The sequence below is a fragment of the Cygnus atratus genome, chromosome Z, assembly GCF_013377495.2.
Source record: "Cygnus atratus isolate AKBS03 ecotype Queensland, Australia chromosome Z, CAtr_DNAZoo_HiC_assembly, whole genome shotgun sequence".
Lineage (NCBI taxonomy): Eukaryota > Metazoa > Chordata > Aves > Anseriformes > Anatidae > Cygnus > Cygnus atratus.
This window is the reverse complement of record NC_066396.1, coordinates 69008437-69111032: the sequence shown is the minus strand read 5'-3', so window position 1 is coordinate 69111032 and position 102596 is coordinate 69008437. Positions and strand designations below refer to the sequence as shown.

Below are 102596 nucleotides of genomic sequence, written 5' to 3'. Positions count from 1 at the left end.
AGTGTGGGTGCACCAGGAGCTGGGAGGGGACACAGCCAGGACAGCTGGCCCGAATGGACCACAGGGATGTCCCATGCCATGTGGCGTCATGCTCAGCAATAAAGCTGGGCTAAAGAAGGAGGATTTGGGGACGCTGGGGCTGATGGCGTTTGTCTGCCCCAGGAACTGCCAGGCACGATGGGCCCTGCTCTCCTGGGAGTGGCTGACACCTGCCTGCCAGAGGAAGCAGTGAATAAATCCCTTGGTTTGCTTTGCTTGCACGCACAGCTTCTGCTTGACCTGTCGAGCTGTCTTTATCTGAACCCACGAGTTCTCGCACTTTCACCTCTTCCAGTTCCTCAGAGCTAGTTTAGGTGGTTTTGCAGCCCCGTCCCCTTTGCAGCTTGTGCCTGCACAGCAGGGACTGCACAGCAGTGCCCTTGGTGAGCTCTGCTCTCCATCTTCTTTCCTGGGACTTCTCAGCAGGTCATCCAACAGCGGGGGCTTGGCTGAGCAACCACCACTGACATCCTGCGTCCACGGAGGTGGCTGGTGGCAAAGAGCACCCTCGGACAGCACTTGTTGTGCTCTTTAAAGAGCATCCAGCAGCCCCAAAGAAAATGCTGTTGTTAGTGGTTTCTGTCAGGATCCAACAGCAAAAGTCGGAGCAACGTGTCTTGTAACCCTGCCGTGCCACATCCCTACGCACCAGAAATCAGGCAAAAAGCAGATTAGTGTAACCACAGCTGCATCCCAGCCAGCAGAGGACAAGGGGCCTGGCGTAGGTTTGGGTGGACTCTCATTAGTTATACACAATTAGCATCGCATTTAACAAGAACCTCCCTGGATCCAACCTGTCCTGCTGCAATTATTTTCAGCCCTGCGAAGTTGAACAACACTGGCTGTGCCACAGGTGCGGTGGCAGGTGGCATGGAGGGGTAGGACGGGCTTCAGGGGCTGATTTTAAACACTGTGGCATTGTCAAAACTGTTAAAGTTCTCAGAGTCTGTGGTGTTGTCATTCCCTTTCAACGTGCAAAAGAAAAAAGTTATCAGAAAACGAACCAAAAAAATATCTGTTGGTTTTAATCTGCTTTTGGAACTTTTTCTCCCCACACACACAAAAAAAAAAAATTAAAAATGCCAAAAACAATACTTTTGTACTGAAAGAATCTGTATAAAAGGGAAAAAATATTTTCAGCAGCAGGCTCTAAAGTCGGGCTGGGTATTGTTTTTTCCCAAGGGACCTTGAATTCTAATGCTACTTATCTTGGACATTACCTCTACCTCAAAGCTTCCTACCACCTTGGCACCGGAACACACCAACAAGGAGGTTTGTGTTATTAAATTAAGCCTAACGCCCAAGCAGAAACTGACTCACCAGGGAACTTTTTGGGAACTTTTTGGGAACTCAAGGTGAGACTTTGCAGCTGGCAGGAAGCCGTTGGTTAATAACAAGGAGAAATGGGAATTTTGTCTCACTGGCTGCGGCGGGACAGGGGACCCCTCACTCCAAAAGTGCTTGCCAGCTGGTGGTACTTCGTCCCCCACTGATTGACCGGGTGTGCAGCTTTCCTCTCTGCAGAGCTCCTGAGGCTGGGCGGGCAGTGCGCAGAGGTAGTTTCATCACTGAGCCTCTAAGCGTGGCCCGCAGCCTCTCACTGAACTCCAGGAAAGGGCTGGAATTACCTCTGAGGGGATTAAATTACGTCAGCTCCACCACTGTGGCCCTGCTGTGGGGAAGAGGTTTGTCTTCTTCCACCTGACACTTCCCTAGGCCACGGCGAGCTGATGTTAGGGAGGTCTGAGCACTGGGAAATAGATGAAGGGGAAGGGGAAGGGGAAGGGGAAGGGGAAGGGGAAGGGGAAGGGGAAGGGGGCAGAGAGCCAGCCCGAGGTCCTAATTAATCCGTGATGGTGGCAGGAGGTTGCCCAGCCTGCGGGGGCTCAGCGCTGAGGACAGCTCCTGCAGACAGGGCGTTGTTGCTCCCTCACGGGCAATGCCTTCTCCCTCTGCTCCGTCCTTCTCCCAGAAGAGAAGCCCGAGCTTGGGATAAACATTAACCCGACACAGAACAACCTCCTGGGCTTGCCTCTCTCCAGGGCAGCAGGCTGGGACACAGGAGTGGATCGAGTGTCTTTGCTCTGCGCTAACACTTTTGCAATCACAGGCTTTAGCTGCAGCACATGAAGGTAAAGGTGGTTCAGACCAAAAGTCCTTCCAGCCCAATGCCACCAGGGCCAGCGAGGGGGGACAAGGGAAGCGTCCCAGCATCTACTCAGGGACTTTGGGAGCCAGCAATGGATTTCTGTGTAGCTGGCCACCTTCCCAACTGTCTGTCCCCTCAAAAACATATAAATGTGGTGGCCCCGAAGTCCTGCAACGGATCTACAGATTAATTGCACATTCTGGGACAATAAATGAATAAAAATCTAAATTGTTATTTTCAAGGCTGGAGCTGGTATCTCCTGTTTTAGATTAATGCTGAAACAAGGCTTCATTTAAAAAGTAGTGATGTGTGTACAGCAAAGCCAGGGCTAACTGTGGTGTGGAAAGAAACCCGTTCTGTTCACAGGTGCCAGCACGGGCAGATGGAGCTACCGGGCTGTGCAAACAGGTCAAACTCTTGTTTCCAGCCACAACAGTTGGCTGTCGCAGCACAAATTATCCTTGGGCACTTGGTGCAGAGGTAACCTCTGCTCAGAACACCACAGGATTTACTGGTGCTTACCTCTGGGCCCAGCTGGCATCTTGTGACCGGAGTGCATAGGTTCAGGAGCCCCAAAGTTTGTGGAGCAAAAGGGAAGTGGCGTAGGGCCTGTGACGATAAGCTAGCTCTGGGGTGCCGGTCTGCAGAGGTCATGCAGATATTCCTGTTTCCACCAGAGTTTAGGCAGGAAGCACCACAAACACTTGAGTGGCAATATGACCAGAGGAAATGGCCCTCAGCATATGCACACATGGAGCAAGACTGAGACAAAACTGAAGAGAAACTGCTAACAACCCTGTGGTGTCCTTCCCTTCTGAGTTCAACTAAAAATTACTTTCAGTTTTTCCCATCAGGGACAAGCTACACTTGAACACATTGGTGCTTACATCTTCTTTAGAAAAGTTTAATTTATTTTTTATAGGTCGTTATGTAACACAAATAGACCAGTGCACATTCATACACCGCATAGATATGTCAGACTAGGGTTTGGTCTAATAATGCGTGTTTTAAATGAATCACAGAATGACAGAATCACAGAATCGAAGGGGTTGGAAGGGACCTCGAAAGATCATCGGGTCCAACCCCCCTGCCAAAGCTGGTTCCTTAGAGCAGGAAAATGCCTTTTTTAAAGAACGTAGGGACAGGATGGAAGAAAAAAAAAAATCAGCTGCTGCAAAAGGCTCCTGAAAAAATACAGTTGTAAGTGTAGTCCTAATTTCCATGTCTTGATTTAAGAGAGAATGCCTCTCAAAACTCTGTAACAGTAACAAAAACCTGTATGTGCGCACGGGCATGCACGCAGCAGTATTCATTAATTGGATTAGCAGTACGACCTATGAAGAAAAACCTTCTGCCCTTTGAGCTTCTCTAGCTACATGGTATCGTTTTGAAAACCGTGTTTCTGCTTGAGACACTGTGGAAAGACTCAAGTTACATTTTCTTCTCACCCCAGGCTTTCAGTGTGCGCAGCTGTCAATGACATGCAGCGGATTCACCTCGCTCCTGCCCATCTAACCTGCTGCAGGGTTCCCAACCTTCCCAGAACCTCATCTCCACCTGGATTACATTCACGCTGTGTGATTGGCCTCTAGAGGTCTCTGCCAACTCAGGCTTTATCATTCTTTGAGCCTGGCTGACTGGCCCAGCAGTGTCTGGGGTGGAGCTGAGGCATACAACGTGTCTCAGGTGAGCAGAGGCCAGCACGGTGCCCACCAGGGTCTGTGATCCTGGCTGCGGCCCAGCTGGCTGAGAGCAGCACGGGCTGTGAGCGCCTCCTTTCCCTTCCTCCCCGAGCACAGGTGACTTACACCACAGGAGGGTTAAATGAGGTGTAGTTCGCTCAATGGGCTCACCAGAAATGTAGAGCAGAGGTCTCCCTTGCAGCTGTGTGCTGCGAGTGCCTGCACTACGGGCGCACCTGGAATAACGCACCGCTCAGCAGCAAAGCAGGGCGGCGGAATCAGCAGAGGGAAAAGCAGCCGTGTTTCTCTCAAGTGCTCGGCTCACCCTGCGTCTCTGGAGGACTGAGCTGCAGGCTGGGCATCCAGCCTGGGGACAGGGCAGTCCTAGGAGGCGGGGAGGAAGGCCACCAGACCCCCTTCCCCAGGGGCAGGCAGGGCATCTCTGTGCACTCGACACGCGGAGGCCAGCTGCTAGTTCAGGAAATATTAATGCTTTTTCTTTTGTGACCTAGTCCAAAATGGTTCCGCCCCCAGAGCGCTACACCCCGTGGGCTCAAAGCACCATCAGCACCGGAAACTCGGGCACAGCAAGGAGAAAAGACAGATCCCCTTCAAAACCTCACGGCGTTCAAGTCAGAAGGAACATAATCACGTGGATTATGAACATGGGTCAGAGACAGGGACATCAGTGCAAAAACTTGGTACAGAAGGAGCGTACCTGTGAGGCAGACGGGGAGGACCACACACTCCTCCTGGTCAACTGGAGGCAGCCAGAAGACTCAGGTGTCCCTGCAGTCCTAGTGCTACAGCCTGCCACCAGCCAGGCTGCAGCTGGCTTCACACAATGCTGGGAGCTCCTGCCTGGAGCACACTCACCCCGGGAAGGCACAGTGCTGCCGGGGTCCAGCCAAACCACGGACGGCTCTGCTCAAATCTCAAGAGAGAGGAGAGGCGCCTCCCAGAATTTCCCAGTCGGGCAGAAGACGCACCTTGTGCTCCCAATGGGCTCCCACAGGAACTGAAATAAACTGGGGAGGCGACTCCACCCTCCCGCATCTCATTTCACTTGTCCCAGTCTGAGCCCCATGGGAAGATGTCCTCCAGCTCCCAGGCCTCCCTCAGCCCCAACAGCCACCCGGAGAGCGCGGCGTGACTTAGTAGCTGCAATGTTAAACGCGTGCTCTCCTGGCAAGACAGCCTCTGATGGGTTCAAAGAGCAGGTTCCCCTCCTAATCAACTAAGCAGCTTTAGGTACCAGTGAGGGACTGTTCTCAGCTTATGTTTTTTGTTTTTTTTTGGGGGGTGATTTTACATGCACAGAAAGATCTCTTTCAAGCCTCCATCAGAAAAGGTAGAAAAGCCCTGCCTGGCTGGGTCACTTGCACCATGTCAACTTCTGTCAGGGTGCCACTGCTGTTACTTCCTACAGATCTCCAGCTGCGTTCCTGCATTGCACGGGACAGGGTGGGCAGGAGTGGGAGAAGTACAGGAGAGGATGAAATTCCTCTAATACTTCTAACATCACAAAGCCTGGGTTAATCCCCAAATGGTCCTATATCCACAGCCTTGCTTCCTGGGGCAGATGAACTCCCGCTGCGATCACCTGTACTGTCTCCATCTCTTACCGACAGTTGCTTTTGGAGACTTTCTGCGAGGTGAGGAGAGCAGTGACGATGAACTCTGTTTCTGCTAAATCTCTTCTTCCTCTTCGCTGACAACTTCCTGCAGGTCCTGAGGCCCCTGCTCTGCTCTCTCTTTTACATAGGCTGCCTTGATCTGTTCCAGCTCGCACAGCTCTGTCTCCAGCTCTTCCCTGTGCATTGCCCGCCGGTTCCTCAGCAGCTTCATGGGGAAGGGGTTTAAGTCATTGAAGGCAATGTTCATCAGCTTCCTGCAGTGGAAAAGAGGCCTGGTGACCCTGTTTGCTGCCTAAGATGGTAACAGATACCCAAGAGTTTTAAGAGAGGGAGGTTTCCCAGACCATCTACCTCTGCTGCAGATTGCACCGGGCTGCCCCAGGAGGCTGCAGAGAGCACAGCCTCGTATTTCAGCTCTGAGCTCAACAGTCGCCAAGCAGCAGAACCATAACTGAATCACAGGCAACTGCTTCTAACACAACACCAGCCCAGGCATATCTTTTCAGGTACCAGTATGCAGCAGTCAGTGAGGAGCTGGGCTATCAGAAGCCAACTCTGATGGCCCTTGGAGTAGGAACAGTCTCCTCTGTTCAGCCCTTCTGATTACATAAATGTTCCTCTCGTGCGCATGTTGTCACCACAGGTTGCGAGCAGCTCTGTGCTCCCGAATTCCCCACCTGCTACAGCTGAGAGAAACCCAGCCGGGGACAGTGCCAGTTCCAGACGCTGAAAATAGAGGGCTGGCCCAGACTTTGTGGCCTGGTCTGCTGCAGCATGCCTTCGCCCTAGCCAAACAGGCTTTAAGTAACAGCATGCAGAAAAAAAGTCAGAAAAGAGGCACATTGTTCAACGTCCTGTTGACCTGCCAATGCATGCATCTCTGTTAACAGGCTGGTCACAACTCTTTTCAGGCTGACCTAAGAGGCAAACAACTACAGGCCCAGAGCGGGAGGCTGACTATAACCCACAGTCCTACCTGCCATCCACGATCATCCTTGTGAAAAAACGTAGGTACTGGTAAATCTCCACATTGTCATGAATTCTCAGGATTTCCTCCTCGTTGTATTTAAAAATTGCGAGAGCATAGCGGAAAATCACCTGGAAGGTTGAAAGGCATTTCAGGTGACAAAGTCTTAGGCAGCTGAGGGATCAGGCCCTCTTGGCTTAAAACGTGGGGTGAGGGAGACACCACTGCAGTTCATGCTGGTTTCCTGTACTCTACAGGCTGCTTTAGGGTGGGCCTAAAAAAGCCCAGAGCTAATCCCAAGGGAACGACCCTCTGTATGCTAATTTACAGCTCCAGAGCACACCAGACCCTCCAAAAGGACCCTAAAGGGATGTCCAACTGGAGAACAAGGGTTCTCCAGTTCTCCCTACACACTGGTGCAACGCAAGACTCACATTTTTTCGCAAGTGCTAAATCTCTGCCCATCTGCTGCTCCTTTATCTGTCCCCTCTCAGCTAGGTCTGGGTTGCAGAGCAGAAGACATGGTGGCCTGTCAGAAAACTCGGCAGTTTTGTAGCAGGACTACACGCTAAAAAATGTCAGCGGCACTGCACACAGTATCAGGGACTAGGTCTGCCTGCAAGCAGCAACTACACAGATGACATTGGATGACAAGGAGGCACCAAGGCACCCCACCAAACTGTCAGGATAGGACAAGAGGCTCAACCCCCCCCATCTCTTTGACACCTGTGGACATCCTTCACTCTGCTGTCATGTCACTGAAGTGACAGAAGGAAGGAAGTGCAGAAGGAAGCAGGCCTAGGTTCAGGGTTTCACCTTAGTTCCTTCATACAAGAAGGCATCCCACACTCGCAGGAGGATGTCGCTGACCAGGCTGTCCACAAAGGCCACCAGAAACCAGTTGAAGGTGATGAGTGAGACATCGATCTGATGCTGCTCAAAATGAGCCGTGAGGCGAGGCAGCTTCTCTGCCAGGAAGTCTTTGAAGACTCTCTGATCTACCTGAAGTTGACAAAAAAGAAAACAACAAATTATCTGTTAAAAGCAGTCCTGGTGCTGAAGGAGAGGAACAATGCAGCAGGATGATGGCCCACGCATGCCGCAGTAATCACTGGTGCTGTCTTCTAGCCTAGGTACACCCAAGGAAGAGCACAGCATCCTTTGTCCCTCAGTCCTTCAAAATTATTGAGCGGTGTACTTGTATGCTGTACCCAGTGGAGCCGAAACAGGGCTGAGATATAAGCACGGATGTGTTCTCACGCAGAGGACCATATTCCTTCCCAGTCGCAAAGATAATAAGGAAAACGAAGCCACACCTTTCCACCTTGGTCTCACTGACACCTTCTGTAATGTCATGAGTGTTCAGTTGAATGAGGGGGCCTAAAAGCATGCCCAGGTCTGAACGACAGCATATGGCCCACGTGCAGACTAAATACCTAAGATCCCTCTCTGCCTTCACAAGCAGGAGCCAATCTTCTCACTTAGCTTCTCTTTCTGGGCCCTCTACTGTCTGTGCTTTGCTTCTGGTTGTATGAGCCGAGACACAGAAACACAGTCAGCGAGATCCTTGACTCAAGTTTATAAAGGCTTCATCTCAAGGACATTATGGTTTCGTGAGGGGAAGTGCTACGGAGCAAGACCAGGGTTAGGTCTTTCCCTACACCACGTCATACTACTGCCCCAGCTCTGTCAGCCCAGTTAGCTTTGAGCCTGTAGTACAAACCAGACGAGGTGATATGCTTTGGTCTTTAAAACCCACAGGAACTAAATTTTGATTTTCTCAACCAGCTTTCACTTTATCAAGCCAATCCACAAAGCATCACCCTAGACCTTCCTCTTCACTTCCTTCTTGGACAGACTTTCAGAGGCCAAACGTGAGCCCAGGATGTCTTATGAAAAAAAAAGGCTTACTCAGCTGATGGTCTTTTATCAGCAAACGTAGGGGAGCCTCTGTGTCCTCCAGCCTGCTGTTTTTTCCCTGGCAATCACTATTTGCTGAGTACTGAGCACCGTCTATTAAATCTCACTGCTAACCCTACCTGCTCCAGATCACTACAGCACAGACATTTTGCTGTCTGCACAATGATTTGGCTGCTTCCCAAGTCTCTGTGGGCTGGCCTCTTCACCAGCACACCGATATCCCAGTAAACTCCTGTCAATTCAGTGGCACAGTCACTCCCCCTCCACTACTGATGCTTGCAGCCTCATCTACTGCGAGCCCACAGCAGAAACCCTTTTCTCTATGAAAAGACCACACACAACAACGAGACCAAGGTCACGGCCAGGCGCACCAGACTGGGCGCTGCTGGGTGTGGGTGGTAGGGTCACACAATTACAGTTCCACTGAGCTAAAAGGAATTTATCCTGGCTCTGTGCCCATCTGGGAGGACACCGTACATCCAATACAACACAACACACCGTGAAAACCTTGAAATCCAGGAACTTTGAACCAGGAGGATGAGTTACTTATAAAACTTTTTATATCAAACGGCCACAGGGCTTTTGATATGCAGGGGAAAAAAAAAAAACAACCTGATACGCAGCCCCAAAGCCAGAATTAACACTGCATTTGATCACGAACTGAAGCAGAGTGAATATAAAAATAACAGTACATAAAAATACCAGAAGCACAGGGCACTCCAGAAGATAGGGTGAGGTTTCTAAAGAAAAATGCGATGGGCTCCAGAATGGCATTTTCTTTCTGTTTGGTCCTACATGTGTCAGAGTTTGCCACTTCACTTTTTCACTTTTACTGGGCCCTCCTTACAATAAATAACAGTACACTTCATGGACACCTTTCTTCTGACTAACCTGACCTCCAGGTTATTATTCAGGAGTGGTACTCAGTTTCTTAACAACTCTGTATCTCTGTAATGGAAGGGACTGAAAGGTGATGTCAGCTGTCCTGTAAGAAATCACACACATTGCAAGCTCACAGAATCACGGACTTGTAAAAGGGTTTGGGTTGGAAGGGACCTTAAAGACCATCCAGTTCCAACTGTGAGAAACAAAGTTGTGTTTTTGCAATAGAAGGTGTTTTTGCAGTGGAAAATTCCCCTAACCTTGCACATTCAGAAGTGATTGTGCAGCATAGCAGTGGGGAGTATGTTAAGCAGGTACGGGGAAGGTCTCACTGTCCCAAAACAAGGAGGATAGCTAAGAAAAACAGGATGAGCAGTACAAAATCAGTAAAAACAAAAATCATGGGCTCTCTACTCAGGAGAGAAGAAGGGGAAAAAAAAAAAAAAGGAAAAGGAGAAATTAATGGTTGGTCAAATCAAATTGTACATATATGGTATAAAAGCATGTCGAGTAGGTTGTGAACCTGTAGTACTCAGCCAATGAGGAAACAGGAGAGAAATCAGGTGTTAGGTAATAGGGAGTATAGGGTTATGATAAACTTTCACGGTGTGCTCCTGCTTGCAGGACGCCCGCCATTGCAATTGCAAATAAAATAACTTCACAGAAGATCCTGTCTGAGGAAAATTATTGAGATTTTTCTCACACAGCCCCCTGCCATGGGCAGGGACACCTCCCACTAGTCCAGGTTGTCCAAAGCCCCATCCAGCCAGGGATGGGGCATCCACAGCTTCTCTGGGCAGCCTGTGCCAGTGCCTCACCACCCTCACAGTGAAGAATTTCTTCTGAATATCTAATCTACATCTCCCCTCTTTTGGTTTAAAGCCATTACTTCTTGTCCTGTCACTGCGCTCCCTGACACAGAGTCCCTCCCCAGCTTTCCTGTAGGCCCCCTTTAGGTACTGGAAGGCTGCTGTGAGGTCTCCCCAGAGCCTGCTCTTCTCCAGGCTGAACAACCCCAGCTCCCTCAGCCTGTCTTCACAGGAGAGGTGCTCCATGCACTCCAGCTGCTCATTGACATAGAGGGTGATGTCCCCTTCTGGTCTCCCCTGCCTGCCTTCCCTAAAGAGCCTGAGTCCTTCCATTCCAACACCCTAGCCGTGGGAGCCATCCCACCACATCTCCATAATGCCAGTGAGGTCACAGCCCTGCAGGTGTGCACACATCTCTAGCTCCTCTTGTTTATTCCCCACGCTACATGTGTTAGCATAGAGACATTTAAGCTGGCCCCCAATGAAGCTGCCTTCCTGGCTGGAGTGGCTGGGATTCCTTTGTGCTGTTCTTCATGCGCTCTCCTGCTGACCCATGACCCTTCTCCAGGCTCTGGGTATCAAACTGGGAGGAGCAGGATGGATTGAGGTTCCCCTCCTCTTCAGACTGCTCCTGGCTGCATCACTGGTGCCCATGTGAAACAAGTCGACTGACGGCTTTTAAACCTCTACTGTAAATCACCGCATCAGCGTACAAGCAGAAGTGAGAGCTCCCAGCTCACCTGTGACGTTATCAGTGTGTCGCTGTAGTAGTCTGCTGGCATTAGGTTCTCCACAATGTGGACGAGGCACCAGAAAGCACTTTCCTCATCTTCCAGGACCAGGAGGGCAACAGCTGCCAACCTGTGATGGACAAGACACAGTGAGGCAATGCAGCACTGCAGGACGAGACATAGGTCAGCACAGGTAAAGGTGAATCCAAGAATCCTTTTGGCTTGTCTCTAGCTCCTTGAGAATCCAAAACATCAGATGTAGGAGGAGAGTTAGCCAGACAGTGATCTGTTCTGCGGGTTTCTGAAGAAGCCATGGGGTTGTGATTTTCCTTCCTGTGTGCCTCTGTCAGCAAACATGCAGCATCAAATACAGAGCTGCTGTGATGAAATGAGACTCCCCAGCTAACAGGATGTTCTGCAGACCCTCACAGTTGGCAAAGTGTGCTGATTATGGCTATTTCAGTGTGGGAAACAGCTCACACAGAGATATTCCATATTATGTGACGTGGCTCACCTCCCCCTCCTATCCATCCTCCCTAACCCCCTTCAGTTCTGACTTACCGAATTTTAGCCAGATGGGAAACGTTCAAGGCCAGGCTGGACGAGGTTTTGAATAAACTGCTCTTCTGGAAGATGTCCCTGCCCATGGAAGGGGGGATGGACTAGATGATCTTAACGGTCCCTTCCAACCTAAATCATTTTATAATTCTATAACATCTAATATCAAGGGATCTCTAGAGTGGAAATTGTCTTTCTGAAGACCATCCAAAGAGCAATAGGAATAGCTTACACAGACTTTCCTTACGTATGAAGATCCAACCAGAAATTCCCTTCTTGCAGCTATTGTCTGACGTCCTTCTTCCTCAGCTACACACTTCTAAGAAATCTGTTTTTATCTCTTCTGTAGCCATAATTTGGTAAGTAAAAGTGGAAGATCCCCTGAGCCTTCTCTTCACCAGACAGAACAAGCCCAATTTTCTCAGCTCCTCCTCGGGTGTCATGTGCCCCAACCCTCTCATTCCTAACACTTCCCATTTCCTTCAACTCTTCTCAGAAAAAGGGAACACGAGGGTGTTCCGCTGAGCACATTACAAGTCGGAAATTCAGTCCTACCCTCCTGCTGTTATTTTGGGACTGCCTCACTCCATCTCCCATAGCTGTTCCTTCCTATTCTGGAGCTATGTGGAAGCCAAACAAGTGCATCCTGCTGCTTGCTACATCCCAGCAACAACACTGGCTGGAAAAAAGACCCCACATGCAGAACTCTGCAGGAAAATACCTAGAGCCAGTACAGATCTAGAGACATGAGGCTGGGATTGCATAAATCACAGCTCAAGTGTCTACATCTTCCCAGTGCTCTCCCGTGAAGAAGCAGCATACCTTGTTCCTCACCTGTTCAATCCCTGGCAGTATCCAATGGCAGGATTGTGCCAGGAGAATGCCAGCAGCACCCTCCGGAGCTTGGGGATGAGCTGGGAGGTGGGAGAGGAGAAATATTTGTTGTTGGTCAGTGTCCGGGGCAGGTCAAGCTCAATCTGCCGGCAGGCAGGGTGCTCAGTGCTCTTGCTCTGCCTCAACAGCCGCTGGTAGTGGTCTGGCAGACGGCTGCAGTGCCGGCTGACGATCCACCTCCAGACCCGCTGCCGATGCTCCACAGGAATGCCGCTTCGAATGAGGCTTTTCAGCTCTGCAGAGGGACTCAGCTCTCCTACGCTGTTCCACCTGTCGCGGAGGGGCTTCTCCACCACCTCCTGGCTCCGCAGGTTGTTGGACTTTATCTCCAGGGCTTGGATTTTGGCCAGAAGTTTCCAGTCCTCGACTTCGTAGTCAGGCACAGTCATAAACCCATACTCATCGTACTCACTGGAAGGGCACAAGGCAGAGGTTAGTTCAAAGGCCAGTTCCTGTGTCAAGGCCACCCAATGCCAGGTTCCTGTCGCCCATACCAGAGCACAGGCACTCCTCCTTTGCTTTTCTGGCAGCTAGGTGGAAGAGCCTGCTGTCTCAGGGCCATGAAGGCAGAGGGGAGCCTGCAGCAACAGCACAGACACATGAACTCAGGTGTAGCTTTGCTCTGAGCTACAGCCTGACCCCATCAGACCTCTCTCACCCTGTCTGATCTCCTGCCCACAAGGTAGTATCTCGCTTAACCTGTGTACCTTCTCCCTGCCATGTCCTAGTACAGAGGGAGTTCTTCAGGGAGGGACTGCAAAGGCTTCAGGGCATCAGAACAAAGAACAGAGATCCACAGCCCTTTCAGATGTCTCCCTGTGCACAATGCAAATCTCCTACTAATCAGAAAACCCCAAGAGTGCTGACAGTAGGGCGTGTTGAGGGTTTCTGCATCATCCCTGGTAAGTGATGACAGTACATGAGAGAACAGCACAAAGCTGTGCCAGGAGAGGTTCAGACTGGGCATGAGGAAACATTCCTGTACTGTGAGGGCAGTTAAACAGTGGAACAGGCTTCCTAGTGAGGTGGCTGGTGCCCCATGACTGTCAGCGTTCAAGAGTTATTTGGATAATGCCCTCAAAAACATGCCTTAACTTTTGCTTGGCCCTGAAGAGGTCAGACAGTTGGACTTGATGATCTTTGAAGGTCCCTTCCGACTGAATTATTCTGTTCTGTTCTAGACAGTCCGCATGCTGGGATACTTGCAAGGTATCATTATATTCTTGGTATTGGAGTCTCAACTCCAAAGCTGCCTGGAGAAGCTGGAAGTTTGTTCAACCAAATGTAATAGAATCTGCTACAAAACTGGGGCACTTCAAAAAAGTGCATTTTCCTACAAAAGAAATTGCCTTCCTACAACAATACGCTGCTATCAGATATCCATTGTTTCCACATCACCAAACCAAATGAGCTTCCTCTACCTCTCCTCCCAGGTCACAGCTCCAAGTCCATGCTGCAGAGCTGCCCCCAGATCCTTCTTGCCTGCACACTCCCCTCCAATGCTGGACTCCTGTGAGGGTGTGAACGTCCCCGTGCTCTTGCCTATTACCTCACAGGGTTCAGGTTCAGACCTTCTTCTGCTCCTTCTTTCACATCCCACTGGAGTGCTTCCTGGATGAGGTTCCTCACCAGCTCAGCATCGGAGCTGGGCAGGCCAGGCACGGTCTCCTGCAGCTTCCGCAAGACCGTCAGGTATTTGCTCTCCATCTGGCAGTTTCGGGCTTGCAGGCAGGCACACTGATGAGAAAACAAGAGGGAATGAGCTGGCTCACTGATGTTCTTCCTGTATTGCCTCCAGTCTCTACTGGTCTTGTCCACATATCAAGCAAAGACTCCTGATCAGCAAGGCCCCAGAGAACACATCCAGAAGTTTTCTACAGCCACGGAAATTGCAGCCACAAATGGACCACTGTGGTCAATGAACAAGCACAAACCACATTAGTGAGCACACAACAGAAGTTGCTTTTTGAGGCTTTTTGATTGGGAAACCTAATACAGCGACACCTACTTACCTCATGAATTGCATCAGTGGGTGGCCATATCCCAGGCAGCTCAGCTCAGAGACACCACTGCAGCTGAGTTCTCCGCAGGCTTTTCCCCTGCTTCTTAGACAAGTTCTCTACCCCACACTGAGGTGCACCCTGACAAAAGACGCCACTCAAGGGACTGAGCTGGGACCACGCGATTTTCAGAACACACAGCAGAACCACAGACAAGGTGAACACATGCCCCACAGCAACCCCAGTCCCATCGCACTGCTACAAGTTTCTCAAGCACAGGAAGCTCAACTGAGTTCAAACAGAGCAAGACAGTCCCTGCTGCCATCATACTCCAGGGCACAGAGAGAGAGAGAGAGAGAGAGAGAGAGGTAGAAATGAGGATTGTTATCAATTGTTATTGTTATTGTGATTGTTAACTCACAAATGAGGAACTAAGGCCACAAAGGTGACAAGACTCACCCAATTAGTGTTTCACAGGAACCACAGTGAATATTCCTGCTCAGTGGGAAGCAGCAGTTGAAAACAAAACAAAAAAGAAATCATAGAAAGAATTAGGCTGCATATACAGGGGAAAGAAGTGAGCGTAAGATACTGTCATGCTACCACTTTAACCAGCCTTTTGCCTCACATTGAACGTATCAGTCTGATTACTTCTCTTCTGAAGATTACAGCAGTTGCAGGATCAGAGAAGGGCAGTAAGCTGAGGTAGACAGGATTTCAAAAGACTGGGAAGCAAATAGATATACGCATGACAATAACACCCCAAAGGCAGCTGCTTGCCCTGTACTAGAATCCAAGACTGTGGAGACATCCCTTGAAACTCAGGAAGGAAAACCCAGAGAACAAATGCCAGACTCGGGAACTGGTTCAGAACTAGCAGGTAGGTTAGACAAGTCTGAGAGTAGCCAGGTTATGCAATAAAAGTCAAGCTTAAGAAAACAGATGAACTCTGAACTGGCCGCAGAATCTGAGAGTACTGACACCTGACAGTGCCAGGCCTCCTAGAGAAATCAAAACTAGATGGAGCCAGTGTGCAGTCAGCCCGCCAGCTCTCAGGAAACTTTCCTCATTCCCTGAGCATACTGTAATTTCTTTATTCGTTTCCAAAAGTATAGCTGAAATGCAGAAATCTGGGTTACGTTTCAGAATCCCTAAGACTGAGTTTTGCAAGTATTTTACTTTGACTGAAAAAAAGAAAATTATAATACCTAATTTGGGAACAACACAAAGCAGAGAAAACATTATGCTACAAAAAAAAATGTTAGGAAGAAAGCTGCTTCTTGGTGTGTTTTGTATCAATATCCATTCCAGTGCCTGCTTTGGAAAGAAATAAGAAAAAGCTCTCGCCAAGAAAAAAGTTTTTTTGCCTCACCTTCATCAGAAGGGCTTTTTCATTCTCAGCAGCACTTGTCCAGAGCCGAGTAACCTGGTGGATCTCCGAGTTGAGAAACTGGTTCTGGGTTTTGTATGCATCAATATCATCCTGCCACAAAGCAAAACAGTCACACAGGGACAGTTTTTGAGCATCCCAAGAGGGGACTGAGGTGTGGAGTGTGTTAGGGACAAGAAAATATCTCCAAAATACCGATACCACAAATACTACCTATGAAGGAAATCAAGGTACAACATTAAATAGAAATGTCATACATAGAGAAGACACCTGGAAAATGCTAAGCACACTGTATGAATGTGCTTAGAAAACACAGAGACAGCTGGGTGATATAAGCTAGAGAAACACCTAAATGAGATGAAAAATATAATGTACTCTTTTTTCTGAAAAAAAAAAAAAAAAAAGATACAGATCCTAGCCCCATGGCTGGCAGCGAAACACTCTCTCACAACAAAGTAAGTGGCTCTTCTAGAAATTCTCCACCACATGCTAACAGTTCATTATAACAGTGCAAATGGTGACAATACAACAGGCTGGATTTGAAAGAACCAGGATGTGTCGGGAAACTGTTGGCAAGAGGGAAACACACATTAACAGAGCCAGTGAACACAGCTAGTGAGACGGCAGCAAGTGAAACAGAAGAGTGAACAACGAGGTGAGCACTCAACGGCAACATGAAGTCAAAGAAAACAGGCGGTGGGCTGAAGCTGAAACTGATCAGGATGCTTTTAAGAACCCTATTAGCACCAGATGAGCCCACCCTGTCTCTGATGTGAAGACAGACAAAACATCTAGAGAAACACGTTCTCTGGCTTCCACGAGGAACACCCTCCCACTGAACCAGAGGGTACCAAAATGGGAGCTCCCAAATGACTTGTGTCATCTCCACACACCTTCAGATGCTCAATCTCCTCCTGCTGTTTATACAACGTCTCTGCAGTGATTGTGTTGGCTTCTTGCAGGGGATCAGAGAGCTCTCGGGCCATCTGCTCTGTCAAGGCCATGATGACTTCTTGTTTGGCGTGGTTCTTCTCCATCAGATGCTGCACATGCTCTTTGAGCTCCTGAATGTGGCTGTCTCTCAGAGCAAGCACCTGCTCAAGTTCCTTCTTTTCCTTCTCAAGAGCTTCCAGTCGACTGGTGAGATCAGCAATTTGCCTCACTTTGTGGCGCACCAGCTCCAGTCTGTCCTTATCTTCTGCTGCAGTGAGATACATGCTAGATACTCGCTTCTCCTGCTGGGCTGCCTCCAGGGCTTTGTGGAGAAGTTTAACCAGCTCCTGGAAAAGGAATGCAAAGCCATTGCATCGCAGTGCTGCCCAGGGTACTGGCAGCATGGAGACTACAGACCCCAGCAGAAACGAGTGAACAGCAAAAGATTCTCAGGATCTCAAAACTGACTCCTTTCAGAAGCAAAAGTGAATGCAGCAACCTTGACATCACAGCACCCCCCTAGCAGAGGAGCTCTGCTCTCAGAGCTAGGCCTGAAAGGTCTTTGCAGCAGACCGCAGGCAACTTGACTTTATGTGCATTGCTAGTAAGAAACCTGCTGCTCACGCTGCCTGCATTCCGGCTTTCTACAAGTCACCCTTCTTGGGAGGCCCAGAAGAAACCAGAGTAGCTGGAGGTCTGGTCAGCAGTGTGATAAAATGGAAGCAAGGGAAATAATGCAGTATACATCTCTCCCTGCTACCAGGTGGAAATTTATGTATACATTTCAGCTGGCCCTCTACCAGAGTCCTCCCTCACTTCATTCTACACAAAGACACAAAAGCTTGCCCCAGCACCATGCTGCTGATTCAGGCTCCGCTGTCTCAGATATTTAAGGAGGCAAATCAAGGATGTAACTTGATTGCCCCCTATGGGACCTGGCTCACCTGCCTCTTCTGCTGGAAGAGCTATCAGCATCATTAGTGGGGAGCCTAGTATTGCTCCATGCACGTGGAGAAGAGCATCGCTCAGGAGAGACAGCCCTTGCAGTGCCTCATCTACTGGGCTTCTCCAATCAAGTCATCTCTTAATAGTGGATCACTGTTCAAAAAAGTGTGACCTGTAAAAAGCACAACTCAGCCCTGCAGTTCCTGCCAGCATCATGGTGCCTTATCCAGGACTGTACTTCATGTACCTGTTGAGCAACAGACACACCAGCATGACTGGTATCTGCAGAACACACTTGGACTTGTTCTACCTCCCTTTTCCAGCCTATCTGCTAGATGTGATTCCTAGCGATGGCTGCAGGACATCCCTTTTCCGCTTGTGCTGGGCACAGTCAGGCTACATACCAAGGGGTAACACCAGGAACTTGAGCTGAGTGCCTGCTGAGCACTCCTCAGCCTAACACCAAGGCCAAGGGAGTCCCTGTGGCCAGTTTCATGGTCCTGCCCTAAAAAGCAGCAGACCCTTCATCACACTCACCTTCTGTGACTTGACTTCCTCCGTGAGCGTCAGGATCTGTTGCTGTAGGACACTCACTTTATCCATTGAGCTTCTCTCCCTGGACAGCTCTTCAGCCAAGCCTAGGAAGCCACTGTTCATCCACTTTGCTTTCCTGACCCAGTTCACCCTAGACTCCAGCCTCCCATCCTCCGGGATCTCCTCCTTAACTGAAGGGAAAAAGAATTAATATACACAGAACAGGGTTGCTGCTATGAACTCCCATGCCTTTCTATCGGGGGACTCACAACAGCTCCACCCAGAAGACTGACACACAGGACAAGAAAAATCGACCTGCTGGGATCCACAGGGTTGAAGCACAGACAGTCGGGATCAACCATAGGTACATCCAAAATAAACAAAGCCACGGTGCCTTATGGTACCTGCTAGCTCTCCTTGCACCCCACCCACCCTGCACGCAGCAAATGCAAGTCAGCATCTGCGGAGAGCACAGTCTAAACTCCACAGCTCCACCACGTGTTTGGGAAGAAAAAGGCTGAAAGGAATGTGATTGTGCAGCAGTTTAACTTCCAACTCAAAGAAATACTAGTATGGACTGGCATCGTGGATGATATTTTTGCCTCTACAGAAGACTCCAAAAGTAGGAGATAGGCAGATTCAGCCTGAAGCAAAGCAAAAAGTGTCATTCTTGTGCTAGCAACACTGGAAGGAACCTGAGACAACGTGACCAAGTTTCCATGTCCCAGGACTATTTGCCATTCTGTCCTCCCCTTTCCTGCTAAGTCTGACTCCCTGGTAAATGGTGTCGTACTTGGACCAGCTCACACAGTTCAGTAACAGGCACCTGCACACCCTGCCTCCACTTCTGCCTCTTGCTCCTCATCCAGGCTCTCAGGGTGCTCCTGGAATTCACTGAAATTAAAGATATTCCCATTGTTCCCCCGGAGTTGCTTGGAGACGCAGATATTGTAGACAGTGTTTCTGAAACAAGAAGGGATCAAAACAGCCTCGTGAACAGAAGTCATGAACACTGCAGCCAGTTCACATGCAAACTACCCAGTGCCTCACCCCTCCTCATATCTCACACTTACTCACATCCCACTCCTCCTCCAAGAACCTGTCTCCACCATGTGCTAAAAAAAAATTAACTGTCCATGGCACCAGTGGATCTAAGGGGAGCAAAGGTGAAACTGGCAGATATTAGGAAGTTGCCCCAATATCGGTACCAGCACAGCAGTGTGAATCAGGTGGGGATCTTCCCCCGTGTCCTTGAGCCCTGTACGTAAAGGCATCAGGCTGGAGAGAAGGATCAAAGCCAACAGTAGAGCAACCATACTCATTCCCTCCCTTCCTTCTCTCACTCTTCCCTCCCACCCTTTCCTTAGCTCACTGCAGAAACCCCCAGGTGCCAACAGAAGCTCAATTCACTACAGCACAGCCAAAACTGCCATAATGATCACAGCTGAAGATAACGCCGGTCCTGTGCTTTGCTCATTTAATGCCCTTGCCACAACAGTCTTGATAGCCTTTGATACAGTAAAGTTTCAGGAAGAAAATTGCAATCAGACCCAGAACCAGTCCATCAAAGACTGTTACAGCTGCTGCTTTCAGATTTTGCCAGGAGAGCTAGGAGATGACTCCTACAGGACCAGGCAGAACCAGCAACGTGCTAGTGTTTTCTGTAAAACCTACACAAGAAAGTGAGGCACTTGCCTATCTCTATCTCACACTACCCTGTGTTTTTCCCATGAAACAGGAGCAATTCAGGGATCCGACGAGCTTGGCTGAAATCAGACACACTACACTCATGAAGACGCAGGTCCAACAGCAACAGAGCCTTCAGAAACATTCACAGATCTAGGGGAGCAATATAATTTGAAGCTGAAAAGAAGCAATTGTTATTCAAGCTAGCAAAGGTAAGGCTGGAGAGGGGTTATGATTACAGTACTTTTAATTAGAGTGGGGAGGAAAGAATGCATAGCCTGCAAAAAGCACAGCTGAGACTGATACTCTTTGGTCTCATAGAAGATCTTTCCTCCTAACAGCATCAGATTGTAGCCATAGTAGTGGTGGTACAAAACTACAGCCAACCTCTCCACCAAAAACATTTGGCAAGGGCCAGGCTACCTACTGCACCTGTAACCGCTTGCGTGCTTTCGGTTATCTGTAAATAAGAGACTGGGACACTACACTTACGGAGACACTGGTGGGGGTTGGTTTTGAGCAACAGTAGCTGCCCAAGGCTTGTAATTTGTAGCCCCGGTGGAGCCACACCTTGCAGTGGCAACCACAGTGTCAGTGAAGGTCGTGTGACTACTTACATTCTTGAAACCCAGCCAGGGGCAGCAAGCTGCGCAGCGTGAGGGCCATTTTACAGGCTCCAATGCCTTGTCCTTGGAGTTCCTGCTTTGCAGAGTATTCACGGTCCTTTGCATCCACTGGAATGGTTTTCTGTCGCTAGCCTACAGGGTACAGCTCAACCTGCCCACATGTCCTTCCAGGAGTGATGCTCGGATGCACCATGGCAAGCATGCTAGCAACCAGCTGCAGAAGAAAGCTAAACCAAGCCATAGGAAAAACCTAGTGACCAACCAAGACAGCTAGATGATGTGGAATGCACTGGAACAGAGGGATGTGAAAGAGCTTCCAGCAGGAAGTTTGTTTCTGCATGGAATATCCTCCATAAAGCTGCTTCATGGTTTGCCTACCTAGGCAAGCGTCCCGTTTCACACAATACCCAACAGGTGAGGAAGGAAAAAAGTAGCATGCACTGCAGCTCTCCTCGTGCACTTACTGTATCTCTGTCCAAGGGTGCTTGAGGGAGATGTTCTGCAAAGCAGTAGACGTCTGGGGTGCAGGCAAAGAGGCTGCTTTTAACCCCACCACTTCTGTTGGTGTTTTGACTGGAGGCATAAAGTCCTCACTGTCGACAACATCTGCGTAAAAACAAACCAGAACACAAGATGCAAGTGAGCAAGACGGACCTGCATTGGACTTTGGCTCCTTCACGTAACTTAAAAGCCACATTTTCTTACAGCTAGACCTGCTGTGCACAACATGCCAGGCAGAACAAAGGCAACAGAGCAGGTTTCCTGTATTTAAGGTCAAATTACAGAAGGTTCCAGGTAGAAGTACATTATCCGCTCAGGGACTACCAAGTGACTTCAACCATCGGACCGTGAGAGTGACTAACTCTAAGCAATCAACCTTTAACCTCCTAAAGGGATGAGGAACAGCGTTGTTGCTGTTCTTTTCTCCCAACACAGTGTTTGATAGTTTTAATGTGTAGGTAACATCGATCCAAGCATTGATAGTTAGCAACTGCGTTCAAAAACCTGGCCAGTGCCTCTGTCCACTTACAGATGAGGAGAACCATTCATCACTGGAGAGCTGAAAGCAAGCGAAGGGCTGACACACGCAACACCTACTTGTTCTGTCAACCAGAGGTTCATTCACAAGCTGGGAGCTGCCCACAGGAAATCTGCTCTGAGCATTGCAAAATTCCCAACGTCTCACTTGTAGCTGCTGCAGCCAGTACATCATTGCCTGCTTGCTGATTGCCTAAGATAACACAGAACAGGAAGGAAGAGGGCAATCTCATCAGCATAAGATCATCAGCACCCTGTAGGGATGACCACCACTGCTCTGACCATGCCTGCAGAAATAAAGGCCGGCTGTGTCATGCCTATGCTACAGCTTCTGATTTGGAAGGACTGAAGAAATCCGCAGCATGGCCTTAGCAACAGAACCTCAGAGGACAGCTGACCTTATTTAAACCCTTTTTCATTTACTGTGTTCCAAGGCTAAGCAGAAATGTGACAATTATTTTAACTGGAAATCACCCATGGAGTTCTCTCAATAGAGATTTCCACAGAGATAAGAATGTAACAAAGTTCTTTGCTGGAGGAGCCACTTTATACAGGGGAGCCCATTTCTGTTCGGTAAGTTACAAAGTGGACTGCAGGGCTCTTCAATAACTTTAATTCAGCACCCGATTTGACTTTTATTCCTATTCTGTTAAAGACAAGTCATCTCACAGGTAGTGGAATCCCAGCCTCACAAAAACAGCGCAAACAATTTAAGTCCAAAAGGCAACAGCGCAGGCTGAGGACTAAAGTGAAACTCACGCTGAGGTATGTTAGCAGAGATGTGTCTGTCCTGATGGGGAACGTTCTGTACCAGCCCCCTGAAGAAGATGCTGACCCTTACCTTCAAAGTAAAAACTCTGTTTGGTGTTCTGACCTCAAAAACCCCTTCACCATTTTCCACCTTGCAGTCAAAGCTGGCGCTGGAGAGATCGATGGACCCCAAAGGGTTCACATCCTGTGCAGTTCTGTAGTACAGTAAGTGACATTTATTTTCATCATAAACGAACCAGCGAGACTTCCAAGTCTTGATTGGACCCTTGATGCCCAGCTTATTTAAATAGCCACAGAGTTTTTTTCTGGGTGTTTCTCTGCTGGGTTTCAACTGCGCATTTTCTAGTTCTCCAGGAGAGGAAAGTATGACCTTCTCCTTTGCTGAGGCTCCACCGCTCCTGTTGTTGTCTGGGTTTGACTCTGCTAGCTTGCCTGGGACTCCAGCAAGGGGCCAAGTTCCACTTTCTGGTCCTTTTTTCATCTCTTTCAGGAAATATACACAGTATCAAATTGAAACAGTAAATCCTCTAGGTAAATAAGCCACAGCAGATCCCAACTATCTCAACCTGCAGATGATGAAAAAAACGAGGAATAAGTTCAGGTCTAGCATATGACAAAAAACATTCCCTAGCTTTTCAACCACCCAGCCAAGGTCCCAAGCTTCTACTTTTAGCCATCACTCTCTCCCTTCCTGTGCTCAGATGACATCTACGTATCTGTTTTCTCTCCTTTCAATTCCAAAACCAGCCCAGACTAGTAGCCAAGAAGCAGTGCCACAATCTCTCAGGTGATAAGTAAGCCTGTGGGCATTTCAAATCAGTATCAGTAACCAGGGGATCTGAAGACCCAGACAACAATGTTAAGTATCAGATGCAGAAAACATAGTTGCAAGTTCTGAAGGAACCTGTATTCAGGTCAAGAGATTTCAGATAAGCTTTCCACTGTGTGTCCAACTGATACTTTAAATCACAGTGTCTGGAGAAAAATCCCACCTTATGCAGCATCCTTTTACACTATTTGTGCCAGCTGAGGACTGCTGTTAAATAGCCCACATATCATGTGCCAGGTCTCCATCCAGCAGGCCTCACCTGATGGATTATGCACAAGAGAAAGAAATTCTGTGATCCTTGCAGAATGGACTATGTGGCTCAGTGGCCAAAGTACCCTGCTGGGTTCCTGGGAGGAACGCAACATGCAAGAGAACAACAGAAAAATAAGGCTGGAAGGAATTTGTAGAGGTTCTTAGTCTAGCCACCCTCTCAAAGAAGGTGCTGACTTCAAAGGAGTATCTCACTAAAATTCATTCACGTAAATTTTGATCTCATGCAAGGATGGCAACTCTGCTGCATTTCTGGACACTTGCTGGAGAGCTTAACCATAAGGCCAGTGTGATTTTTTGCCCACAGCTGCACACAACAATGGCCCTTGTATAAAGAAAAATAATAATACCCCTGAGAATACCTATGAATAATTTGCAATTTTTGTTTGTTTGTTTGTTTTCCTTAACTAAAAGCATGGTTTATACCTCGACTAATGAAAGGACTACTAGAGGCTTCAGTTTAGTTACTATGGTATCTGGAGCAAATATGTAAACAAATAAATTGATGCAATGTTAAGTTAGTGGAAATCCAATTGCAGCCACAAAACCACTGACCACAGCAACCAGCACCGCGACGACAACAGGTCAATGTTGATTAATACCGTGAAGCACAAAGAGGCATTGCCCAAGCTCATGCTTTTAGGAACAACTTACCATCATGACTGAAAGAATGCTTACATGTGTTAGCACTGGTTATGCCCCATCACGTTTACTGCTGCCTCCTGCTGTTCCCTCATTTTTAAAAACGAGGAAACTTTTTAGAAAACTGTAGGTAATGCTCACTTTTTTTTTTTTGAACTTTTTTTTGGAACTTCTTTCAGTCCACTCCCCTGGCAACTACAGATCCTGCTGCTGGAAATATTCACAAGTGCCAGGAACAAGCTCCCGTCATGGAGGTGCCACTGCAAGGAAGCTTTTGAAACAACTGGAACCTTCATTTCTGAGCTATTTTTGCCTGGCACAAAGAAATCATTATCAGGAGGAAGAAGCAGTCTCAAATTTCCCTAACAGACCCCAGGGCTTTCATGGTAGTATCAGCGCAGGGACCTGCATTGTCTGAAGACTCCAGCATACTTCTTCCTCCTGCCAGTGTGACGCTCCACGCGCCCACACCATGGGTTCGAGCACCCTGTTATAAGAGATCTGGTTAGATCTGCATTGCAAAGCACTGTAGAGGAGATCTCACCTCCTTGAGAGAAGCAGAGCGATGTCCCTGGGAAGCCACCGTCTGCTGGCACAGAGCTATCGCTGCAGGCACCACCAGCCAGGTAACCACAGCCTCCAAAACAAATCCAACAGCAAGAGAAGAGGGGCTTCTCAAGCTTCCCTCTGCCCACTCGCAGTCTGGGAACCGTCTGAAAGAGATACTGAGCTGAGAGCAGCTCTGGCACTGACTCATCAATGAAAGGGGAAGATCAGTGCGGACCGTGCCCAGATGTTTTCAGAGCAGCGGGTGTCAGCCCTCCCCGCTCCCTGGCAGCCCTGCAGAGCAGCCCCGGCCCAGCTGCACCCCCGCTGGAGCACCAGCCGCGGGTGCTGGCGCCTGGCACCGGGCAGCACTGCCCGGCGCGGCGGGGAGCTGGAGCTGGAGCTGGCACCGCCCGGCTCGGGGCGGGGGGGACATCGGCGACAGCCTGGGGGGCACCCGGGCGGCTGCACGGACGGTGGGGTGGGGGGACACGGGGTGGGGAGCTGGGGTGGGACACGCACACACACACACACACACACACACACCCTGGTTGGGAAGGGGGCACGACATGCTCCGAGGGGTACCTGCTCCGGCCGCACGATGCCACCGGCCGCGGCGGTGTCGCGATAGTGTCACGACGGTGTCACGGCTCGGCTCGGCGGGGCGGGGCGGGCAGGGAGCGGCCGGGCGGTGGCGCCCGTGGGCGGTGCGGAGCGAGAGCGCAGCGAGGCGGGAGGCTCGACCTGGGAAAAAGAAACAAAAATAAAAAGAAATGGTTAAATTAAAAGGTCCGAGCTGGGTATCGGAAATAAAACGATTCGCCGCGAGAGCCTGCTAGTGCGCCGGGGTAGGGGGGATTTCATCCCAGCCCAGGAGAGGGGATGGAGCAGGTGGGACACTTAAAATATCATATACGGCCACTAAAATACAGGGCCACTTTAAGCCGGCAAAACCCCAAAAGTCAGAAGGATCGTGAGGCCCCGCTTTCACGGTCTGCATTCGTACTGAAAATCAAGATCAAGTGAGCTTTTGTCCTTCTGCTCCGCTGCGAGGGCAGTGAGTGTGGGACCGCTGCTTTCCCAGCCCCACGATGTGAGAACGGCCATGCTGCAGTGATAACCGCGAAGAATCAGGCAAAGCATAAAAAAAAGGTAAAATAAAATAAAATAAAATAAAATAAAATAAAATAAAATAAAATAAAATAAAATAAAATAAAGAGTTATAAAAACGTGCAACTTGGTGCTATAGGGGGCTGGATGCTAGGCTAAAGAGTCTAGACGAACCCCTCAAAAAGCCTCAGAAAGAGGTGAAATAGACTAGAGCAGAACAGAATCATTCAGTTGGAAGGGTCCTTCAAAGATCATTAACTCCAACTGCATGACCTCTTGAGAGATACCCAAAAGTTAAAGCATGTTATCGAGGGCATTATCCAAATGTCCCTTGAACACTGGCAGGCTTGGGGCACCAACCACCCCTCTGGGACGCTCGTTCCAGTGTCTGAACACCCTCACGGTACAGAAATGTTTCCTCATGCGCTGTCTGACCCTCCCCTGGTGCAGCTGTGTGCCGTTCTCATGTCCTGCCATCACTCACCAGGGAGCAGAGACCAGCACCTTCCTCTCTGCCTCCCCTCCTCAGGCAGCTGCAGGGAGCAGCGAGGTACCACAGGGCTTTCAGGGGCGGCCCAGCCCAACAGCACAGGTCCTGCAGGAGTGAGGGGATGGGGCACAGACCATGGCCAGGCCCAGGTGCTGTCAGCTGCTCTCCTCCTGCCAGCACTGTCAGACCTGGGCTGGCCCAGGAAGGCGTTCCGTTCACCCTTCTCCACACCACAGGATAGCAAGCCTGTTTGGCTTGACTTTTTCCACATGCAGTGACAGCTATGCTGTGCTGATATGACCCTAAGCCTCTGGTGTCAAGAAAATCCCCTGTTAAAGTTCACCGAGTTTATTGCTGACGTTAACCAAGTTTAACACTTGAGCAAGAAGCAAAATCATCTAGATGTATGGTGGGACATCCTTTTAATGGCCTAAGCTCCCATACCGTAGTAATCGTGAGCTGACGATGCAATCTGAACACATTTCCAGTCAAAATTCGTTTGTCCCACAGAAAGAAGGGAGGAAAGAGGGAAGCAGGTGATGCCGCCCGGCCCCTGCCCGGTGCCCGCCCCACAGCGCCCACAAGATGGCCGCCACCGCCGGCCCCGGGCAGGTGGCGCTCGGCGGGGCCCCGCCTGCTCCCGGCGCATGCGCCCTCGCCCCGCCGCGCGGCGGTAACATGGCGGCGCCGTGAGCGTCCCTTGGCCATGAGGAACCTGCGGCTGCACCGCGCCGCTGGGCGCCGCCCCGCCGCCGTCCACCCCGGCGCCCCGCAGCGCTTCTGCCTCGGCGCCGAGCCCGGTGTGGTGCTGGTGGGCTCCCGGCGCGGCGTGGTGGAGCTGGACGCCGCCGGGCAGCCGGTGAGCGCCGTGGATCGGGGCGGTGTTAGGGTCGGGGGGATGGAAAATGGAAGGGGGAGTAGCTCGGGGGGGGGGGGGACGGACATCTCCGAGGAAAAATTTCCTATTGAATCGTGCTCTGATATCTCTGAGGCATCAAATTCCTTCCATGGGTTCAGTTCTGAAGCTAACTGGCACAAGGGCTTTGGGCTTTCCTGGGGGCTTTTCCTTTTAACGTTTTTGAAGAAGGACGCTTTCTAGAAATCCACATTGTGGTCTGTCTGTGATTGCTATCAACTCTAAAATACCTTAAGAACTCAAAAAAGTATCCAGAAGCCCATGTGAAGTTGCTTAATACATCAGATTCTTTTTTTTAATTCGTTTTGTGGGCTTTTTGTTTCCAGTCTATGTGATTTTAATTACATTATTTTTATTTCCATGGTGTTTCAATGTGCAAAACATGTGTGCAATTAAATAGAAGGAACTGGCTTATCTAACAGTTGTAAATCTCATCCTTGTTTTGCTGGACCTGAATGCACATCCAAATGTTTTTGTTCGTCTGAAATTGTCTGTGCTGTGTCTCAGTAAAGTCTGAATGATCCCTCAAAAATATAGGGCTGCTTTAAGCAGCTTCTTGTTAACCTCTTAATGTTAACAGTGTGTGAAATATGTAAAGGCAGTTGAAAGATGATTAGCAAGACAAATTGGAAGCTGCGGTATTGCCATTTACTGTGTGATCTCTTACATGATTTTTTTCATCATCTGTCTAGCTCTTTTAGCACAAGAGAACTGTCACAGTTTCCTACGGATAAGTGAATAGAAGTGTTTGCACGTTGGCTTTTCTCTGATACATCCATGTGCTAGCTGCTGACATGCAATGCTTTGTGTAACTGCAGTAGATGAAATACACTCTTAAGTTGTTACTCTGTCATTTTTGTAAAAGTATCAGGTGATGTGCAATTATTAAGCTATTGGCCTCTCCATGTCCAGGTGACAAGAGAAGTTTCTTTGACTGCTGAGGGCTTTATGCCGGAGGATGAAAGTGGCTCCATCGTCGGTATCGAAGATCTTCCAGAGCAAGAATGTGTGTGTGTTGCCACCGCAGCTGGAGACATCCTACTGTGCAATCTCAGCACAAAGCAGGTAACGTGGCAGGAAAGAGAGAACAGTACAGAGAGTTTTCAAGGGGAAGTTGACAGTTCGGGGGACAGTTGCATGTTTATTACATTAAGCTGCAGTTAGTCTTCATTTCTTGGATAGATAGGTCAATTTCTTTGGAAGCCTTGCGCAGAATCAAGTACAGAGTATACACACCATAAATGAACCAGAATCTAAACTGCAGCTTGCATGTCCACAGCCTCAGTCCTGCATGCTTGCTCAGGGGGCTATTGGCATATGGTCAACAGCACTGGATCCATTGAACAAACAGTCTCACAGCAATAGGATATTTTTGAAACTCCATACAGAATAATGTAATCCATAATTCACAGGTTTGTTAATGTTTTATCATCAGTCAGTACAGAACTTTGTGCTTAGAAAATTGTGCAGACGTGAGTTAACCGAAGAGAGAAGAAACAGTTGTATGTTAAGATTTGAAGATTGGTTGGAATAAAATATTAAAAAAAAACAAACAAACAAACTAGAAAACACCAAGGAAAGACCAATATATCCTAGCTGAGTAAGTAGGGCAGGAACTGAGACACTTGCTTTCTGTTCCCTCCTTGTTATCCGATTGGTACTGTCTTCAGTAAAATGCTTAAACACTACAGTAGCATCTTCTGAAGTCTGCCTCACCTCCCTGAGTAACGGCCCAACAGTGCAGGTGTATGTAGATATGAGATGTCAGTGGTCTGTCTGGGCTGGCTGCCAGTTTGTGGTTATTTGCAGCTCACCTCTTTGGGTTCTTGTTTGGGTTTGATTTGCAAATACCACTTAAATATAAAAACAACTATATCTGAAAACCATGCCCTTCATTGCAACTCAATGCGTGTTATAAAGGGAATAAAGATAAAAGATCTGATATATGGGACTTTTCTTGCACTGGTATATGGGTCAGACCTCATGTTTAACTTAAAATCCTTTATTTCAAGGCTTCAGGCCTTACTTTCTGAGTTATAAAGATGTATACTTTTGGTGCAGTCTGGGAACCAAGAAGCCTTGAAGGTTACTCTGCTTGTTCTGAAACCTATTGTATGTGGATGATATTTACTGTACAACAGTATATGGTCTTACTCTTCTCACCTTGGAAAAAAAAAAAAAGATATCCAAGCTGAATTTCTTGAATAACATTATTTTGCCATTCATTGTGAATGTTCTGTTCCACAGCCTTTTGCAAATCAGGGTAACAATGCAGTGGGCAGAGAACTTCTGTCACGGTATTGTTTATACACCCATAGTATCTCAGTAGAATGGCTTAGTTTTTCATGACCTTCTTTGAAGGTAGTTCAGCTGTCACATTTGGCACTTACAAACAGCTTTTAGGGTCAGGTTTTGAATGGATATAGTGCCACTTCACTGCACCTTGGAATTTTCTAGGTAAGAACAGTTACGCCTGTGTTGTGTGACATCAGACTGTTTACCAATAGAACCACAGACCCAATCTGTGGTAGTATTACTGTTAAGACTATTACATGCTAATGTAAGACTGAGAGCTGCAAAATAAAACTCTTGGAAAAACTGCGTGGTAGAAAATGCTGATCTGTAGATTATTTGGGCTCACATACATAAATACCATGGAACCGTCATTTGGTTAGAAATCTTTCTTTTGTTTCATTCAACACAAAGGGTGAAATAACTCCTGTGACTTCTCTAGGTGTGTGAGGATTTCCTTCAGTCAGTGACTGATGTCGGGATGGTGTTGCATTGGTGTTGCTGCTCACTTGTGATACTGCTTCTGTCTTACAGGTGGAATGTGTCGGAAGTGTGGACAGCGGCCTGAGTGTCATGAGCTGGAGTCCCGACCAAGAGCTCGTTTTGCTTGCAACAGGTATTAACAACTACCTGTAAGCTTTCTGCCCTGAAGAGTGAAATTCACTATGACCAAAGTGTAAAATACAGATAATTTTAAGATAAGGAAAACAAGATACAAAGTCATGAAACTGGAATTAAGACTTTGAAGAAGAGAAAAAAGACCTTCTGATCCTATATATTGTTTCATTTCATAATCCATGAGGAGCTTTAGTGATCCTAGCTGAGTTGTTCAGACCCAAAAAACTGACTTTTATAGAAAATAATATTTCATTAGTCTTTCAGGTCTTCCAGGGAGGTATATTTTTGATCTTGCATTAAAATGTAAATATTCATGTGTTATAAGCCCATTTAATTGTTTATTAAATATTGCTTCTTGTCCTCTGGTAAGAAATATCTGTGTTACAAGCTTTACTACAGATATACCTCTCCTTGACAATAAAGTTAGCCTCAAGCAAAACAAAATCACAGAGTATCACAGGTTGGAAGCAAACTCTGGAGATCATCTATTCCAACCATTCTGTTCAAAGTGGGTTCCCTAGAAAAAGTTGCTGCGAACTGTTCCCAGTCAGGTTTTGAATATGTCCAAGGATGGAGACCCCACAAACTCTGTGGGTAGCATGTTCCAGTATTTGACCACCCACACAGTAAAAAATTAAAAGTGAAAAGGATCACTTCCATTGACTTGATGGCATCGCTTCCAGTGCAGCTCATGCTGCTGTTGGTGTCCTGTGCAGCAGGGGCATATTGCCAGTTTGTGTTCATGCCTCAGGACACACAGGGCATTTTCTGCTAAGATGCTTTCCAGCTTCTTGGCCGCTAAGTCTGTCCTACTGCCTGAGATTATCACTTCCCAGGTGTGGGACCTGGCTTTTGTCCTTGTTAAGCTTCAAGAGGTTTCTGTCAGCCTGTCTCTTCCACATAACGAGGTCCTCTGGATGGAAGCACAACCCTCTGCTGTACCTGCCTCTTCTCCCAGTTTTGTGTCATCTGCAAACGCGCTGAGGGTCCTGTCATCCAGGTCACTAATGAAGATGTTAACCAATATTGGCCCTAGGTCCACAGGTCCAGTGGTGGTGAAGTATCACTCGTGACCAGCCTCAAGCTGGATTTTTCACCACTAATAAGCTTTTGGACTTGTCTGTTCAGCCAGTTCTCAGTCCACAGTCACTGTTCATTGATCCATCCTGTCTTCCATGAGTTTGTCTGTGATGTTATGGGAGATGGTGTCAAAAGCCTCCTCCGAGTCAAGGTAAATAACAACCACTGGTCTCCCCATATATCCACAAACCAGTCATTTCAATGTAAAAGGCAATCAGATAGGTCAGGTATGATTTCCCCTTCATAAATCCATGCTGACTACTGTCAATCACCTTCATACCTTGAATAAAAATGTTTATGAAGTGCCAGGTACTTATTTCAAAAGTGTAAAGAACTCTTTAAGGTTAGTTCAGGAATTATATCTCTGAAGAGAGAGACTTGAAGATGTCCTTCCATTACAGTTTGAGATTTTCTGTTTTGAAGGATGTATTCTCTTTTGTATTGTGCTAGAAATACTTTTATACTGAAGTCCATTACAAAATAATAGGATAATAGAGGAAAACATTTTGATCTGCTGGAGATCTCAGTACTAATGCTGTATTTGATGTGTACCCTGCAGGTCAGCAAACTCTCATCATGATGACAAGGGATTTTGAGCCAATTACTGAAAAGCAAATCCACCAAGATGAGTTTGGAGAAGGTAAGAGGTGCATGAAATAAAGTTGCTTGGACTGTTCTCGTTGGTGTGTTGTAAGCATGTATAAAGTAAAGAAATTGAGTGCTTACTAGACCCTAGGAGATGTTTTAGATTGTAGTTCTTTTAGGCAGCAGGAAGGGAATGCCAGTATTGTATTTATCAGTGGGAATTCAAACAAGTTCCCTGTACCGGAAGACTTTCTAGGCTATGTCAATTTCCTCCAGTTTTTTTAGAGTTAAACTTGGGTGGATGGAGTACGTGGCGTGATGCTGTAGTTGTTAACCACAATGTGCAACGTAACTCTGTAAATCTTCCACCACAATGATTATTTCTTCCTCAGGAAAGTTTGTTGCTCTTGGCTGGGGTAAAAAAGAGACACAATTCCATGGATCAGAGGGAAAACAGGCAGCACATCGCAAGCAAACGGTATTACGTTATTTTTCTTACAATAGGTCTATACTCTTCAGAGGGAGGATATGTATAAAGAAAGTTTCTGTTGTTTCTGCTCTGCTAGTTTGACACTGCCTTTCCAGGTAGTTGTCTTCATAGTCTCCTTCTGATTGTTTCTGTTATTTGTGATTCAGCATTTTTATCCTCTTCCTAAATCAGAACAGCAGCTGGAAGTACTTAAGGCTGGTTCATACGGAGCTCAAAACAAGATTTGTAAGTGCAAGTGCTTGCTGATGTAAAGCCACCCTTGAATCAGCATGACAGATGTTGCTGAACATGTTCTATATATCAAAATATTTATATATCCAAAAGCTGTAACGTGTAGTTCAGTTTGCTCCGTGAAGGCAAGAGTTTAAGGACTTGGGCTGCTGACCTCCACCAGTCATGTGAGGTGATTCTCTCTGTGCCTATAAGTTTTTGGTCTTTGTTCCCTTGTTTGACTCTTCTTCATTTTAAGTCTTTTTTTCTTTTTTTTTTTTCTTTTTATGAAAATTCAGGTAGCTAACAAACTCCACTGCTGGGTTTTTCTTTCCAGTTTGTATTTTTTTAAGGCTATACCATTCCTGTATTTTGGAAATGAAAACTTATGGGGAAATGTGTCACCCAGATTAAAACAGTCCTGTTGAAACATGATAGGCTACCATGAAAAGAGATGAAATGTGTCCTGCTCTAGCTTTACTATTAGGAAGGATGGACCAGGATAATGTTTGGCTGTATCTAGAAAAATATGCCTAGTTTGGCCAAGTTAAACCTCTGAACAGCTGCCTTTGTATGTGTATTCTGTTGAAATTTTTTTTTTTCTGTTTTGTTCTGTGAAGAACCTCTTTGCTTTGAAAAATGCTACTTCTCATCCCAGCTTCTGTCTGTCATACAGTCTGTCTGGACGGCACGCCTTTCTCTCCTTCCAAGGGACGTTGACTCTTGAATACTGGTCATGAACAAACCTTGACTCACCCTTGCAGCATGTCCAGCTTGGGCACAGCTGGTCTGTAAGGAGAGACTGAGGTGAAAGGGAAGTGTATCATGTGATCATAGAATAGATGGTCATATGCACATACAGGAGGAACAGATTGAATTGACAGACAGTTTTAATGCTAGCATTTCCTAAAATAACATTCTGAGTAGTGAATTCTAAACTTTGCAGTCTCACAATTGTTTAATGGGTTGATTTCGTGCCGAGCCTCTTGAAAGAGCTGTCTTAGCAATGCAGTCTGCTTAGACAAAGCCAGCAGTTGCCTTCCTAAGCTTTGATGCAACTTTCTTTTGTATGACTTCAGGAAGTATCACCTACTTCAGCCTGGGATGACAGCAGGCCTCGGGTGACATGGAGAGGAGATGGGCAATTTGTTGCCGTGAGTGCTGTCTGTCCAGAGACAGGTATGGTACCAAATTTCATTGAAATATCAACTTGTTTAAAAGTCTCTTTAAGTGAAAGTGAGACAAGGCAAGAACTGGCTAGTGTCCGTGGTCTCTTGGCTACTTAAAACTGGGGATTTGAGCTAATTAGTTGTTCCTTCCTCTTTTTTTGATCTCAAAGGCTCAGAAAAGCATTTCGTAGATGTGGTCTTTTAAATGCTTTCTTGTCAGTTTGGTTTTTAGTCCAGTGAGAGGCCAGGAGAGGTTACCACTGAGTAGTTACTACCTGAACTGCTTTTTTCACCAGTTCTAAGCCACTGCTTGAGCTCTAAGCAATCTCTTTCAGGTTCCTAATACCAAGTGCATGTGTCTGACTGTTGCAGTACCCACAGTCCCTCATAGTAAGAATTTGGCCTTGCAGGCTTTTAAGTATTGATAATACTTATTGATAATACTCCAGGTATTGTAATTGTTGTCTTCCATGATTAACATTCCTGAGCAGTTCAAATGTTTTTGGTCAATATATTGAACTGTACCAAAGACCTGTTTCTCCACTAGTTTGGGTTTTGACCCTCAGTACTTCAGATTAGGAAGGTTTTGCATATATAAGACAATTTAAACGTTTTACTGGAGAGCCAAATGGCTACCACTGAGCTCATTCAAACTGAAATTCCTACTTATTTGAGTAGAGTCACTCAATTACTATGGAAGAACTTCCTGAGACAGAAGTTTTGATGTGCTGTTGTTACCCCTAAGGTGTACAAAAGCAATCTCCTTTCTATTCATGAGCATCCAAATTTGCTCTCACACCATCTTGAAAATTAAGATTCTCTTCCTGGTATTTTCTTACACCCTTTTCTCCCTGCCTTCTAGGTGCTCGAAAGGTCCGGGTGTGGAACAGAGAGCTTGTGCTGCAGTCAACAAGTGAGCCTATCTCGGGGTTAGAACAAGCACTGGCCTGGAAGTGAGTAGCAATGAACCTGCGTAAGGGCTGCAGAGTGCTTGTTTTTATTCCCTAGCCACTGCCTTTGCTTAGCATTGATTTCATTCTCCCGTGTTTGTTTATTTTTCTCAAAACTTGAAGAAAGCTGTCTTCTGATCCATTACATGGAAGGGTATCCTCTTAAGACCTGAAAAACCTAATACTTGCCTTACACGTGGGAAGAAGGGATAGATTCTTCGCACTGTCTCAATATCAGGTGGTTTGGGATTTAACTGTGTAAAATGGAATATTACAGGTGCCGTTGCCTATGCTGACACTTACCTGCTCACCTGAGGATGTTAGGGGCCCTGTGAAATGTTTGTGCTGCACCTGTGACTTTGTCTGAACAGTGCTGAGGAAAACAGATCCCCTGCTGCCCTTTTCTTCATGTCTCGTGTGAAAGCTTCCTCTCGGGAGAGAGGGAAGGTGGTTGGTGTTTAAAATGACAGTTAGCAATTGTGTGAGCAAGCACTGTTCCTTTCACTTTTTTTTTTTTAGGCCCTCTGGAAACTTGATAGCATCCACACAAGAAAAACCCAACAGACATGATGTGGTTTTCTTGGAGAAGAATGGACTTCTTCATGGGGAGTTCACCCTCCCGTTCCAGAAAGGGCAGGTCAAAGTGAGTGCTGTGTCTGGGCTTCTTTCATTAGACTGTAGTGGAGAGGAAGACTAGATCTTTATCCAGATTCTAAGAGGAATTTTGTGACTTTGCACTTAGTGCTGGTCCTAGTGGAAGAGAGAACAGTGAAGATGCAATGCCTTCTGCAGCTTTCAGTACAGAGGAAAACTGGGATGTTGTACCCCTAGGGTATTGCTGGCCTCTGTATACTTTCTGTTAGGCGAATGCTTCAAAAAATGCAACTTAGGATGTCAGCTCATGCAGGAGTGAGGTGAAATAACTCACATTGTCCCGAATAATGTAAGTGAAAATCTGCTACTAAGGCGTTGTTTCAGCTTCTGCCTTTGGATGCTGAGAGGTCTTTTGGCAGATCATTTCTCAGTGCCAAGGTCAACAAAGAATTCTGCTGTCCCATTTGTGTATAACCTCTTCAGCTGCGCACAACTGCTGTGATGGGTTCTGCTTCAGGGCGCTTTGCTCCAACTGTCAGGAACTTTGCAGTATGCAAGTACTGTGTTAGTACATTAAGCCATGTACCTTACGTTGTTGAAAATAAGGAGCAACTCATGGTATTGAAAACTGATCTGGAATATAGCCGCTCTTTGCAGAGGTGGCAGTATCCAGTAAGAGCCATCTTTTGTTTTTTCAGGTTAACGAACTCCTTTGGAATGCAGATTCCACGGTCCTGGCTATATGGCTGGAAGAGCTGAAGACTGAAAAATCCAACCCAAACAGTTACGGTGAGAGTACTCTGTGAGGCTCTGGATTTTACACTTGCCTGTGAATGTTGTCAGCAATGGATATTCCTCTGCAGGATAGCAGACTTTGGGCTAGCTTATCTACAGCTTTGAGATCCCTCTGCAGGTCAGGAAGAAACGCTAGTTAGCTTGAGCTCAAAGCATCTTCCAGGCTGCTGTATCTGGAGGTGGTATTACATGGAATGCTTAGGGTGTGATCCCTTCCCTTCTCAGAGAGGGGAGATAGAGGAGTTCTAAGATCGACTCCTTTGATCAAAATCAGGGGTTACAATTTTCTTGTGCTGGGTGTTGTATGACAGAGCCTATGGTCTGGAGGGTAAAACTGTTAAATCACCTGCAGAAGAGCAGTGGGGAGGGTTTGAGATGGGTCTCAAGTAGTAATCTCTGGTAACCTTATTTATTTTTTTTTAATCTATAGTTCAGCTATGGACCACAGGGAACTATCACTGGTACTTGAAGCAAAGTCTGCATTTTGGCAACATGGAAAAAAATAAGTTGGTGTCACTGCTGTGGGACCCAGTGATCCCATATAGACTGCATGTACTCTGCCAGGGCTGGCAGTACCTCTGCTATGACTGGCACTGGACCACAGACCATGGGATGGGGCAGAACAGCCAGCACGTGGCAAATGTGGCTGTCATAGATGGAGGTAAGATTCCTGCTTTCAGTAAAGAACCTAATAAGAGCCTTTCTGACATTTGAAATTTGTTACAGCTTGGTTTCTTTCTGCTTTCTTCCACAGATAAAGTGCTTGTCACAGCATTCCAGCATGCTGTGGTGCCTCCACCCATGTGTACCTATGAGCTTCAGCTCAAAAAAGCAGTTAATCAGGTTGCATTTCACACAGATCCTAAACGTAGTGGAGACATGGCTGTCCTGGATGCTGATAACAAGATCACTGTATACAGATATGGTGAGAGTATGTTTCACTATTGTTTTTTAACAGAAACCCTGTCCCTGACACTTGGAATCAATCTGGGATTAGCTATACAGGGTCTGTTTGAGCTACCCAGCACTTTCCAAAGCACTCCTATGAACAGGGTAATACTCAGTGTGCTGTTGGACAAGAGACCATTGCTGCAGTCTCTCAGTTATGCGTTGTGACGTTACAAGGTGGTTCTGTTCCTCAGGGTGAATGTTAATAAGGAGGAGAATATGCTGGTTGTACATATAGAGGTGGTATATTTTATATTTTCATAATCGCTTCCTGTAGCATTTTTTTTATAAGAATGAAGATGGAAGGGACTCTGTTGACAGAATGTCTGAACTCTATTTTGTTCTGTGTTCATTAGGACAGAGGACAGTGAAGGACCCCACTGTCAGGTTAGGAGCTGTGGGTGGAAATGGATTTAAAGCTGATGTGGAAACGCCACACCTGGATAAAACATACAGGTAATACAGAACTAACGCAACTGCAGTGGGGAGAAAAGGGCAGTGCCTGGCTGAACAGTCACAGCTGTGACCACTGTCTCAAGCTTTTGGAGAACTCATCTGATAACATGGCTTTATTGTGCTGAGGCTGTAGCTTCAATTAGTGCTAAGAACTGGAGAATGCAGTGGGCAGTTCACCCCAGGAAATGCCCTTGACTGCTAGTGACAGCACTGAGGTGGCTTTTCCTGTGCCTGGTGCTCTTGGCCTTGTGGTGTTGCAGCTTTCTTCAGCTCCCAGAGCCACAGGAATAGCTGTGCAGTGCCCAGGCTTGTGAACATATGCATAGGAACCAAGCTTCTTATATAGCAAGGCCAGTGACAAGGTTAAACAAACAAAAACCTTACTCTACATTTACTCCTGTACTCAGGTGGCATGGAGACGGCACAGCCTAGGGAAAGCTGGTGGGGCTCCCTGGGTCTCATCCTTCATCTCCAGCGTGGTAGGATTTGTGCTTTCTGTGACTGTCATTTTCTGCACTGGACTCCTAGCCATGCGGTGTGTCTCTACAGTCAAGCTGTGCCTTGGAGGATCTTTGCTTTCTGCAGTGAGGTTTTTGATGTGAAAACTAAAATCAAGTTCTATTTGCTTCATGGTCTCTCTTATTTCATGACAGGGTTGATCTGGGCAGCAACGCCAATGAGATGATGCATCCTCTTGGGCTCCGATCTCTGACCTGGCTGCCAGATGACAGCTTCCTGGTGGTCGGTCAGGATCAGCATGCTTCTCAGTCTGTCCTTCACCATCTGACTGCAGCACCTCGTGTGACTGGAGCTGAAGAAGAGCACCTGAATTTACGGTACAAGAGATTTCAGTTGTGGGTGAGGTCTGAGAGTGGCTTTGGGCTTAGAAGGAACTGTCTCTCGTGCATCCTGGAGGCTGTTGGGGGACTGGCCTTGGGGGATTTGGCTGTCTTCCTGCAGGAGAACAAAACAACTCATGAAGCTGCCTGCACGTAGTCCTAATGCCTACACCCAGCCTGACAAGATGTGGTCTGCCAGCATGCCTGTGTCAGTACAGGATATCTCTATTAGTTTCTCTGAAGTCCAGGCCCTTGGAGCAAGTTTCTCAGTTCTACCCTTTGTCCACATTACTAAAGTCCAGAGAGGACTGGTAGCAGTTGTTATTCCTGTATTCCTCCTCCAACTAACAGCTGGTCTTTGTGCAGTCAGCATGAAAGGAAGCCAAGTGGGCTACAAAAATCTGCTTCACAGAGAGATCCTGAGAGTCACTTTCTGCAGCACTTACAAGGCAAAGACAGGGTAATTTGCATATGAACTGTAGATTAGAACAAAAGAAGTGTGGGTTTTCCAGAGTGCTGTAAGTGTGCAGACAGTGACTAGCACAGCTAGGCAAACACTGATCAACTCAAGTTGTTGGTGTTCTTTTTTGCCAGTGTCAGCTCATGTAAGTGTGAAAAGACTGAAGAAGGGTGTAAGGATTTACATGATGAAGATATGGGCCCGTGCTGGAGATGTACACCCTTCAGTCTGGCCCCAGGAAATGGAGGATTGGGGTGTTAAATGTATCCACAATGACTGATGCTCTGTGTCTTCTGTACCTTGCCCCAGGTTGTCTGTGCCTGTAGATGGAGAAGTGATAAGCCTGTGCTGCAGCCCAGTGACCAAAACTGTAGCTCTGCAGCTGGCCGATGGACGGATCCTGAAGTACCTCTGGGGTAAGCTGGACCCTATTAAGGCCCCCTGGCCTGAGGTATAGTTGTTTTTTAAAAAAAAAATCTTAAAACGTTTAATGATGATTTGACTTGTAGGGACATGGGTGACCCTTGATAGTAGTTAGTGCTGCATTTCGTGCTCCTTCTGGTCCCACAAATTGATTAAGATTAGTGATTTTCATCTGAAAGCAGTTAATGTTGTTGAGAATGATAGGCTCTGACTTTGTGATTTGAAAAGATGACAACTGGTTTAGAGGCTTCAGAAGTGGTGTCTGAATGCCACATCCTTAGCACTTCTCATTCTGTAGTGGAATAAAGGTGCTTCTGAGCCTCTAGAAGTTACCACCTTCAGAAGTTACCACCTTCTTTTCTGCCATATGCTGGACTTATATTTTAGCATTCCTCCTCTCCATGTCAGGTACTGTCAGATACTTGCAGCTGTTGTTTCTTGAGATTTACATTATGGGGCTGTAGTGTCTGAATCTTTGCCTGGAAAACAGTCTGATCATCTTTGCTCTTCAGAGGCTTCTCCTCCAGTCCTTGAGCCCTGGCAGACTAGCAGTGGCCGTGCTGTCCAGTTCCCCCACCTTTGCGTGCAGACTGCTCTCACGGGGATCGGTGGTGAAGTAAGTAAGACTGTGAGCAGTTTAAATTCCTAACTTACTCGTTCTCTATGTCAAATGGGCATAATTTTATGCCCAGGGTCCAATGATACTTCTTAACTGGGTTCTTTGTAAGGCCCTATGCAGATCTGACAGCACATCTTTCCTTGTCGTCTAGAGCATTTCTGATGGCTTGCAGGTAACATCCAATCTCCCCTTCCTGTTAATAACATGAACAATCTAATTGAAGAGCAAGAAATTTCAATTTTAAGATTTCCATCAGTCACTGCTGTGCACTCTGTGAAAACAGCGTTTTTCTCTGTTTTATCTGAAGTTACCCTTTTAGCAAATACATCTGCTCTGCTCTGAGTTACTGCAGATCTACTGCTACTAGTGTTCCCTGTTGTTGATGGTTTCTTGATAGTTACAACAGCTTAAGGAATGACTAGCTATTTTGCTGCTATTTTCAGGGTTTCTTTCCTTCAGTGGGTATCGAGGTGAATGCAGTATGGAGTTGCTTTGTGCTCTTCTCCTCTGTACTAGTGTCTATCCTCTGTTATTTTGCACCTAAAGCTGCTAAATAAAATAAACTAAATGGTCTGGTGTGGCTTCTGCTTTTGTTATGTTTCTGCGACAGGGTAAACCAAGCTAGTTTTCCAGCCAGAGATATTTAAAGACACTTAGGTAAGTTCTCCTGGAATAGAGATTGCCTGACTTCCTGTCCAGCTTTTCTAGATCATTCACGTGAGGTAGCTGATACTCAGTTGTAAAGCGCTTGAATCCATTGGCAGCCACTGTGGTGAAACGCTGGAGATTGTGACGCTGATTCCTTATACTTGTCATCCTTTTCATTTACAGGAGGTGATCTTGGGCCTCACAGATCGATGCCGGTTTTTTGTTAATGACACTGAGGTACCAAAGCATTTGCCCCTTACTTTGTCCCCTTTTCCTCTGCCAAAGGCAGATTCCCTTTTCTGCTCTGTACAGCAATAAACACAGTAATTTTTCTACAGGTTGCTTCCAACATCACCTCATTTGCAACATACAATGAATTTTTGTTGGTGACAACAAACTCCCACACCTGTCAGTGCTTCTGTTTGAAGGACATAACTCTGAAAGGTAAATGCCAGTTCTGCCTGTCTGCTGGCAGCTCATGGCCATTGTCTTGGAACTGCAATGTGTCCCCATTTTTCCACATCCAAACCTGCTGTATTTGGGTCATTCAAAGCAGCTACTTCAAGACAGAGGAAGAGAGCTGCTTGCAAAAATCTGCAAGAGAGGAAGGAGCACGGGAGATTGACTCTAAATATCATGCATTCCTCCCAGGGAGCAGGATTTGTCCTATGGTTGTTCCTTCCCTGTTTTCAACAGCTTAGCTCTGCATTCTCTCCTTCCCTTCGTGTCCAAAAAAAGAAAAGGCGCTCTGGTATTCAAGGGTGTGTGGCAGAGAAGGGATCCCAACAGGAAGTTTCTGTCCATTAGGGAGATGAGGCCCTCGTGAAGGTCAGGATAACAGGTTATTGGCGCTTTATACATTTCAGTGCTCCTCTCTCTGGTGCATTAAGCTTTATGTTCCTGGTGTACAGAGGACGTATCTCTACTTTGTACAGCAGTGCTCAGCACTAAAAGGTTCTCAACCTGCTTGCAGCCATTAAGGACCATTGATGTATCGTTGACTGAGCTGGTGAAGTATGAGACCTTGCAGAGCTACACAGGAAAGCTGTCCAGGTGGCACTGTGCAGTGGTGTTTGTGTGTGTGTCTGCTGATAACTGTGCTGTCTTCAGCCCTTCAGGCTGGCCTGGGCAGTGCTGCAGCCCCTAACAGTGAGACCCTGCGCAAGGTGGAGCGAGGCTCGCGTATCATCACCGTTGTGCCTCAGGACACAAAGGTTGTGCTACAGGTCAGTGCTCTGCCCATGTCTGCTGAGGTTTGCTGTCAGGGTGTAGAGGGCTTGTCTCAGTAGGTAGCTGATCAAACTGCAAATAATGCACACACAGCACTACAAAGCTGATCTCTATCCTGCTGCAGCACAGCACCTCCAAACTCCAGGCTAGATATGGAGCAATTTTGAGCATGTCTCTGGGAGTTAGTTTGAGCACAGGCAATTGTGTGCCTACCAAATTGGGGGTGTTCTTCAAATTCCTACTGGCTGAGGCAGATTAATGTTATGTATTGTGGCCTTTCCTGTGAATCTCAGACCCGCCTCTTAGTACTTGCCGTATGTTTTAGTAGCCCTCCATTAGATCTGGCATTAAGTTTGTCCAAAGTTTGGAGTGCTGTGCTCTCTCTTGAGAACCAGCAGAGGCTGACAGAACATGGAAGGATTCATCTGTAATGGCCCTCTGGAAGTCTGTAGCCTAACATCCTCTTCAGAGCAAGAACCTGAAAGCTAGATCAGTTTGCTCTGTGTTTTGTCCTGTCGTGTGGGGTCTAGCCTCCTGAGGAAGGAATGTTTCTGAGCTGAGAGAATTTTCAGATGATTCAGGTTAAGTGAAACTGTTCTTTGAAGTGAACAAATTGGCCCATGAAACTGCAAATAGCAGACAGGCCTAGAAGAGTTAGCCTGTCCTCACTTCGTCTTCAGTGTAGTCTGAGTAGCTACAAAGAAGTAATTGTGTGGATCTTTTACTACAGATGCCAAGAGGAAATCTGGAGACTGTTCACCACCGAGCTCTGGTTCTTGCCCAGATTCGAAAGTGGCTAGACAGGTAAATGGCGTCAGCATATTCTGGTTTCTGTCCCCCTTGCTGAGCTGTTGAGAGGCTGGATGCCCATCTCTTGTAGTGCTGCAGAAGGGCGAGAGGCTAGACTCAAAGGAACTGGCTTTCTAGGTAGGAATGAAACTGTTTCTGGCGCTACCACCTAGAAGTCCAATTTTCAGCAGTCCCATCTGCCTCAGATTTCACCATTGAGGGGCTTATTTGTGTGCTGAGACTGCATGGTTGGGAGAGATCGTGGTCTGCTCCATTCTCCAGACATTTTGATCTCTCCATGACTTCGATTATTATTTTTCATGTTGTATTTGTTAAATAATTTTATGTTCAAGTTTTCTGAAACAGAAGTTGGTCCATTAGACTTAAATGTAGTTCTCTAAGAGAGGAATATAAAAATGCAAAGCCTGCCCCTGACCTACTGCAACCTGATCTACTAGCCCGCTCAACTGCAGAGGCTGGCAGTGAACAGGATTGACCTCGCACAGTTTTTCTGGAAAGCAGTCTACATGGCTTGTTGCCTAGGCTATTGTTCCCCTCCAGACAGGTCCATAGTTACCTCTAGTGAGCTGCCTCTATTTGTGAATATTGTACCTGTCCAATATGTAAACTATCCCTCTTGACTTGTTCCCCCAGGCTTATGTTCAGGGAAGCATTTCAGTGTATGAGGAAGCTGAGAATCAACCTCAATCTTCTCTATGACCACAATCCCAAGGCAAGTATGCCCAGTTCTGTTGTGTCCTTTTCCACATCCATCTAGTCTGGTTGGATTCCTTCATCTTGTACATTCAAAGAAGGTCTTTGAACTTGCTCCTGTAGTTACTGTACTTGTCAGAATAACAGTAGCAATACTCTTGTTCATTTCAGGTATTTCTGGAAAATGTAGAAACCTTTATCAAGCAAATAGATTCTGTGAACCATATCAACTTGTTTTTCACAGAACTGAAGTGAGTATAATTCTGCAAATGGAAGCATGCATGTAATTGGTGGTGGATTGTTTTGCCAAAATATTGGCAGCTTTTCAGTTTCAGTGGAAGGACTCAGACAGAAATCTGATGTGCTGGGTCAATAAAACTCAAGTGAGCTCAGTTGTTTCAAGGAAAGTAAGTGTATCTTTTGGGGAATTCCAACTTGGAGGCAATCATTAGATTTTTCCACTAAGGGATTGTTAGGACACCATCTGACTGCTTTGACCTGTCTGCTGGCTTTCTGTGTACCCCTATAAAGAAAAGCATGACAGACCTGCTTGTCTGAGACCTGAAGCCAAGATACTTGTTTAGATTCCCAAATCAGACCTCCTGATTTCTTTCTTAGAGGTTGAGTGACAAAGAGGTTTTAAAGCACTGGTAGCTTCAAGACTTTTCAGGCTTGCTGAAGTAATTTGTTTGGGAACTAGAGCTAACACTTGTCTTCTCTGTGTTTATTTTCAGTTTTGACCTGATCTTAAATCTTTGTCTAGAAGTAAAATCAAATTACGTAATTTTCAGAAGTGTTCTTTGCTCAGCGTCTCCACAGTGGATTTAGTAGAATGCAGCTGTATCTTGAAAATATTGCCCTCAAAGTTTTGTGTAACTACAGTAGTTCTGACCAGTTCTTTTTTTTTTCAGTACCTCATTTGGCTAAGAATCAATTGGGATGGATAAGAGATGTTGGAGAGCTTTCTGGTAGTGTGGCAGATTGTGTGTCTGTACTGAATGACATATGAGCTATTTTGTTGAGTAGTTACTTTCTGCGTACATTTCTGTGTTTTAATGTTACTGTCTTTGTGCTGAACTATGTGATGGACCAGGTTCGTATTCGTGTCTTTTTATTTAGAGACGAAGATTTCACAAAGAGCATGTACCCATCTCTGAATGGTAGCAGTAACACTCAACCACATCAGCATCTCGATCAGAAAAAAGTAAACCTCATATGTGATATGATGAGAGTTGCCATGGAACGCATTGACCCTGAAAAGTGAGAATTTGCATATGGTGAAGGAACCATTAGAGAGATTTCTGTTAAATCACTTGCAGAAAAGCGAAGCTGTCCTTAATGTCAGTTACTTTGCTTTGGATCCCCTGAGGTGAACCTGTGGTCTGCAAAGCTTGTATCGCCGTACCTTCTATCTGCTGAGGATACTCTTCTGAAAAGCACAGCATCTAATAATTCAAGAGATAGCAAAATATCTTTTCCCCTAAGTATTAAAGAAATAGAGGCAGGACGCCTACAAGGGTTTAAAAAACACACCGAATTTAGGAACACTGTGTGACATGGGGGATGGAGAGAGATGAGCAAGATTGTCATCCCAGCGAAATGCTGGCTTTATGGAGCAGATGGCATTTCAGAAAAACCTCAGCTGTTCTGTCTGAGACTGAATTATTTTTGTAAATCTTCAGCTGTATTTCTGAATGGTTACCTTTCTGTCACCATCCTCCTTGGATGAATCAAGACTAGACAAAATTAAAGGGTGGGAAAATAGGATATTATCAGTGGTTGGTGAAGCACAGTGTTAAACCCTGGGCAATTTATGTGTGAAACAGTGGATAGAGGAGCAGCAGACAGTGGGTTGTTGCTGTACCTTGAAAACTTAGACACTTTACAGCAAACAGTTTTGGTAATCAAAGCATTTCCTTACATAGGAAACCTATTTTGAAATAGTACAAGTGAATAATATGGAAGTGGAAATAATCTCCTAGAAAACTTTCATTTTTATTTAAAAAAAAATCGTGCCAAATCTAATCTGGAAAATTACACTCAGCAATCTGAGCTTTTTGATGGGTGTTATCTTTCCATTCATGCTGGCTGGCATAGTAAGAAAGCTCATTCTACTCAAAACACACCTCCAGTCTTGTAATACGTTTGGGAAAATGTGCTAATTTAAAAAAAAAAAAAAAAACTAATCTTCTTTAGTATATTTGGTTCTTTTCTCTTTCTCTATTTTCCTTGAAAAAGCTTGGAATACCTGAGTAGTTTTTTTCTTTCACAGAACTGTAGAATGGTTTGGGTTGGAAGGGGCCTTTAAGGATTATCTTTTCTTTAAAGAAAGTGTTGTCTCATTTTTTTAAAATATCTACTGCTTCTGTTTTCTTTAGGTACTGCCTATCAATACTGACAGCACATGTAAAGAAAAATCCTCCAGAATTGGAAATTGCTCTCCAGAAGGTTCATGATCTTCGAGGTGTAGTATCAGGAACCCAAAAGAGTTGAAAATATGTGGAGTTTGGAGGAGCTTTCATTGTTAGCATGATTTACTCTGAAAATTATTTTAAGGTGGCTGTTTGTGGAGGCTGTCAGAAAAAAGAAATGTTCCTGAAACTAACTATGAAACTTGAAACTGCTGTTAATAGAACAGTAGCTTATCAGCTAAGATGAGTGGTTTTGTACTTACCCTTGTTAAGTTTTGTACTTACCCTTGGCTCATCCTTTGTCTAGGTATGTCAGCAGATAGGACAGAGCTGGAGCTGTTTTGTCTTTCAGTTCAGAACCCAGTTTTTCCCAGCATGGAATAGGAGGTTCCTGTTCTAGGTCCTGGTACCTCAAACTGTTAGACTCTGCTTTTATTCTGTGCTGATACTTTTGACTTGTCACCATTGCACACTGCATAAGTTACTGTGCTTGGGATATTTTTTGAAGTTATGTGGGAAAGACTCCGCAAACAGCCAAGTAACCCCTCCTGCAAGATGGAATGAGCCATTAGTTTGGTGGTCTTTATGTGGTGTTAAGGTTGTGCTAGATACTGCATCCATCCCTCAGACCAGTGTTCCACTGCTAATGATGTGACTGATCTTGTGTTTCTTTCATTACAGAGAGCATTTCTCCAAATGTCACAGCCGTGAGTGCAGAGGAAGCACTAAAATACCTGCTTTTCCTTGTGGATGTCAATGAACTGTATGATTATTCCCTGGGCACATATGACTTTGATTTAGTCATCATGGTGGCAGAAAAGTCTCAAAAGGTCTTGGTTTATAGTTTCAGTGAACAATTTTTCTTTCCTGAAGGTTCCCTGTAGTCTGTGAATCAGCCCACATGTTTTATTAGTCGTAGCTCTCTGCACAGGCAGGATTCCAGTTGCTCAGGCCCTCTGTGTGTTTGGGGTGATGCTAGGAACATGGCATGCCTCTTCATCTATTATTACTTTCTGAGCACAATTGCGGGAACTTGTTTGTGCTCAAAGTGTTACAGGTCTGTTCTAGAGCAGCTCTGCAGAGTAGGGGAGGACTGTCGTCTACAGCGTTGTGGCTGCATTCTAGTTCTGTACTCTTTCAATTTTTGCTTAGTTGGTGGTGGCTACAACAATAGTGTGCATCTTCCAGCATCTGTAACTTGAAGTCTCAATGAAAATCCTTGTCAGGATCTTCACAGAGTTTCCTGATGTTACAGCAGAGCCTGTTGCCTGTCAATTAAAACATCCTATTGGTGTTACCAGGCTTAAAACACAGGAATGTGATTTTCATGACTTCTGGTGTGGAAGATACCAAACAGCTTTATAAATGCAAATTTACATATGATAATAGGTAATAGTAAACAGTATTCAATGTGATACGTATCAAATAGATGGGAATTGTAAGTACCACTAGTCTCTGGATAGTGCTGAAGTTCTTGTGTGAGACTGGTAATTTAAGTTACCAGGCAAGAGTACATACACAGAATTGATTCTCTAGGATGGCTTACATTTTAATGAGACATTTTCTTTAGTGTGTTATGATATAATTTAAAATTTGAGGCTGTCTGCTGTTGAAGATGGGGGGTGAATAAGGATCTTAGCAGACTAACTAAGCTGCTGTTTTTATTATTCTTCACAGGACCCAAAAGAATACTTACCCTTCTTAAATACTCTCCAGAAGATGGAGGCCAATTATCAGCGGTACACAATAGACAAACACTTGAAGAGATATGCAAAAGCTCTTGGACACCTCAGTAAATGTGGTAGGTGTCCTGCACATGCAGCATCTCTAAGAAATTCTGTAGTAGAACATTTCTGTTTTGAAGAACCTTTCGGGGGAAATAGCTGAAGAAGGAGAAGCATTTCACAAGGTCATCTCTCCTGGTAATGCTTGGTTAACTTACTCTCCATCGTTTTTGTAGTGTAGCTTGGGGCAGGGAGAAAGGCGGGCGTGCGTTTACTGTCCTGTGATCATGAAGCATAAGTCTTTGTTTTCTTCCAGTTGTAGGTGACTTGTCCCCAGTTAACTCTGCTGGCAAAAGTGAAGCAAACGTTAAGAAAGTGAATCCCTTGGGTTTAGAGTGGTAGAGTAGGTGCACTTATGATCTTGTATGCAAGCACTTCTTGTTGCTTCTTAAGAAATTGAACCCAGACTGGCGGGGGTCCGTGAGAGTCATGTACTTTCTCTTTTGTTGCTACAAAAAATAAAATATCTCTGCAGGTCCTGAACACTTTTCTGAATTTCTGAACTTGGTGAAAGATCAGAATCTGTATTGTGAAGCCTTGAAGCTGTACCCCTCCAGCACTCAGGAGTACAAGGTGTGTAAGCATGTGTAGCATACAAGTTCTTAATTCTCTCACATAGTTGTTTGCATATCCCCCGCACCTTGAGTGAGGGCAGGAGTGAGACAACAGTCACTTGCATTCAGGTTTTGTAGGGCGTTGCTCCTCCTGTGTTGTCTGAGACCTTTCTCCAACATACTTGGAATTACTCTTGGCACTGAGCCTGCTAGGTCTGGTCATTGAAAGAGTGGCTGTTACTTCTTTGATCTCATGTCCAAGAGAGCACCTGGGAGTTTGGTTTCTGCTGCACTGTCTTGTGGTGTGTTCATCTTGATGTTTGTGATACAGGTTTTCTGTGTGGCACTTGCAGGTTGTATGGGGACATTTTGTTGTCTGTAAACTCTTCTGGAGAGCGTTAGAGAGTTTGAGGCACTCTTAGACGTGCCATTTTCTAGCATGTAGGGTCCCTTGTAGATTTCAGTACTACTGAAGAACTGTAGCTTGCCCTAGGCTATTGTCAAATGTAAATGAATGCATTTAATTTAATTTAGATTTTTTTAAATGCACAACAAACAAGCCTTTGTAAGAGAAGTTGGTGAAGAAGTAAGAAGGGAGATGCAGAAACTTGTCTTTCTGCGGCAAGGTGAAAGTAGAAAGATCTCTCTCAAGAGAGGTTTGTTTCTGGCTTAACATGGAATCTTTTATTCTTTCTGTATTATTCCAGTCAAATATATCATCACCTTCTTGATAGAGATTGTGAGCTTTGAATAGCCTAGAGAAGCTGCGTGTATTGATTTTGAACAGCCTGTGCCTACAGAGTTCGAGGGCCTGCACCCTTCCTTGCCTCAGTCTTTGACTCCTAGGGTCCTTTGACTCCTAGGGAGACCTAACAAAAATTACTGGTTGGAGTAGGGAAGAAGGGGCTGATTTCCTGTAGTTTGTAGCTTACCCAGCTTGGAAGGTTAGGTACTTCCTCATGTCTCTTGCTTTAGTACTGTGTGAAAAGTCTGCATGTGCTGATCAACAGCCCTTTAGATGATACAAAGTTTGAAATAAGGTAGAACATTATGCCTGGAGGTTCCTCAGGGGATGAAAAGCCAGAGAGGCTTTTGTTGATGTCCACTTAATTCTCACTAGTGTAGGACTGCTGCTGACTCCACAGCTGATTTCTTACTTCTCTTTTGTCCCTGTCTTGCAGGATATCAGCGATGCATATGGGGAGTATTTGATTCAGAAGCAGCTTTATGAACAGGCTGCACTGATATTTGCTCGGGCTGGCATCTTTGCAAAAGCACTCGATGCGTTTCTGAGCAGTGGCAGCTGGCAGCAAGCCCTGTGCATGGCTTCACGGCTTGGTTACACGACAGATAAGCTGTCCAGCCTGGCACAGAGCATGGCAGGTAGGCTTTGAGAGGATGGAGGTAAGCAGACCAAAACTGGCTGCTCTTATTTCTCGTTCGTTCTGATTTTTCACTAAAATCAGAGAAAACCTCGGTCTTCAGCAGTGTTTTTCTTAAAGGACTGTAATTCCCATGGGTTTGTGTGATTGCACATCACCTTTGTTTCTCACAGGAACCAAAAGATGCTGGGGCTGAGCTGGTTGGCACCCAGGAGTTGCCAAGCTAGTTGTGGCCTTGGCTGCCTGGAGCTGACTGGTTCTTGCACTTCCCTTGCAACCTGTTGCTGAGCTGCTATTCCAAATTGCTTCCTTGGTTAACCCCAGGGAATGGAGATTCTTTAAAGCGTCTGACATGACTGAGGCCTCCAGATGTCATTCACACAGATACTGCCTAGTCTCAGACCTTAAAGGCTGTTGCAGAATTCGGTGCTCCATCTTCATGTTTTCTCCTTAATGCCTGCTAGCAGTTAGGACAGGCTGGTACACGTAAAGTTATGTGTGGTCCTACTGCAGGAAAAAAAGATGGGTTGTCTTAGAGTTTGTGCTCACTAGGAAACATAAGGCTTCATGCCTGAGATGTGTCGTGGGCCTGGCATGTATTTCAGCAAGAGAAATGGAGCGTCATCCTGGGTTTTGCCATACTCAGAGGCAGAGTTTATGAAGAACCCCTTAAACAGTGGGAATGGCTTCTGGGAGTGGTCTTCCAGATCTGGATATTCCACTATTTTCTTTTTCTATCACTTAATGCAGTTTGGATCCTTCAGGACTTGCCTTTAACACTTTTTCTAGTGCCCATCTTAAATCACAACTGTAATTTAGCAGGATGAGCACGTATAAGCTGTCTTCAATGCAAATTGCTTAGGTAATATCTTCCTTTTTTTTTTTCCTGGCCCTGTGTATCATTTTCTCACTCACACCCTAGCAGAAAAGCCAGTGCCAAAGCTGGTCCTAAGTTTTAAGGGACTAGAAGCCCTGAATCCCATAGGTTTGATGCTTCCTGTCTATACCACAGAGAGCAACAGACAGTTCTGCCGGCAGATAGCGAGACTGTGATACACTGAAGCTTTCAAGAGAGATTTCCTGTTTTCATCCTGCCTTCCTCCACTTAGGAGACTCTTCACTATTTCTGTCTAAAACTGTAGGGGAGAGGTTCTTCAAGTGGCTATGAGAGACAAGAATCATCAATTTCACAAGCAACTGGCTGATGATGATACAGGTTAATGAATTCTTGACATCAGGCAGCCCTTCTTTTTATCATGCAAATTAAATAAGTGTCTGAGCAGGTAGAAAGTGCTACAGTGAGTGGGATGTTCCTCTACTTCATTGTTTTGTAGTAGAAAATCCAGCTGCTCCTGAAAAGCTGAACTCCACCTTTTCTCATAGGAAAACTGGTTGAACAGAGAAAGCATGCAGAGGCAGCCATGCTCCTGGAGCAGTACACTCAGGTAATGTGCCTCTCCTGTCTGTGCCCCAGTAATATTCTCTGTCCAAGATATGCTACATCTTTTATTTTCTCTGTTCTCTTGGGCCACATGTGACTCCATATGTGCTGACTACAGAACAGCCTGTGCCACGAGTTCTTTTTGAGAGGGCAGAGAAGGTCTGGGTGATGCAGCAATCAGGGAGTAGATGAATGCTGTGTGCCCAGGTTTTCTACTCATGAAGTTGTCTCTGCTTTGGTACGAAAAGGTTTCAGTTCAGAAAGCTGAAGTATGAGTGCTGGAATAAAGAAGACTGAGTTCCAGGGGGATTTTCCCTTCAAAAGGGGCTTTTGTTTGTTTGTTTTGGTTTTTTAATGAGAGCTTTTTGTTTGTGTCAGCACTCCAAAGTACCGGGCACAGCAGTATTTTCCTGACTGATGCTGCTGAGTAGAAGCATGCATCATGTAGGTGCTACCTAAATGTGTATTACTAGCCTAAGTAGCAGCAGTTGCTCTGTCTTTCCAGGACTACGAAGAGGCTGTTCTCCTCCTTCTAGAAGGGGCTTTCTGGGAAGAAGCTTTAAGACTGGTAAGGCATTTAAAATCTCAAGAACCAGAAATACTGTCTGGATTGCAAGAAGTGGATATAAATTTTTTTTTTTGGAGTGCAAGAACAGAGATGGAGTCCAGGTTAGATCTTCAAATAATATCTTGCTTCCTTTTCCTGATCCAGATTCACAAGTATGATAGACTGGATATCTTGGAAACCAACTTCAAACCCGCCGTCTTGGAAGGTAAATCTGTGCAAGAACCTGAAACTTAGCTGTGCTGTGGAGGTGGAAGAAGGTCTTCACTGGGTCTGTGGGAAGCCATAGCATGCTCATACTGGAAGCTATATGGAAGGATGCTTTGATTCTGCCCAGCTGATGTTGGCCAATTAGCTGCATTTGGTGGCATTCTACTGAATGTTTGAAGCTCTGCAGTTGCCGTAGGCTCTTTTTAGTTTAGTTAAGCTTTTGAGCTTTTTCAGACTTCACAGTCACAGACTGCAAAGGAGTAGGTGTTTACATGTCTATGAACAAGGAAAACAGCCCTTGTTCCAGCACACAAATGTGTGGTGGCAGATTTATGGGCTAAGAAAACTGCTGTTTGTTACAGAAGCTCTTTTGAAAATATTATTTGATACCTGTATTCTCTCTTCAGTCCAGGAAGATGTTTGATACCTGTCAGATGTTCTTTGTTCTCATGCTATGGGCAATAGGCTATATGAGCTGAGGGATATTTTTGTTTAGCTTGAACCTAATTAACGTAAAGATATGTGTTCACAGAGCTTTCTTCTCTTCCTGTATTAGAAACAGACTCTTGTTCCAGAGATGCTTGTCTAGCCAGTTAGTTCTTTCCGCACCCAGGTGCATTTAAGTTTGGTGTGCTCTTGTATTACTAGCTTCGAATTTCCTTCTACTTGAATCCTTTCGGGTGCTTTACACCTGACTTCCAAGGTGCTTGAAGGACTGTGCTCCCTTATACAAATGTTCATGTTCCTACCTTGGATCTGATTTTTCTTTTTTTATTGAGCAGCCCAGAAAAGTCAGCTGGTGTTCTTAGACTCTCAGAAAACAGCATTTCTTCGCCACAAGAGTCGCCTGCAAGCGGTCCGAGAGCTGAAGGAGAAGGCTAGTGAGAGCCTGCATGGTTTGTACTGAAATTCATATGACTTTCTTCTGCATAAGTAACTATGATCATCCCTTTTTTTTAATTTTGTGGTTCTCATTTACCCTGGTGGAGCTGCAGTGTACCCTCTTGTAGCCCCAGTGGTATCTACCACCACAGAAACAGCATTTGTCTCACCCCACCCCTTGCACCGTAGTTGAAGTGCAATTGTGTGACCTTGACCATTCCATAAAGAGCTTTATTTTCACTGCTATCTGTGTCACAGCTTTACTGGGATAAAAATGCTAAACACAAGTGAGAGCTCTTCAGAATGTGACAGCGCTGTCTCCATAATGGCAGCTTGCCTGGGTCAGACTGTGCTCGGCACATCCTTTGTGCTGAGTACTTACTAGGCATACTCACCTGCAAGAATACACTGGTTTGAGAAAGTTTTCTGAAAGCAGAACGTTCTGTCCTGGTCCAGATTTGCTGCATTGAGATTGTCATCCCTCTGAGTGTGCCATTGAATAATCACAGTCCCTGCCAAGGCAGAGGAGCAGTGCTCTTCTCACAATTTCTGTTTTTTTCTTGTGTGCAGGCTGAGTGGGCTGAGAGTCGCAGGGCTCTGGTGCACTGTCAGGTAGAACGAATCTGCCCAAGCTGCTTTTGCAGAAGGCCACATAGGTTACCCAGAGGGAATGCTTGGAATAACTGTGACCTTTTTCCATACTGTGACAGTTGTTACTGTGTTTTGCAGATTATGAAATGCCGAATTGTCCAGAATTGGATCTTTTCTCTGAAACCAGCAGTGTTGTGACAGCTAGCGACATGAACAGCAAATACTCACACAGCAATTCAAGAATATCAGCGTAGGTATCTGCCTCCAAATTAGATGGTGGCTGCCCTGGCATCAGCCTTTATTTGGGAGGGCAGTTTGCTCATGTTTGGCGTGCTCTTCCCAGCAGTTGTGCATGCCTTGAAACTGTTATAATTACAGGCATTTCTTGGTTATTTTAACTCTTATTGGAGGGGAGAGAGCAGAAAATGCCAGAAGCTAGTAGTGCAGCAGGAACTGAATGCCCAGCAGAGGAGCTGTGAGCACAGGCTCTGTGCAGGAGCTGGCTCTGTAGGCAGCTGGCACATGGCCAGAATAGCTGGCTGTGGGAGTTTTGACACAGGAAGTAGGCAGAGTTTCTCAAACATTAACAGCTTGTGCTCTTTGTCTTAAGCTTTACATTTTAATAGCTGGGGCTCGTTATATAATTTCATACCTGTTCTCTTCCCACAGTGAGCTTCCGTGTTGCTTTTGAGTGCTCTTGATAACATAAGGTGCAGTGGGGGGTGGGCTATGTTAAAGGTTGGTGTAGTTTGTGGGGCCACTTCTGGACTCCCTAGCTGAAATCTTGAAGCGATACAGCTGTGGAAAAAGCACGTTTTTTTAAGGCCACTTTCTGTGGCCCAGATGAAAAGAGGAAGAGAATGCAACCATAGTATTCAGCATACCTGTGTCAGAGTGTGCTGATCATTTTGGGTCATGAGGTAACTAATATTGGCCTGTGATTAGAAGCTGTTTTCCTGTGGTAATGGACCAGGAGCTGGGCTGTGTTAGTGCACAGCCTGTGGAGATAGCAGAAATTAAAATGTGCACAGGCGAGCACAGACCATGGCACCAAATTGTTTTGAGTGGAGTTCAGCTTTGCCTGGTAGCAACCACTGTCAAACAATTTACCCTACTTTGTGCTTAGAATGATGCTTTGACCTTGATGGAGCACAAAGCAGTTGTGTTTGTAGAAGAGAAACTGCAGGACAGCTTCCCAGCCCAACTACTGACTTGTGTTTAAATACTGATGCAAAGATACATCAGCTAACATACAGACCCTTTTTACTGGAGAGATTAAGGGCTTAGGTAACAAGTTGCATGCATGCTGTTGACGTTCCTTCAAATTCACCCTGTTACAGCTAATCCTGTTGCACACAGTAGAATTAAGCATCCTTCTTTTCCAGGCGATCCTCAAAGAACCGGCGCAAGGCTGAACGCAAGAGATACAGCTTGAAGGAGGGGAGTCCTTTTGAAGATGTGACCCTTCTGGAAGTCCTGGGAGAAAATGTCCGTGCTGTTGAGAATGTGAAAGGTAGGATGCAGTGATCTTAATCCACTCTCCAACTTGTGAGCATAGCCAGCCTCCTGTTCTTCATAGGTATGCTGGGGAGAGGAGCTTCACGGTGTGTAAGACTGTCTGTGGTGGACTTTCATTTAGTTCATCTTCCTCTGCCAGGAGGAATAACTAGTAGTGTGAGCTCTCCTCATTTGAAATTTTGGGAGCAGGTAAGTGAGGACTTGTCAGTGCCATGACAGGTTTAGCTCACATTTTGTACTCAGGCACTCTAGCAGTTGGGTGGGGACAAAGAACCAGTTCTGTTTTGTTGCTGCCTGTCCTGTATCTTGATACCAGAGCAATACAGCTATTTATTTCACACTCCTATGTTAAATATCATTGGTTGGTATTCTGTTCACTCTCCAGGAGACGTACACATCCTTCTGAAGCAGCTTGTACTGTTTGGTTTTGATGAGCAAGCTGTGGGACTGCAGCAAGTTCTGGAAGAGGTTTTGCAGCTGATGGAGACCTCGATCCCAGAAATCTGGACTCCAGATGTGCAGCAGAGTTCTCTCAACCCGGTCCGTGCTCATCTGCAATATTTATGCCTGCTGTACAATACCAAGTAATTGGTAGTGCATTGCATTCTCCAGCAAAGAACACAGAATCTTTCCCTGGCACTCCAGATCTGCCCCTTTTTCTACAGACTTCAAGTAGATACTATGTGTAGTACATTATAGGAGTGCTGCAACTTCTGAATCAGTGTGCCCTAGATACATGTGACAGATACAGCCTGCTGTGTCTGTCCCACTGAATACCATGTTGGACATGCATGATCCGAACCCATAGAGCATGTGTTAATTTTTCCTCGTAGGGACCTCTTTTCATAAGCTCTACCTTAAGCAATTTCCAGAACAAAGGAACACTGTTTTCTTTTCCAGCCCTAATGGTCGAAGTGTTAGCACAGCTTTTATGTAGTGGAATAGTGGTTGTCCATACCGTTATCATGAGATGAAAAGCGAACAGATTGGTCAATTTGGTATGAACCAGAGTATCATAAAAAGTATATTGCAAAAAGGTGAGTTTTATCAATCTTCGAGGCTTCAGCTTAGCACAGAACTAGGAAATCATGAGGACTATACTAGGTCCTTTCCAAAGTAAAAGTCTTTCTATGAAACAAGTAGTTTCTGAGTATTCAGGGTGAACACAAGATATCCCCCAGTACCTTTTCCCTTACCACTGATTAATCTGTCCATTTAAGGGGAGATTAAAACTGCTGAATGTGGTTTTAGGAGCTGAGGCTCCCCAATGAACTTCAAATGTTGCTGATTCTGTAATGAAAGTAGTCCTGCCAATTCATGACACTTAGAATCACAGAATCATTAAGGTTGGAAAAGACCTCTAAGACCATCTGGTCCAACCATCCCCCTACCACCAATGTCACCCACTAAACCGCGTCCCTAAGCACCACGTCCAACCTCTCCTTGAACACCCCCAGGCACAGTGACTCTATCACTTGAAGTGCTGTAAAGAAGTAAGTGCTGAGATGAAAGTTCTGTATTCTGAAAGGTTGTCCCAAAGCAGTTCTTTCTGCCTCTCTTTCAGCTTTTCTGAGACATTTCTGGGCTTTGATCCTGTATTCCTGATCGCTTTGAGCTGTGGGTCTTCTGTAGCCACCTGCTTTTGCTCTTGGGGTCTAGCCTATCAGCAGTTTTCTTTGTAGGCATCCATGCTCTCAGCCTTTCTCTGTACAGGTTGGAACATGGGTATTGCTTCTCCATACAGGTCCTGGGTCCCAATTCAACTGCAAACAGCATTATGGCTGCCTATCAGCAGAAGAGGATGCTGGCTCCTGTTGTACAAGGTTAGTTCTGGCTCTGGGTTAGGTGTGGGTGTGAAATGTCAGCAAGGCCAGCGAGCAGTGAGGCTGTTCAAGCATTGACACCTGTCAACAGCTGCAGCGCTTCTTCAGCTCTAGGAGTTTATTGCTTTACCTTACGGTGTCATCTTCCTCGCAGCAAGTGAGCAGTCTTCTTAATAAGGTTTTATTTTCTCTGAAGTCCTGCGTTAAAGCTGCTGCCTGAATTGTTCTCCTGGCTTCCTGTGTGTAGCCTTTGTCTGTTGTGAGGGAATTGGAAGTCTGTTCTTGCAGGGGTGTGTCAGGTAATTCTGCTTGTAAGGTACCTGCTGATTTTTTCCTGTCTGACGTTGGTGGCCAGCTCAGGCTCTTGACCAGGTGAGGCTATAGCCCTCAAGATGCTTTGCCACCTTGAAGTCTGTATAGCTAATACAGTTTTAAGGCTGAGGGCACCATTACAGTCCCATCTGTCTTCCCTCTTCCCCATTAGTCCTCAGTTCTCTTCCCATCTTCCCGTACTAGTCCTGGAACTGCCAGGAAAAAATCCTCCAACAAACTCCTGCGTGTGATCCACCTGTTGCTACTTGACGGGGCTGGCTCCAGAGAAAACCCCATGCCTCTGTCGCAGACCCCACACAGCCAGCTGGCTGTTGTGTGTGACAGCACATCTGAGCGCCCCAGATACTGGTGGATGAACTGGGTTCTGCTCTCTGCCACAGGTCGTTGCTCTTCATTCCGAGCGGTAACACTTAATGGAGGGGGGACTTGATTTGCCCCAGGGATTCATTTCTGTAAACAGTTCTGCTGTACACTCTTCAGTGCAGTCTGGTGATCAGTCACTCAAAGGAAACACGATGTTTGGGACTTCTCAGTGTTATTTGATGGAAAAGAAAGCAAATGAATTAATTGACAGGTCCCAGAGAAACTGTATTGCTGGTACCCTTTGCTCTGACATTTCTTCTCTTTGCCTTCCAGATCCAGAGTTACTCATTCCACCAAAACTCAATAAAAATCTACAGTGGAAACTGCATCTTCTCCAGTAATTAAAAGCCAAGGAATCCTAGAGGACTCTGAACTGTTACTTTTCATTATCATTTCATTACACCTTTATATAAAACCATTGTTGTCCTGGCATTCCTGCTCTATTGCTCATGGGGCTGTCCCTCCAGGCGATGCAGTTGTGACTGTGACCCATACTGCATCATGCTAATGGTGACGGCTGCTTGCGTCCCACAGCAGAGCTTGTGTGTAAGGGTGGGGAGTAGCAGGCTGTGCAGATCTGAACGCTGCTGACGGAATCCAACATCTGCCACCACTGTGCCCTGCCTTCCAGGTGAAGCAAACCCACGAGTGCCCAGTGGGTGCTTTTTCTTCATCACACTTCCTCCTGTGGATGGTAACAGTACCTGCCATGAGGGCAGGTCACATTTTAAGCTGCTCAGCCTGGTTTAGAGATCTCACCAGTAAGTCTGTACTAATAGCAAACTGTAGCTGCTAACCAAATAAGTTATGTTTTCTCTGCTGAAGTTGAGTGTTGGTAATAGCGGATTTTCATCAGAATCACTTTGTTACATCAGAGTGAACCCTGTAGTACTGACAGCCGTTACTGCCCTGCTGATCTTGCACCAGGGACATCTTGGGTACATGAGAACATGTGAAAAAGCTGGTGTGGGATACTTGTGTTGGTGTTGCACACTGCTGGGTAATGCTATCCTAGTTATCTGTGTTTGATGCTGCTGTATGGCACTGGCAGGTGAGCAGCTGTGCCCCGATTACGCTCTGTGCTATTGCAGAACCCTTTCAGATGGAAACTGATGTGCAAATTCATACCTGAGAATTAGAATTATTTTAATACAGAATACTGCTGCAATCTGGCTCGAGAAGTAACAGCACACCAGTCCAGGGAGCAGAGGAAGGGGACAAGCTCTGCAGACGAGGCTGGATGCTTTCAGTGGAAGCAGCACAGCTCCACCCACCCCAGCCCTTCCTCTCAGTTAGTTTTGGCCTGGCAGCTTTGTGTTCAGTGCAGGCCTATTTGGTTATGCACTGTGGGAAGAATGCCAGCACCAACAAAGTAATTCCTGTCTGTGGTATCTGCGGTGTACACAGCAATGGGCTGCGTTCTTCATGCATGACATTAATGTGTCTAGTGCTGCAGTTGTTGTTTTCTTGACGCAAGGACTCCATCAAGTTGGGGTGGCCGTATGAGCCTGCACTGTACACACACACTGTGCTGGCTTGGGATGGTTGGGGTGCAGTAGTAAAGCAATCCTTTGTCGGCGTTATATAAGCTTTGGAGCGGTTTTATTTCCAGCTGTTCTGAGTTACATGGCCTCTGCTGGGTGGTGTGGGGATGGCTTAAGCCTGTTTTCAAGCATTGTGATGAGGCTGGAAAGGAGATTGTACGAACACAAAGACTTAAGACAGCAAAACACATGAATGGCTGCAGTGGATAACAGCTTTTTACTGGGTTTGGGTCTTCAAACAGGTAGCAGCATCTAGTCCAAAGTGTCATGGAAACTACCTTCTGATCAGGGGAAGAAGTGATGAAGAGTCTGCAGTCCTCTCCAGTTCTGGCCCTGCAACTGAAATGAGGCACTGACACTGCTGATTCCTGACACTTAAATCTGATGCTAGGAAGTGCTTAGGTCTTGTTCAGCCTAATCTATTGCCTAGAAAAAGATTTGTTAAAGATCCCAAGAAAAGGCAAAATTTCTGCTGGCTTAATGATAATTTGTTTGTGCCAAACACACAAGTTCCTTTAAAATCTGTATTGTTGGTTCTTTTGTTTTTCCATCATGGTGCTAAGTCAAAGCTGGAGACCCTTTTCTTAGACATGTTCTCCTGTTCTCCCGTGAAGGCAAAATCCATTCAAGTCTGCCATGCAGGAGGAAGAGCAGTCTTCTAAATCATTTTTATGGTAAATTATTCGTATGGTAACTCCTATCTGAGCTTCATTGTCTCACCCTACCTGCTCTGCCCTGAGTGAACTTCAACAAAGGAGTGATAGAACTGGAGCCAGCACCTACTGCCAGCGCACCTACGGAGGGGAAGTCCTGCATCCTGCTTCCTACTTTTCCAGCCCCTGAACCTTTGCTTCTGCTTCAGCAGCAACCAGGAGTTTCCTTGCCCTGGGTTTCTCCTTGGATGTTCTTTTGCTTTCATTGCAATGCATCTCGCTTTAAAACATACTGTGCCTTAGCTACTGTTTTTGCAGATACATTGAATTTGCTCTTAGGTTTTGTGGAGGCTCTTGCAAACAGATGCAGTTGAAGTAAGTCATTAAAGCAAAAATACAGAGTTAATACAAGAACTGTCCCAATTTCTGAGTAAATGTGACTCTGGAAGCCTGCATCTCTCATCAGGCAGTAGTTTGCTACCAATCTGCTGTCCTGCTTCATTAAATACAAAAGAAAAAGAAACAGATGCTGTCAAAACTAATACAGCTGTAGCAAAAATCTTTTAATATAACTACAGCAAGGGATAGAGGGGAGATGCTCTTGAATTGAATCATGTACCTTTTTCAAAAATAGTTGTGAGATAGCCAGCGTCCCCCTCAGAAGCACTTCTTAAAAATGCAGGAAGGACCCCATTCTTCATATTCCCTCTTGTAAACCCAAAGCTTCTGGAAAGAGTAGAGCGAGGCCAGGATTGACCCACCAATCCAGACGGAAGACTTCCTCTGAGGTGACGCCGTTATGAGGACCTTGTCACTAGGCCACATCCTGCTCAGTTCGCTCTGGAAGCGGTCAGGAAAACCTTCCATCATGGTGCTGCCCCCACACAGCAGGACGTTCCTCACCAGCTTTTTGTTGATGTCAGCATCACACTTCTTGAGGCAGCCAAGTGTCAGCTGCGAAAGCCCGGGTTGCTGTGAGCCAAACAGGGATGGTTTGAAGAGCGCTTCAGCACACAGGAATCTCTCTTTGCCTACTGTGATGACACGCCCGTCTGGCAGCTCGTAATCAGTTTGTTGTTTCTTAAGAGGCAAATTCAAGTCCTGTGTGAGGTCCAGAGAAGTGTAACAACACCTCTCTTTGAGATCTTCTATGATGTTTAGCTGGTATTCTGTGAACGTGTATCCAGACTCATTTAGTAGCTGCATGAGGTAATTTGTTATGTCCAAGCCAGCATAATCTACGCTGCCTGTGATGCTGCGCAGAACATAACCTTCGTAGATGGGAACCACGTGCGAAGCACCATGGCCACTCTCCACCACGAGACCTGAGGTTTTCCCGTAAGAGTACATGGATAACTGGGACTGGTAGGCGAGGTGTACAGCAGGCACGTGAAAGCCTTCAAACATCATCTCAGCATATTTCTTCTTGTCAGCGATGGAACACAGGGGAGGCACTGACATCAGGAGAGCGTGGTCCTCCGGCCGAATCTGCATCCGCATCTGGAAAATACACTCCAGAATATCCTGGACAGACTTCCAGTCCACCACTATGCCATGTGTTAACGGGCTGATGAGTTTTAAGGGCACGCAGGTGTTCTGAGGCACTCTTCCAATAAAGGTTTCTTCTTGTTTGTCCTTGGTTTCCTGTACGTGGTTACCAACTGATGAAACGCTATGGGAAGGCCACGGTTCCCCTGCGAAGCCACACTTAAAGTAACCCGTGCCCGTGTCTACAACTACAGCTTCAGTTCGCTTCACCACCTCCAGGTAACCCTTGGTCTTTGATGCATGCCTGTCCCTGATCGGCTTCGAATGGCTTTTGTCTGGCGCTGCCTTCCTCGCGGGCCCTTCCTGCACAGCTGTGACTTGCTTACAGCTAGGGCTGGCCGTGCTGCTCAGCAGCATCGCTCTGCCACCGCTCCACCCGGGCTCAGCACAAGCAAGCAGAGGGATGCCTGCCTGGAGGCCTGGTGGCAGCGGTTCTGATGTCACTGACTTGTGACGTCAGGCGTAGGCTTGCTCCTCAGGCACCCGAGCTCCGCGTACATGCGTGACTTACAGCTGCACACCATTTTCTCTACAGGTAGGTTGCAGGCGTTTGTGCTCCTCTTTAACCTGCTCCACACTGAAAGCGTGACACCCACCCTGTGGTGACTGACAGGCCATGGAGCATAAACTGGGCCTTTAACTGTGAAAGCAGAAGGATTTCCTTTCTGGATTCTCTGGCATGTAAGACTGGAGTTCTCTGGCATTTACAACTGCTGTTGTTCCAAAACAGGTCCTGCTGCTAAGCTTTAGCACTGTTTCACTTCGGGGGCCAAGCGAAATCTCTAGTTTGACCATGTCAAAAGTGAACCCTCACACTGTTTGTGTAATTCTCTTACCTTTTTTTAAGAAATCATGTTTTCCAGATGAAGGTATGTTAATACAAATGTCAGCAAGAGCTAAAGGAAACATGAGCAGTGTTTGAAATCAGGACACAGCCAACCCCTCACCCTTGTTGTCCTCCATTTCACGATAGGAACTTCTTCATTCTTTTCCAGCAGCAACAGGCCAGTCTCTGCCCTATCAGTGTATGCAGTAACACAGTGCCGTGCAGCAGCAGCGTGGAAGCAAAGGACACCCTCTCCCAGAGTAACACATAAAATCAAGATTTACAAACAACATCTTCCTTGTATAGCAAGAGCTCTGTGTGCTCATTCACTGAAAGCCATTTCACCCAGAGGGCATCTTACTTACCAAGTCAAAGCTGTGCTTAGCATTAAATTCAACCCTACAAACCGGTTCTGGACCTAGGAACAGATTTCCATTGCTACTGATCTGCTGCCTATCCGGGAGTTCACACCTTGGCAACAATCGGAAGATAAAGACTCACCAAAAAGCAGACGTGGAGAATCGTGGCAGCACTGGACCACGCTGCAATGTCTGTAAACCGTGAGAGCGTACTGCTCTGGGGGACAGCTAAGCTGATCATCGTGTACTGTACATGTATTTTATATATAAATGGTTAAATATGTCCTTGCGCATGCAAAAGTCAGACCTGCCCCTCCTGAAGTCTGAGCAGGAGATGGCAATTCAGCACCACTGCAACCTCTGAGCAGTGCTGGGGCACTGTGTGGTTGGGATGCTGCAGCTGATGCTCTTTCCCCACACTTTCTCAGTACACTCCTGTGATAGCTTTGTTGCCAGCCAGACCAGCCTCTACAGTACCATATCTCCAGAAAAAAACCTCAGTGACAGGCAGGATACATCAAGAGAAAGACCTCTGAATCCTTGCTTCTTCCCCTTCACTACTGAAACCTACATCTGGGCTTAGCACCTCAACTTCTGAATTAAAATAAATATGTTCATCCAAACAAAACACTTCTTCCATGCTTCCGTTCACATGCAGATCGTGTCGCAACAAAGCTGCAAACACCCTTCATTTCAGAAGTCACTTTATTAAATTTTTGTCTAAGCTCTGACAAAGTTATCATGCTGCTGTTTGTGGGCTCTGTTTTCCCTTTAACATTTCTCAATGCAATTAACAAAACGCATACATGTCCCTTAACATTTTGAGGTCATTGCTTTAGCCTGAAATCTGAACACATGGGTTGTCAGATGATCTTCTGCAGTGTCATTTTGGCCAGTGTTTCCTGAGGTGCTCCTTTAGCTGTGGGATAGTGGATAGCTGTTGTTTGCAAAGATGGCATCTGAGGGGCAATTTGAGAAGTTCAGAGGCATGATCTTTCACTGTTACTTTTCCCTTGCTTCTTACCATCTCTATCACATCTGAAATAAAATCAGAGACATGAGATATTGCGACTGTGTAATACCATGAAAAGCGTGACACTGCAGAAATCTGAACAGCACTTCACACGCACAGCAAGTCATTACTACATTTTATTTTAAGCCATCCACACCATTTGGTTGACTTTTAGTTAATGCTGTTCCCCAATACCTGAAATCACACAAAACCTTTCACTTACTGTGACGGAATGTATGGCTTACACTTTTGTTGGGAAAAAAAGCCCACAGCTAGAACCCACAAACATGATTATGTTACGAAATACCTTTTTTAATTGTTACCTTGGGAGTTTAAGAAGTATTCTGTAGTAAAAGAGTTCCAGTGTTTTTTGGTTTTCAGGGCAGCGGAATCAAAATCCTGGCTGATTACATGCAAATGCAGGTGACTAAAACAAATATATTATATAGATAAGAGAGAAGAAAAGTGTTAATGTGCAAAGTTTTCTTGCAGTAGTACCAGATAAAGCATGATTCACTTCAGAAGAGCTGTCAGACTTATGGATCAGCCTTATTTCATCACGTTTGACCCGTCATCCTGCTACAGAAGAAACACAGTCCGTGTGTTCAACGTACTGTCTCATGCTAAGCGTTCCACTTAAACAGTCAGTCACCACCCTGCACATTCCACTAGCAGGTAACTACAGTCTCTACGGTTTCCAGAAAGGCAGAGATGGTGGTTTTAATAAACAAAAGGATTAAACTTTGTAGAGTGTCTCGATGGGACTTTATCAGTGACTCAAGGCCCACTCCAAGAATCAGAGAAAACTGAGGAACAGAGACTGCAATACCCAGATCCTCTGCAGGCACTTGGGCACTGTAATGCCTGGACTTATTTACACACGAGATTAAAATCCTCGCTCTGTGTCAGGCTGCACTTGACAGGCTCAAGAGTCACTCTGACAAGCGCCCTGGGAGGGGGGATGTCCTAGCACCGTGCTGATGGCAGTGCCACCTCTTCCACTGGCCAGGCACAGCGCACCACGCCCCAGCCTCAGAACTCTGCTGGGGCCCAATGGGCACTGCCCACCTGTTTCCAGAAGCGCGCGTAGCCCACCAGCACGTATGCAGCAGCATGCGCACGGCTGCATCCAAACGACTTGGATGCCAGTCAGTGTTTAGAGTTTAGGAGGATTGGTTATCCTTCGGCAATGCCAGACTGTTACAGGTTTAGCCCCAGGTCTGTAAATCCAGGACAGGGGCTCCACCTGATGACTCACCTGGGCCTTACCTCATACTGGGAATAGCGTGGTAACCCAGTCGGAACTCCAGACTGCCTCTAGCAGGGCACTGCTCGATCATTTTTTCCCCAACTGCATGCATGTGTTCCAGCAGTCCAAGATGCTCCCTGGTGACCGCCTTCAGGCTTGGAATGGAGTCCCATGGTAAAATAAGCCAGTGGTAACGTGCTTTAGGATATTTGTCGTTGATGACTACAGTCTTCTCGTCTTTGTAAACCTAGCAAAACAAGAAACTTGATTAGATGCCGATTGGAAGTTAAGTGTCTTATTCCTATAACCGTTGTGGTTAGTGAATTTTGAGGTGTTATTCATTCATATAAAGGAGAAACGATTTCTGTCTCTCATGCCCTCCTTTCCTGAGTTTTCATTTTGTTTTGCCCTCTGCTTCAATTCCATGCAGCTCATCACGAGAAACAGAAGCAAAGCATGTGGAGAACAGGGCGGGACAGCATGTCCGTGGCAGTAAAAATGTGTCAGGTTCTGAAGCAGAAACTGTGAGCTGTCTCTCTGATCTCTTAGCAGCAAGTCTGTTGGTGAGAGATGGATGGTGTCTTTGTCATCTTTGCTAATTACTTTCATATGTTTATATAAAGAGCTGATCAGTCTTGCTCTATGGGAAGGAAGATTAAAATTTTGTCAGCACACAAATCATAAGACTAATTCTTTCAGCAGCAAGACTGCTGTCCTATCTTTACATACATACACACTCTGGAGTTTGTATACGCAGCCAGAGAGAAAGACAATTGTGACAAGGTGTTTCCGGAAAAAGACACCTTTGTCGTGTCTTTAATATTGATTAAGAAGCAAAGGTAGGAGTTCTGTGGTTTGTGTGTTTAACTCTGAACCACAACTAACAAACTAACAGCGTCCAGTTCCCCCTAAAACACTAGGCAGTTCAATACTTTATACTTGAAATGGAAAAAAAAAAAAGAAGAGAGAGAAATTGGGACATTCTGATTGGTTACCAAGGAATTTATTTCAAGCCTAAGGGTGATCACCGCCTGGAGATGCCCAGCGAGGCTGTGGAATGCTCTCCCTTGGAGATCAACAAGGACTGGGGTGACCAGAGAGCCACATTTGCTGACTTCCAAAGGCGTCTTGCAACTGAAATTATTTTACGATTTCAAGAACCAAGTGTCACAGGTTTCTGTGACAAATGTCCTCCTGAACACTAACTCTTGCTGAGAAGTACAAAAGGAAAAACACGTCCCTAATATCAGGACAACCCTGCAGCAGTCAGTCCGCCTAAACCCAAGCTAAAAGAATTCTGCCCCTACTCTGCCACACACTGGGCCAGCAGTCAAAACACAGCAGGAACAGATCTTGTTCCTCCTCCGGGTTCACCATCCACTTCTCCCAGTCGGCCAACACCTGCTAAAGGTGGTCTGGTCACACAGAACGATGCCTCTCGAGGCAACAGTGCTGGAGGAACAAGTAGCCCAACTCTCTTTCTGCTTTTCTCAAGCTCAGGGAATCTGCAGAGAAATTCCTGCTTTCCATCTGTTTACAAATGGTTGGAACGTGCACACAGTTTTGAGAAATATTAATTTCTAGATTACCCTCGTGTATAATTCTCTCAAGGCAAAAATTCCACCACAAGTACTGTTTGATGCAGATTATCCTCCCTCTTTTGGAGATAAGCTATAAATCTTGTTTTCAGGAAGGAGTTTCTATATACTTGCAAAACTCTGAAATAAAATGAAAGTATACTTTACTCAGGGATGGGGAATATTCCCTTCAGGCTTTCAGGATACAATGATGAGGAAGTATGTACACACTGCAGCCACAAAAGACACTGTCAGGTTGCTGCTGTCTTTCAGCAGACAAAGTCAGCCCAAGGTAAAGCACGACGACGCAGCCACAGGGAAGCAGAGGAAGGGAGGTAGGTGCATCGGGAGCCTCTGCAGAAGGTTAAAAGAAGCCACCCAGGAAATCCCTGCTGGCACAAGGAAATGGTGGGGAGCTGGAGCCGGGGGTCACATCCTGCCAGCTGCTGCACAGGTGTAGCAAAGTTAAAGTTTACTAGAAACCAGGAAGCCGCACCGCACTTGGAGATAAGATAGTGCTGACTGCCAGAAAACAGGGGTCTCCACTATGTGCTCACTTCAAATCACAGTCCCATTTTTGTCGGTTTCCCAGAGAAAACAAAGCAGCCACGCTGCTCACCTGCTCTCCCAACAACCTTTTTGTAACTGCTGGCCAAATTTGACGGCGTAGGGAGCTCCGGGATAATGAAGTTCTGACATTCTGCAGGCTCCCAAAGGGACTGTAAAGACTCCCAGATTAACGCTACTACGGACAGAGATGAAAGTACAATTCAGCCCTTGTGTGATACTCCACCAGTTAATCTGATCATTAAAGTAAACTGCAGAATGAAAGAAAAAAGCTCATTTAACTCTGTTAGACAGGAGCTACTGTGAAGTACAAGTGTACAGTTCTCACCTGCATTTTTGGATCTTGCATGGAACTCTTTAGACCCTGACTCCAGTGTCCTAAATGTTCCTAAAGAACAGATGGAAAAAAAAGAAACACACATTTTTGTAAGAGAATTACGAATATGATGCATTTTAAAATTTTGTTACATACTTTCACTGGAACTATAGCAACAAAATAACAGAACAAACAAAGTAACATGAAAAACAAAAGCTGATTGACACCTGAATTATTTCCTTTCTACGACCACCAACACAGGCACTCCAATTGTCCCCACAAAGCTAGTTCTGAAAGCCTTTTAACAAGATGCTGTTAGGACTCAAAGCTGGAAATGCAACAGCAGGGAGCTCTGTACCTGCTTGAGCTTAGTAACTTGCATGCACGTTTTGGCACAGACCGTGATTACCAGCGATGACAGATCTTTTTACTACAGCCCTGCTGCTTCATGCGTCACGGGGGACAAAGGAGGCACAAGGGTCTCTGCTCGCTGTCCCGTCACACGCTGCTCTGCACAGAACAAAGCAGCGCTGCTGCGGTGCCGGGCCCTACTCGGATGTATTTGTCCTTCAGTATTGTGCAGGGCAGAGTGGACTGTATAAAAAGCAGTACAGGTACTGGAGGATGAAGCCAACACAATCAGATTATCTCTCAATTTTGTTACTGAACACCCAGCAGAAGATGCTTTCACTGCACCTTTCGAAAATACACGATTTATCTATTCCAAGCATTCCACGAGCATTGTCAGTGACGATCCTCATCACATTCTGACAGAGGCTGATGTTCAGACATTATTCCAGCGCTGACAGAGAACCAATGAATTGTCATTTTTCTTTGCCCATACCACAAATACAGCCCTACTATAACTAGCCTGAGGCCACCAAAAAAGTAAGGGGAGAGCCCACCAGAACCCACGAGACTGAAACGTCCTTCAGGGTTTCATTTTTATGCCTCCTCCTCCGGCAACTGCAGTTTTGCTGTTCCAGAAGGACTAAGACGTCCATTGCTCTTTTTTATTATTATTATCATTATTTTGTCCATGTCAGCAGGGTTAAAAAGTTCCTTTCAGAAGATTTTGGCTGGTAACATCAATGTAAACCTGGTTCTGCCACAAAGAATGACCAAAACCGGGAGGCAGGTGCGGAAGGCGCAGGAAGAAAAGGGGTCAAGATGTTCTGTTCTCTGTACACAAGCTTTTAGATAACCACTGCTCTGCCTGTACGAGAGCAGATCTCATCTCAAGAGCCAGCACGCTATTCTTGTGTGACTCCCGCTACGCAGAGCTCCGTTGATGTGCCCTTCGAGCACAAAGTGCAGCAGGAAGCAGAGGACGAACCCTCACTTGCTAAAGCAAGCCCCTTCACACACACTCACCAGCTCGGGTTAGCATGGAAACGAGCAGCTTTCTCGGGAGCTGTGTGATGTCAGGAGCAGAGTCTTTGCCTTAGCACATGGCAGCTCGCGTGCTCTCAACACCCCGAGGACCCACGTCCAGTTGAGAAGCTGTCCCACAGGCAGCACCCACAAAAGTGAAGATCAAAGCCCTCTGATGGAGGAGAAAACTCCAGGAGGAACAGCAGAAGTACTAATACCAACAGACTTGCCTTTTTGCTCGAAGTCCCTTCATGTGGAGACACACTGGTCTTGCTTAGCTTGAGCTCTGCAGAACTGCCTTGTGTATCCGCCGCCTCCATTTTCTTCGCCTTTCTGGGCACATTTTCTATATCATCGTTCTCGGAGGAGTCCTCACATGGCCTCTTTTCAGTTTGTACTTTCTCTTCTGCTTCTGTAACAGTTTTCCCCGACTCTTCAGCAAATCGCACTGTGTAGGGGTAAAGTTTATTCACAATGTGCAGAACTTGGCCTGGCCTCATTTTCACCTCTTCATCCTTGCCAACGTCCACTAAATCAACACTAGTCGGGTTGACTCCTATCTTTGGTAGAGAGAAAAAGATTAAAGGAAGTAAAAAAAAAAAAAAAAAAGAAAAAAAAGAAAAAAAAGAAAAGCAGAAGATGCAACTGAAATCACGAGCAACTGCCGCTCAGTTGCCCTGGAACATCACTGTCCTGTAAAGCAAACGTGCTTTGTTTTCACCCCATGCCTGCCCCACAGCGACTCACTCCCAGGATGAGGAAAGCTCAAAGTTGGAGGCACCTCGCTGCGTGTCTTGCAACCACAACCCGTGGCACACAGCCCTCAGAGGCAGGGCGTGCGAAGGACCCAGCAGCTCTACTGCAGCTGGCTACAGAGTTGCAGGAAGATCTGTGTCTGCATTTGCAAAAAAATACCCAACCTACTGTTAACATAGTAACAAAGTTAGTAACAGTTATTTCTGAAAAAAATAAGGGTAGTTTTAAGAAATTATTTCAGTCCAATAACCGCCAGAAAGCCTCCTGAGTTCAGATTATTTTATTTGCTCTTTCTTCTCTTTTTTACTACGTTTTGTTTCCTGTCCAGCACCTACCAAACTCTGTCCCATCAACGCATCCACCTTCAAATACATACTCTCACTCTTTGGCTCCTCTCAAGAGCTCAGGCTCACAACAGCTGGCTCACTAAGCACGCTGCTAACACTTTCAACACCCTCCTGTGTAACCAAAAAAAAAAAGAAAGAAAGGAAGTAGGTTATTTGAGCCCTCGGAGGGCTCAACTACCCAGGGATAAGCTCCTTGCTCCTGGCTTTTTTTGTTTCCCAAGGCAGATGTGATAACTTTTCCCCACTCCACAGAGGACTGTGTTCACACAGAGAGAGTGAGAACACCTGCCTGTTGCTTTAAGAGAGACAAAACCTCTCAGTCCACCTCGGCTTGTACACAACATATACAGGTCTATGCGTACTTTAAAGCTTTTATTTTCATTTTGCATGCTATGCTTTCACTAAACCAGTTCTGCTATCGATTTTGTTCTAGCAGAAGCTCAGGACAGCGCAATCAAAATGTACTTGCCTGTCTCATTTCATCGTTTTATGGATCTACGCAACTCTAAAATGATTTTCCACCCAAAACAGTGCTTTAAAGACCGAGAAGTTACCTGAAGTCTATCTGGTAACTGAAAAGCAGCATTTTTTCCTCTGTCTCAGCCTGAACCAGTAACGCAGAGTTGTGTGGGCAATCTAACGGTGACTGGTTGAAGACAGATTTTGCCTAATCAAGAGGGTGACCGGAGGGAAGTCAGGAGTTCCTGGTTTCAGCAAAATGCTTTTGGTTAATGTTTATAAATAAGTTTTAGGAAACCAGCTCTTGCCTATGACTAATAAACTCTGACAGTGTTTCTTTAGTTTTGTCCTTGGAAACCCGCTTGTTTCACAAGATGGTACCGTGCCTCTCGCTACCCGGTGTCCACTTCGATGAAGCACCTGCCTGATCCCAGCCAGCACCTTTTCAGCCTACGCTTCCACATGGTTTCACTCAGATCAAGTACATTTCACACACCCCTGGCCAACGGGCTGTTTAACTGACCACTGGGACCCTGTCCGGGGAGAAAACTCCAGAGCTGGCAGTGTAAACGCACTAACATCACATGCCAGGAGGTCCTCCTGGCCCCGAAATACCAGTAGCGCCGCATTCAAGTTGTGGTCAGGACTGACTTCTGTGAGAGCGTGTCTGTGAGAGTTCTGCAGGATTCACCAGAGACCAGCAGGGGCTCGGGGCTTTCTGAGCCCGGGCGGACATTTTGATGGAAAGCAAGAGGACTGACCAGGCTGACGTGTTGTCCACGCAGACGCTGCTGCCGCGGACACTTGCACGTGCTCTGGCACCTGTGGACAAAGAGCTTTCCCTTCACACTACCCTGGGGACACTGGTCATTGTGAGTTTGAGAGGGGTCCTACACACATCCAGAACGTAACACGAGGATGCCTGCTCTCATGTCTGACATCGCATCCCACCCTCGAGACAGCCACATCTTTGGCTGCATCAGCCATTGAAACAAAAACCCTCATCAACTGCCCGGACCCTTTAGTACAGGGACCGTTCTGACCCTCGGTGAAGAGCTGCCTCAGCTTCAGAAAGGCAAGACTAACGTTCAGGAAGATCAGCACGTTTAGGGGAAAAACTCCAAACTCTGCAAAGCGTAGAGGTGGGAAGAAGAGGCTGAGGATTCACAGCAGTGTTCCCTGATGCTGCAAGTCTTGGCTGTCCAAGACTGCAGGGTAACTGGAAGAAGCAGCGCAGTCTTTGCACCGAGACACCCAAATGAAAGACAGATCCCTTCTGAGGGGCAGATATCGTGCTCTTCTTGGTCAAAAAACAGCTTGAGAACCTCCAGACCCTGCGATGAGGACTGTCACTTGCACTGTTTGTGGACTTCAAGTGTAACAACCCAACCAGCATCAGAAATACTGAACAACCGTTTAAAAACATACCTGTTTAACTGTGACATACCCCTTGTTACAGTCGGCTTTTAACTGAACTGAAAAGAGAGAACAAAGGGTCAAAAAAATATGCAAACAAAACAGGCAGAACTGTTTTGAACCACTCGTTGCAGAAAACACTCCTGCATTTCAGTCGCCTGCTGCCTTCTCTGGCTGACTTCTACAAATGTGCTGAAAGAAGATTTCTGCCTCATTCTCTGTTTTTAAACAAGCGCAGGCAAAATGGAACTAACCCACGCACGTCAGTCACACCTCTCTATTCTACTTTGTGAATCAGCAAAATTAGTTCAGTATAAGGGTGAGATCTGTGGAAATCTTCTACGTGTTCTTGCTGTTCTCACAGGCATGGAGCAGGACTGTCCAGAAGGAAGGGAAGTTAAGACAGGGAAGATGCGATGACCATTTTATAGATTTTAAGTATTTTTATGTGTAAAAATGTACCTAAATGTACCCAAAAATGTACTCAATGTACCTATAAAACCAGAAGTCACACTAAAAAACAGCTGGTGGAAGACTGGGGACGTGATGTGCTATTTGCAAAGTGAGAGGGAAGGCAGTGGGTAAGAACTGTGGGCTTCGGACTCATATTAAGGATCAGTGCCTCGGTTTATGAAGGTGAAATTCCTCCTGTTTGTGTGTGTTTGCTGTAACTTTCAAGGATCCAGAGCTCTTCATAAGAAGCTCTTTAAGAAAGAGTTTAATGGGGTCAGGGATCGGGAAACACTGTTTTCCACGCAGATAGGGGACGTGAGCCAGTGACTGTGAGAACAAGCCTCAGGGAACCCCAGAAAGGGAAAAAGCGCGATTCCCCACCCGCAGGCAGCTCGCGGGGGGCTCACAAAGGCCGTTACCGTCACCGTGAGGCAGCCGCGCGGGATAGCGGGGCTCCCCCCCACGCACCACCCGCGGCCGGCAGGCAGCAAGGCCCCGCTCCCGCCCTCACCTTGCCGCCGCGAGCACCTCCTGTCCGTTATCCCCGTCTCCGGGCCGCGCCCCACCACCACGGCGGCCGAGTGCGGCAGCGGGATCCGACGGCTGCGGCCCTCCCTCGGCACCAGCCAGCACGCGCGCATGGCGGCGGCGCTGCGGGGCGAAGCACAGCGAGTTACCGGCGGCGATCACCCCCACCCTCCTCCTCCTCCTCCTCCTCCTCCTCCTCCCCCCGGCCCCACGAGGCCCTCCCCGGCCCCCCGGAGCCACCCCGGGCCCACCAGGCCCCGCCAGGCCCCGCTAGGCCTCGCTAGGCCGCGGTGGGTAGGCCCGGTTGCCATGGCAACTCCGCCTCACCAACGGGCTCCCGCCGAGCGCACCACGTGACCCCCGCCCCGCGGCCGCGCCTCAGCGCGGAGCAGGCGGAGGGCGGGGCGGGCGTCGGCAGGACGGGCGGCGCTGATTGGTCCGCGGCACCCCCCGCCTCCCGCTGCGATTGGCCGCGCTGCCCGCCAAGCACGGCTTCCGGGGCGGGGCGGCGCCGGCTCAAAAGCGGGCGGATGCGGGCCCGGCTCGGAACTTTCCAGAAGGGTCGGGAGCGGAGACGGGTGGGGGGCTCCGGCACCGCCGCCGCCGCCGGCACCGGGACCGGGACCCTGACAGGGATCGTGGCCCGCCGGCACCATGGTGAAGGAGACGACGTACTACGACGTGCTGGGCGTGAAGCCCAACGCGTCGGCGGAGGAGCTGAAGAAGGCGTACCGCAAGCTGGCGCTGAAGTACCACCCCGACAAGAACCCCAACGAGGGCGAGAAGGTGGCGGGGGGCTGGGGGGGCTGGGGGGGCTGTGGGGCAGGGCAGCGCCGTGACCGGGTCCCGTCAGGGCGGCTCGCTGAGGTGTGCGCTGTGTGTGTGTCCCGCAGTTCAAGCAGATCTCGCAGGCGTACGAGGTGCTGTCGGACCCGAAGAAGCGGGAGCTGTACGACAAAGGCGGCGAGCAGGCCATCAAGGAGGGCGGCTCGGGCGGCGGCTTCGGGTCCCCCATGGACATCTTCGACATGTTCTTCGGCGGCGGCGGGAGGATGCAGAGGGAGAGGCGAGGTAACGGCCACTGAGGGTTCGGGGGTGGGGGAATATTCCCGTCGCAGCAAAGCTCCGAGTAACGGCAAAACAAAGTTAGAGCAGGGACCTCAAAACCTGCCGGGACGCTGTGCCGCAGCCCCTTTAAAACCGGAGCGGAGAGGGCGCTTGGTTCACGTGCTGGCGGCTCGATCTGCTGAGCGTTATCTTGTGTTAACGTCTAACCAGGTTCTGTGCGTGGAAAGCCTTTAGCTGAGCATAAACAGCGTGAGGCTGGATAAGAAATGGTAATGTGCCTTAAAACGATCTTCCAGTAACCTACTGTAGAACCTAGCCTTTAAACATTAATTTCTTCTATAATTAGAAGTAACTATATCTAAGTAAGACAGCCACATCATTTTCAGTCTGTGAGACTTTTGTTTTCTTGTGATGTTCGGTGGAATCGAGCTGAAGCTGCACTAAAGCGCTGTTCAAAAACTAAAGTCCGTGTGGGTCCCGCTGGGCAAGAATAACATGAATTAAACTCCTTCAGAGCAGTGCTGACCACAGCACTTCTTAGTTTTGATCTCCGAGGTGACAAAGAATTGAAAAGGCGTCATATCAAAATGTTACGGTTTTGTATCAGAGTGTCCCTAGTAAACCAGGACTCGCTCTGCTCCACGGAAAGAACTCTGCAGTTGCTGAAGTTGTGATCAATTCCCGACTGTTACTTGGTTCAGTTCCGAGAAGTTCCCTCATGAGAGGAAAAAAAGTACCGAGCGGGGTTTCAGCAGTGCCTCACGCTTCCTTGTAGCAGACAGAACTTCTTCCTTAGTCGCAGTTAAAATTGAAATCTTGCATCTGAGACTTAAATATAAAACTTCATGTTTTGTTTTATTTGTGCCTTCAGAGAGGGGTCTCTGGCTTAACCTAATAGAGAAGCATTATGGACAATGCCATTAGAACTGTTACCTAGTTATAATTGCAAAGAGGAAATAGCAACCGACTAATACCAGCAGCACAGCTAAACAAGATGCTAAAACATAGAGTTGTTTTATTGTGATTGTTTTTGGGGGGGGGGGAGTTACTGTTACTTTGAGTCCAGACACTCAAATACATATTTTCTTTCACAGGCAAAAATGTGGTCCATCAGTTATCAGTCAGTTTAGAGGATATGTATAATGGTGCAACAAGGAAACTTGCGCTGCAAAAGAACGTTATCTGTGACAAATGTGAAGGTAACTGTGAAGTCGAAACGATGTAGTCTTTTTTTCTAAAGCTGCAAAAGTAATTTCTGCTTCCTTGTTTCTTCTGGCAATGCGTAACCATCTCTGATTCTCCCGCCAGGCCGTGGTGGTAAGAAGGGTGCGGTGGAGTGCTGTCCGAACTGCAGAGGAACAGGCATGCAAATCCGAATTCACCAGATCGGGCCAGGCATGGTGCAGCAAATCCAGTCCGTGTGCATGGAGTGCCAGGGGCACGGGGAGCGCATCAGCCCCAAGGACCGGTGTAAGAGCTGCACTGGCAGAAAAATTGTTAGAGAGAAGAAAATACTAGAAGTTCACATTGACAAAGGTGAGGTATCCTGCTAAGATGGAGCATTAAACTTGCTTGTACTCACACTGCCTTTGCAGCACTGAAATAGGAGCTTTAACAAGTACATGGTGTTGAATCGGTGAGTAACACTCTCCAATACATAATGAAGTAGCTTGTTGCTGTCTCCAAAACTAGGAGATCGGTTTTTAGGGAAGGTGGATCACTTCCGTGTTAGCACGTTGATTCTGTGCACATAACTAAGAATGAATTCTGAAATGTGCTGTATTGTGAGCAGTGAATTGTTTTTATTTAGAGCAGTTGTGTAAGAGCTGGTCTTGACCAGGTAATGGGACTTGGGACTAGTTAAAATCCATCACCTGTTGGTTCAGCTTCCCTGATGAGTTTCCCCTGAGTTTTTGTGTGTAGGGAAACCCTGCAGACTCCGATCACTTCTACTGTGTTTCAGTGTGAAGGGGAACCAGGTCTGCTACAGTAACAGGGTGCCAAGACAGTGCTAAGCCCATAATGCTTAGAACCGTTGGCTGCGTAACCCTGACAGTGCTGCTTAGCGCAGGTGCTCTTTGCGTGGCAAAATGCAATTCACAGTCCCTCACAGTGATGGGAGAATGCAATGTTGAGTGACAAATACTTTCCTCTTGAGGAAGTTCTACAAAAGGGAATGAGAGAAGTCTTGGAAGTAGTGCAGCTTGTAAGATAAGCCATGCTGACAAGCACATGGCTTGTACAGAAGATAATTTGTTGCAGATCTGTAACTACTTTACATGTGTGTATAACCACACCATACATACTGCCCAGCTTTATTTTTCCCTGGGGAAATCCTACAGTAATGTTAAACTTGAAGGTCAGGAGGGGCATATTACTGGAACTTTAAACAAGGAAACCATTGAAAATAGCTTTTTTTTTCCTCATACAAAAGGACTGAGCTAGAATGAGGCAGGAAGGATTTATATATAGTGACTTCTGTGTAGGTGATATGGGTGTCTTAGGTCATAGAATCATAGAACATCCGAGTTGGAAGGGACCCACAAGGATGATCAAGTCCAACTCCTGGGTCCCCAAAGGACCACCCAAAAAAAAAAAAATCAGACCCTGTGTCTGAGAGCACTGTCCAAATGCTTCTTGAACTCTGGCAGCTCGGTGCTGTGACCACTGCCCTGAGGAGCCTGTCCCAGTGCCCAACCACCTCTGGGTGCAGAACCTTTCCCTAACACCCAGCCTGACCCTCCCCTGTCCCAGCTCCATGCCGATCCCTCGGGTCCTGTCGCTGTCCCCAGAGAGCAGAGCTCAGCGCCTGCCCCTCCGCTCCCCTCGTGAGGGAGCTGCAGGCCACCATGAGGCCTCCCCTCAGCCTGCTCTGCTCTGGGCTGAACAAACCCAGGGACCTCAGCTGTTCCTCATACGTCTTCCCCTCCAGAACCTTCACCATCTTGGTTGCCCTCCAGTCCTAGGAAAAGTGATTCTTGCACCGTGCAGCCACGGAGATAATGTTTCATTAGTCTCTCTGCCACATATATTTATAAAACTTCAGTTGATTGGTTATTCTCAAAATGAATGTTGTATGCACTGTTGTTTGTTTACTTTGTAGTGTTTGCTCATACAGTGTTGCCTTTAAAGATTGAAAGAGTTTCTCTTGGCAGGTAGCTGTTTCAAACTACAGTTAGGCTGAATGATTTTGATCTGTAGCTCAGGTTGGCAGCAGTAAGATCTGCTGGACATGTGAGTTGATTTGTGGGGAGAAGTAATGTTGCAAGGGAAGAAGTTCCTAATGTTCTAGTCTCAAGATTCAATGATCTCCCAGTATCAGCTTGTGCCTATAAAAGTATTTCCTGTTGCTGCCTTTCAGTTAAAAAGCTGGAAAATGTTTTTGCTTTTCTACAATAGGAATGAAGGATGGTCAGAAAATAACATTCCATGGTGAAGGGGACCAAGAGCCAGGACTAGAACCAGGGGATATTATTATTGTCTTGGATCAAAAAGACCACTCTGTATTTACAAGGTAAAAACCTTAGAAGTCCGTAATGTTAACTCTTGATCTGCTTGTTCACATGCTTCCTTGGTTCCTGCTGACTTCCTAGCTCCTGGAAATGTGAGTAGACAGGATCAGGTGGCTGGAAGTCACCTGCGAGTACTGATGTGCGCCGAAGCCCCGGTGCAGTTAGTCAGAGCCATGGCTTTGAGTGTCAGACGGTGCACGAGTGGTTACGTGGGACCTGAACTCAGAACTCTGATGGCTTATTCTTGTCCATCCTTCTGCCCACGGCCTTCAGTTCTGGAGTCCTTAGATAACCCTTGATATTACTGGTCTTGCAGTGTTTTACTGAGGCCATGCTGCCTCTGGGACAAGAGGAATGTTCCTCCTGTCCCTTCGTAGTCTAAAAATAACTTTTCAGGCAAGTCTCATTCCAGAGACCTTTAAAATAGGGTGAGTGAAATAAGTAAGTTCTTTAAATAGGGTTGAGGATTTCTTAGCTCTTGGACATGCAGTGCCTGTAGACATCACTTGTGCTGCCATACTGAAGTTAGAATAGGCAACCGAAATGATTACTTTGTAACATCTAGGTGCTTTGTGGTTTGTTTGTACCTTCATCAGAACCCATGGTGGCTGTAGACTGCTTACACTTCCCTAGTACCAGGCTGTCAGAAGGCAAGGCTAAGAAAATAACACATAGCTGGCTGATACACCAGAGAATGTATTAATCTACCTAAAAGGAAGGGTATTAATTGTACCAGCTCTTCCCTAGAATTGGGAAGGCGTGGTGAAGTGAAACTGAATGCAGATGAGCCTTACTGTATTTATTTCTTTTTAATAAACACTTCAGCACTTTGAATAGCTAGAGTTGATGAGTAACAGCTCTCAGCCTGGGTACTATTCCCATGATGCTGTCTTGAGATGCTGCATCAATATTCAACATTATTTAATTGCCCATAATTTTCTATTAAAGCTTGTCCTTAGTAAGTCAATTAATAAAGTTAGGCTTGATCCTCTTATTGCTTCCCCCTTTCTGTGACTGTTTTTGATCGGTTCTTCCACAGACGAGATGAAGACCTTCTGCTGTCTATGGATATACAGCTGGTTGAAGCACTGTGTGGCTTTCAAAAGCCTATCACAACGCTGGATAACCGAACCATTATTATTACCTCCCATCCTGGTAAGCGTTAGCTTGCTTTCTGCCAGAAGTCCAAGCTGTGAGTTGGAAGGAACAGAAACAACCCATCCTGTTGTTGTGCAAGGGGTGTGCACTGGTACCAGGGTCTCTTTTCCCTTGTCTTTGCAATACAATCCTTGAAACAAAAAAGGGATTTGGGATAGCAGTCAGCAGTGGTTTTCTCTTTGCGTGATATAGTAACAGACCTTACCTCATGGACATGCTTATATCCTGAGGGTACTTGACCTTAGAGTTGAAGGCCGTGGGTCTCTGAAGATGACTTTTTCAGCCTTGGAAGTGATGGAGCACTTACGGTATTTGTAACTATGCTTCCCAAAGGAAGCATAACAAGGCTACAAAAATGTGATGTAGATGTCAACCTGCTCTCCTACTCAGGAGTTACCAGGCAGTAAGTCCCTGTTAGACTGCTGCATACCAGTGTAGCTGTCTAAAACAAAACGTAGAAGGCTACATAAATACTCAAGGGAGTTAAAACTAAAGCTGCTTCTGCTGCCTGTCTGAATTCTGTTCCTTTATTACTTTTCTTGTTTTGTCCTTTCTTAGGCCAGGTTGTCAAGCATGGGGCTATTAAGTGTGTGTTGAATGAAGGCATGCCGATTTATCGCAGACCATATGAAAAAGGACGTCTTATCATCGAGTTCAGAGTAAGTGGGTCAACGTAATTCCAGGGTGCAGTTCAGCACTGCATGTCCATCCACCTAGTGCTGGGAGCTCTGACAGCAAGCTCTCTGTGCCACCATTTTAGAGAAGATTCAACTGTGTCTATAGTGTTAGATACTAAGCGCTGGGCTTAAGTCACCTGCGGTGTTGTAGCAGGTTTTGGCAGATCATTGACCAGTGGTTGGATGGGAAAAGGTAAGTTCAGGAACACTTGAGTAACTCCGGCTCTTGATGATTTCAGGTGAACTTCCCAGAGAGTGGCTTCCTCTCCTCAGATAAGCTGTCCTTACTTGAAAAACTGCTACCTACGAGGCAGGAAATAGAAGAAACTGAGGAAATGGAGCAAGTGGATTTAGTGGACTTTGATCCATCTCAAAAAAGAAAACATCACTATAATGGAGAAGTCTACGAAGATGATGAGCACCACCCTAGAGGCGGTGTTCAATGTCAGACATCGTAAAAGGGCCAGTGAATAACTTGTGATGCTTGTTTTGTATGCATTAGTGGATGAGTGAAGGACTACAAGCGGTTCACCCTCACTTCCTGCTATTTGTTGTTATATCCAGCCATAGTTGTTTCTTAAAAGCATAAGGAAATAAACTAATGAAACTGACTTGGAAACTTGTATAAAGCTCCAGGATACAAGCTCAAACCAAGTTGATTGCACTTCACCCCTGCCTGTTGATCCAGAAAACTCCCTCACCTGCTTGTCTTTTATTTCAAGCCTTGTAATTCCTGTATGTGTGCAATTGCTGAGGCTTAGACTAAGATTCTGTGGTGGTCTTTTTTGGTATTCTAGATCTTATACTCTGATAAAGTATGCACAAGTACTTATAAGTCACGGTAAGATATAGTTAATCTTTGTACCTGTTAGGATAACATGTTAATGTTGTGGGCTTGCGCTGGGGATTATCAGTAGGGACTGGCTCTAACACGGCCTGGTAACACATGAAGCTGACAAGGATGTGGTCAATCTTCACAAGTCCGTTAAAGCCACATGATCCATGACTCAAGTTTCTGCACTTAAGGTCAAGCAGTCTTTATGCCAGCTTTGGTCTTGACCTTGGAGCTAGCTGTGAAGCTTTGTTCCCTTCATGCTGGCTGCTCTTTGGCTGCTGTTGTTCACGATACTGTGTATAGAGCCAGTGGTCGCTTGGCTGCTGCAGGAGCTTTGTCCACTACTGTGCACGAGTTTAAAAAAAAAAACAAAACCTCCAGGTCTTATCAGCACACATACAGTTTGGAGTCTTATCACCCTGCTGGCATGTGAAGCTTGACTTTGCCCTTGATTACCGAAATTAGATACCCTATAGGGTATGTCGTGGAAAGCAGTACTGTCCCTACTGGTGTTTATATGTGAGCCTGCAGAAAAAAAGAAACTTACTGTCAGTGAGTATCCCAACTGACACATCTAGGATGTTCTGAAATTAATGTATTGTGTGCATTATTTTAAGCTGACTCTTGAAAATTCTGTATGAATGTTCTAATTATTGTAGATGAAGCATTTCCAATATAATTACAAAATTGTTCATTGCCTCTTTTCTGAGACCAGATGTTGGTTTAAAGATACCACACCCCTCTTTTTAGGCAGCTATTCACAGAAAAATCGTAGCAAAAACCATCTTTCACGAAATATGCTGAGAAGACGGGTCTGGATTTAACCTCTAGCATGGTCTTGTTTTACCATCTGGCTTAGGACACAGCTTATGTTTTTCATCATAACTTTGAAGCAAAAGTACTAAGAGAATTGTCACATTTTCTTCCTCCAGAAAATGGCTGCTGTGGGGACAGTATGTCTGTTGTATTTCTGGAAGCAGGTTAGACAATATCTCTTGCCCTTGAGTTACAGGTGCGTTTTGTTTTTATAAAGACATGAAGTGTTCCTTGAACCTCAGCTAGAGCTCCCTTTCAGGTACATGCAGAATAGGGAACCTGTCTTGCCTACACTTTTTTCCCTTCGTTTGTCTCAGCAGGAATCAAATTCTGTAGGCGAAGTGTGTTTGTGAATTGCACTCATGAGCTCATTAGTCAGCTCTACCCATACATGCAGCCAGTAGGAGCCTTTGCTTCATCAAGGGGGGGGAGTAGAACCTAATCCTGCTGCTGTCAAGAGACTTCTGCAGAACTGTCTCAAGCCTAAACTGCACAGTGATATGTTAACTCGTTCTCAGATTCAGATCCAGATCAGCCCCTGGATCAAAAAAGCTAGAGCCTGACAAACTCGGTGCAGCATGTTGAGGATTACAACAGGATGTTACTTTGCTTCAGATGGCTGTGAATTAAAAAAGTGGGCGGTGTCCCTGCCCAGGGCAGGGGTGTGGAACTGGGTGGTCCTTAAGGTCTCTTCCAGCACAAACCATTCTGTGATCCTATGTTGTAGTCACCACCACCAAGGGGCTCATTTGTGATGTGGTCAAAGGCAGCCTTGGCTGCAGCGATCACGAGATGGGGGACTGCTGGATGGGATGGGATCCTGGCAGGTGGGGAGAGGATAAAAGGCAAGTTCACAACCCTGGACTTCTTCAAGTACCTGCTTGGAAGAGTCCCACAGGTTTAAGCCCCAGCAGGGAGAGGGAACTGGTTAGTATTCAAGGATCACCTTTTCCATGCTTGAGGTTTAATCCAATGAATAGGAAGTTAGGAAGTCAGGGAGAAAAAAAAAGGAAAAAAAAAAAGCCTTTGGGAATGCCAGTCCTGAAGTTCGGGGCGGGGGGGGAAAATGTGGAGCAATGAAGCTGTACCTTCACAGGAAGCTGATAAAGTCACGTAATATTTAAATAAACATGACATGCAAGTACATGAGCCCGTATGAGATGCACGGACAAGTGCTGAGGGAGCCGGCAGATGTTACTGCAAGGCCACGCGGCAATACTTGGTCTATGATGGTGACTGGGAGAAGTGCCCAAAGACTGGAGGAAAGCAAATGTCACTCCTATCTTCAGCCAGGGTGAGAAGGAGGACCCGGCGAACTACTGGCCTGTTAGACTCATCTTCTTCATTAGGAAGGTGATGGAGCAGCTAATTCTGGAAACCAATTCCAGGCACATGAATGACTGGAGAATCATCAGCATGGATTCATGAAGCCATGCCGGGCCACCTCGATAATCTTTCTGTGATGAAATGACTGGCCTGGTAGATGAGTGAATAGCAGAGGGTGATATCTACCCGGACTTCAGCAAGGCCTCGGATGCTATCCACCACAAGACCCTCCAAGAGCTGATGTACGGGCTGGCTGGGCAGAGAGTGAGATGTGTTGAAAATTGACTCAGTGGCTGGGCCCAGAGTGTGGTGGTAAGTGTAACAAAGGCTAGTTGGAAGCCAGTAACTAGTGTGACCAGGGATCAGTATCTTCAAGGGGTTTAATATCTTCACAAAAGGCTAACAATGGGACAGCATACCCTCAGCAAGTTTGTGGATGACACGAAACTGTGAGGAACAGCAGATGTTGCCATCCAGACAGACCTCAACAGGGTAAAGAAATGTGCTGGCAGGAACCTCACGTTCCAGAAGGGGAAAGAGCCAAGTCCTGCACCCGAGGAACAACCCCAGGCAGCAACACGGGCTGGGGACTGTCCTAACTAGAAAGCAGCTTGGCAGACAAGGGCCCGGGAGGCCTGGTTGGTATCAAGATGAACATCAGACAGCAGTGCTCAGACCACAGAGGTGTCTGTACTCTGGCTGCACGAGGCAAAGAATTCGGTAGTGCACGAGGCAAAGAATTCAGTAGTATTAGGAAAGGCTGAGAGAGCTGCAGCTGTTCAGCCTGGAGAAGAAAAGCGGGGGTTGGGCCTGATGACCTCCAAAGGTCCCTTCCAACCACAGCCATTCTGTGAATAAAACTTGAAAGAACTCTTTGTTGTTTTGTTTACAAAGCTCCCATTTTTGGAAAGATGGGAAGAGCTTAACAAGTTTGCAACAGCACGTGCCAGCTCCTAGACATTTCTTGCCCAACAAAGCACAGGCAGTATCAGAGGAAGTTGTTGCTACATAGGGAGCAATTTTAAAGGCTGACAAAATGAAACTGAAGAGGGCTTCAAACTGTTTGCATTATGAAGCTCCCAGTTTCATAGTGTGAACAGCATGCTATAAATAAAACATTGTTATGCTCCCTTAACGCCAGCTTCTTGAATCTTGCTCCACAGGTAGCTGAAGAATGCCCACATACGATTCCTACTCTACGCCAGAAATAGAACACATAGCCACTTTTCTCCTCGACGGCTTACCTAAAAGCTGGGCTGTTCCCCTGGACATTCAGATCCGAGTTTCACCCAGCCTGCCTCCCATAAGCTGCCGTGATCCAGAAGGTCACAGGGGCTATTTACTGCCATCCAACGAACAGCTCCTGAAGCCCACATCATCGACAGGAACTGGAGATGAAGTAACTCTGCCTAAAAAGGACTTCACAAATCATACAGACAGTAGGTAGGAAGTGAAGAAAAGCAGTACTTGATCATTTATAATTGATTTTTAGCATAATCTTCCCCATAAATCTCTGCAAAGTGTTTTCCTTCCGTATCTCAGACTGAACACAGGTGTTAACCAAGCTGCCCCAAATCACAGGCAGGCCCCCTCACCCAAGCTCACAGTTCAAAATCCTGTGCAATATGCATTTAGATTCGCAGCGGCAGCCTGCCACCTCTGGAGATCGTTTAGTCTTTCTAACCCTTTGAGAATTTAGTTGCTGTATTAAACATTTGCAAAGGACCTTTTCCTTATGAGAAAATTTTCAGTGGAAATGATCAAACTTGTCAGTTCTCATCTGGTCTCTCTAAATGTTACTAAATCAAAATAGGGTCTGTTGTTGGTTTTTTTTTTTTTGTTCGTTTGTTTTTGCAGATGGCGTGCTGGTAATGGTACCAGAGCAGGACTGTACCTGACAAGTGCAAGCACTTGAACAAACTATTACCCCCAATAATGTATTAAAAAAAAGTTACACGCACACTTGAAAAAGAGTGCAGGAACCTAAGCTTCCTTATTTTTTGCTGAGGCAGCAGTAGCTCTTCCCCATATATTCTATAAGTACGGGTGGCTGCTTCCGCCAGTCCTGCTGTAGGGACAGGTGGCTGCTTCCACCCAAGCAAGGCTGAAATCCATTGATCCCCACTTCAGAAAGATTAAATCACTATGATTTACCAGATCTGAACTGACCTGAGAGACTTTCATTACACAGCACTCCTGCCAAACATTTTGTGCCCATCTGTGTATTGCTGAACTGGGTAACTCCAAGCAAAATGATTCAAAAACAAAGTAAGGCCCGTTGTTGAACACCAAACAATTTTTCTTTAATGCTAACTAAAGCACTAAATGTTGCCTCATTCAGGTAAAATGGCATAATACCTGGCTGATTCTCCAGAGATAAAATATCTTCCTAGATGACATTAGAAAAAAAAAAAAAAAAAAACATTTTCAAGATTACCATTGCACTTTTGTGTCACATGCCAGCAATTTTACAAATCACAGCTTCAGCCAAGGAGGTAAGTCTTACCATTACCCTTTCACAAACTCTTTCATCTTGGGTAGTTGAGGCAATAAACTCTAAAACTCATAAATAAAAAGGAAAAGAAATGCCAGATTTTCTCTCTCGTATCCTAAAGCCAGAAAATGTATTTAGTATCTTTAGACATTCAGGATTCTGACAGACAGTCAGATTTGATACAACTATTTTTCTTCTAAAAAACAATGTAACATATCATTTACATTGAGGATTAGTACTTCTGTGCAACCTGAAAGTGAAGTGAATCACAAGTTAGATAATATTGAAAATATTTTGTCAGGATCTTCTCCTTTACCAGAAGTGTTAACTGTCAGATGGAGCTTGTCATATGTATTATTGCCAGAAGTTTCCGATACAACAGGGTATTTTCAGGCAGGAAAAATAATCACTTCTTGCTATCTAAAAAATAACTTTATTGTCGTATCTAAGGAAGTAAAAAAACAATTTAGGAATTAAAACATTGCAGATAACAGAATGAGCTTCTAGAGTTGTAGTGAACAAACAATGCTTTATGAGAAATTATCCTAAAATTGTTTGCATTTCTTTAGACCACCAGGAGCACAGACCAGCCAAATACACAGGTCAGTGCCAAAAGGGTTTTGTCACTGGCTGACAACCAATAATCGCACTAAGATCAAGCCCGCCAGCTGAAAAAGACTGAGGTTACTTGAACTGGAACTAATTTATTGAGTCACAGAAAAGTTATTACTGTTTGAAAGAAAGCATTCTACAAGAGATGAAAACTAGAAGCGCAGCAGACTCGAATCTACATGCACATGTTCGTCCCATCATTATAGACAAAGCTTCCATTATAGCTACATCCTAGAAAAAAAGCTATAGTCGGATTTTAGAAGATTCTGGTGATCATTCACAATGGTTTACCCTAGCCAGGATCTCAGACAGAATCATCATCTGTTCCAAACCGAAGAGTCTAGAATCTTTTCTATCATAGAGCGGGACCTAAGCATCACTGTTACCATTAATTAGACCCATCTGAGTGTGCCATGCCCTTTTAAGAAGAGAGGAAGGTAAGCTGAAATTCAAGGTATTAATGTGCAACATTACCGCACTAAGAACTCGGCGTGTGCAAAACAGGCTTTTGCCTGTTTTAGAACATTGATCCCCTGAGGCCTGTTTCAGTTAAAACTGGTTTGAAGACATTATGCATTAGTAGGAAAAGAGCCCAGGTTATTCCTTTTAGCCTGGAAGCAGATGAAAACAAACAACAAAAAAATAATAATAATTAAAAAAAACTACCTCTCACTGCTACGCTAGGCAGATTTAGAGAGGGAAGCCCTGGGAAATGGGGAAGAAAAAATGTTTCATTCTGAGGAAGCTGTGTGACAATGCTTAATAGAAATAACTGGAGAAAGTATAATGAAAAATCAAACACAGCAAAACACACTGGACTAGAAAAGCTTCTGCCTTCCTACTGCAGAAAGTGTAGCTTCATCTGCATTCCAGGAAAACTGCCTTCATCCCAGCTGTGAAGGAAACAGCCTTCTTATCCCACATCGTTCACTCAAAAAAAAAAAAGCATTTGACTGTATTATAGGAAGCCAGTAGCCTGTTGTATGTATAGTTCGTATCTCATTCACTTTTATAAACAGCATAAGAAGAGTATACGCTTCGGGAGACAGAACAGCCACTCCCATAGGATTTGGCTACTCTGGTAAAAATAAAAGTATTTGAAATTAAGTGATGCTACACAACGAGCATAAATCTAGCTAACTTTAGACCAAGAATTAAAAATGATATCTTCTGGAAAACTGAACTGAAAATTGAACACATTATCGCACTCTGTGCGTTTCAACCTTGTAAAAGCACAAACATCAACACCCTGCAGCCAACAGGCATACTTCATAGCTTAAAGTCAAATGAAGTTATGGCTTCCAGAGCTTGAGGAGGCCATCTTCACTGTAGGTGGCAATCAGGTTCTGGTGGGGGTGATGAGCAATGCCAATGACATCTTTTTCATGAACCTAGAGAAAAAGCAGAAAGAACCATCAGGATAGTTTTCCTTTCACAGTGACGCAAGCCAAATATTATCTTCCCTTCAGTACTTGAAGGGGTCTTAACATGCTTTGTGCATACAGCAAAAGCAGAGAAATATAACCCCAGCAGTATTAAGTTTCAATTTTCGTGACACAGCAGTTACTTTTTATTGGGGGAGAGAGACAGTTTTGTCACCTACACCAACTGAAATCCACTATATTGAAGCACTCCCCATTAAATTCGGACATTCAAGCTGGCATCTCTCTTTAGTTTAATCCAAGACAAATTTAAGCCTGACAGTTTTAAATCTGACAGCCTGGTCAGACTCTCCACTAGCTGCAGCCTATGCTAAAATGTGCTCTAGTTCATGTAGTACTTTCAACCAAGAATTCCTGTCTTGGTGACAAACATTATCAGAACTTCTAAGATTAAAATGGTTCTAGGAAAAAGTCTGAGCACATTCCACAGCCAAGCGTTCCACGTTTTGGAACATAAAAGTAACACGTTTGTTACCAATCAGGGCTGCTGGAAATGAAAGCCCCATTGGTACAAAACTTCTCCTTACAGACCTCATAAAAAGCAAGCATTTAGATCATCCCTGTGTTTAAAGCTCTGCAACAGCTCCAGCTAAGAACTTACTGTCAGAGTTCTCTCCAGCTTGCCGGTCACTGTGCTAAAGCAGTAGAGCACAAAATCTTCACCAACGCAGTAGATCCATTCACCACGAGGTGAAAGTGCACAGCAGACAAAGTCACCACCTTCTCTCTTACCAGAGCTAAAACTTCTTACAATCTGTAGAAGAACACCCCCAGAAAACATTTCACAGGATTAAAGTGTGCACATAATCACTATCTTCAGGGTAAAAAATATTTAAGCAGTACTAGGCCTGTTTAGAAAAGAGGATCTATCCATATCTATACTTACTTTCTGCAACACGAGATATTCTAAAAAACTGTATGGAATTTAAAGTTTATAGTTTTATAGAATATCTATAAAAATTTATATATATATATATATAATAAAAATTCTATAAAGAGTAATTGCCATGACAGTGAACTGGAGAAATCAAGTTTAAGCCCAGGCTAGCTAATTTATGAACTAGGTTTCTGACATTCTTAAAATGACAGAGGGACTTGAAAGGACACCAGTAAGATCACATACTTGACCCTGCATGTTCATAATAACGACTGTATTCGATCTGTTGCAAACCACAAAGTGTTCTGGGTTTTTAGGCAGCAGAATGACACTGTTCACAGTGATGTCTGTCCCAGCAGTGCTGCCTAGAGACTTGAAGGTGTTTGAGCACTCTGTCGTCTTCACATTCCAAACCTAGAACAAAGAACAAAATTAGCTTTATAGAAAACAGTAAACAAAATTGTCTGGTTTTGGAGATAACTCGTGATATAGGATTCAGATTTTTTTTTAAGACTCCCAAAGTGAAATATGAATAGAAGCATACTGTAAACAAACAAAATTACCAGATCTGTTCTGAACACCACGTGGACACCATGAACAACTGCAGTATGACTGACCTGAAAGTGAATTTCCACTACCCAAATTCAGCCTGGCACCCTTTCATTAAGCATTTGCCCTTAGGGCAGAGTCCACATCTGCTTTATGGTTTTAGCTGGCATCTGCAAATATGTGTGTAGCCTCTGTATGTACAATCTCCTTACACAAGACAGACATGAAAATGTGCTGAAAAAGCAAAGCTACTCTGCTATCAGTGTGAATGATACCCCACCTTAGAGCTGCTCCACGTACAATAGGTATCTGTTCCTGCCGTTTAGAAACAGGAAGTGAAATAGCTTGTTTAACGTTCAAAATGAAGCGTAACTCACCATCTGTGGAATATTTTTGCAGTTTATGTACTAGTACAATCAAAATGGGAGATAACACCTTCTTACACTATTCCCATTATTAGGAGCAGTCTGGCAAAGAGAGCAAGTTTGAAGTAATGCCCCACTTAATATGAACAAAATCTATCACACCCCCCTTTTCCCCTATCTATAAACTATCTCCCTTTACTCACCCCCACACACTCCATAATGCAGCTGTTTCTATATTCTTTTTTTTTGGGGGGGGTAATTAGGGCACTGTACAGAACAATAGTTTACTACTCCTAACCATTACACAGCATAGTTATGGTCTTTGCTGAGACTAGAAGCCAAAACTTCTTCAAAACTTCTACAATCAATTTCATTAACACTCCTTTATACAGCAAAGGACTCCTAAGCACCAAGAAATAAGCAGGTGTCCAACAGAGTAAGCAAGACAATATCATTATTTCAGACAGGAAAATTCCCACATTCTAGGAAAAGAGGTGTCACAGACAATTCTATTTCTAGAACAAAGCAGTAAACCAGCAGGTAACTATGCACTTATGTTCTCCTTTCATAAATACAGCAGAAAGGAGCTCGGCAGCAGTCTCTGAGGGGACTATGAACCATCATCGGTTCTCGTTTACAGCAAGCTACAGTAAAGGGCACAAGCAGTAAAACATGTTATAAAAAAAAAAACACAAAAAAACAACTTCTACAAGGTCTGCAGTAGTTGTTAACACACCAGCTAGAACATGCAAACAGTGTGAATGTGTTACTTACAAAGGGTAAGCACTACCTTACCTTCACTGTGCCATCAGAGGATGCACTGATAATATAGTGACCATCCTGCGTAAAAGTAGCTTCATTGACGAAAGAGGAGTGACCACGGAATTCCTTTAAAGTTTTGCCAGATTTTAAACCATGAATCCTGTCACACAATAGAGGTCACAACTGAGTGAGCAGCTGAAGTAGTCTGAAACACCCCTTGGCTTCACTGTATTTTAAATCTGAGCTACCTTTTAACAAGCAACAATAGAAAGTGCTAAATCTCCAAACCATAATTCTTTACCACAACCCCCTTTCATCAAAGGCAGTACGTGTTTTTGTAAAGAGCTTAGAGAAATGCCACCAACTTTCAGCTTCAAGGACCCGTAACATATTCCACGCATACTAGAAGACAGGACTACAAATGAAGAATTATGATGCTGACAAAACAAAAAGTTACAGAAAGATTTAAGTTTGAAAGTGACCTCTGGAGGTCTCTCACTCACGACTCCTCAAAGCCAAGCTGACCTTTAAGTGAGGTCAGTTTGCTCTGGGCCTTGAGCAAGGCCTTGGCCAGTTAAGTAAATCTCCACAGATGCAGATTTTCTCTGGGACCAACCCCAGGACTGTGCGAAACTCACAATTTTTCTGTGAAGAAAAGCAGAGTTCTCTCTTTTGCAACCTGTTCCCATTGTCTCTTATCTTTTTTGCTGTGCAAATTCATGATGTATGTGCTTAGTCATTTATGAGAAATTTATATTGCCAATCTATTTAACCCCTAAATTACAATACCCACCATCTATAGAAATAGCGTTTTCAAGCAGAAGTTTGAATTTTTGACAATAAAACTCCTTATTTTGTTTGAAGTTTGCTGGCATTGATTCAACATCCATCCTTACACAATCTCGATTAAAATGCTTATGCTATAGTTCACCTATACTAGAATTTAAACGTATTAATATTTCTCGCTGTTTTGTTGTGCCTGTTCACTGTCAAGTTGCTTCCAGATCTGTAACAGTACCTTTCTTCTATCTACAGCAGTACCATTAGGGTTTACAGCACAGGCAAGAGGCTAAAACTATTAAATGTTACAAGACCTCATTAAATTCAACATTAAACACATAGAATTGTCAAGCTAAGATGATCAATCTAATTCATATCATAAGTCTTACATCCTGCAATTCGGGTTTGAGAGACACAGATGAGGAGACTGGAAACCTTGACAAGCTGGACAGATGGGCAAAGAAAAACCCTGTGATGCTGAAGATTGATAAATGCAAAGCGCAGAACAATCTCAGGGTTCAGAATTGACTGAGGACTGACTGGCTGACGAGGAAGTCTTCAGAAAGAGACCCGGCACTCCTTGTGAAGAACAAACTGAAAGCCATCAGCATGCTGTGGCAGTGAGGAGACCCAGCCACACACCAGGATGCATTAGGAGAGCCACAGTCTGCAGATTAAGGCTCCTCCTTATCTGGCAGAGCTGAGGCCACCTCTGGAGTGCCGTGCCCAGTGTAGGACCCCTGCTATAAAAGGAGATGGACAGGCTGGAGAATCCAGGGGCCAGAAGGCTCTCAGAATCACAGAATGGTTGAGGTTGGAAGGGATCTCCAGAGATCACCTATTTCAACCCCCCTGCTCAAGCTGGGTCACCTAGAGCACGTTACACATCCAGGCAGGTTTTGAGTATCTCCACAGAAGGAGACTCCACAACCTCTCTGGGCAGCCTGTTCCAGTGCTCTGTCACTCAACCTGTAAAAAAGTTCTTCCTCATACGGCAATGAAACCTCCTGTGGTTCAATTTATACCCATTACCCCTTGTCCTATCACTGGCCACCACTGAGAAGAGCTGGGCCCCATCCTCTTTACATTGTACCCTCAGGTATTTACAGAGGTTGAAAAGATCCCCTCTCAATCTCTTCTTCTCTAGGCTAAATGAACGAGGAGAGGCTGAGAGGGCTGGGCATGAAAGTTCAGGGGCATCTGACAGCTGTCCTCCATGCAGGCAAAAGACATGGAAACAAATATTATTAAGTATAACTCAGAATAATTCCAAAGAAGAAAAATAACTGAATTAGACAAAACTGATCTAAGCTGCTTTCAACAGAAACAAAGTGGCTGCGTATCAACAAAAGAGTTTTGTTGCCAACGAAATCTACCCAGCAGTGGCCAAATTCTACTCAGCAACAAGAACAGCACAGAAGACACCAGACAGGTGCAGGAGCAGATTTACTCTGTGGTTTGGACAAGAAAGGAAAATCTCCCATGCCCAACACTGGAGCCGCAGAGACAACATTGATAAATGGGAATTATCTTTTGGGAGTGAAACGATTCTGTCTCTACAGCTCTTTTTCATCGCTGAAGTTTTATTATCTTGTGATCGCAAACACATAAACCATCTGGCCACATGATTCTCCTGTAACAGAGATTCCAAGACTGCTGTACATGTCAGAGAATCACAAGATAACTTAAGCTGGAAGGAACCTCGGGCAAAATATATTCTAACGCTCTCCTCAAAGTAATGTCAACTTTCAAGTCCAATCAGGTCTCAACAAGGGTTGAGATCCTGCCCGACCTTATCCAACTCTCTCCACATTGTCCAATCGCTACTTCTTTCCAAAAAAAAAAAAAAAATGTTTCCGTATATACAATCTGAATTTCCCTTTCTGTTGTTTGCCCTTTTTAAGAACCGTGCACTTCTGAGAAAAGCCTGGTGTCACCTTATCTGTGACTAGTTCTAGATAAGACAGCTAGGCGCCCCTCTCAGCCTTCTGTTTTCCAGGTTGATCAGGGCCAGTTCTCAGCCTTTCCTTGCGCATCATGTGCTCTTGGCAAGACTCTCAGACAAAAAACTAGCAAGCTAAAGCACCAGAAAGGCTGTATTGGCTCTTCCAGATATAAATTCCAACTCTCGCCCTTGCAGCTCTCGGGGTCCATCAGCCTGGCTCTCTTACAGGACTGGATCTCTGCTATTCCATGTCAGACTGCTGGGAAGAACAGACGCCCAGAAAACATTTTATTTGGGTTCTCCTTCCTCTTGTTCCCATTCCAAAAGGAGGCCTCTGGATCCAAAAGAGATAAGGGGGATGGATCTAAGGGCCTGAACTATTTACTTGAGGATAACACGGATTCAGGCTGTAAACTGGGACAAGAACCTTTTTAGGATGAGGACGGGTATTGCACGACTGAGACAGAGAGCAGCAAAAATTACTGTCCCTGACTGCATTGGGGTGCACCTTATCTTCCCTCATGCACATGCACCTCATGGAGACACACACACCCTCATTCACAGACCAAAGGAGACCCAAGAGTACTGCCAGTTGAGATTCCCAAGTATTCCCAACACTTAGGGAAATTTTACTCTCTTCAGCAACTACGAGGGGAAGCAGAGAAGATGCAGGAAAAGACTTAAAGGTGCTCTCAGAGGATTTCTTTAAGTAGCAGAAAAAGAAGAGCCCACTGTACTGCTGAATGAAGAAAAATAATCTGGACGGAACCAACTATTTTCACTTCTTTCAGAGCTAATGAGTGTTTGTGATTAGACCATTTAGGTCATTTCAAAAAAAAAAACATTATCGTGTTATTATGCTTGGATCTTTCTTACTCTAAGCTTACTACAAAAATTGTTATATTTGAAGGCTGACACAATAGTTTCTTAGCCTAGGAATCTCCCAGAAGGGTACACTCAAGGCCAGTTTAAACACCAATAGAGCAGATGAAATACTCTGCCCCTGAGGCTGGAAAAAAGCCTTCAAGACCAGGTTGGATGATGCCCTGAGCAACTTGATCTAGTGGGTGGCGTCCGTGGCTATAGCAGGGGGGCTGGAACTAGGTGATCTTTAAGGTCCCTTCCAACCCAAGCCATTGTATGATTCTATGATAAAACAAGTTAAAGAAAGTGAAAGATCAAACTTTCAAACTGTTCCTCCCCAACTCTCAGCAATAAGCTCTCCTATTAGTAGTAAAACTCAATGCAAAAGGATCAGACTCCAGATCAAAGTTTAACTCCCTGACGTGAACACTATTTTCTTTTCTCCTGAACTGTATGTGACACCTTCTCAATTTACCTGATTGTCTGATCAAAAGAAGCACTAAGAATTTGGCTGCTGTCTTTAGAGAAACTGAGGCACGTAACACCTTTACTGTGTGCTCGTTCAAACCTTCTCAGGCACTGACCACTCTGGATTTTCCACACCTGAAAAAGAAACAGCAAATAAAATAGAGGTGGTTACTTTGTTATGAGATCTGACACATCAGACCTCACTACGTATCTGTTTCAGGGCCATGCTAAACTTACTTTGTTACCATGTACAACAGAAACGTTATTGCAATGTTAAATGAATCTTTCTGGTCACCAGCCCTTCCAACATACCCTTTTACAAAAAGATTCCTACCTTGATCTTTCCGTCTTGTGCTCCGGTTGCTAGCATTTCTGTATCTCTGCTGAAGCACATGCACAACACGGCATCATCCATCATCATAAAATTATCTTGTGCCTGGTATTTCAGATCCTAAACGAAAGCAGAGAACACACCAGTCAAGACAGTGAATTACATGAAATTTAATTTAATTTTAGCCAAGGTACTAGCAGTTTTAACTTCAGCTATATTTTATAGCCTATCATCAAGCAGATCTCACAGTCTTATAAAGATAGGGAAGTGCTGTTGTCACTGCTTTATAGGCAACGACACAGAAAGGGGGTGGTGGTGGTGAGGGCGTTATTGCAGACGGAAGTTTATGACAGAACAGAGAATTAAGCACATCTCAAGATTCCAGACCAACACTCGAATCACAAGGAAGACATCCTTCAGTCTCTGAGAAATGAAAACCAACATGCAGACTAACCTGAAAGAATAAACCCATGCACTCTGGCCACTATCCATTTGGCACAAGAACCAACTTACCTTCCTAATCTTTCCAGTAGTGAAGTTCCATACTTCAATGAAACCATCCACGGAACCAGTGACCAGATACTGACCATCTGGTGAAAACCGAGCACACTCCACATGCGACTTCTGCCCAAACTGTTTTACAGAAGAATAAAAATTTAGCTTAGCAAGAAACCTAAATTAAAATAATCTATTCACATTGAAACAAAACTGTAGCCTCATTTTGGCAACAAAACAAAAAACAATGCTTCCTTAGAGACACACATTCACATATTTAATATTAAGGTACCAAAAAAACCTGTCAGTACCTACTTACACAAATAAAAAAACAAACATTCATTTTGATTTGGTAGTATCTCTTGAGCTTAAGCCAAACACTTCTTGCTTGCAGAAGCAGCAGGGTTGGTTGGCTTGTTCTTCCTCAGTGAACTGCAAATGGTAACAAACGCCTTCCCAGTACTCAATATGTGTATCATTGCATATGTACCCTTGGCAGCTTTTGGAGACTTCCAAAGTAGTACAAGTTGCTTCACTTGGAATGATGTTTCTCTAATGAAATTTTCACAGAGAATGTTTGGTACTTTGTTTTTTATACTTCACTTTTCCATTTTTGTGGAAAAAGGAACACAAACGAACACGACAACCAAGTATAAAAAATGTTTTTGCTCAATACAGAAGTCGAAGACCAGTGCTGGAAAAGAAAACAAGTTCTAATAAAGCATTAGCAAGCTGCCACTGAACAACTTCTGAAAAACAGTACCTTCTGTTCGCTGTGAGAACTAGTAGAGATACTACAGTGAACTGAAATTTCTCACCGCAGAGAACTGCATGGTGAAGCTGAAAACCCTCACAGGAGGAAACTGCCTATTCCACACTAAGTGCTACAGGACAACTGTGTCCTTACCGCACACTTTCTCTTCTGAAATTTGCATGGTAAAATTTCCTTAAATCGAAGAATCCTTAAAAAGAAGATACTGAATCCATTAGTACACATGATAGAGTTTATGATCATATCTTCAGTCGTTCACTGAAATTCTGTGCAAGCATATTAGCTTAAGACACTTCTGGAAGGTATTTCCCTCCAGAAACAAAGACGAGGACTAAGGAAATCACTTCTTAAGGATGACTGATTCTGAACTGTGGAGTCAAAGAAACTCTTAATACATTAATCACATCCAGAAGTATTACGAGCACCCAGTCCTGTTAAGGGACCTCATTTCGGGCTCTCAAGGAAAGACTCTTGATGTGACAAAGCATGGACAAGAAGGGGAGAGGGGAAGAAAGGAAGAAATACTACTTAACAGAAGAATTCAGAATTCATTTACTTTTAGCTTCCGAAGTAAAGCACAGGAAAGAAGAAACAGTGGTAATAGACACACACAGCAAATAAAACATCACCTTAATATGCCTGCTCAGCTGTGTGGGGAACTTCTCTTCTTCTACATCTTTCACAGCTGCTTTGCCTCTGAACAAGTCAATCGTCATACCAGGAGGAAGCAGGCCCTGATGCTGTTGCCACTTCAGTGCCTTTTCAGGAGTTGAAAGCAATACTTTCAGTCTATCAGTTAATATCTGTCTTCCTTATCAAAACTTTGTTACAATAAGCACGATACAGCACTGTTTTCTTGTGCCCTCAGGAACTGTTACACCTGCACTGTCTGAGGGAAGTACACTGCTAGAATTTACTCAAGACCAGAGCAAGCAAGTCTTATCAGGATTATGCTTCCCAAGTCATGACCACAAACAGAAGAGAATGTTTTTCCCCAAATGTTTTTGAATGTGTGAATGACTTCACACCCACCCTTCTCAGATCATCAGTATGCAGTATACAGTGCACGAATAGTGTGATGAGTTTGATCTTTTGTTCATTAAAACTGCCTGACCTGTTGTTTATTTGCCTAGAACTTCATAAATTAAAATTAAAAGCGGCCACTAAGCCTTCTTGTAACACATAGATGAACTTTGTTCCAAAGACAGAATCTTACACAAACCCTTTAGGAAACAGCTACCTCCAGTCAGGACCCGCTAGTTATGCCAAGAGAATTTAACTGGCATACTCACAAGCTTAAAAACTAAGATTCAAGCCACAAAACAACAAAATACATGAAATACTGTCTACGTAAACTATAAATAAAAGTAGTTAGAGAATCAGAAGAGAGTCATAAGTACAACAGCAAAAACACTGTGTCTTAATACTTGTTTTGAAAAAATATCTTCTCTGTACAATGAGCTCATGAATTCTACGGGAAGAAATCTAATGCTGGAGTGCTGACTTTTGCTGCAACTGATAAATCCTTGCCACGCAGAGAAAAGGTCACTTAACTATTCTACTTGCAAATGTACAACATTTAAGCTCTGTTTTTATAGAGATGGAAAATCAAATACAACATCATTAATTCTATATGGTGAAGATCTACAGAAAACAAGAGTGCTACTAATTGATTTTTTTTTTCCCAAGAATTACCTGCCCCAACAATGCCATAAGACGGGATGGAGGTACCACGCTCACTTCTCCAGCTAAAGCTTGTGCAATAGCAGCTCTCCGCTTTTCTTTGCTGCTTCCGTCAGGGTATGCCTAGGGAGAAGTTATCTTTATGAAGTAAATTCTTTAAAATGTTTTTCACAAAAATTTTAAAGTGCTCTCATCTGAATCCCCTTCCAGATTCATTTTCTATTAGGCCCTTCAAAACAGCCCATCTCTATCTTCAACCCTTCAGACATTGCAGACACGCTTTCATTAAGAATTTCAGTTTTTCATAATCAGATAAATCCTTACTATTGCTATTATACAACAGCAACTTTGTAAACAAAGTAAACATTTTCTTCTGCACACATAAGACAGGGAAAGTGAGGTAGATGTCAAATGATGAGCACAACATCATCCTGTGGCAGGACAGAGGTGTAACTCCCTAAAATCCCACCTTCAATATACTTCAAAATTACTGTTCTGTTGCCTCGTGATGAGGAATTACCCCTTATTTCCCAGACACTTCGTAAGACACCTAGAACTGTGAAGCTCCATGTTTTTGCTCCCACAGGGAAAAGATGCTGTAAGCCCTTGACAACTTGGAGCAAGGCCAGGAAGTCACACAAGACAGCATGCTGTCACAAGGTACGCAGTAAGCATGTAACCTACCTCACGAGGATCAAAGTAAGACCTGGCCAGAAGGTTTTCCAGGTGGATGTACCGCTCTGGCTGCGTCTGCTTCAGCATGATCATGGGATCCGTCTGCCTCAGCAGGGAGCGGGCAGCACCCAGCTCCCGCAGCTCAATCAGCTCCAGCACAACCTGCAGCGGGGCAACAAGCACAGGGTGAGCTCAGGACAGCGTGGTGTGCCTCCACAGGGCCCCGTGGCGGCACCTGCTCTGCCTCACCTGCTCGTAGAGGTCGATGAGGGTCTTGTCGGGCAGCTTCAGCGACTGTATGGCCTGCAGCACCGTGTCCCAGTGCCCGCTGTTGATGTCGGCCACGAAGCTCTCGATGCTGTCCACGGTGTTGAGCGACACGGTGGTCTCCTCCTGCAGCGTGGCGAGGGCGCGGTGCAGGCTGTTCTCCTTCAGGTACTGCATGATCAGGCGGATCACACTGCCGGGGGAACGCGCACCATCAATGGCGGGGGCGGTGGGGGGGCGGAGGAGATCGACCAAGGGACTCCCGCACCTCTCCAGGGCCGCACCCCCGACCCCTTGCCTCCCCAGGGCCCCCTCAGAGCCTTTCAGGGCCCCCTCAGAGCCCCCCCAGTACCCCCTCAGGGCCCACTCAGAGCCTTTCAGGGCCCCCACAGGGCCTCCTCAGGGCCCCCTCAGGGCCCCCTCAGGGCCCCCTCAGGGCCCCCCCGCCGCCGCCGCCCCCCGGCCCGGCCGCACGCACTCGGAGGACTCGATCTCGATCGACATCTTCGCTCCTCCGCCGCCACCGGAAGCTCCGCGCCGCCTACGTCGCTTCCGGCCTCGCGCGACGCCGCTTCCGCCAGGCCCCGCCGCCGCCGCTGCTGCTGCCGCCTCCCGGGGACGGCGCCTTACCACGTGACGGGGGAGCGGGGGAGGGGGGGGAGGGAGCGGCGTCACGTGACGGAGGAAGGGCGGCGTCTCCTGGCAACGGCGGCGGGGGGCGCGCGCCCCCTGGCGGCCCGTCATGGCGGGTGGGGTGGGAGGGGGTGATGGAGGGGGGCAGTGCTGTGGAATAAAAGTTGGTGTGTTGGGTCTGCTGCTGGTGGTGGTGTCTTATTTTTTCTTACCCCTCAAAGCATAACTTGGTGCACAGAGCAAGCACTCACGGAAGCCTGCTCGAAGTTACACTGCCCGTTGGTGTCCCATGGCCGCCCGCTCCTCACACACAGCCTTGTGCGGCCATGTCAACACCCAAGCACAAAACTCCGCTCTCACTCAGGGGAGACCTCATTGCTCTCTGCAGCCACCTGAAAGGAAGCTGTGGGGAGCTGGGGTGGGCCTCTTCTCACACATAACTGGTGACAGGACTAGAGGGAATGGCCTCAAGTTGTGCCAGGGGAGGTTCAGGTTAGAAATGAGGAGACATTTCCTCTCAGAAAGAGCAGTCAGGCGTTGGAATGGGTTGCCCAGGGAGGTGGTGGCATCACCATCCCTGGGGGTGTTCAAGGAAAGGTTGGACATGGTGCTTGGGGACATGGTTTAGTGGGTGACATTGGTGGTAGGGTGATGGTTGGTCCAGACAATCTTGGAGGTCTCTTCCAACCCTAATGATTCGATGATTCCTGCAGAGCCACACTCCTTCCCTTTCCAGAGTTTCCCCATGGTGGCACTCGGAAATGGCAGAGTGCAGGTCAGGCCCAGCCTGGGTTGGGACAGTTTGCGTGTGCAAGTTTGGGGACGTCAAACCACAGATCTTACTCCCTGTTTGCAAACCTGGAGCCAACCGAGTGAGAGCTCTGCATTGCGAGAGTGTGGTCATGCGTTAAGGAATCACAGAATCATTGAGGTTGGAAAAGACCTTCAAGATATTCTGGTCCAACCATCTCCCTACTGCCAATGTCACCCATTAAACCTGCACTAAACTATGACGCTGCATAAGGCAGTATTTCATTAGCGAGGAACTTATTAGCATATCCTGACTGCTTTAATTATGGAGTACTGTAAGAACTGAAAAGTGCTGCTGCTGTGCCGGGCAGAGCCCTCCAGTGGTGAGAGGGAACATGAGACGCCTGTGCTAAACACACAAAAGGTGGCTGGGAGTCCATCCATGCTGCTCGCTTGGACTGTGACCAAGGCCAGAAGTCCCGAAGCCCTGGTTAATGCTAAAAGGCAAATAAAGCTGACTCTGCCCCCTCGCTGCATGCGGGCTTAGGTGGAGTTGCCAGGAAGGAAGCTCCTCACATGGGTGGCTGGCCACACCGAGGGTCTCGCTGCTCTTATCTGCCCGGCGCGGGGCACTTCCCACCCGCTTACAGCAAGGGCCTGATACCAGCACTAGGCTGCCAGCACAAAAGCTTTTGAAATCTGCTGTAGTCAGCCCCTCTTAGACGGGCTTGTTCCTTGCTGTTTGTTTAGGCTTGGTGTACAATTTGCTGGATGAGCCATGGAAAACAGAACAGAGTGTGAGAAATTGCCTGCCTTTGCCAATGAAAGCTGTTCTTTACTGTCTCTGTCCCCAGAGTGCTTAAGAAAGTAATCCAATAGCATAAAGTTGAAGAAATACTGAGCAAGGCACGGGGTGAATGTTTTGCATGCTGCTGTTTCCTCTCTGCGATCCCATCTCTTTTGTCGTAGCTGCTGTTACGGAGGTGTGCGGATTACCATGGAGAACTATCAGTTAATCATGCCAGGCATGTTTGTTTTCAGTGACAGGTGGATATATATCTGCTTAAAGTTGTTTTGAAAACAGCCCTGGTCAAGGCTGTAACAAAGCAAAGCCAGTTGTCTGTCAGTAGTTCAGCCACACTGAATTGCATCAAGCTGTAAAATCCAAACATGGCAGCTATTTTTGTGCTGGCAGCACGCAGAAGTCTGACTCAGTTCTGTAGGTGAATTCAGCTGGAATGGCTGATGCTTTCCTGCCCTCCCTCTCTCATGCATTACTGCCCCAGAGCAGAAAAAGACAGACAGACAGGCCACCTAATCCCTAGCTGCCACAGCCCTCCGGCTGACGTCTTTCTGAAAGGTGAGGCCAGCACAGGAACATGTTAACAGACTGGGTCATGGCGGTGGTGTGTACGCCATCTGGCCTTCCTTCCTTGGTGGCGGCAGAAGGGGATGGACACTGCAGCTAAACCTCTCTGCGAGGTGGGTCACAGCTCTCAGAAAACTTCAGCTGACAAGAGGTCCCCGTGCACCTCGGGCTGTGCAGGCTCCCTGAAGCAGACTTTGGCTTTGTGGCGAGACGCCACTGCAGCCAACCTGATCTCGAGCTGGCAGCGGTGCTGCACTGAGAGAGGCTTGTCTAGAGACCTCCAGAAGTCCTTGCAGACAGCACGCGCAGGCTGCCAGCTCTTGCAGCGTGTTACGTGAGAAAAGGAAAGATTCAGAATTTATTGCCTGGCTTGAGAAACAGATGCGAAAGGAGGTAAACAATCTTGCTGCAGTCAGGCAGTGCAAATGACTCCCAGTAAAACTGGGAGTTAAACCCAGACATCATCAGCCCCAGAATGGCTCTTTTAAGTGAAAGCTGAGCATGTGAGTTGGAGTCAAAAGTATTACGGGAAGAACTTTACCTCTTCTCTTGGCAGAAGGTTTAAAAAAATAACGTTCAGATCCTTCCTGATTCAAAAGTAGCCATCTTTCTTCAGCAAGTAAGAGCTCAGTCATGGTTTGTCTGCAAGCAACATCTTTGACAAACACTGACATTTCTTGGAAGTCACGTGTAAGCTGGGGGATTTGGTGGCGGTACCGTGCTCCTATGCCTCTGTGCAGTCCTCTGCGGCATTCCTCCTGCTCTCACTTCCCTGGGAGAACAGCTTGAGGGCCAAGCCAGCAGTGAGCTGTGCCTTACGATGGTCCCAGTCTACTCTGATGGCTGGGGAGCAGGAGCCTGCTGCACTGCAGAGTCATGGCCTGCAGCTGCAAGGTAGCTGTATGCAGGTGAGGACCTTGCTTTCCCTGCAGCCCTGGTTTTGTGAGCGACTGCCCACTGCCCGGCGAGCTGCAGGGCTTAGTTCCCTATGGCTGAGAGCAGTGCTATAGCATCAGGAGGCCACATAAACTTACAGCGACAATGATGTCCTTTCTCTGCTTTCCAAGTTACGATCTAGTGGGGGTTTTGCTTTTCTCAGCTTTCAGACCACAAGGCCGGAAATGAGTCCTTCCGCCAAAGTGCATTTACTGTAGTCTCAAAATAAGATGCACCCTGCAGAGGCCAGTGTCTTGAGAGTGACTGTGCAGGAGAAACGGGCTGTGTCATTTCTGGCTCTCTGTTCTTGAGAATATTTTTAATGGGTCCAAAAAAAGAAAAACCCGAGACCTGCATCTTGCAGGGAGAGACTTGTGACTTGAAATTGGCATGCGGTTCTAAGGACTCATTAAATTTGTATAAAAACAAGCTTTGCTTCTCACGGCTAGTAAGGCAAGCTGCACGCCGGGCTGTGTGAGGGGGTGCGTGGCCAGCAGGTCGGGGGACGTTGTTATCCCCTCTGCTGGGCATCGGGGAGGGATGTGGGGAGGCTGGAGGGGGCCAGTAAACAGCTCCAGGATGGGAAGGGCTGAGGGGCACATGGCCTGCGAGCAGGGCTGGAAGATGAAGGGGTGATGAGAGGGGCTTAACACCAGCTTAAGACCGCTGAGAGGGCAGTTGCCAATGGCTAAACACTTTTTGGTAGCCCCAGCCTGTACCATGGGGGCCAAGAGCCACTCTGTGCAGCACCAGCAGGCTCAGGTTTGTGTGGGCAGCCCTGGGACAAGACACCGGGGAGGAGGGGACGATCTCTGTCCTGGGGAGGGGGTTTGGTGCACAGCCACGGCCGCCCTGGCCTGGCACTGCTGGGGTCCTGTGAGCCATGGACCGTATTCTGGCTTTATCTGAACTTTGGTGACACTGTGGGGAGGATTTGTAATTCAGGCCTGTCTCTGAGAGTGAGCCAATGAAACATAGCTTGGACTAATTAGGCTGTAGGGCTCAGGAACTCCGTTCCAGTTGCCTGGCCTCTGTTTTGACCCCTCTTTTCTTTGAAGTTCATGGAGAAGAGGGGAAAGGAAATGAGAGCAGAGGCCCTGCTTTTCCTGTAAAATGCCTCATTCCTTATAAAATCGCTTGGCAGAAATCTCTTTCAGCTGGACGAGCTGAATGCTTTAGTACATGCCTGCAGTCATTTTCCTCTCTCGTCAGGTTCCTCTGCCTGCTCAGTCACTGCTCTGCATCAATAAAATCATGAATGCACAAGCAGAAATAGCACTTGAAGAGGCAGCAGAGAACATCTCTGTGTTAAGACTGTTAAGGGGCTCTGAGTTGCAGCAGTCGTATTAATTCCCGAGCTGGCTGGGAAGGAGATGATGTCAAGTCCTTGCTCCACAGTGCTGCGCAGTGCAAGGAGGCCAGCTCCAGCTCAGCCCTGGGTTTTCAGACCTTTCTTCCAGACAAGCCTGCTGGGACACAGAGCTTCCAGCCTCTGCCAGGCCATGGAGAAACGACACCCACCACCCGCCCTGGTTGCGCCAGGCAGAGAACAGACCGGGGGGCGGGGGGGGGGGGGGGGGGGGGGCGTGAAGGAGGCACGTAGTGTCTCGGATCTGTCCCAGGCATTCTGGATGTTTCAGACAGGAGCAGAGCCGAAATCTCCAAAGGGAGGCGACTGCATTCCCTCCCTCCCTGCCTCCCACCATAACACAGGGCTGTGGAGAGGCCTCGCTGGGAAGGCACCTCCAAAATGTCTGCAGTCCAACTCCCAGCTCCCAAGCCGGGCCCAGTTGTGCTGGGCCTCCTCCAGCAGAGTTTTGAATACCTCCAGGGATGGAGGCGGGTCCCTGCGCTGCACCACCCTCACATGGATGAGCTTTCTCACACCCAGCTGGAATTCCCCTTTTTGCAGCATTTACCTGTTTCCCCAGCATGTACTTTTCTTGCGAACCTCTGGGAAGAGCCTGGCTCCGGTGTCTCTGCACTGGTTTATGGGGATATGTTGTCCCAGGGACAGGCCTTTGCATTTGCCTCTGCTTCTGGCAGACTTTCTTCTGGCCCATTCCTCCAGCCTGCCGAGGTAACGCTGAGTGGCACCCTGCCTCCCCAGGCCCAGTGGCCACTCCTGCAGTTAGACATTAACTGCAGGTGTTTTTTCATGTTTTCTTGTGATGGGACCCACCTTTCCAACAGGCACCTGTGCAGAGTGCCAGCGCTCTGCGGATGGGGGAGGCTGTTTGAGGTGTCCCAAGAGCTGCCCAGCATTTCCCCCACGCTTGCCAGACATCCCAGGAGAGCTGTGGGAACAGCTGCTTCCCTGGAAGGTGGCTTTGCTGTAAAAGGCAGCTCGCAGAGCATGGTCAGAGCTGGAGCCACTCTTACTTCTCCTTT

At 46.2% G+C, this 102596-nt stretch overlaps 6 protein-coding genes across 11 annotated transcripts; 2 read left to right on the top strand and 4 right to left on the bottom strand.

Moving 5' to 3' along the window:
• Positions 1-3073: 3073 nt before the first annotated feature.
• TBC1D2 (TBC1 domain family member 2) lies at positions 3074-25185 on the bottom strand. Of its 4 annotated transcripts, none has more exons than XM_035563003.2 (15): positions 25064-25185; positions 24477-24645; positions 22262-22757; positions 21481-21613; positions 20847-20988; positions 18897-19033; positions 18074-18261; positions 16552-16938; positions 15641-15751; positions 13818-14005; positions 12209-12679; positions 10826-10946; positions 7291-7476; positions 6484-6605; positions 3074-5761 (listed from the first exon to the last, which is right to left on the bottom strand). In XM_035563003.2, exons 3-15 carry the CDS (start codon positions 22670-22672, stop codon positions 5560-5562), a joined length of 2799 nt encoding a protein of 932 aa, XP_035418896.1. In that variant the 5' UTR covers positions 22673-22757; positions 24477-24645; positions 25064-25185; the 3' UTR covers positions 3074-5559. The 4 variants fall into 4 exon arrangements, with proteins under 4 accessions (XP_035418896.1, XP_035418898.1, XP_035418899.1 ...); XM_035563005.2 differs by having other exon boundaries at positions 4653-5761; positions 25025-25143; XM_035563006.2 differs by lacking the exon at positions 25064-25185 and having other exon boundaries at positions 4653-5761; positions 24477-24679.
• Positions 25186-26650: 1465 nt separating this feature from the next.
• ELP1 (elongator acetyltransferase complex subunit 1) lies at positions 26651-57176 on the top strand. 2 transcript variants are annotated; one of them, XM_035563018.2, is made up of 36 exons: positions 26651-26937; positions 27907-28059; positions 29821-29902; positions 31544-31624; positions 31962-32047; positions 33349-33448; positions 34301-34391; positions 34908-35031; positions 35681-35771; positions 36208-36438; positions 36532-36702; positions 37082-37181; positions 37835-38017; positions 38790-38896; positions 39416-39519; positions 40354-40407; positions 40509-40614; positions 41281-41396; positions 42131-42204; positions 42844-42922; positions 43075-43154; positions 44023-44163; positions 45282-45367; positions 45996-46144; positions 46992-47115; positions 47574-47671; positions 48834-49035; positions 50418-50479; positions 50981-51043; positions 51188-51248; positions 52033-52146; positions 52862-52973; positions 54109-54236; positions 54627-54781; positions 55986-56064; positions 57034-57176. In XM_035563018.2, exons 1-36 carry the CDS (start codon positions 26785-26787, stop codon positions 57099-57101), a joined length of 4008 nt encoding a protein of 1335 aa, XP_035418911.1. In that variant the 5' UTR covers positions 26651-26784; the 3' UTR covers positions 57102-57176. The 2 variants fall into 2 exon arrangements, with proteins under 2 accessions (XP_035418911.1, XP_035418910.1); XM_035563017.2 differs by having other exon boundaries at positions 26727-26937; positions 36532-36708.
• A 135-nt stretch (positions 57177-57311) lies between these two features.
• On the bottom strand, positions 57312-62270 carry LOC118256256 (actin-like protein 7A). The gene is made up of 2 exons (XM_035563019.2): positions 59577-62270; positions 57312-58643 (listed from the first exon to the last, which is right to left on the bottom strand). The coding sequence occupies exon 1, from the start codon at positions 60860-60862 to the stop codon at positions 59615-59617; it is 1248 nt and encodes a 415-aa protein (XP_035418912.1). The 5' UTR covers positions 60863-62270; the 3' UTR covers positions 57312-58643; positions 59577-59614.
• A 107-nt stretch (positions 62271-62377) lies between these two features.
• APTX (aprataxin) lies at positions 62378-72128 on the bottom strand. Of its 2 annotated transcripts, none has more exons than XM_035563016.2 (8): positions 72072-72128; positions 71728-71867; positions 70776-70822; positions 68016-68345; positions 66424-66483; positions 63972-64198; positions 63026-63129; positions 62378-62728 (listed from the first exon to the last, which is right to left on the bottom strand). In XM_035563016.2, the coding sequence occupies exons 2-8, from the start codon at positions 71855-71857 to the stop codon at positions 62574-62576; spliced, it is 1053 nt and encodes a 350-aa protein (XP_035418909.1). In that variant the 5' UTR covers positions 71858-71867; positions 72072-72128; the 3' UTR covers positions 62378-62573. The 2 variants fall into 2 exon arrangements, with proteins under 2 accessions (XP_035418909.1, XP_035418908.1); XM_035563015.2 differs by having other exon boundaries at positions 71996-72081.
• Positions 72129-72232: 104 nt separating this feature from the next.
• Positions 72233-79688, top strand: DNAJA1 (DnaJ heat shock protein family (Hsp40) member A1). The gene is made up of 8 exons (XM_035562988.2): positions 72233-72530; positions 72638-72815; positions 73907-74011; positions 74121-74348; positions 76212-76326; positions 77364-77479; positions 78041-78141; positions 78399-79688. Exons 1-8 carry the CDS (start codon positions 72399-72401, stop codon positions 78615-78617), a joined length of 1194 nt encoding a protein of 397 aa, XP_035418881.1. The 5' UTR covers positions 72233-72398; the 3' UTR covers positions 78618-79688.
• Positions 79689-84318: 4630 nt separating this feature from the next.
• On the bottom strand, positions 84319-97149 carry SMU1 (SMU1 DNA replication regulator and spliceosomal factor). The gene is made up of 12 exons (XM_035562987.2): positions 96996-97149; positions 96500-96710; positions 96260-96412; positions 95588-95698; positions 94522-94650; positions 93139-93258; positions 92629-92745; positions 92302-92429; positions 88271-88397; positions 86808-86975; positions 86286-86438; positions 84319-85633 (listed from the first exon to the last, which is right to left on the bottom strand). Exons 1-12 carry the CDS (start codon positions 97019-97021, stop codon positions 85535-85537), a joined length of 1542 nt encoding a protein of 513 aa, XP_035418880.1. The 5' UTR covers positions 97022-97149; the 3' UTR covers positions 84319-85534.
• Between the last annotated feature and the right edge of the window lie 5447 nt (positions 97150-102596).

What these genes read in the sequence shown, in the direction of transcription:
- TBC1D2 (XM_035563003.2), bottom strand. Translation starts at nt 22,672, where the DNA reads ATGAAAAAAGGACCAGAAAGTGGAACTTGGCCCCTTGCTGGAGTCCCA. An exon ending in ACCTCTGGTTGACAGAACAA is followed by an intron (nt 20,989 to 21,480) that starts GTAGGTGTTGCG and finishes GTTTTTACGCAG; the next exon opens with ATGTTGTCGACAGTGAGGAC. An exon ending in AAAAAGCCCTTCTGATGAAG is followed by an intron (nt 14,006 to 15,640) that starts GTGAGGCAAAAA and finishes TTTTCTCATCAG; the next exon opens with TGTGCCTGCCTGCAAGCCCG.
- ELP1 (XM_035563017.2), top strand. Translation starts at nt 26,785, where the DNA reads ATGAGGAACCTGCGGCTGCACCGCGCCGCTGGGCGCCGCCCCGCCGCC. An exon ending in GCAATCTCAGCACAAAGCAG is followed by an intron (nt 28,060 to 29,820) that starts GTAACGTGGCAG and finishes TCTGTCTTACAG; the next exon opens with GTGGAATGTGTCGGAAGTGT. An exon ending in CCTGGCACAGAGCATGGCAG is followed by an intron (nt 49,036 to 50,417) that starts GTAGGCTTTGAG and finishes CTTTTCTCATAG; the next exon opens with GAAAACTGGTTGAACAGAGA.
- LOC118256256 (XM_035563019.2), bottom strand. Translation starts at nt 60,862, where the DNA reads ATGCTGCTGAGCAGCACGGCCAGCCCTAGCTGTAAGCAAGTCACAGCT.
- APTX (XM_035563016.2), bottom strand. Translation starts at nt 71,857, where the DNA reads ATGCGCGCGTGCTGGCTGGTGCCGAGGGAGGGCCGCAGCCGTCGGATC. An exon ending in AAGGGACTTCGAGCAAAAAG is followed by an intron (nt 66,484 to 68,015) that starts GCAAGTCTGTTG and finishes TCTGTTCTTTAG; the next exon opens with GAACATTTAGGACACTGGAG. An exon ending in ATACTTCTTAAACTCCCAAG is followed by an intron (nt 62,729 to 63,025) that starts GTAACAATTAAA and finishes ATTTTATTTCAG; the next exon opens with ATGTGATAGAGATGGTAAGA.
- DNAJA1 (XM_035562988.2), top strand. Translation starts at nt 72,399, where the DNA reads ATGGTGAAGGAGACGACGTACTACGACGTGCTGGGCGTGAAGCCCAAC. An exon ending in ACCCCAACGAGGGCGAGAAG is followed by an intron (nt 72,531 to 72,637) that starts GTGGCGGGGGGC and finishes TGTGTCCCGCAG; the next exon opens with TTCAAGCAGATCTCGCAGGC. An exon ending in TATTATTACCTCCCATCCTG is followed by an intron (nt 77,480 to 78,040) that starts GTAAGCGTTAGC and finishes GTCCTTTCTTAG; the next exon opens with GCCAGGTTGTCAAGCATGGG.
- SMU1 (XM_035562987.2), bottom strand. Translation starts at nt 97,021, where the DNA reads ATGTCGATCGAGATCGAGTCCTCCGA. An exon ending in TTATGGCATTGTTGGGGCAG is followed by an intron (nt 94,651 to 95,587) that starts GTAATTCTTGGG and finishes ACTCCTGAAAAG; the next exon opens with GCACTGAAGTGGCAACAGCA. An exon ending in AGCTGAGCAGGCATATTAAG is followed by an intron (nt 93,259 to 94,521) that starts GTGATGTTTTAT and finishes TCTGTAAAACAG; the next exon opens with TTTGGGCAGAAGTCGCATGT.